Source organism: Sciurus carolinensis, chromosome 4 (assembly GCF_902686445.1).
Source record: "Sciurus carolinensis chromosome 4, mSciCar1.2, whole genome shotgun sequence".
Classification (NCBI taxonomy): domain Eukaryota; kingdom Metazoa; phylum Chordata; class Mammalia; order Rodentia; family Sciuridae; genus Sciurus; species Sciurus carolinensis.
The window spans coordinates 11,464,986-11,609,164 of NC_062216.1; the positions used below are offsets into that span (position 1 = coordinate 11,464,986).

The window sequence follows — 144,179 nt, forward strand, 5'->3', positions numbered from 1 at the left end:
GTGGCAGATGCACATGCTCAGAGAGGCACGTTCCCAGCAGTTAATAGTATAACGAATCCAACTGGAGTAGCTTCAGAAGGCAGGGGCAACACGCGTGAGCAGGGATCTCGGACTTCCCAGACACCTGGCCTCTCCCCTGCCTCTCCTCCCTCAGTCTGCTTCTCCAGCCTTGTGGGAAGTTCTCCAGACCCCCTGGTTGAGGAGGGGGAGAGGCTCTGCCCTGGCTGATGGGTGACCCCACACAATGCGGGAACAGGAGATGGCCTGCAGCCCCTACGGCCCAACCAGGAGGGCCCCTCAAAGACAGGGCACCTTCCACCTGTGTGTCTGTCTTCTTGGGAGGGAGAATGAACGCAGTGGTACAAGGATTTTCATGGAGTGGCTAATGTGGCAGTGGCCAGGGACCTGGAGAGAAAGAGATGGGGAGACGAGGGGCCAGGGCGTGTGGGGTAGGTCTCCGAGACCATCCGTGGGGTGTGGAGCTGCGAGCCCCATCTGCCTGCCCGCTCTGGGCAGCCACTGCCACGGGGGCTCGTGATTACAGAGGTACGAGCAGCGTTTCACCTGCAGACCTGGCGGAAGCCTGTGGCGTGGTACTGGAGGTGGGGTCCACAGCACCCCCTGGCCTGGGCTTCTCTCCACCAAGGCTAGTCTAGCTGCCACTGCTGCCTAGCCCGCCACAACAGAGACCCAGCCCGGACCCGCCCGGCGGCACCTTTCCCTGGGAAGACCCGCAGCTGCCTGGAGCTCTCGAGTATCCTTGACCCCTTCCACAGAAAGGAGTCATGAATCTGACGGACATGACCTGGGGCCTTCCAGGACACAGACGCCTCTGCCAGTACAGAAGTCCTGGCTCACCATCGTCCCCCAGTGTGGCTTCTGATCAAAGAACTCATTTCGCAGAAAAGTTAGTGAAAGGATGAACTCACGCCCCCAATGACAGTCACTTGGCTTATAAAGTCGCCATGCCTAGAAAGGGTGGGCCCGACAGTGGCCTGTAGGAACGACTTTCCTGAGGCTCATTGTGTGGGTTAGGTGACAACATCCTGGAAAATTGGGAGTCTGTCTCATAAGAAGCAATGCACACTTTGAATCAACCACTGATAAACGGTGGCTTTCTTCCATGGTACTCGGAAGACGCAAGTCCAAGAACGAGTGGGTAAAATGGAAGTTACCTCTCTTTACTTATCAGAGCTAATGATCCACTTGCAGAATATCTGGATTCCCTCATTCCGTATGGAAGCCGCGCAGGTTTGGAGGGTTTGTTTCTCGAGGTGGGAAAGCTTCTACTACAGACAAACACAATGGTTTCATTACGACTACCCCGGGACCTTTTAGGTCCTCATGCCTTGGAATCTACAGACAGGAGGGGTCCCTCTACACGAACTGGGATGGTGGATGCTGACTCCAAGTAACAGGGTTACTGCTACACAAGGAGAAAGGTGGATGTTTCCAGAACACAGGGTTCCCATAGATTCTCTGAGATTCTCATAGTACTTCCCTGTTCAACAATACTGACAATCCACAGCCACTAACACACAGACAAGACAGAGAGGATCCAGACCCTGAGGAATCAAGATGGGAACATCCTCACAGGCAAAGAACCCCAGAGGCTAGGTCCAGACTGAGGAAAAGGGCAAGATGGAATGGGGGGGAAAGAAGGAGGCTTTTGTGAACATGTTTTCCTACTGGGATAGAGCACAGATCGTACACAGACTGCCCACATACCTGTGCCCCTCCCAGCTCCCCGGAGTGATAATCTTTCATTATCATGACACACTCGTCAAACTCAGAGGCCAGACTAAGGGAACACCAGACTTCACGTGGGTTTCAGCAGTTTCCTATGACTCTTCTTTTCCATTCCAGGACCCAACCCAGAATATGATTCCTAGATCTGGTTGTCATGTCCCTTTGTCCCTCTGTCTCTGACCATTTCTCATGATGTTGGCACTTTTGAGGAGTACTGGAAAAATATTTTGAAGAATGTCCCTCACTTTAAGTTTGTATGATATTTCTTGCATGACTAGACACAGGATGTTGTCCCTGGGGTCATGATATTTTGCAAAGAACGCCATTGAAGTAAAGAGCCTGCTCAACACATCATATCGGGTAGCGGTACCCCCACCACATGGTCAGCAACGCTGCCCTTCATCTCTTGGTTAAGGTTGTGTTTGCCACTTTTACTGTTATGAAGCTGCTCCTTTTTTCCCTTTCCGTACTGTATTTAGCACACGTGAGTTAGGAAGTCCAGCTGGAATGCAGGGTCGGGAGAGAGCTGAGTTGCCTCTTGAGAGGTGGAAGCAGCTGCTACCTGTCTTACAAATTCACCTGTAAGAGGGTTCCTCTTGTCTGCATTTATTCGTGTATTCAGTCACTTATTTTCATCCACATGAGTTTGTTTATGCTTTGGGTTATGATTCAAAGTGTTCATTTCATAGTCCCAATTGATCCCTTCTGGCCATAGCAAACCCTCAGAGTCAGCTGGCCCCTGTGTTCCTCTGACATGCTCCACCCTTTCAGTTATTGAGCATTTGTTCACTTTCTGGCCCTACAAGATGCTCCAGATTCATCTCATATTTTCCCTACCCTGGCCCTAGAATCGGCCAAATGGCTCCAAAGAGCTCTGATCATTTCACTGAAGGATGGTATTTAGAAACCAAGCCTGAGAACGGGGTGTACTGATTGCGACTGGGGTGTCATCACTTCAAGGCTTTCTCAGTGGACAAAACTACTGCACCTGTACGTGCTCACCAGCTACCCTGAACATCTGTCATGGTTCCTGTGTCCATCCAGCCTTAGCTGTCCACTAGAGTTCCTGATGTAATCCAGTACTCTGACCCAGTACCACAGGGTTCACGAGACCCTCCCTTCTTGTTTATCTTGGGGAAAGGAAGCTATAAACATCAACAAAAGCTACCAAATTATGCCACATCTGTATGAATATATCACAATGGATCCTGCTTATATATATAATTCTAATGCATGAATTCAAATAATAATGGAAGGGATATCAATAGAGTAACCAAGCAGATAGGGGGAGGATGAAGGAAGGGAAGGGAAGATGCTGGAGAGTGGGATTGGTCAAGCTATGTTACTTGCATGCACAAATGCAGCATAGTGAATCCCATTATTATATATCACTATAATGCACAAATAAAATATTTAAAATGGGTTGGGCAGCCTTAAAGAAGAATGAAATTATGGCATTTGCAGGTAAATGGATAGAATTAGAGAATATCATGCTAAGTGAAATAAGCCAATCCCAAAACACCAAAGGCCAAGTGTTTTCACTGGTAAGCAGATACTGAGTCCATAGTGGGGGATGGGTAAGGAAGAATGAAGGAACTTTGGATTATGCAGAGGGGAGAAAGGGAAGGGGTGGGGCGGTGGGGATGGGAAGGACAGTAGATTGAGACAGACATTATTACCCTATATACATGTATAGAAAAAATTTTTTTAATTTAAAAAAATGGGTTGGGCACACTAGCTCATGCCTGTAACCCCAGCAGCTCAGGAGCCTAAGGCAGGAGGATCACAAGTTCAAGGCCAGCCTCAGCAACTTAGTGAGACCCTAGGTAACTTAGCAAGACTCTGTCTTAAAATAAAAAATAAAAAGAGCTGTGGATGTGGCTCAGTGATTAATTACCCCTGGGTTCAATCTCTGGTACCTATACAATAAATAAATAATACGTAAGAATGAAATACTGATTTTTTAAAGGAAATGAATCATTCAGCATGTACTGACAACACACATGATTATAATTTATATTAAATTTAAAATGTCTGTAAGAACATCTCATAAAGGTTCCATCCAAACATTATCCTGCAAGTCATGCTAAATTATGAGATGAAAACAAGGGTCTTGAAAGGGAAAGGTCTCCTCCTGCCGTCATCTGGCGTATTTACAGTCTTCGTATTGTTTCCTGTCTGAGTCAGGAGATATCACCACAGAGTTAACGCAGGAACAGTTCCATCGGGTGAATGTGAACTCATCCGTGACGTGGATATGGCATATGTGGACAGTTGACGGATTTTTTCTTTCCCTTACTTTTCCCTTTTCATCTTGTGCAAGGACTGTGGCTGGTAATCACCTACCAATTCGTTACTTTGGTTACAGAGTGCTCCAGAGGGACACCCCTGAGTCTGGAGAGTAGCAAGCACGACGGGCAGGTGAATGCCAAGACGGACTCGTGGAGGCGAGGCTGTGCCTCCTTCTGGGCGGAGAGAGTGGGCCTCCTCGTGCGCAGGAAGCTGCGCAACTTGCGCAACTTGCGCCCGAGCGCGGCCCAGCGCCAACACCAGGCTCCTGTTTTCTGCGGCACCCGCCCGCCCGGCCTGCTGACCCCTTCGCAGCCCATTGCCTGTATTGAATTCTCTGCTTTGGTGCGGCGAGTCCCTGGGCGCTTCTCTATCTCCCTTCCTGTTCTGATGCAGTTTCTCAAGTCTCCGCCCTTCGCAGAGGGCACTGCGCCCAGGGCCCGCGACTCCTATGTGTGAGGGCAGCGAAGGAGACCCACTGCAGCAGCTCGCCGCTGGCAGGGGACAGAAAGTGAGTGCTGGGGTAGAAAGTGGTTCCAACACTGAGATGCTGTCTGATGGAAGGAAAAAGATGTTTTCCGGTAACAGAAAAGCAATGGCAGGGTTCAGAGACCGCGAGGACATTTTATGGCAGCCAAAGTTCTTTTTTCTTCCTCTGCCATTTGGAAGTAGATGGGGTACACGAGTAAACGCGGGTGCACCCCGAGGATCAAGCTGTGCTTCCAGAAGCACTCTGAAAGGAAGGCCGTGGGTCTGAGCCGCGCGCTGGCGCCCCCTGCTGGCCAGCCTCCCCGATGTCCCTGAATGCCACAGGCTCACTTGGGTAACCCCCATCTGCACGTTGAAGACCTAACTCCCGGTTCCTCGACTGTAACTGTATTTGGAAATAGAGTCTTTAAAGAGGTAATTAAGTTAATAGGAAGTCACTAGGATGGGCCTTAATCCAAAATAACTAATGTCCTTATAAGAAGAAGAGATTAGGATGCAGACGCATGCACAGGGAAGCCCATACCCCTGTAGAAACCAACTCTGCCAACACCTCAATCTCAGATTCCTGTCCTCCAGAACCATAAGAAAATACAATTCTGCCATTTAAGCCACCCCGTCTGTGGTACTTTGTTACAGCAGCCCTAGCAAACTAATACCCCGGGCCCTTGATTGCACAGACCACAGACACTTTTGGTATGACCACCCACCCCCCCAAAAAAAAAATGTACCTTTTTTCCTGGATCTGGCTGTGGAACAAATCCTCACTAGGGCTCCTGCTCTGAGGGAATTGGGCAGGACAAAGAGTCAATTGGGAGCACTTGCTTCAGGTTGTCTCAAGTCCCAGGACTGGCTTTCACAGGAAAGCTGGGCAGTGTGGCTGAAAGGAAGGTGCATTAGCTTTGGGATGAGGCCGCTCTGTTCTCATCCTGAGCAGAACACTCGCTGCCCGAGAACACAAACTGACCTGTCAGCTCCCTTTTCCATGAAATCAGGATACTCATATTCACCCCATGTTGTAGACTGAATGGGCGCCTCCCTAATTCTTATGCTAAAGCCCTACCTCCCAGGTAGTGGTATTTGGAGTCAGGGTGGCTAAGGAAGTAATGAAGGTTAAATGAGGTCACAGCGGGGGACTCTGATCTGACAAGATCGGTTCCTTCAAGAAGAAACACCTGAGATGTCCCCCACACACTCCCAAGAAAGGCCATATGGACAGGAAGACAGGCGCCAGCATCCACAAGCCAGGAAGAGGGCCCTCAATGGAGATCCAACTTTTCTTGGACTTCTGGCCTCCAGAACTGTGAGAAAATAAATGTCTGTTGCACAAGCTGCCCAGTCTGTGGCAATTGGTTATAGGAGCTCAAGCTGACTAATGTACCCACAGAGAGGCCTTGGGAGTCTGAATAAGAACAGCTAAACCAGGTCCCTGTGTTCAGTAAAGACTAGCAATGATTATTTGAAAATCTAAGGTGACTTTCTTTTCTAGGAGTTGTGCCTACCCAGAGCGGAAGGGGATGTCTTCCCCTCTTAGGTATGACTGGCACAACAGGCCAGGGGGTGGTCGCTGAGACTACCCAAGTATTGAAAAGTGGGTGGATAATGTGGGTTTTAAGCTCCCTTTCAGCCTCAAGAGTTTTTGAAAGTATGTGCTTGAATTCTGAAGTCCTTCCAAGCTGTCTTACTATTCCTTTTCTCTGGATAAGATACCATCAGACCTAGGAAGTGATGATAATGCCATTTAAAAAATAAAGAAGAAACCATCACAAAAGGTGGCCTTGTTGGATGATCCCATTGTTTTCTCCATGAATATGCTTGTAGTAATTGCTGCATGATTTTTCATAGACCACCTCCCTGGAAATATGACAAAATCAAAGAGAGAGAGAGGCCAACAAAACATGCCGAGGCTCCCCCAACTCGCTCCAACACAATGAAGCAGCCCGTCCAAACCCCGTCCTTTCTGGCTTACCAGGGAAAGTTCGTCCCACAGAGTCACTGCCATGCATCAAGGGTGGATTTTATTAACTGAGGAGTCTGAGACAAGGGGCCAGGTCACAGCCCCAATACATCCTGACATGTTCCTCATGCAGAGAGACCCTGCAGGTCCTGCCCTACTGGGTCCCAGGACCCCCACCTACTGGGACAGCCCACTTAAGTTCCTGTTCTGGGACCCCCCTCCTAGGGTACAGGAATGGTCACTGAGGGAGTACCTTATGTTCCCTGCCCTGCCCAATTCCCTATCCTGGGGATAAACCACAAACCAAACACTGGAGAGAACAGGACTCCTTCCGCAGTTGTCTCTCTCGCATCTACACACCATTTGGGAGTAATGATTCCTCTGTGCATGTTCCAGAACCTCTGAATTTTTGTCAAAGACACTTATCAGTGTGAGGTTGGCTGCTCTCATTCGTAGATAATGCGCAGACCCACCTCCAGGGCTGAGAACCTAGAGAGGACTCTGAACTTGGAGGTTGTGGTGGGAATGCCCTCTGGTGGACAAAGAGAATGCTGCCTCTTGGCTGCTTTGAAAAACTACTAAAAACTTAATTAAAAAAAAAAAAAAAACAACCAAATTTAAAAATTATCTAAATCCATTGGATATCTCTAATAAAGTCAAGTATAATCTCCCAATACTGACTGATAAATTTATGTGATCGTACTGAAGTAACATAGTGTCTAGGAATGAAGGATTTAAGAACATCCTGGCTGGACTCCCAGCAAAACCACTTACTAGCTATATTGACTTAAGCAAATTATTTCAACTCTCTGCGCTCCGGTTTCCTAACCTATAAAACACCTCATACCATATTTTTATTAAATTGGCAAAGACATGCAAGAAACATAGAATAGTGATGTAACTCTTAATTTTAAAAGTTGCTGAGAAGTTGCATGTCCAATTCAAAGTCATCTTCTCCAAAAGCCCTCTTTGCCTAACCATGAAGCTGTCCTTGACCACTCCCAAAGATGCAGATTGATATCTCTAAAACTAACACAATCTTTGTATGGGCCCGTCAGCCGTACCCTCTGTCCCCTCTTGCAAGTTCAGCTGTGGCTGTCAGTTGGGATTAGTCTATTCAGGCCATACTATTGATCCCACATATTAACCTCACTCCTTGCTCCATTTGCTCTAGAACCAGTGAGTGGAACCACATCATGTCCCCATGACTGTGAAAACTTCCTTTTGTTCCTGGTCAGCTCTCCCCTTTCTCTGATATAGGTCCTTTAGTTGGTCCCAGTCCTCAGTCATGCCTATCTTTCTCCTGGAGGTCTGTGCCTAACATCCTTCCCTTATCCAGATCATAGGTAGAGTTTTGCAAAATTCTGAAGGCATAGATTCCTGGCCCCAGTTGTAACCAGACTCTCCATGAAATGGCTCAGAGTATTCAAAGCTTTTGTTTATTTTATGACTGGATGAAAGAAATGTACAGATTTTTTCCCCTACTGTCACAGAATAGGAACATTTTCAAAGAAACAATAATATGTTTTAACAGCCAAAGACCTGTCCCCATCATTAAAATACTGGTAAGGAAACTGAGCCTCAAGACTCACAGTTAGCAGAACTATAATGAGAAATGAGATCTCCCAAGCTCTTACCAGCCTTGTACCAGAGGGAGACACTTTGTAAAGCCCCACATGGCTTCCTGCTGCTTCAAAGTAACTATGAAATCCCATTTTTAGTAACTGCACAAGTACATTTTTTAATCCAAAATATTCAAATCCCCAAATGTGATCTCATAAATTTGAGCATTCACATTAATTCACTCAAATTTCCATCATTATGGAAAATAGAAATATTAATATGCTCCCCAGACTGAAAGAAAATTGAAAACGAGAATAAATTCAAAGTGAAAGCACAATGGTCACTACTTTAATCAAGGGACATGAAATTTAAAGAATTTCCCTGCAGCTCACAGATGCTCTGATCATTTTCTAAAAATATTTGTTTATTGTGTTTCTATTTCATCTCTTTCTGATATGCAAAGACAGATAAAATATGAGAATATGAGCATCAATTCTGGATAATATGAGCATCAGTGGCTGGAATAATGGAAGAGGTGACACCTGCCAAAAAAATCTGGATCAAGAAAGCAAAGGGTCTGTTATACTGACAAAATGACATGAGTGATGTAAATGACTTAGCACACTCAGGATAACTGAAATCTGTTTACGAAAATATCTGGAAAGCTAAACACCAACCTCTTTAGCATTGCAGAATCCTCAAACCCCAAAACTCAGGAATTGGCAGCACCCAGATACCTTTATATTTACCCACAGAGTTACTATTTCCATTGGTCTTCATTCACTCTGTGTCATCTAGATTTCCATCTGATACCATTTTCTTTCTGCTTGGAAGGTTTCCTTTAATGTTTCTTGTAGTATGGGATTACTATTGATACATTCTTACAGCTTTCAATGTCTGAGAAAGTTTTTATTTGTATATTCAGTTTTGAAAGTTATTTCACTTGGTAAAAATTCCATGTGACAATATTTTCTTTCAGTATTTTCCTCCACTGTCCTCTGACTTTCATTGTTTCTGAGGAAACATCTGCTGTCATTCCTATATTTGTCCTTGGTTCATGTTTCTTTGTCTGCTCTTTTGAAAAAATTGCTAGACTTTACTTTTTAAAGTAGTTTTTGGTTTACAGAAAAAATGAGCAGAAAGTAGCCAGCTTCCATATAGCTCCTCTGCTCCCCTCCCCCATTTCCCTTATTAACATCTTGTATTTCTGTGGCATATTTGTTACAAGCAACAAATCAGTATTTTTTTTTAACAAATCAGTATTGATATATTATTATTAACTGAAGTCCATTGTTTATTTTAGGGTTCATTCTTTGTGTTGATAGCTCTATGCTTTTGACAAATGTGTGATGTCATATATCCAACAATGCAGCATCAGAAAGAAAAATTTCACCATCCAAAAAAATCCCTTATGCCCCACTTATTTATCCCTCTCTCCCTCTGCCAAACACTGATCTTTTTACTGTCTCTGTAGTTTTGCATTGTCTAGCTACTTTTCACTTATTGCAGTATACATATAATAAAATTTACCACCTTAACCATGTTTAGTGTACAGTTCAGTGGCATTAAGTACATTCACAATGTTGTTCAAGTATGTCCATTATTTATTTCCAGAACTTTTTTATCATCCCAAACAAAAACTCTGTACATAAAGCTAGAGCCGGTCAATCCTGTGTTTATTTCCCTGGTGAAGGGAAACCCTAAGTCAGAGAACAGAGGAAGCCCATGTTTTCTTATAATTAGTGTCAAGAGACTATTATTTTGAGGAGACCTCTTCAATATGTCAAGCATTAAACCCTCCTCCACTCGTTATATGTAAAATAAATCAAATATTCCCTTAATTGCACATGTTTATAGTCTCGTTATAGCTCTAGGCTCAGACAGTTTTATGGGTAATTCTTTTTAAACTTTCAAATAGACAATTTTTTTGCTATGTAAACTATTCTGCAGCACAGAAACAAATGGAAACAACTCCAATTAATTTAACAAGCTGCCATAGCCTTAAATGTCAAAACCTGGCAAAACTAGTGTACACATGAAACAAATCTGAGACCTATCTCAAATATAAATATTGACCTAAAGTTCTAAATAAAAGTCTAAAAGAGTTGATATCAACTTATGTTAGAAAATAACATCCAGGCAGGTATATAATTTGTCACTTCTGTAAATGAAAGAAGAAAAACATGTGATCACCTCAATAAGATCTATTATAATTTTGTATCTTTTCTTTTTAAAAAAAAAGAAATTTAAAAATACTTTACTAACATGATAAAGAATATCTAACACAGCGACTAAAACTTTCTCTACTAGCTATTTCTTAAAATATATTCCAAATAATTTACTTCCATTAAATTTTATTAATGAGGATTATATGGAAAAAATAGTGTTAAAATCAAATAGATAGGAGAAATGATAAATTGACCAGATTAAACAGGTTTTCATGTTCTAGCTAAGTGACACCCTTCTCAGTAACCCAGAGCACAGAGGACAGGAAAGCCGTGCCAAGCTGAAACGGAGAACACCAGTATTCTCCATAGAAAAGAAGAAACACACCTATTCTATTGTAGGAAACTGAAAGGAAGAGCAAACCCAAAGTAAAGAGAAGAAAGAAAATTATAAACATCAGAGTGAAACCGTTTTTAAAAATGGACTAAAAGTTAGTTCTTTGTGAAGATCAGTGAAATTGACAAAGTTTTAATTATTGTGGGGATGGGGGGAAAAATAAAAATGACTCACTGGGAGTGAGAAGATAACCTCACTACAAATTTTACTGTTATTAAAAAGCCATTAAGGGCTGGGTTTGTGGCTCAGTGGTAGAGCACTTGCCTAGCAGCCTGGCATGTGTGAGGCACTAGGTTTGATCCCAGCACCACATAAAAATAAATAAATAAATACCAGCATGTTGTCTATCTACAACTAAAAAAAAATTTTTTTAACTATTAAGGGAATATTATTAGCACTTTTCTGACAGTGAATTCAACAACTCAAACAAAAATGGACAAATTCCATCAAAGACATAAACTATCAAAGAATAAATTATCAAGAACAAATAGATAACCTGAATAGCCCTGTGCCTGTTAACGACATTGAATTTATAGTTTAAAAACCTTCCCACAAAGAGAACTCCAGAGCTAGATGGCTTCAGTGGTGACTCCAACCCATCGTTTACGGAAGAAACGATACCAATCTACGTGTTTTTGAGAAAACTGACGTGCCGATCTCACACCGATACTAAACCAAGCCAGTGGGAGTAATCTCAGATCAATATTCCTCACAAATACCAGGAAAAAATTCGAAACCTAAGTTTAGCAAATGCAACAAAACAATGTAACAGAAGGAGAATTCATCATGACCAGGGGTTTTAGCCAGATTTTTTTTTTTTTTTTTTTTTTTTTTCTGTGACTGAAAGACTCCACCATAAAAACTGCAGACAGAGGAAGAAAGGTTTATTTGGGGGCTCACAGTTTCAGGTCTCAATCCATAGACAGTAGGGTCCATTCCTCGGGGTTCAAGGTGAGGCAGGACATCATGGCAGAAGAGTGTGGCAGAGGGAAGCAGCTCACATCATCAGCAAGCAGAAAGAGAGACTCCAGTCTCCAGATACAAAATATATACCCCATAGCCACGCCCCCAATGCCCACCTCCTCCAGCCACACCCCACCTGCCTCCAGTTACCTCTCAGTTAACCCCAGCAGGGATTAATTCACTGATTATGTTAAGGCTACAGCCCAATCATTTCTCTGCTGAGCCTTCTTGCATTGTCTCCCACATGAGCTTTTGGGGGACACCTCACATCCAAACTATAACACCATGGCTGGTTCTTTTCAGCAATACAGAGTTGGTAAGCATTTGAAAATCAAGGTATGTAATCACTATATTAACAAATTTTTAAAATAGAAAACACGATCATCTCAACAGGCAAAGCAAAAGCATTTGAGGGCAGGGTTGTGGCTCAGTGGTGGAGCGCTTGCTGGCGCGTGTGAGGCACTGGGTTCGATTCTCAGTCCCACATGTAAGTAAATAAAATGAAAGTTCATTGACAACTATAAAGACTTTTTTTAAATAAAAAATAAGCATTTGAAAAAATCCAACTTCTATTCCCAATTAATTAAGTCTCAGAAAACAATAAATATCTGTAAAATATTTGAAGCTAGTATCTTATTTAAGGGTAAAAGACTGAATGCTTTCCCCATAAGATCAGTAACATAGGATTTCTGTTCTCATTCCACGCTCATTCGAAATTGTACTAGAGGTTCTAGTCAGCATAATAAGGCATGAGAAATAAAGTTCCCTTAATCAGAAAGAAAAAATAAGATTATTTTTGTTTTCAGGCAACCCGATCATCTACATAAAAAATCCAATGTGTCTGCTATTAAGCTCTAGAACAAATAAGTGAGACTAACAACCTTTCAAGATCAGAATAAAAATAACAGTTTCAACCTAAATGCTAACAACAAACAATTGGAGATTAAAATTTACAGAACAAGCTGGACATGGTGACACACGCCTGTAATCCCAGCTTCTTGGGAGGCTGAGGCAAGAGGATCACGAGCAACTTGGTGAGGCCCTAAGCAAGGTAGTGAGACCCTGTCTCGAAACAAAATATGAAAAGGGGTGGTGTAGCTCAGTGGTTAAGCACCCCCAGGTTCAATCCCCAGTACCAAAAAAAAAAAAAAAAAGAATTATAAAACCATTTTATTTAGAATAGCATCAAAATGTGAAATATGGATAAACCTGACAAAAGATGAGAACGATCAGCACATGGAAAAGCCACCTTTGCTGCTCCTAAGGAAGTGAAGCAGAGTTCCCGGTGGAGAAGAGCAACTTGGTTTGAGCGTCTGAAAAGCAGTCTCGGCTGATCAAGATCGGCAGGGACCGTGACCAGTCGTGACGGTGTACACCCCTAACAGTGCAAGGACGCAGAATGTGTCAGGACAGAGTTCCACCTCGGTGTTTGACCTCCCACAACCAGTGACCCAGTCGGACCATGAAGAGAACATCAGACGATTCCTAACTGAGGGGCACAAAGCACCTGAGCAGGATCCTCCAAACCCTCAAGGTCATCCAAAACAGGGAAAGTGGGAGACTGCCAGGGCCCAGAGGAGCCGCAGGAGACGTGGTAACTGATTATTGTGTAGCATGGACAGGATCCTAAGCCGGAAAAGGGACATCAGGTTAAAACTAAGGAATATGGAAAAGGATGGGTTTGGTTAAAATCATGTGTCGGTATTGGTCATTAATTGTGACAAAGGAACCACGCTCAGACAGGGTGTTGAAGAACAGAGACACTCGCGTGGAGTAGCCGGAAAATCTCTGCATTTTCTTAGCAAATTTCCCGTCACTTTAGAATTATTCTAAATGTCTAAAGACATTTTTGAAATTACCTGCCAAGAGAAATTTTTTAATTCCTTGCAAAATGGAGAGAGAGACGTATGACATTCACGATCAGAACACTTGACGCTGTTAAAACAGCAAGTTGTGTTTTCCTCAGGGGTGCATACAGGGTTAATGTCACCTGTCCCTGTCATCAAAGCGCCCGAGGGATTCATCCCAGTGAAAGCAGAACAGCTCTCTAACACAGGCCACCCCTTCCAGGTGCCCTAAGCGACAGTGCCTGGCCTCACCCCTGTGCAGCAGGTGTCATCAGGCAGCTGGGTGGGTGTGGGAGCAGAGCCAGGAGAGAGAGCAAGGTGAAGTCGGTCACCGGTGACATCACAGGACATGTTGGGGCTGGGGGGACCCTGCCGACAGAACATCAGTGCCAAGCACTAAAACAGGCTGCAAAGGGAAATGAAGGACATAACTTTTATGGTGTCTGTTTGGCCAAGTAATGACACTACTGTCACCCCTATCAGAAAGTGGGTCACCTCCAACAGGAAGCCCTTCTTACTTGATAGGCCGGCTGAGATGTCCCCGAGCAGTCAGCTTGTCTAGGGACATGTCGAATCTACACACGCACTTCACATGACTCCCCAAGCTGGGGTCGTTTGGTCGCCACACAGGATGCCAGCCCGTGTCCACGTGCTGGCCGGCTGCTAGTCAGGACGCGGGGGCTCCAGCCCTGTGCTGCCCCCTCCTCTCCAGCGAGCTGGCACTTGATCCTGCACGGCTCGGACGCTGCTGCCATCTAATGGACAGCTTGCAAACTGCCGGAGCCAGCTCCCAGGCTCATTCCAGATTGGCAGAGGAGCACTTTGTCAGCCAAGACAATCCCCAGGTCTTAGTGCTGTCATCCAGCAGGGGAAAGACAAGACAGCAGCTTTAAAGGAATTACACATTTAAAGGCAAGCTGACAACGGAAATTTTTTCTAAGAACGAACCTGAGGGACAAGATGCTTGTTCTGGAATGGGGGACAGGTGCCTGGCAGGTGGTGGGCGCATGGAGGTGGGCTGTAGACAGGATGGGAAACTCAGTAAGACTTCCAGTAGGATGATCCTTCGTGAGCATTATAACACTTCAATGTGCGTCCTCATACGGGCTTTGCAAATGAGTCACTGCAAACAAAGAGTGGGTGGGCATACCCAGCAGGACTGAGTAATAGGACATCTGGTCAACTTGGTCCCAGAAGAGTTGACATATAAGCCCTAAGTGCAAGGGGGGATTGGTGCCCTTGGAGAGGAAGTGGACCTGAGAGTCATACAGAAGGGTCTGTGGGTCATTTCACCTTCACTTTTATTTGCATTCCATTTTTATATTTTAATACAAATTCCTTGTGAAGTCTTCCCATCCCCTGGCAGCTATATCTTCCTGCCTGTGTGTCTTGGGGCCTAGAGTCTGCACAATCACGCCCTTACCCATCTTCCTTCCCCTCTAGACTGAGACCTCCTTGGATCCATTTTCCACTACACTGGGGTGCCCACAGGCACCTGGGTTTGTCTCTCCACAAAGGGTCAAAGAGAGATTCCTGGCATTAATATGCACACCCTACTGTCCTTTCCTCCTTCCCAAGTAAGCGCCAGCGAAGGGAACAGAGGAATGAACACAGAGGACAGTCACATCTGGAGCCGAGACCATGACGAGGAAAGCTCGGAGACGCAGCTGGAACCAGGGAAGCTGGGGCGAAGACCTGCACCACTCCTCTTAAGATGGAAGGGACAAGGTCATCGTCTGGCGGAGGGACACTGGACTCTGTGTCACAGTTTGTAGTTAATGCAGGGCACTGGCATTCATGGTGTTTTCTAGCCTGGTACCCACCCCTCTTCCAGGCCTAGCACCCCAATTTTCCTGTGCAGAACCACTCTCTACAGGAAGCCACTTGCACGCAGGTGGACCCAGAGATTAATTCTGTCCAATGGGATGTGAGCAAAAATTATGTCTGTATCCCGGCTGGACCTGGAGTTCACCTCCCTCTTGGTCTTCCACAGCAGGGAGGAACACTCTCCTTCTTCACTCTTCAGGAAGGCTCCGTCGATCCCAAGGAATTACTGAGTCTCACTGAGCCCGCTCATCCGCGCACCCCTGGTGCGCATGTTCCTTGGGTCTCTCACGTGCTTTCCCTTCCACGCTGGGCTCTCCCGGTTTCCTCCCAGGAATCCTCTGCCACGGCTCCTCCACCACCTGCTTTCCGACCTAATTTTCGGACTCCGCCTTCATTCTTGTGCCCGAGCCAGCCAGCCCTGGGTGCACCCAGGCTGTGACTTTTCTCCAAGGCTGCAGGGCGGTCCTTGCCCCGCCCGGCCCCGGCCCTCTGACACTTTCCGTTACCGTGATGAAGTACCCGAGGAAAGTGGAGGAATGTTTCTCTGGGCTCACAGATTCAAGGCTTTTGTCGCAGTCTCTCAGCCCCATCCCTGAGGGCAGGCTGTAAGGCAAACGTGGTGAGGTCGCCCACCAAGTACCCAGTGGGAAAGGGGGCTGGGGCACTGCTGAGGACAAGATAAACCCCTCCAGGACATAACGTGACCCCACCTACTGCCTCCAACTAGGCCCCACCTCCTAAAGGTTCTCCCTCCTCCCAATAGCACCCCCAGCTGGGGACCTTTTAGAGGGGGCTAGTGGAAGGTCCTAGCCCACGGAGCACATGCCATCTCTCTCCCCACGCTCTGTCTCCCTCCCTCTCTCCCCGACTTCAGTTCAAGACACCATCCGTTGCTCCTAATGTGCTCTGGCTGGGAGGTGCCACCACCTGTCACCCTCGCCAGAGGCCAAACACATGCAGCCTCTTGATCTTGCTCTTTGAACCTCCCAAGCTGTGAACTAACGAAGGCTTTTGTCTCTGTAAGTTAGTTGCCTTGGGTGATTTGTGATAGTAATGTAAAGCTGACTAGTACCCAGAGGTCCCAAGTGTCAAGGCCTGAGCAAAGTATCAGCCCTCTATCACCCTGAAGACTGTAGAGGCTGAGATGCAAAGAAACCTCCGCCAGAGAGGAAAGAGGATGAACCCTGTCCTCAGAAAGGAGGACAGGTTTTGTGTGTTTTTAAAGTGAGGAGATGGGAAATACTGTTAGTGAAGACGAGCCCGGTTTACTGATAACGAAACACACATGAAGAGTTGAGGGGTGGGGTCTGGTCAAGAGGAAGCAGCACGAGGAGGAAGGCTGCCCAGGGGGACCTGGGATGACAACTGAGGAAAGAAAGGAAGACACATGTGCTGGGGAGGCTGGAAGCTGGAGGCAGGGGAGAGGTCAGGAGGCTGAAGGTGGGGAGCTGGTTGCGGTGGGCGGTGGGTGGGAGAGCAGGCCAAGGAGTGGAGGCAGAGCAGAGAGCCACCTCCCTCCATCCCGGGGGACTCCCCGTCCGCCCCAGCGCTGGGCTTTCTCTTCTTGTCCGGTGAGTGCGTGGGTGCGCGCTGAGCTTGCTCCTCTCGCTCTAAAAGGTCTCAGGAAAGATAATGTCTCCCTCCAGCAGAGGGAGCTCAACACCAGGGATCGGTGGAAGAGAGCCTGCTCCTTCCCTTGACCTCTGGGGATGGGTCGACCGTGCCCGCCAAGCCCCCGGGTGCTACGCTAGAAAAGCCGAGCAGGGGGCTCGGGGCGCAAGCCCCGCGCCCGCCCACCGCTGCCCTCCTCCGCGTGGACGGCGGGTCCCGAGGGTTCGGGGCAGCCCGGCAGCGGTCCTCACTGCCACGCCCCTCCTTCCAGAGGGTCCACCCTGGCGTCCTCTCAGGGTCCCTTGATGGAACAGACAGCCTAAGCAGAAACTCTTGAGCGCTACAGGGCTTCGTAGATTTGGGGAGAGTAAAGCTGAAGACAGCTGGTCCGGGGGGGGCATGGCCCGAGGATCACAGGGCTCCGGGGGGCACAGCCCTGCCCCGCTGCTCCCTATTACCCACAGCGGGGCGCACAGTGAGGTGCCCAGGATGGGGGCTGGGAGGAACGGCAAAGGGCATCCCAAGGGTCACCTCCTGTAATCCATTATTTAACCGTGAAACGCTAAGCCTCGTGCTTGCTCCTCAACCCTCCCCAAGGTCCTGCAAGTCGTGTTGATCACAGCTTCCACCAGACCCCTCTGCTCCAGGCAGCCGGCCCTCTGCCCTCCTGCGGGCACCAGCCCGACCTGGTCCTAAATCCCCATCGAGTGTGGGAGCCTGTGCCTGACCAGTCTCTTAACCAAGTGTTGGTGCCTGGACCGGCCTAGTCTCTTGGCCCCTTTCCAAAGTATTTCGCAGACAATATTTTACTTCTGCTTTCAAAAGCCTTATAAAATTAGTTAATTATAGCTACACAGTTGTGTGTAAACACACATTCATGATTTTTCACCAAATCAACAGTTTCCCCAAATCTTTGCTATAAAATTGGATTATTAGCTTCCCTTTCCTCTCCTCCTCCCTGCCGGTTTTGTCCTGGCTGCTGCGCATGTGCAGGCTCTCTCACCTGGTACCCAGAGCCCTCCCAATTTCAAGTTCGAGTTGGCTCCCTGAGATGGCCCGGGGCTCTTTCCTGCAAAACTGTCCGCCACCTTTCTTCCCCAGGCCTCACTCCCAACAGGCCTTGTCTGGTACTTTCCATCGGCCTTTACCCTCACCCTCCAAAGCTGGAGCTTTCCCACAAGAGACAGTGAATAATAGCAATTGAAAACATGCCCACCGTTTTCCTCTATCCATTAAATAATCCATCCCTCTCCTACTTCAGCAGTAGGGAGACGGCTAGATACAGAGATGGAGACACATTTCCTGCATCTATTTCTGGATTATTTTCCATTATTTCTTATACTCACATTGCTGTCGATATCTTTATCATCTAATTATCATCTACAGGGTCAAGATCACCTTTTCTTTATTCTCATTATAAAATTTTCTGGTCATTCTTAGACATTTCTTTATATATATATATATATATTTTTTTTTTTTTTCTAATTTCCAAAAAGAATATTTTCCTGTGTGTGTGTGTGTGTGTGTGTGTGTGTGTGTGTTGAGGACAAATGCCATTTTGTGATAATAAATCCTCCCTTACAAACTGGCTCCTGACAGCGTGGATTCAAAACCTGCTTCTGAGCAAGTTCCGACACCATTTCTGTCCCCTCGTCTGCTTAACAGTGCCAACAGTGCCCCCTCCGTGGGTTCTGCAGAGTAGCAGTTAGGCGTGAAGCTCTGAGAGCAGAGCCCGGATGTCATGTTGGCTGTCATCGCCACGGTGACTTCAGCCAGCAGATTGATCTGCTCAGCAGTCAACACCGACTCTGGCGGCTCACAGTCCTGCCGTCTCTGCAGTCAACCCAAGACCCTGACAATCCCCAGTCTGCTACCGTGACAGGGAGACATTCAGGACGCAGTCTGCCACAACCTCCCCTCCCCGGTTCCTGGCAATCCTTGGTTCGGCCCACGCCCCATTCACGGCTTGCCCTTCACTGAAGGTCTAGGGGAGCTGGGGGTCAACTGCGGTTGGGTAGATGGCGACATGTCTTGCAGAGGGGGCAGCTCAGGCCCACAGCAGTTCAAGGGTTTTCTGAAAGACGTCCCTGATCAGTGTCCCTGATCAGCACCGCTGTCAGGGCTTAGGCCCACCTCGGTGGATGGGGGAGGGAAGAGATGGGCCTTGGGACCGAGGCAAAGCCACTTCCCAAAGACTGTGTGACACTTCCTTTCCCTACATGCTCCAAGTCCACGAACTTATGCAGCTGGTTCCATCAATTAGGAAGGCACTAGCACCCGGATGGTCTTTAGAGACCCGGCCGCCACTCCCTGCAGCCTGCCTCCTGCCACCCACCAGGAGCCACTAAGCCACAGCCTGGGGTGCCCTTCCAGGCCGGCTTTGGTATCTGGGTCCCTGCAATCCCCTCCTCAAATGGGCCCAAGCCTGCCCTAGTGCCCGCCTGAGGCTCCTGCTGGGTCTGTCCTGCACGCAGCGGCCCTCCCGGCTGCCAGGGTTCCCCTCGCCAGGGTAGGGCAGCACATGCCTGTGTTGGCGTGGTTGTGCGCCTGAGGATGGCCAGTGGGTCTGGGGTCTCCACTCTCTCATCACAGGCCTTTACATGTTAGGGCGAGATTTTTCACCCCGCCTCCTTGGACAGATTTGATTCCACTGGACCAGAGCCTGCTCCCAGCTCCATGGCTGCTGCGAGGACCCAGGACTCTGGGCTGACCCAGGATTTTCAGGACTTCTTCTCGAGGCCTCATTTCTTCCTTTTGTTGTTGGTCACTGTGAATGTTGGGAGTAGCAGAATCAGTGCTCAGAGGCCCCTGAAGTTTCCAGGCTCGGTAAACGTTCGGTGCCAGCCCACGTGGGTCTTACAATTCCCACTCATTTTCCTTTCTCCCAGTGAGTCTTTGTTTATAAAATCTTGGTACCAGGTATATGTTTCAGTAAATCATTCACTTCCTGTTTGGATAAGTTTGGACAGAAAACAAAAAGGGAGGGAAGGAAAAGAGGAGGAAGGGAAAAAGAAGAAAATGACTCCAACCATATGGCCACGGCAGTCTTCAGGACCAGCGACGCTAGCGATGTGTGGGTGACAGGGCGGGGCAAAGCCACTTCCCAGGGCTAGCGCCCTGCAGGAGCTAGCCCCCGCCCTGGCCTGCACCCCTGGCCCTTGGCTGGGGTGGAAGGAAGCCCTGGGGGTTTCCATCCTGCTTCCCTGGCAGCCCTCCTGCTGCAGGGTTCAGCATGCGGTGGTTACCCAGGCAGCCCGAGGGCTCTCCATGGTACACAAGCAGGAAGGAAGCCCAGACCAAGGGGAACCCCACCTGAAGCTCAGGTGGCCTCGCTGACTCCCATTATCAATCCACGTCTATGGTATGTTCCTGGAGGCCTCGGGCCTTCAGGGATGGTTCTATAATGATCTGTGACATTCAGCTTCAGTGCGCCCCACAGGCTGTGGCTTTGCTTAGGATTAGACCTTATCCTACGGCCTGGACACAGCAACCCATGATGTGAACTGAGCTCCTGAACGGGTACAGCGACCAAAATCAAGCCAGATCGGGGGCGGAAGGTCCAGAGGAGAAGCATTTTTGCAGGCCAAGCAGCCACCTCGTGAGCGTCCCAATGCAGACACACCCCTGAAACAACCACATTTTGCTTTATTAGGTGTTCCATGGTAATATAACACAGAGTTCTTAAGGAATAATAAACACGAGACTTGTCTTTTACCATAATTATTTTGCCATTAAGACAGTGGTTACAAAAAAAAAAAAAAAAAAACAAAAATAAAACAAACAAAAACAAAAGTACTCTTCTGATTACGCACATCATCAGCTTTAGCACTGAAAGGTCCTCCACTCAGGGGTCACAATCACAATCGTAAGGATTAAAAACCATCTATTATTAAGTCCTACACTGTTTAGAGCATCAAGTCACTGCAGTTATTCAGTTCTGAGACACTGTCAATTTATTTTAGCATTTACATATGACATTCATTGAACAGACACACAAAGCAAGCCAACAGGTAAACATGCTTACACAGCCTGCGGAATTCTTCAGGTTTTAAACTGTTTTTTTGTTTTTGTTTTTTTAAGAAAACAATCAGAACAACCAAAATTACCATGACCTGGTACAGGAAAAACAGGAAGACAAGTGAATACTGAAGAGCTGCATGTGTTTCTTAGAATTGAAACAAAAATGTTTTCCAACTTGTTCAAATTTCCTCTAAGTGAAGGTGAGAAAGGAAAAAAAAAAAAAAAACAAATATATTAAGTCAACCAATTAATTTTTCAAAAGTGCAATTTACCTTTAAAATAACAAATAAACAACAACAACAACAAACCAAAACCCCGACCATAACCCCGAAGGCAAAACGTGTGGAGAGACAAGTGTCATGACGTGATGACCTACGTTAAGATGTCGCACTTGACGAAAGCGGATTTGGTTTCATAGAAGCCTGCAGACCTGACACTGCTTACAAGGACCTGGAAGCAGGTTTGGAAAGAAGCAACACGAGTCAGCAGGGACAGAAAGCAGCCAGCTAGTGAAGGGGGTCTCTGAGCCAAGGGGAGGGAGGAGTGCGAGACACGAGGCCACGGTGGTCTAAGTGGGCCACATGCTGGATCTGAAAGGTTTCTCCCCATAACAGCCCCGATGTGACATACAGACCATACAACATTTTTCTTTCCTCTTTCAGAGTGAAAAGGTCTTTAAGTCCAAGTTGCAAGAAATTTTCTGAGTTGGTAAGTTCTCCCTATGTTGCATTACATCTTTTGAAATCATTGGGCCAGGAAAAAAAAAAAAATGGTGTTTTCTCCCAAAGTGAAAAGCCCCAGTATGTTCTGGAAACCCAAAACATACTTCCCAGGGGAAAAAAAATCCTCCTACTCTGCAGTCTGTTTCCTCAATGGCTCTGCTCTGTGTGGCTCCATGCTGGGCCCGCCCTTGACAGCGTGGTGGGAGCCCAGCTCGTCCCTGCACCTGGCAAGAGTCTCCAAGTCAGACACACCTCCTCGTACTGGCAGGCGGGTAGCACCACTCTTCCAGGGACCAGGATGACATGCTACTGTGGTCACAAGGGCAAAGCTCAAGTCCTGCTGGACAGGTCCTGGCCTCGGTAAAAGACAACAGGGAAGGAGAGGAAAATACCATCTCAGAGACAAGGGCTAGAGGAACATGAAGAAAGAGCCAGGCATCTGAAGGTACCCATGACTGACAGAGAGAGAGAGAGAGAGAGAGAGAGAGAGAGAGAGAGAGAGAGGGAGAGAGAGCAGGAAAATGGCAAAGAGAATCCTCAAAAGATCTAATCTGCCGCAAAATCTAGGCCAAAAGAGAAAACTTGCCCTTTCTCAACAGTTGACCCAGAACACTACAGAATGGCGATGTGGACACTTTGGAGCCTCTCAGGAGGGACAAAGCGAGTCTGCCAGCCACCCTGAGTCAGCATGATGGTTACATAATTGCATCATTAGGATGTCCAGTTCAAACCCCGTGTGTTAATATTGAATCAAACTTTCCAATTTAGTATTTTAAAAAAAAAACTCTAGCCCACCCCAACCCCTCCCCAGCCCCACAAAGAAAACCTTTTTTTAAAAAAATTTTAAAAAGAAAAGAAAAAAGGCAGCTCTGGGCAATTCACTGTATCTCCCCCCACGAAAAGGAAGATGCTAATGAGCACAGGAGGGGCGTGGTGGAGGGCGCCCTCACTGGCGTCAGCTTTGTAGCATGTTGAGTGTTGGGTGCAGCTCCGTGTGGGGACAGGTGGCTAGGCTTGGGTGTGGTACTCGTGGATGTACAGGGAAGTGGGTGAGCAAATTCGTAACTCCAGGTGAGAGACCGAGTGCAGGGCCCAGGAGGAGCCCCATGAACTGGCTGCCCACAGCAACTATCACAGGCTCTTAAAAAAAAAAAAAAAAAAAGGAAGAAGAAGAAGGAAGAGGAGGAGGAAGAGGAAGGAAGTCTCAGAATGTCCTCAGGTGTCCCATCCCCATCCCCAAGTGGACTGCAGGACGCAGCTCTAGCCCAGGCTGGTGATATTGGCACGGCCACCAGGGGGCGCCACAATGCGCTGGGTGGTGCGGCGGGGGATGTTGTCGTCGATCTGAGCGCCTGCAGGGAAGGGGAGAGAAGACAGGGGTGAGGGTCCACAGCAGCAAGACAGCCTCCTGCTTTAACCCAAAGAAGAGTTTGGAAGGAACGCCAGGCACGGCCTTCTCCCTCTTCTCAAAACATGAGTTCAAACTCCAAACAGGAGCTGGACCAACGGGAGCCCTAGAGTTGCATCCAGCAGGAGCAGTCCTTGTGGGAGCCTGGCTGGATCCATTTCTGGGAGAGCAAAGCTGCAAATGAGATACTACGCTGCACCCCACAGCCTGACCTGGTTCCTGTTGGGGGCAGCTTTCCTGAGGTCACAGCCGTCTCTCCCCCTGGTAGTTCCCTAACCCTCACACACAATGAGAAGCGGGAATGTGCGGTCCAGCTGGACGCCCCTGATCCAAAATCCAAAATCGGAAAGAAACACTCCCAAACCCGAAGCTTTCTGAAAGTCTCTGTGACCTTGCCTGCTGACCTTGCGTGTGGGCTGCGGTCAGAACACATGCACACTACAACTGCACCTGGATCTTCCTGCTGACCGTGCACGGAGTACAGAAAACATGAATGAACCTCATGCTTGCACTTGGGGCCCGTCCCCAAGATATTTCATGATGGATATGCATATATCCCAAAAGCAAAAAAAAAAAAACCCTGAAATGTGAAACACTGTTTCTCATTCCAAGTACTTGGGATGAGGGACCCTTTACCTGCCCTTCTACATGACTGGCCTGGTAAGAGGAGAGAACACAGACGTTAATATGCCCATTGTGCTGTATGACAAAACTAAGGTTCACTCTTTGTAAACTATTGGACAATGGGTAACCCACGTCCAGATTATAAGGCAATTTTCTAAAAAAAAAAAAAAAACCAGGAGATCTGACAAGAAAAAGGGAAAAAAACCTAACTAATGAGCTATTTCTTTAACATATCACAGGACTGGAGGGGTGGGAGGCTCTGGTCATGGGCCCCATGAGAGAAGGAAGTTTCAAGGAAGGAAAACCTAAAATCTAGACCTTTCCTCTCACCAAGGGAACATGATGTATTTTTTCCCAGTAAACAGCTAACAGTTTTCAAATGGCTCTGATCTAAGCATTTTACTCGAATGTCAACTCAGCTGATCCTCACAATTCCATAAGGGAGCTGCTCCCATAGTCCCCATTTCAGGGAAGAGGAGACTCAGGCACAGTTAGAGCTGAGCTACCAAGTTTGCTCCAGACTCTGGGACCGCTCCAGTCCTGAAATATCAGGGTCCTTCCTGACGATGGACACCACAAACTGAAAAAAAATGTCTTTGCAATCCTAGATCCTGGACCCAGGACCCCATGTGGCATAAACTGATGTCAAGATTCTGAAATCAACTGGCCATTTACTATGAAGATGCATCTCCACTGCCAAATGCAACTGCCACCTCCAGGGAGCTGGCCCGCGGAGGCCCCGAGCCAGCCGGGAACCTACCGGACAAGCTGAATCCAGACTGGTGCAGGTTGCGGACAGGCGGGGCCTGCTGCTTGGCGGGAGACGTCTTGGCTGAGGAGGCTGGAGTGACCGTCTTGGGCGTCACGGACACCTCGCACACAGGTCCGTCATACAGGCCACGAGGAACCCCTCTTAACTCTGCCAGCTGCAAAACACAGGCCGCAGTCACTGACGTCCCTCCCAGGCCGCGGTCACTGACGTCCCTCCCAGGCAGCCCCCTGCTGGGAAGGAGCAGTGGGGACCTGGGGCCTGGGCCATGTAGGGATGGAGGACTGTCTTTACCGATGGCACAAATGTGGCGGAGGGACCAGCCAAGCTCCAGGCCAAGCTCCCACAAAGTGGGTCACAGGTAACTGTGACTCACACCAACGGATTTCCTCCCAGGGTGCTTCGCCCCTCGACCCTATAGGAATCCCCTAAACTTACCGTGTCCTGTTCAAGATCTGCCCTAAGCTTCCTCTCCAGTCTCCCTCTTCCCGTAATTCCTGCGAGGCCCCATCCCTTCCCTGCTTCCCGGTCCCCAAGCTCCAGCTGTGCGCTGCTCACTGTGCCCCAAGACACTGGATGCGTCCAGGCTGGAGACACCTCCTTTTCCAGTGCCCTTCTCTGACTCAATAAACTCCTACTTCACCGTCGAAATCCAACTCGAAATGTACCCTCCCATGACACCTTCCCTCTGGGACTCGGCGGCGTGGGTCCCTCCTCGGGGCTCACCAGAATCCTATGGCAGCACGCACTGGCTGGCTGGCTCTGAACAGACCCGACCCTCCACCCGTACTTGGAGTCCCAGGCATAGCAGGATCAGGTTCTCCTCGGCCCCTAACCCTCCATACGCACCTTGGTATTCTGACTTAACGTGCTTAAGAACGTTGGTGGAACTGAACGTAATCCATGATAAAAAAATAAAAATAAAAAATCCTAAGAACAAAAGCACTCACCCTGCTCCTTGCTTTGATGCGCTTGTAAACAAAGTCAGGGAAGGGCTTCCGGGGGACGTAGCGCCCAGAGCCCTCGGTGACGTGGAGAGTGCCGTCCTCTAGGACAATCTTCCCCTGGCTGATGACCACCAGGGGAGAGCCACGACACTCCATGCCTTCAAAGATGTTGTACTCCAGAGCCTGGAAGGAGAGCAACAGGTTCAGGGCAGGCCCGCCACCCGGGCCCACGCCATCAGGGCTCGTGAGATTCCCTGCCATCGCCAGCAGGGCAGTCCCACCTCCCACTGACCCGCCACACCCGGGCTGGCCTGCGTGGGCAGCATTTTGACAGGCGTCTCCCATGAGAGTGTCCGTGGTGGCTGTCCTCCGTCATCAGCTCGTGGGATCTCTTACGATCAATGGCACCTCTGACATGGTAACATCCAGAAGTTGTGTGACTCTGTGATCTCACGCTAACCCTGTCTCAGAGCTGGGGTTTCTTCATCCGTCACCCTCCCAAGTCTTAAGACAATGACAACACAAAAGGTAGCATCCCTGTGTAGATCAGCAGAGAACCCTGCCATCTCCGAAGTCCCCTTCTGAAGGTGTGTCCTCCTCTGAGGCCCGGATCAAGCCATCCACATTACCCCACAACTCGCTGTCTAACACCCGGCTACCGCCACATGCACCCTACCAGACAGAGACATGGACGCAGCCCTGGCTATGGGGCCATCCGCCTGGGTTCCCCCCAGGTGCCATTTACCAGCTGTGTGGCCCTGGACAAGTCCATGACATCCTTCTGAGTCTCTGCTTCCTCATCCTTAAGAGGCTGAGAGCCACTTCAAAGGACAGAGGCCAGGGTCAAATGAAAGGCAAGCAGCTACCCGGGGCTTGGCTGAGGGACATCTGGAAGACATACCCTCACAGGCTGTCTGGCTCTTCACTGTGCTTTGCCCACAAGTGCGTGAGCCCTTTGGCATCTAAGGCCTCATGTGACTGTGTACCAAGTCTCGTCACCCAGGAACAAGCCCCTGGAAGGGCTCTGGGGCCATCTCCCACTTTCAGACAATGGAGGGAACCAGCCCCCCAGCTCAAAGCACCTTAAAACTGACGTGTCCTAGGGTGGGATCACAGCGCTGGACACTCAGAGCCCTTCGGTCTGTGAGGCCGGGGCTCCGATGCGCTACATCCACACAGCTCCCCAAAACTCACTCTCGTCGCTCCGTGGCAGGGACGCGGGGTGAGAACCTCCAGCTTGTACCCTCCCAGAGGACTAAAGTCACACAGCAGGGGGGAGCCGGGCCATGGAGCAGGTGAGGGCAGAAAGGAGCATTCTGAAAGTGGCTATTTCTGACACAGGGTCACCTACAGGAAAGGCAGGGCAGCTTTGAAAGATCTGGTGGAAGCAGACGGAGGCCAGCCTCCGCCTTCCTGAAGCTCTGTCCCTTTGTGGTCCAGACGGTGCTCCACAGGCGGGTCCCCAGCCAGGTGGCACGCGCCTTGGGCCTGTCTGCTGTTCCACCACCTCAGGGGAAGGGGAAGCACTGTCTCCAACTGGCCCTCACCAGCGGCTGCGCCACAGCCTGGCGGCGAGGAGTCCTGAACAGTGCTGAGTCCTGCTCTGGCTCGACCGCAGCATCACTACGTAACACTGGGCTGGTCACAAACTCTCGGCGCCTCCATTTACTATCTTCCCACGTGGGCTGATGGAAAGCCCCTTTGCAGGGAAGGGTCACCACACAGCGAGTGGGACTATGAAGTTAGATGCCTGTGAACAGGTAGGTTCACCAGAGGGAAGTCACTCAGCACCCAGAAGTGACCTAGGCTGGAAGTGGGCCGGCCAGCGGGGACGGAGGGCGAGGCGCCCCACCCACGGAGTTGAGCCTGCCTCACGGCAGCTCCAGAGCCTCTACCCAAGAGAGGGGATTGGGACCTGGCAAAGGGCCCCAGCCTGCCCTGAAGAGAGGCCAGAATCCCATCCCTGTGCTGTGGGGGCCCCTGGGTGGGGCCCGTGCTTGCTAGAGCGACTGGAGTCGATCTACTGAGTCCTCAGCTTTCCATCTAGAACTGCACCGGAACCTCCTCTTTGTTTGTTAAGAAATCACTTCAAAACCCAAGTGAGGTCCTGATAGAACACTTCTGCCAGAGCGTCCCTCTCTTCCAAAGCTTGCCCCTGGTCCACGCTTTCTACGAGGAATCGTGCTATCCAACACCCCTGCTTCACGGCCACTGGCTCCAGAGCGCCACAGGACGCACAGACCTCCGCGGGGGGCCCGAGACACCAAAAGACAGCAGTTCCCAAGCTCTGGAGCCACAACTGAGAGCGGAGAACGCAAACCTGCAGATCCTAACCACCACCCAATGGCTGCGGGCATTTCTTCTATTTGGGGAGAAGTCGGGTGGATGGGTTCATTTAGGACGGTAGAACCAGCTGTCATTTTCTGTCAGGCTTCTGGGCAGCCCCGCCCTCATTAGAAAAATACAGCATGTGGAAGTTAAAGTGCTGGGGGGTCCTCAAGACTGGACAGTGACTGCTCTATCCAGGTCCCTGGCACCAACACCAGCAAGAGAGGTGTCCCACCACACCATGCCGATGGAATGGTGCCCAACTTCTAGAAGCTTCTGATGACCTGATGTCACCTTGGGGATGCTGAAGGTAAAGCCACGGTACTCTAAAATGTGGGTCAGAGTAAGTCTTAATGACGTCACTGAAGAAAAGTGAAATGGCTTTTTTTGGCCATTTTGTTTGCTCCCTCAACAAATTTCAAGTTATCACACATCCTGGGGAAGGGTCACTCCCAACCCAGCTAGTTCTTGTTACAGCCCCTGGGACTCTCCCTTCCTCTGTCCCTCCTGTGCCCGTAATCGGCGTGGATCAGGTGTGCACAGTTAACAAGCTTACGCTGTTATGTGTCTTGGCAGAGATGGTTTTCACGCTGTCGGGGTCCCAGATGACCAGGTCAGCATCAGATCCCACAGCAATGCGGCCTTTCCGGGGGTAAAGGTTGAAGACTTTGGCTGCATTGGTGCTGGTCACGGCCACAAACTGGTTCTCGTCCATCTTCCCAGTGACCTGAGGGGCACAGCACACACGAGCAGGTCAGAGAGCTGCAGGGTGGGACACTATCCAGCAAGGAGAAGGGACACAACATTGGAACACAGAGCTTGGAGGTGTCTTTCAACAGAAGAGAGGCGCAGATGGAGCCTCGCATCTGCTCTACCTGCAGTCTCTGCTCTGCCACTGGCTCCACAGAATACAGTAGGGGCCAATCACATTTGCTCAAGTCCTTTCCTTCCCAAATCTGCTCTAAATCCAATAGAACAATGGGCACAGGAAATGAGCATGCAGCAAGAGGGAGTAAGGACCGTACAAAAGACCAAAAGCGCACAAAAGAATATTCACTCCAGAAAGTAGCTGAAGAGGTCAAACAACGAGACTCAAAATCCACTTATCAAATTAGCTCTACTTTGGGCTTTTTGCTCATAATACCCATTTGGATCCAGAAGAAGAAACTGAGGGATGTCACACATTACTGGTTGCATATAAGGTGGTGCAATCTTCCTAGAAGGAAGGCTAACAATATGTATCACACCCCCTGTCCCCTGGCAATGCCACTTGTAGGCATTTCTCCTACAAACATGATTAAGGATGTGTCTAAGGATGTGTCCACATGGATGCTTATCCCAGTGAAAAACACCAGAAATGTCCAAAGCATTGCCAGTGAAGCACCGTTCAGCATCAGATGAAGAGTCTGCTTTCAAAAACCAAGTGCAGGTAAGGATGTGGACACTTTTTTGTGGTGTATTAAAACTGCCCAAAAAACAGGCCTTAAAACACTATACACGATGCTAGTGTAATTCACACACTCGCACATTCACACAAACATACCTTGCACTCAAGCACTCCTTAAAAATGGAAAGGCCTTCGCTAGCATGCTCACTGTCTGAAACAAGGTGATTTTTATTTACATGACCTAAAAATTCATCAAGAAACGGAAAACCTGTTGCTGTTACATTTTAAAACATTAAAATGAAGCAGCCCAAAGATCCCGAAGCTCAGTGCCTGTTCAAAGTGGGCTTTCCAGAAGCCTGAGGTGGAATAGAAATGCTAAATCCAGACAGCCTTCAAAGAGTCCCAAGAAGCCAGGGTCCATTTCCAAGAGCAGAAAACCAGCTGAGAAAGTCACCAAGTGGCTGAAGACGCTCTCTCCTGACCAGCATAGAAGTCACATTTAAAGACGACATGTTTGTAGTCCCTACTCTTCCAGAGACGATGATAATAGGATGTAATATTTAGGGTGAAATGACCTTTTAGGATAGTCTCCTACTTGTATAGGAAAGCACCACACAAGTACCATCTTCTAGAATGTTCTCAATCAGCATATCAAGGCCATGCCTGCAGACGAGGAGGCAGGGGAACTGGGAGGCCCACCATGAGGGAGGCCACTGGTGCTTACCACAGCCTTGTCCCAGATGACAGACATGCGCTCCTCCGTGCCATTGGTGCCCTCGGGAATCAGGGTGAAGTTGTCCTTTCCTACGGCCTTCTGGGCAGTGTTGAAAGTGCAGTGGGCACTGCCAGTGACCTGGAGGTCTCCACTGGAAGGAAAATTGTGGTAACAATGTGCCCCAGTCAGTCTTAGGAATCTGGGGAGGTGGGGGTGACGCGGCACCCAGAGGCTCAGAACACCCGGGCTCAGTCCAACAGCACAAGAAGTATGGCGGGTCACTAGCTGCTAGCAGCCCACAAGCACTGTCCCCAGCCCCTCCAAAAAGATGGCAACCTCGCTGCACAGGTAAGACGACCTGTGGTCAGGGAGGTCAAGTCCTGCAGCCACAGTAGGGTCCTTTGGACACCCACTTCAAGCCCTATGGCTGACTGTCATGATGGCCCAGCTGTTTATCAGGAACGCCCTCCCAGGACGGTGACAGAATGACAGTTTCTTGTCCTCGTCGAGTAAGCCCAGTTTGGCACGTAACGGTCTATTTACAAATCTGCTCTGGGCCACTGTGTGGCCACCTGTCAGGTCGGCTTGGTCTGAGGAGTCTGAGAACCTAGTGTGAACGGGTGGCCGGACTCACCAGGAGAGCAGGGAGTTGAGGAAGTCTGGAGTGGTTGGATCCGGGCTCAGGGGCGGGGAGGTGACGAAGGCTGCAGCCTTGGCCCAGTTCTTGCTCCAGTAGTGGGAGCCGTCCGTGCCCAAGCTGGCGGTGATGGGCTCGCCGTATACCACGGTTCCTGAGGGTCAGAACACACATGCTCGGTCAGGCAGGAGGAGGGAGGAGTGACCCTCACTGGGGAACACTGGCCACTGCTCTCTCCAGCCCTGCGAAGGAGACAGCGGCCTCTCACAGGCGAGGCAACTCATGCTAGGGAGGTCAAGGCCCTCAGCTGGCCAAAGCCACCCAAGGGCTATGCTTCCAGGAATTTTCCACGAACCCCACCTTGTGAAGCCTATTTTTCAGACCGGACACTCTCTTCCTTGGTGGTCCCAAACATCCCACAGGCTTCTTTCTGCCTCCCACACCTGCTCCCCAGCTTTGGGAACAGTCTCCAGCTCACATGGCTTCAAGCACCCCATCCAAGTGCCACCTAGACGCTTCTTGCTGTTGCTCTCAAAGGCCACCGGGCTGTTCAGCAAGCGCTCTCTCCACGCACACAAGTCAGTCCCCTTGCCCCGTCTAACTGTGGTGAGAGGCCAGTGAGAGGAAATCACACAGGACAGGACTGGGCCGAAGCACTGGACAGCCAACGCCACCTCCAGACGTCCCAAGAGGACGTCAGGTCGGGGTGGCCACGTGACAAGAGCTGCCCAAGGCAGTCGCCACACCCATGGCCCACTCTGTTAGTGGCCACAGCCATGCTAATGAGGGCTCGGCTTCTGAAGCCTTGGCGAATTTGATACAATGTCCAAGGAAGAATGTCAGCTCCTGCTGCCCAAATCCTGTCCTCTTCTGTCAGTTCAGTCAGGCAGGAAGTTGGGAGTCATTTATATACACTGGAGGCCACACTGTCAGTGCACTAAGCACAGGAATGTTTAGATTTAAAACAAACAAGCAAAAAAACTTCGCTGAAGCATCTACTGCCCTCACTATCCAAAGATCTCCTCTCTGACCTTATGCCAAGAACTCAGGGTCACGCCATCTGCCCCAGAATCCCGTCCCCCACGCCACTGAAAGCCCAGTTTTGAATGTTTTGACCCCTCTTGATGGTGACACATTGAAGGCAATTCTGCAATAAATAGATGTTAGAACGATTAAGCAGCCCCACTAAGGCATCGGAGCTGGAGTTTGAGCCAGTCACATCCACCCCCCTCACCGCCCCTTCGCCCCACCCACACCACCAGCCTGGATCCCCTCTCTCCAAACACAGGGCCCTCCAGGCCCAACCCGGCTCAGTCAGGAATGCGCGTCCCTTTCTCTCCACAGCTTCTCAAAGCCTTATCACCAGATAATATTCCACAACACCCTCTCTGCCGCCACTCAGAACTGGCTCTCAGGAGCTGCCCCCTCCTGCCTCAGGAATTCCACAAAGGAGCCCCTGTTCGGCCAGGGAGTGTTGAAGGCCCCCGCCGGCCACTGGTTCTAGGCAACGGGTCACAACCCCAAGCAGGAGGAAGGGCTGCAGGACCCAGGAGGCTGCCCAGAAGGAAGCCGCCAGGAAGAAGAGGGTCACACTCAGGATGCCTTGAAGGGACCCCAGCTCTCCTGATTCACTCAAAGTCTCCCCAGAAGCTGATGTAGGGAGTCCGCTCAGCTCACCCCAAAGCACATAATGACAAGGACTTGCTGTCGCCAAGGTCCTTCAACAGATGCCAACGGCTAAACAGGACCCAGGTGCAGCTTCTTCCAGGACCTCAGCTCCCAACATTTGGATGATGCATCCAACAGATCAGGTTAAGTCTAACTTACCTAGTAAGCTCAACCTGTCTGGTCAAGTCTTACTCTCCCAACCCAGCCAGGTCTGGAGGTCCTACCTGCTCCTGCCTGTCTGAGCACAAAGGTGAGGTCTGTGTAAGTCCTAGGAAAACCAAGGGTCCACAATCCTAAAGGTCTTCTGGCTATATTCTCCCCATGACTGTGAAAAAGTTCATGAGAGACAGGATGCTTGGAGAAAAAAAAAAAAAAAAAAAACAACCAACCAACCAACAAAAACCCACACAGTCGGAGGGCCTGGAAGTCCTTGGACCAACGCCCTCATTTCCCAGGGTTCCCTATAACTTGCCACGGCTCCTCCTCTCACTGAATCTACTCCTCACTCCTGCCTTTAGAAACCGGGTACCAGGAGGGACTGGTGCTGGGAGTACCGGGCTTCATCTCTCCCTGTGAAACTCCACTCAGATTGGGGTGGGGAGTTGCTCAAGGAGGGTCTCCCATCAGCACCAAGGACACCCACCTCACAAGGGAACAAACTCGGCCTTCAGCCTCTGGAAACCCCAGAACTGGTTGGGCTGGAGCTTCCAGAGCCCCTGCAGACTAGAACTTCCCACTTAGGCCAAGGATGAGCAAGGACTCCTAGACCTAAGCCAAGCCAAGATGGCGGCATGCCCTCAGGTGAGTGGGCACTAGGAGAAGAAGGGAGTCATCTTGGGACACATTTCTGCTTCATTCTGTTCAAATTCACTCAGGGATTCAGAGGTTCTTGCTGTCTTTCGATTTTATTTCTGTTCTTCAGTTCCAAAGACAGCCCAAGGCCTTGACCTCCACGGCAGTGTGGGTCTACATAATGAGGCTCTCCCCGGTGGCCTGATCACCAGTGGGCTGGTGCCTCCCCAGGGCTCCTCTCTCCACTCTATAAACGGTATGCATGAGGAGCCCTGAATGAGCTTCCGGAGCTCAGTCAGGCTACAGATACCAGTGAGCTTTGCATGCCAGAAATAATTGCCACTAATAATAATAAACCACGGAATGGCTTAATTGGCCTTTCTGCACTTCTCTAAACACACTGCTGACGCTTTCTTGGCGGCCATCAGAGCTTCATGATTTTCTTCTCCAGGGAAAGTCTAAACTGAAGGATGTGACCCCAAGCCAGCCTCTGGCAGGCTCACTGGTAACACTGGGAAATGCAGGGACTCAGAGGAGACTCAGGAGTGATGTTTATCCACAACCAGCCCAGGGCCAGGGTCCATTCATGAAGAATAAATGCAAGGTTGGGGTTTAAAAATGTTTGACGGCTCCAGGCTCCGACGGTTAGTCATTACCCATGAATGGGAAGCGGGAGGACAAATCCAAAGTAGGAACAATGGAAAATCATGCGTACGTAGCTCAGAATGTGGGGCAAAAGCAGACGGAAAGAGCCTGGGATGGGAAGACAAAGAGAGAGACAGACAGACGACACACACGCACAGCTGTCCTGCTCTTTCAGAGAACCCAGGCCATACCCATTAGCCTTGGGACTGTGCTATCAGATTTTCGTACTAGGAGTGGATCTAGAGAAACAAAATCTCAAGGCTGAGTTTTCAGGATTGCTTCTGAGGTTGCTGGAATTGGTTTTTCTAATCTGATTCAATTTCAAGGCACTAAAGATTCCATTTCCAGTAAAGAGAGTCCTTGCAGCCAATGGCACAATGGGGCCAGAGGGACATGAAATACGACTGCAGATGCTCCCTGTTGACACTTCTGAGAGGCAAGGTTCTGGGTGCCAGCGTAGAACGATTTTGTCAAAATGACAAATATCATGAGATTGGCTGTTGCTCTTAAAGGTGCTGGAACCAAGCGGGGAAGGAAAAGAATGGATTCCTGGGCTCGAATTCCCAGGTTGAGCGCCATGTAAATGACTAAAAATTTTCTGTGTCTGCCCTGAAAGAGACTCTTGTCTCACAGATGTAGAAGTGAGATGGCTGAAAACCAAAACCAGGATCTCATCACACAGCTGCTGGACTTATAATGCAAACTGAACTCGCCCTCACAGGGCACGCGCGCTTCAAAGGAGAGAGCTGAGTGGGAAGGACTGGGTGAAAACCTCCTCCCCCGGGGCCGCCAGCGTGCTAGCCCACCCTGCAGACTTCAGACTTGCCAGTCCCACCACTGCATGAGCCAGCTCCTTAAAATAGGTCTGCCTCTGTCTGTCTGTCTGTCTCCATCCCTTTGGTTCTGTTTCTCTGGATAGCCCTAAAACAGACTTCAGGGAGATCTTATTTCACAATTCAACCCACCTGCCACTCTCAGTTCCAATAGGCTCGAGGTTGCTCTGTGGTGCATTAGCTGAGCCCTCCGGGTTCATTCCAAGGTGACATGGTCCTCATGGCCCAGGGCCACGAGCTTCTCGTGATGCCTGTGTACCCTACTGGTGCTTCTTTTGGTGAGCTCCTGTACCTGGGTGTCCCCAGGCCTGTGGTCCTTTACGACATCCGTGTGTCTAGATGTTGAGGCAAGTGAGGATGTGAGATGAAAGGGAGGCTGAGATGAACATCAGCGAGAACTGTTTTCTCGTGCTGGCCTGAGCCAGCCAGCATAACCCAGGGCAAAAGAAGTCTTGTCCTGAATTAGGGTCCCAGGGCTTAATGTCCCTCACCAGTCCCAGCTGTTTCTGCCTCTGGGTTCTGGGGGTGGGGTGAGGAGGAGGAAGGAGAAGGAAACCCACAAAGGACATCACCAGGCACCACCCACGGGCTGCCATTCACCCATGAAATCTGCCATTCACGCACCACTTTTCACACAGTGACAAAATGCACTTGGAAGGAGACGATTCTGGGAAAGAAATCCCCACCCTGGACCCCTGTGGACAGAAAGATGGCCGGGAGTCTGGAACCACCTTCCCCAGGCCTGAAGATCTGGGGTAAGATTCAATTTCTGCATTTTGGGTTCCTCTTCTAGGAAATGAGGCTATTAAATTGACCAGAGTCTCAATTCTTTCCAAGCTCAAAAACTGTCCAAGGCATCCTGGTCCTGACTCTGCTTTCATTTCCTTATCGGCAAAATGGGTTGAGGACGTCTGTCCTGCTGTGGCCGACACAGAACGATGGAGGCAGCAGGTGTCCCAAAAGACGGGTCAGTCTCGGCAGCTCAGGCCAGCACGAGAGAACGGTTCTCGCTGATGTTCATCTCAGCCTCCCTTTCATCTCACATCCTCACTTACCTCAACATCTAGACACACGGATGTCGTAAAGGACCACAGGCCTGGGGACACCCAGGTACAGGAGCTCACCAAAAGAAGCACCTGCCACTGCTTGTGATGACTTATCAACGGCCGCACTGGTAGAGAAATTCTGAGTTCTCTCCCGCAGGCCGGCCCCTCTGAGGCCCCCTGCAGTCCCCTGCCTGGCTTGCACCTCCTCGATAGCGCTGACCACGTCCCACTGTGACTTTATGCTCAAGAATCCCTCTCCTGCCGGCGAAGAAGCTGACTGAGGCTTGGGACAGGGTCTTGTCCCTGGCACCAAGGCCTGAAGTACCACACAGGAAAAGCTACTTCAGGAATAAAAACTGTCCCCATTTCACAGATGAAGGAATAGAGTAGCAGAAGCTGGCAGTGCCTCAGCCCTGCCCTGGGGCCCGAAGAACCCACCCAAGACAGAAGAACAGTACTTGGCAGAAAACCTTTGCCCTAAGTTGATGGGTGTCTTTGCTCTGCTTGCCTAACAAGTTCAGGGTCAAGTTCAGCACTCCATTCTTTTTTTTTCTTTTTCGGTGAACTCAGGGGCACTCATCCACTAAGCCACACCCCCAGCACTATTTTGTATTTTTATTTAGAGACAGGGTCTCACTAAGTTGTTGGGTGCCTCACTGTTGCTGAGTCTGGCTTTGAACTCACGATCCTCCTGCCTCAGCCTCCCGAGCCACTGGGATTACAGGCGTGGGCCACGGTGCCAGGCTCAGCCCTTCATTCTTTAATCATGAGGATAACTGGTAAAAGTTATTATATACATCTTTCCTTGTAGTGTCTCATTTAAACACCATCATTGCCATGAGGTAAGTGACAATTACTACTCTCCCCTTACAGATGGGAAATTGACATGGAGACCATAAGTAAGCAGGCCAGCTTCACACCACCAGCAGACTGAGGAGCCCGGTTTGATCCAGGACAGGACACGGATCCCAGGACCTTCTTGGTTGCGTGGAAATCCTTGCTTCCACATTACCCAGGCCTCTGCCAGGTGTCAGGCTCCAGTTGCTACCAGGTTCCTGGGGAGCGAAGCCCCAGCACAAGGAGACCACCAGCATTTTCTACACTAAAATAATCTCAAAGTGTGCAGGTAAGTCAGTCAGACGTTACATGGAGATTCACGGCCTGAGGTCAGATGCCTGGTGATCAAATCCCAATCCCACTCTTCAATAGCCCTGAGCTTGTTGACTCAGCTGCAAAGAAAACAAAATAAAAAAGTTGCCGCCCGGGGTTCCTCCTGAGGGCGTCAGGAAGTACCAACGAGGTGGAAAGAACCTGACTGGCCTGTGGTTGGCCAGGGTTCCTGGTCCTGCCTGTTAGCACCAGAGTCCACTGAAATTCCTTCCAGTGGCTCAGGCCTAACACTGCGGCTTTCAAGGACTAAAGGGTAATGGTCGGAATGCAAAGGCCACACTGGGACCCAAGGTGTGGGTACTGCTGACCACCACCCGGAGGTTCTGGACTGAAATAGCTCCCTCTGGTGCTCACCCCCCAAGGCACACCCAAAGCTGAAAGTTACAGGGACAACAGAGGGGCACTGGCCCCCCGGATGCTCATTTGGATGAGAAAACTCAGGCACAGAAAGAAGGACTTGAGCACCGCTGAGGGGCTGGTCCCCCAAGACCACCAGTCCTGACTGTGTCTGGTGAGGCCAGACTGTCCGTCCTCCAGTCTGGACAGGTGAGTGTTTGAATGCAGGTACACACTGGAGAACAGGGCCCCAGGTCAAGATTATGTTCAAATGTGTGCCTGACTGTGCACTGAATAACTGATAAAGTTTACAAAAATAAACTACCCTCTAGATTCCTCCCTTTTCGGATGTCGAAAAGCTGTCCCCGCGCACCAGGGTACATGATGAGTGTTCAGTGTAGAGGCTGATCCCACCTAGCCATCATGCAAATATGTGCCTGGATGATAAAGACACCATCCACAAGGCCCCCTTGAGTAGATTATATTACTCCTGAGTAGATCATATCACTTTAGGGGAATGCTTACTTCAAAAAAGCAATTCCTTCAATCGCCAGGAGAGGGCAAGTTCCCAAGAAGGCAATGTACAGCCTCAGAGCCCCAGAGAGCTCCCAAGAACAGGGGCTGGGGATTGCTGGGCCTGGGCAGGCATTGCTAGGTCCATCTGGAAGTCATCTCCTGGGACCAGCTGACTTAGTGGTCATTGAGCAATTTGTTCTGGGGCTTGCATGAAGTCACCCACCAGTGAAATAAATCCCACAGCCCTCCTTGATCTGTGTGGATCACATTCCACAGAGAAGCAGAAATGGAGCTGTAGAGGTCAAAGTGCTCCCTCATGGACCAAAACAGACAGAGACAAAGATACAGAAAGAATAAGCGAAAGAGAGACTGAGAAAGACAAGTCAGAGAAAATGAGAAATCAGGAAAGAAGGAAAGAGAAACGGAGACACGGAGATCCAGAGGCAAGGGGGTGGGAGAGACAGTGAGAAAAGAGTCAGGAAGAGGGGGGCCCTTTCCTACTGTTCACTTCAGATCAGATCAGGACCCACCATCGAAGCCACCTCTGGGCTCCAGGCTCGCTGTCCCAGGAGCTGACTCCCCCGCACACCCCATGACGTGAGCAGCCAAGCTCACCCAGGCAAGCCCACAGTGCTCTGCTACATTCATCGTGCACAAGGCGGCCTCTGAACGGCCCTCAGGGAAGCGCTGGAAGCCGCTCTCAATGAATTAGTTTCCAGAGCCTTCTCAATGGACTCCCCCGTATTAACAGAGAACCAGCCTTGCCCAGGATGCATCCAGAGTTTATCGACAGGGGGTAACTCGAGCACCAGAAACCTGGACACGATCCTATCTGGGGCAGAAATGCAGCCCTGCCAGCCTGAGGCTTTCTGACACCCCGCCGGGATCACCAGCCTCCAAGGGGAGACACGGAAGGGCTCGGCAGCCAGTGCACGCTGACGTAACCCATGTATGCGCCCAGGGTATTCAGACGGCAGCACATTAAATCCGACTTTTCTATAGGGCGGGGGGCGCCCACCAGCCGCGGCTTTAAATAGATGAGAACAAGGCCGAAGCAGAGGAACAAAGGCAGGAAACTGGAGCTCACCGCCTCGCCGGGCTGTAATTAGGTTAATGCTGGAACGTGATAAAAGTGGCCCAGTTGGCATGCGGGTCGGAAAAGGAGCCCTCCCGCCAACATGCCCACAGCCAGGTGGCCCCGGCCGCAGCACTCACCCTTCTTCCGGGCCTGCGCAATGACTTCAGCCGCGCTCTTGCTCATCACCTTGGTGATGTACAGAGGGCAGTTGGTCTGGTTGCCGATGGTGATGGATCGATTCACGGCTTCCGCCTCGACCTAGAGCAGAGCAGCTGAGCGTTAGAACTCAGCCCACCCCGGAGCCCCCACGTTTATCCTCCACCCAAGAAGAGACTGACTGCCGTGACCCCAGGGTTCTGCCCCAGGGGGCACCCAGCATCCGTCAGTATTGGACGGCTGCAGTGAGGGGGCCTTCCTGACCCTTTCCAAAGTGTACTCGGCAAGCTGGCAACCTCAGCATCAACCAGATTCCCGCGCCCCACCCAAGACCCAGGGACCAGAACTCCAGCAGCCGGGCCCAGCCACAGGAGACCCAAGCACTCTGGACTGTTACTTCTGCTAACACTTGGGAACCCCCGTGCCCAGGCACTGGCTGGTCTCCATTCGGTACACTCATTTGGCTTCCATGGTGTTGAGTCAAGACATTGAGCACTGTGACTTTGGACTAGGCTTCTTTCAAAAGCTCAGGAACGAAACTAGCATCACCCCCAAAACAATGCACCCTCACAGGGCTCAGGACTGGGCAGACAGCAGCAGCTGTGAGCACCAAGGACTCCTGTGTGTGCACACCAACACGGCCAGCCACTGCCTGGTACGCCCTTGAGCCCAAGAGGGGAGGACTTGGGCTCATAAACCGCCTGGCTCTTTAGATGGGCTGCCTCAGTGGGCAGTATTTCAAAGATCCCCGTGATGACTGCTGAATACCGCTCAGGGAAGACTCCCGGGATGCAGTCTAGCTTCAGGACAATCAGCTATGTGGGTTTCAAAGCAGGTAAAGCTAAGGTGCCGCAGCCTCAAGGGGCCACCAGCTCTCTCCAGCAATCCTGTGGCACATGCTCTCAGAGGGGAGGGAAGGGGCTGGTCTTGCTCTTCCTTGCCCTGCCCCCAACACTCCCGGGGTAGCGCCTGGTACCCAGAGGATGCTCAAAAATGTTTGATGCACAAATAAATGATTTCACTTTACTAATGGTACTTAAAGCTGGGCGTTCCTCAGCACTTGGAGTAGCTACCCCAGCCTCCCCAAGTTTGCCTGGGGCTCAGGTTCCCCACGGCCATAACTGGTAAGCCAACAGAGGGAAATGAGATAGCTCCATTGACATGGGACCTCTGAGCACCAACCATGTGAAGAGAGATGTCTGGAAATCCACAGGCAGGGCAAAGGCTCTCGAGCGTGCTCATTAAACACCCGAATGTTTTTAATTCCTGGGATAGCTGGAGAAGGGACCCACCCTGCCTCTCCCTGGCTTCCTGAGGGCAGTGGCTTCACAAGTCCCCAAAGTGGAGCGTGGAGAAGGCGCTGCCTTAGTCCTCAGCACTGTCCAGAAACACCATCAGCTACCCGATTCGTTGTCCCACACGGACACTTCTGACAGGGGCAAGGCACTGTCAATGACTCCCTGGGAGCAATGGGCCAGCCCAGGACTGTCCCCAAGCAAACTGGAATGTGCAATGGGTCTAATCAGGGGGACAAGGAGCCCCTAATTAGGGGCTCTACCCCTGTGGGACTGACTCCCACCAGGACCAGTCTTGGACAGAAGAATCCAAATGCAGAAGAATCCAGACAGATCCAGGGGTCTGTCTGGATTTGCATACCTGCCATGGGCTGTGTGTGAAGTGGGTGGGTCCCCAACAACGCCCCAGCCAGTGAGAGGCTGAACTGAAACTTCAGCTCCTTGGAAGAGAGGTTGGTTGAACCCCATCTCCCAGACCCACCCACAAGGTTTACCCTCCTGGGTTTCTGCGTATGCTTCCAATACCTATCATACGCTGCTTCTCACAAAGCTGAACTCCGTGAAAATAGCAGGAGAGTTTAAAAATCAAGTCTCTTTGCGTCTCGCAGGGACTTGGGAAGTCATCTAGTCCCACCTTCTGTGAGGGAAATGACCTGTCCAGAGGCACACAGAACGATCAGGATGCCACAAGCTCAACAGTGCCGGTCCCCTCGGCTCCTTGCAGACCCAACACGTGACGTTCTCTGAGGCCAGCTGGGAGTTCTCTGTTCCGGGATGCACTCTTCGCCTGCATCTGAGTCCCCATTCTCTTCCCAGTTCCAGGGTCTTTGGGCTGCTCCTTGCTCCTAGCTCATCACATTCTGTCCTATGCACTTGCTTCCCATCTGCCTCTTTGTCCCCAGCTGGTGAGTCCCTTCAGAAGGGACCATGTCTCTCTCATCTCACTGTCCCCACAGAGCCTGGCACTGCCCCACTTGCCCATCACAGATAGGGGATCTCCAGAATTCTCTCCAGTCTCCTCCATCTTCTCAGCTAGACGCCGGGGAAACCCTATGGAGTGGTCTCACATGGGATGTTGGGAAGAAAAGCATATGGCGGCCGGAAGGTGTTTGGTAAGTTCAAACACAAGTTAACATCATGATGCGAGTGGTGGAAAGATCCTGAGACCTTCCGCATGGAAGCCGGATCGTGTTATGAGCTGCTGTTTCCTATGCGTTGGCAGCTCCTCCCCAGCGGGGTGGTGGCGCTCAAGTCCGCTCGGCATGCTTCCACGTTTCATTCCCCTCCCGCCCACTCAGGGGTGAGCACACCTCAGACCCCTCTTAGCAAACGGAAAAGAGCGAGGTGCTCCCACTCTACTCTGCCACCCTTCAAGCCTCTAAGACTCCCTGGGTCCCCTCCTCACCTCCCAGGACTGTCACAGGATGAAACTACTCAGGGAAAGTACCACGGGCACAGAGCAGGTGCCTCCAAGTCAGATGAAAAGCACATTCTTAGCTGGTGCATTCCCTGAGTTGTGTCTTCAAAGGAGCCTTCCCAACGAGCCGCTAGGGACTCTGGAGTCTCCACTAACAGCTGCTCCAAGGGAAGCCTCCGTGCTGAACCCCGTACAGTCAGAACAGCGCTTCCCCCAACAGCCTCCTTTCCAGTAAACCCAGGCGGGCTGTCTTCCTGTCTTCCTGTTTGCTGTAGGACAGCTCTAGAGCTCTGATTCAGTGGCCCTGCCCCTTTAGAGTCCTCTGGTCAAGCATCTCCCTTTGCCTGTTTCTGGAAGCAAACTCCTAATTTTAAGTCTCCATTCGCCCAGGTCCTTGGTGGCTTGCTCTTCCCTCCTCCACACCTTCCACTTTTCCAGCAGCTCTTTCTGGTAAAGGAGAACATCTGTTTGTTTCCACCAGACTCCCTCAGTGTTCTGCCAGACTACACCTTAGTCAGGTCTGCCACAGCCCCGACCTTGACCTCAAGCCTTTCACTAAGAAGCCAAATTCTGAAAAGCATTGAAAGCCCAAAAATTCTACTTGAGAAGAACAGATTGTCCATCACCTACACTCAAGCCCCTTCCCCGCTGACTCGCACGCCCCATCCAGGGTCCTGATTCTCAGCCTCGGTGCTTGAGGGGACCCTACCCTACGTTTTCCTTCCACAATTTTAAAGGAGTCTGTCACCAAACTCTGCTGATCATGCTGTACTCGGTTCAGGCTTATCATGGAAAAACTTAACAATTCCCCCAGAGACACAGAAGAGCTTTGTGATCCCCGTTCCTGTTTTGGCGACCGGCTGCTGGTTATGAAGATAATCAAGAGCTTCCCTAGGAAGGGCTGAGAACCAGAGAGCAGCCTTCGGGCCTCACAACCACACTGCTCTACCTCTGGGCTCAGCATAACACCACACTTTGCCTGTGTAGAGGTACAACGTGCATGCACACACACATGACCCATAGCTTCTCAGAGAGACAGTCGGCACGAGAAAAGCCCCATTCTCAAACGGCACAGAGTGGGTTCTGCATGCTCTGCACGGCACCCAAGGGACCTCAAATCCCATATCCCATCTGTGGTGTTCACCTCCTCAGGCCGGCTCAGCACGTGTCCCTCAGGGCCCGTGATGCCCAGATCCAGGATCCTCTGCTGTTCCTGAAAAGTGTAAAGAAAGTCAGAAGGTCAGGAAGCCGGGCTTCAGGCCTGATCAACAGAGACCTGGGCACAGAGTGACCTCGGTAAGATGTGAAACTGGCTCTGCTGATCATTCTGCCCTCTTCCCAAGACCTCGAAGACAAGGGTTCACCGCCTTATTCCCAGGCCTGCCTGAGCAGCCTCCCCAACCCCTCTGTTTTCCCCTGGGAGGCTGAGAGCAATACAGCCTCAGCCACAGTGTAAGATGCCCGGGCATGACCAGGGAGCTTCCCAACCCCACCCACAGCAGCTGCACTGTGGTCCCAAGGGAAACAGCCTCTCTGAAACGGGAACCAGCTAGCAGAAAGCTCAAGCCTCCAGGGACACTTCAGCAGAGTCCAGCACAGGAACACAAGGCCCTCCGATCTGCCTCTGGGGTGTCCAGCTACCAAAGTCACCCTCCAGGGGATGAAGAAATGATCCTGAAAGCTCCGTACCTCTGCAATGATGTCACCATTTTCCGCGTGAACCTGGGCTATGGCACCAATATCCCGGATCACACTAAGAACTTCATATATCTGAGAGAGAGGAAGATGGGATCAGTCAGGGGTTCTGCCATTTACAGAGCCAAAAGGATGCAGAGGAGGGTGAGAAGCTCTGGGCTGGCACCTGGCAGCTGAGCAGACTCAGTGCCCCTTTCTGCCATGCTGTGTCCCAGCTGGCAGTTCCAGGGCTCATGTCCAGAGCCCACTGGCACTGACCCCAGAAACTAGGTTGCTGAGCTCACATTCTCCCTAAAGGCTGATTTGCATTAGTGAATGACTCTACCAGCCACGTCCCACAGAGCTAAGGATGCACACATACTGCTTTCCCAGGTGCCAGCGAGCCCATTCAGAAGAGCCGACTCTCTTACCTGGGAATCTGTTAGCTGGAAGCGATCTTTGAAAGCCATGTACACGAGGAAGGAGTTGACCCCTGAGAGACAGACAAAATAGAGAGGTGGAAACTTGACTTTTAATAGACAAACCAAAACCAAAGAATCTGGAAGGGAGTAAGAAAGTGATAATACCACACACACGTGTGGTACAGAGAAAGAGGAGAAAGGAAGACAGACAGAGATGGAGATACAGAGAGAATGATAAAGCAAACAGGGTAAAACATAAGCAACCAATGAATTCTGGGAACAGAGTCCCTGAGAATTCCTGTTGAGTAGTCTTACAGTGGTTGGGTGGGTTTAAAATGATATCAAAATGGAAAGTTCATGTTCAGAGCAGCATTGTCTACATTAACCAAATAAGGGCGAAGCAGTCCAATTATCCATCGGATGACGAGATAAAATCCAGTCTACACAGGCAACAGAATTTCACTGAGCCTTAGAAGGGACAGTCTGACACCTGCTAGGATGTGGAAGAGCCCTGAGGACAGTTAGCTATGTGAGATAAGAGAGTCACAAAGGACAAACACCCTGTGGTCCGCTCCTACCAGGGGCCTGGAGAGACGGAAGCAGACGGGGCTGCAGACAAGGACGTGTGGAGTTGGTTGTTTAACATGCAGAGTTTCAGTTTAGCAGGAAGAAGTCCTGGGGGGGATTAACTGTGACACAGTGAGGTGGATGTGCCTGACGCCTCCGGCCTGGACACTGACCAGTGTTGGAATGGTGGGTTCGAGGTTATGTGTATTTTACCACACCTGCTTTTTTTTTAAGCTGTCCCCAACGCAAGCCTGCCGTGTCTTTAACAAGAAAATGAATGACAAGTTTCTGTCTAGGCAGATCAGTACCAAATGTCTTTTCTTTGGCAAGCAGACGATACTCCTTGCCTATTTTTTTTTTAACTTTTATTTAAGTAATTATTTTATTTCATGTGGAGCTGAGGACCGAACCCAGTGCCTCGCGTGTGCAAGGCAAGTGCTCGGCCACTGAGCCACGACCCCAGCCCTCCTTGCCAATTTTTAAGGAACTCTTTTTTAAACAAAAGAAGGTCCATTGGCTCAACAAGCAGACACCCAGGGCTCATCCCTTCTCTTGGAGTCCTTGCTTCCCTGCCTCCAGAGGCACCAGACCAAACATCCCTGCCCGACAGCCACAATTTTAAACAATCCTCCTGACAATCTCCTCGCCTCAGAGCTTAATCCAAGCCACCTGGGGGTGCAGGAGGCGGCTGAGTTAAATGCCTCTGGACACCCTGGCCCTTCTCTCCTTGCTAAGCAACAGTTGTCATGGTAACTCTCAGGCCTGGTTTGGAGCAGATTCATTCTAAGTATTGAAAGTTAACTCCATGGGAGTCTGGTTATTCTCAAATGTGAAAAAGGTCAAAGGTCGCCCATTTTCTTGTCTGTGGAATCTTCAGGCTGGAAAGAACTTTACGAAACATCTCAGTCCAGTATCCTCATGTGGGAGATTTAATTGGAAAAAAAAGGGGGGAGACCCATAAACTTTAAGGAATTTGCCCAAGGTCACACAGTTAGTCTGTGGAAGGGCAAAGAAATATAGCTGAGACTCTAGCTCCCCATCCTGGGGTTCTGCACCACATCTGTGGATGCCCCCCACCCACCCCATCCACACCCACACCCAGGTCTCCCTCCTGCTCTGTACTTGCAGCACACAGTACTCCTGAGCCTGGAAGTCCCCTACGTGCACAGGTGCTTCTCTGAAGGTCAATACCCAGTGAGGTCAATGAGTGGCCCCAGAAACCCAGCCCACAGCTAAGCTCGAGGGGATCTGGGAAGACCACGTGCTCTGACTCCCCCACAAAACCCCCAAGCCCCCAAGGTTCCTGTTGACAGGAGTGCTGGAGACACCTTGAGGTAGCTTCCTCCTGCCTCCTGTGAATCTCTCCAATCCCTGGAAACTGTGAAACAAAAGACCCTCAGGCTGTCTCAGGTGTGGAGCGTCTCCTCACCCTCACATGACCCTGAACTCCAAGGCTGCACAACGCTCATGGCTCAGGTGCACTCTGACGGCCCAGCGGCCTCACCGGGGCTCACCAACACTCACTGCAGCCTCAACTCCCAGCCTGGCTAGAGAGCAGGGGACCCGAAGACCAGCAAGCTGCAGGCAGCTGTCACACTAAAGCAGGCCCCTGTAGCAGGGTGCACATTCTCCTCTCGACCACAACTGTTAATGCATTGGGTTAGGCCCTCCGGTCAGCACAGGCTGCTGCCCCAAAGCCCCACCTCCTTGACCAGGGGCAGGCACGGGCAAGAGGCACGAATGAGATCCAGAAGCATTATCCAGAGCGTTTCTCCAGGGCCCTGCCAACGCCTGGCCGGGAAGGCAACCACCAGCAGCAGCCATCAGCGTGACCTACCGTGGTCCTTCACCAGCGCCTCCATCTCCTCCTGGATGCCCTTATGCCACTCGGTGATGTCCACATGCAGAGAGTAGTCACAGCAGGACTTGCTGTCCGCCCACTCCCTCCACTGGTCGAAGGCAGCCAGCAGGCTCGTCCCAGGCTCAGGGACAACATGGTCAACTAGGAGAGAAGAGACACACGTCGTCATGGACAAGAAACCCACAGGACATGGCTGGCAGGTGCTTTCCCCCTTGAACCCTGAACTGGGCTTCTTGGGTTCCCAGCCGAGACAGTGATGTCTACATCCAGCATCTGAGAATGCACCGAAGCCAGCGGAGCACTCCCGAGGGGGAAGGAGAAACTGGCCTCGGCTGCCCAGTGAAACCACACGCGAACCGCCCCATCTGATGTGCCAGCTCCAAGTCCCTAACCCTGGGGCACACCTCACAGACAACGCGTCCTTATGGACAATGGCAGTGTCGAATGACCGGCCAGAGGAGCCAAAACCTTCTTTGTGCTGTTAGCTGCCATGAGACGCCCCCCGCCCCAGACGGCTGGGCGCTGGGAGGCCTGGAGCCCAGCCACGCACGCTGGCCTTTCCAAAGTGCCAGGGCACTGCCACCCTCCCGTGACCGCTCATGTTTCTGCAGCATGATACCACTCTGTAATTTAAGGGAAATCTTTCATCTTAAGAGTTCAAAGCATTCTAAAGCTGTGGCTGTTGTTATATTATTATTGAGGTAGCTGACATGGAGGACAAAGGACCACGGGCTCAGGCTACTCGGAGTCTGTTTCCTGGCTCCACCATTCACCCTCAAGGTACCCTAGGATAAACGACTTAATCTCCAGGTCCTAAGTGTCTGTGCTGATTTGAAACGGGGACAATATTACCCAGCATAGACCTTTATTATGGGGATTCAACGAGAAGCACAGCTATCAACCTAACCTAGCTCCCTGGGCTAAGTGCAGTGTCCACTTGCACTTCACATAGAGATTAAAATCCCCAACAAGGTCCCCAAGGCCCGCCACCTCTACAAACAGACCCTGGACTATCTCTGCCTTTCACTCTCTCTCCAGCTACACAGGCAGTCTTTTTGGTGCTGCACCACCAGTTTGTCCCTCTCACCACAGGGCCTTTGCAGGTGCCATTATCTCTCCTAGGCCTTCAGGAGCTCTCACCCAGCTACTGTGATGACAGGCTCCCCAGACTATCACCCATCTTCAAAAAGTACAAAGCAAAATGATACTTGTCCAAGGTCGAACCAATCTTGGGCAACAATCAAGATGAAGCCCAGGATTCTAGATGCCTAAAGCAATGGCCATTCTTCCCAAATAAAATATTAGATGTTCTACACCCAGGTAAGCAGCTTACTAAGTTAAGAAAATGCCAGCATTGGCAACATGCGGAGCCCAGATTTCTGAAACAAACCACATCTTCTGATGCTGCTAGACTGCCAGCTCCTGAGCTTGGTTTATGTATGCCAGGGATATGGCCATCGGAGACACCGAGTTCCCTGATCAGGTCACTACAGGTCGTACCTATGCACTGAGTGCCCCGCTGCACCCCGTAAGTATAAGCAATTGGAATGTGTCAATTAAAAATCTTCAAAATATGGCCCATGAAGGTGAATTTTCTTTTAATAGAATCTGTTTTTTATAAGTTGTTGTAAGTATTAGAATAAAATAGAAGTATTTGTCTATGTAATTTGTCAGGCAGATACCTGATATCCGTAATATGATAATATTACCTAACAAAAGCAAAAACTGATGTACATTTTAAATGCAACCCTGTTCCATTGGTAAAATACTAACAGAAATTGTGACAAAACAATTCTAATTTTTCTTCTTAAATTGTGCCCCCCATACCACCCACAAAAAAAAATAAATAAAACAGAAAAACATCAGTGGCAATCAGTTCAGACAGTCTCCATGGCCACTCCCTGCTTCGTCTCTTGCCCTCCTCCCTCCTAAGCAGCCAAGTGAATCTTCTAAAACCTCTTAACCAGCTGCTGCCAGTCGCCTGCTTAAATCCTTCAGGAGCCGTCCTCCATCTGCAGAGTCAAATTCAGACTCCTTCCTCAGGTCCGGTAGATCTGGACCTGGCTGACACCCCCATGCTCTCTGTCCCCTACCTGCTCATAGCCACGGCCACCCTGACAGCATCTCACTTCTGTGGCTCGCCCAGCACCTGCCCACCCCAGGCTGCCCCCCTTCTCTGGAAATCTGCTCTCCTTGCTCATCCTTAGGGTCTGTCACCATCCCACAGCTATACCACAATTTGCAAGAGTTTCCATATGAGCATCACTCATTTACTGCCTGACCCCGCCCACCACTAGGACATAAATTCCTCAGGGCAGAGACTGAGTGTCCAGACCCAGGAAGAGCCCAATAAATGTTCTAAGTAAATAAATGAATGCTGCCTCTCAGCTGTTGCATTCTGCCACCCAGGACCAAGTGGAGCAGCAAGTCACAGAGTCACCCCTTGGCATTACGAGGCACTGATTCCGGGACTTTGCTGGTGGCCCGTACCCATGCCTGTGCCAAAATCCACAGATGCTCAGGGCCCTTACAGAAAATGGCATAGCATTTGCACATGACCCACACACATCCTCCAGTGTCCTTTTCTCTCTTTCTTTTTCTTTTTTGTGTTAGAGATCAAATCCAGGGCCCCCAAGCAGGCCCTCCACCACTAGCTAAATGCCACTGAACTTTCAGTCACCTCTAGATTATTTATAATACCTAGAGGGATGCCTATACATCCCTCCATTTCAGTGGATTCAGTGGATTCAGCATTACAACTTGCTTTGAGGCAAATTTCAGTTTTGCTCTTTGGAACTTTCTGGAATGTTTTTTTCCAAACATTTTCTATCTGTAGTTGGTTGAACCCATAGTGGGCTGAACTCACAGATGCAGAACCTTTGGATACAAAGGGACATCTGTACTGTCCGAGAGCCCGGGGAAGCTTTTCCTGATCATGCCCCAGAGCTGCCGTGAAGCCCAGAGAGCCTCTGCCCACTCATGCCGCCTGCCAGTCAGAGGGCGGTCATCCGCTGGCCAGCAGGGGGTGGGGGAGAAAATTGTTGTTCTGGGCTAAATGTAGATGTCCAGTGCTTACCAAGCATGTGTGAAGCCTGGGTTCAATCCTAAGTACTGAAGAAAGAAAGAGGGAGGGATGATTGCTTATTAAAAAAAAAAAAAAAAAAAGCAATTCGGGGGCTTGGGGTAAAGCTCAGCAGCAGAGCACTTACTAGCATATATGAGGCCCTGGGTTCAATTTCCAGAACTCAAAAAAAATTTTTTTCAGTGATTTTTCTGATGATGTGATCTTAGGTAGAAAATCTCAAATTTTAGGCAGAGTTAATATCACATGGAATCCAATCACCACCACCACCACCCTGTCAAAAACCAACCTACTCAAATTTGGTATATTTCCTCTACACCTTTTTCCTACATTTTGTGTATTTATTCCATTTCTTTATCTGTAGTCTATCTCCTCTCAAAAGTGGCTTAAAATGATAATTATAAGAAGACTGGATTCAAGCAGAAATAAGAAAAGGCGATAAGGAAGAAGGAAACCAACGGTGGACATAAAGTGAAACCAAGAAGGAGGCCTGCATGTGTGTGCACATGTGCATGTGTATAAAACACGTGTTTGTGTGTGCGTGTGTATGTGTGCGCCGATAAATAACATTGGACCTACACGCAGCTAGATTTAGAATTAGGCCTTCTAGCCAAAGTAAATAAGGAAGCCTGATATGTTCAGCAGATCTGTTTCCTTTGGGATTAAAAAAACAAACCCCTCTCGGGAGAAGGGCAAACACTGCCAAGGCCAAGATCCACAAGCTCATGGCCAGAGAATGATCCTTTCCGCTCTGGCGCTTTATGATGACTTTTAAAAATACCTTAATGTTAGTATTATTAGATAAAGCATTTGATAATATTTTTAATTTGCACATACATTACAGAGAAATAAGACTGGGCTCTGCCCCGGGCTATTTTTCTTTTGTTCCCTTATCGCTGCCGGTATTAAATGGCGGCCTGACACCCCATGTCTGGCGCTAACTGTCCCCTACATCCCTCTTTCTTTTTTAAAGTGGAACCCAGGGCGTTGCTCGGCCAACCTTTCCCAGTGAGCTGCATCCCCGGGCCTTTAATTTTTAGGAGAAAAAAATTATCTTCCAAAAGCTCATTTCCTCCAGAAGTTTCGCCTCCCTTCTTCACCCACGGAGCCTGAGAAGCCCCTTGGGCATGCCCGCTGGCCCTCGCCCTTGACCCACCACTGGCTGTAGCTCTGCCCCCGCTGCCAGCACAGCAGGAGGCGACTGCTGAGGACACCCTTGGACCAATGACAGCCCATACCCCGGGTGCCCAGGGGTGGCAGATCACCCGGTGTCCGGTCCTCACAGCGCTTCGGGGCTCACGAACACAGGTGTGGGCCTCCCGGGGCTCCGACTCGGGGTGCGGGCGGGGACCCCGTGCACCCCATTTCTACCAAGCGCCACATCTGGCGAGGGTCACTTGGGAACAGCGAGGCGAGGGCACACCGCTCCCCGGTGCACGTTCACTCTGCAGGCCTGTGGGCTCCAGCCCCGCTGCAGGACCCACAGGACAAGCGTCAGGCTCCCTGGAGGCCCACCACGGGGGCGCATAGGCTGGGGACCCTCGAAAACTCAGGACCCGGATGAAGCCGAGTCAGTCAGGGAAAGCCACGTGCTTCCCCCGAGAGCGACGGATGCGCGGAAACGCACCCGAGAGGCTGCCCGGGTTTTCCCACAGTCCATTTCCCAGCCGAGCTCTCCCGGGAGGAGCAGTCCGAGGGAACAGGACAGGAGGTCACTCTCTCTTCCGGAGGCAGCGGAGTCCCTGCTGCGGATGCGAGCTGCAAACGACATGCCCGGAGCTTGCAGGCCTTCCCCATGGGGACCGTCCTACCCTATCTGCCCCTGCAAGAGGAAACACTCAGCCACCAGCAGTGACAGGGGGTGGACCTTGGGGTCCAGGCACCCCTGTCCTGCTGCAGTCCTCCCTGCTGTGGTCACACCCTGGGACTTCCCTTTTGTCACCTAGAAAACAGGGGCATGGGGCTGGGGCTGGGGCTCAGTGGTGGCACCTCACCTAGCACAGAGAGGTGCTGGGTCCGACCCTCAGCACCACATAAAATAAACAAACAAACCAACAAACAAAAGTTAAAAAAGAAAAGAAAAGAAGACACAGGCACGAAGCTGCCTAGCAAGAACTACAGAAGTCCACACAGGACCCGCAAACAGTGGCACGCAGGCTCCCCTTCCCTCAGGACTTGCTGGGGGAAACCCCACCGCGGATTGGGTGGAAGGCCTGGGAAACTGCTTGGCGGGGAAGCCAGGAACCCGCCTGGGCCAGGGGCCTGAAGTTGGAAGTTACAGGCAGAATCTGGAAGTACTTTCACCTAAACACCACCAGCTCTTTCCAGAGGGCTATTACAAGTTGCCGATCCATAATCCAAGAATCCCAAATCCAAAATGCTCCCCAAAAATCTCAAACATGATGCCCAAAGCCGAAAATTCCACCTCCGACCTCATGTGACAAGTTCCAGTCAAAATGCAGGTACTCTAAAATAATGTATACAGTTACCTTCAGGCTGTGTACTTAAGGCACAAGGAAACAAATGAGTTTCAAGTTTAGACTTGGGATGGCTCATTGTGTAATTGCTCTCAAACTTGAAACACTCTGAAATTTGAGACTTCTCTGGTCCCCAACATTTCAGATAAGGGATATTCAAACCATATTACTTACATTAAAATTGTCAAAGGACCCTACGTTTTTAACAGTTTAACAGAGATATAATTCACATAACTATACATTTTACCTATTTAAAGATACAACTCAATAATTTTTAGTATATTCTCAGCTCTGTACAACCAGCATCACAACCTATTTTTAGAAAAACTTCCAAAATAGAAACCCCGTACCCATTAGCAGCCCCTCCCCACCCCTCCAACCCCGTTATGCCCCACCGTGGGCCACGGCTAATCTGCTGGGCTCTCTGGCGTGCTGATTCCAGACGCCACACACAGATGCAATCGCACAGTCCGCGGTCGCGCTAGCACAATGCTTGCAAGCTTGCCCGCTGCAGCATGAATCAGTACTCTGTTCCTTTTTATGGCTTCAGTGGCTCTGGCTCCCCTATTTTTATGCTTATTGCACACTGGCAAAGTGTTAAGACATAGAAAAATAAACCGCTCCTGGAAAACTCACATATTGGACCTGAATGTTTTAAACATTTTTTTTTTTTTTTTTTTTGAGATCACTGTAGACTCACATGCAGTTTTTAGAAATGATACAGAGAGATCCTCAGTCGCTCCCCCCGGATCTCCCGTCTGCACCCTTCTTTGGCTTCACTCGCCTTCCTGACATTGACTCGGAAGGTCCTGAGCGAGGTTCTGGAGGTGCCGCCCAGGCTGGCCCGCATGCGGCTTCCTATCTCACTCTCATCTGCCTTTTCCTCTCCTAATCCTCCTTCCTCTCCCCTGACCTGCCTCCTCCTCATTCTTCTGCCTCCACATTCTTGACCCCCACACTTGCAGGTCAATGGATCTGAGGGATGGGGCCCTCTATAGTCCATGACAAGTGCCCATGATAAGCACCTAAATCCAAGAGGCCCACCAGCCAAAGCACCTCTCAGAGTGGGCACCTGCTGCAAGAGGGAGCTGCTCATCATGAAGCTGGAATTGGGTGCCTGGAGCCATCCGCACCTGCACCCCACTCTCTCTGCTGGCCATACTTCCTCCTTGGGGCCTGTTCCTTTCAGGCTGCTGGAAGATAGCTCAGGAAGAACAAGAATCAGAGCTGGAGACTAAAGCTGGGAGCAGGACAGAGAGAAGGCCTGGATTCCAAAGTCAGTGATTTCTGATTCTAAAGACGACCTTGGAAAGCCACCTCTGTCTCTTTGTCCCGTTTTCACAGATGAACACAGACACAACAAGAGTCCCCACTTGAGGAACCAGATGCCCCTCTCCTCCTGAATGGTGACGTGGGACAATGGGCATGGGAAAATGGGACCCGTTTATGAGTTCATCCCATAGCTTGTTGACCTCAGCAGGAGGCCAGCAGCCCAGGCTGAGCAGGCTCCAAGGACTTTGCGCCATCACACGCCTTCCCTTGTCGGTGCCACCCACACGGGCACAGGTGCAGGATCCGGTGTCACAGATGGGCAGCCGGAGGCCCCGGGCCTGCCTCTGTGGTAGGGATGGCCGCCCAGGAGCCTGCAGCAGTCTGCCTTGGTTTCCAGCCCTGGTGACACCCTCCCGGCAGGTCCCTAAAGAGCGGTCAGCCGACTTTCCATTCCCAAGTCCTTTTCTGTCACCCGGAACACACACAGGCCCCCTTGCACGGGCAGCTAATGAACTCAGCCCGGGGGACAGCAGGAGAACATCCCGCGTGAGCTGTGAAAGTCACTTCCGGGCATTAGGTGAAGAGCCCTTCAACACGTTGGCACCTCATAAAACCCTTCTCCTCAGGCCCCACTGCATGTGGGCTCCTGGCATCCCAGATCAAAGGCCAGGCTAATGAAATCTGTGTGTTGTGACGAAGGGTCATTTACAATGTGTAAATCCCGAAGAGTGAGGAACCAATGAGCAGAAACTCTCTCTGACTCACCAAAAGCAGATGTGGGGGAATAAGAGATCCATCTGCAGGCAGCATGGGTCAAGGCCCCAGGAATGGCCCCAGAAGCAACCATGGGGCATGGGCTGGGCGGGGGAGAGGGCCCGTGACCCACTCCCCCACACTACTTGACACTTGACCTTGAGGACTGGGGGATTACAGACCCTCACTCAGAAAAGTCACGCATGTTCTGAGCGCGCTCTGCAGGGAAGGTTTCGTCAGACCAAGAGTCGCTGGGGGGAGCAACAGTAGCAAGCACAAGGCCTCAAAGGACTATGATCGTTTGTGCATAACGACGCTTCTATCTGCCTCTGAGTCTCACCAACCCACAAGCAAATCTGGCAGACTCCGCCTGCAGACATTTAGTGGCTGGAACCAGAACAATTCTGAAGGTCCCCGAAATCTCCTATCATTTTACTGATGAAGACTCTGACACCCAGGGAGGTTTCAGAAGTTGCTCAAAGATGCATGATCAGAGGTAGCAACACCAGAATTAAATCCAGGACTGAATCTCAAATCCATCCCATTTCCTCTCCTTTTTATTATATAGAAGAAACATTACCTATGATCTCACCACCGTAATAATATCTACTATTCTTTTTCTACATTAGCTTCCAGATAGGTCCTGTGCATGGATTTTATGTGGGTGTGGCATGCTCACTTTTAATTGTGTGAGGTTTTTCTTTTTCTTATTTTAATTGCATGTTGTCTTGGAGTCTTCATAATTCAATTTTTTTTGGGGGGGGTGGGTACTGGGGATTAAACTCAGGGGCACTTAACCACTGAGCCACACTGCCAGCCATTTTTTGTATTTTATTTAGAGACAGGGTCTCTCAGAGTTGCTTAGGGCCTAAGTTGCTGAGGCTGGCATTGAACTCAGATCCTCCTGCCTCAGCCTCCTGAGCGCTGAGATTACAGGCTCATAATTCAGTGCTCTTGAGGAACCCGCTATCCTTTTCTTTACCGTTTCCCTACTGAAGAACCCTTCCACGCTTCCTCTATTCTGAACACATTCACACTGACGCTGTTTCACAAGGCTTTCTCTGGAGAGCCTTAGAGAGGTTTTTACCAGAGGGACTGCAGTTCCTAATCCAGACATCTACACTACGATCCAAAAGTGCCACCACTTCACTCTGCCACCAGCAACCCAGTGGGATGTCACCCCAGACGTTGCTAGTATCCATTCTACTTGCTTACTATGTAAGGGGGTAAAACACACATTTCTTTCCACTCTTCCAGGCTATCTCTGTTTCAGATAAATAACCACTTTCCAAGACCAGCTAGAGAAACAAGTAATAGATCAGGGATCGGCCAGACCAACCAGCTGCACACAGTGATCGATGACCCACCGGCCACATCCGCCATGTTAGTTCTCGTCCTAGCTTGGCCCTTCTCCCAGGTGCTTCTTGGGTATGTTAACCAGAGTCCAGAGATAACTCCTCAGCCAAGGCTGAGGCCTCTGAGATCTAAGCAGATGGAGTGGGCCCAGACCCTGGGCCCCCGGGGCTCTGAGCTCCTTGACCCGGTACAGAGAGAAGCTGTGCTTTGTCTCCACTCCAAGTTTATGTCCACAGACTGACACATGCTTCATAGGAAATGCCATCTCCAAAACAGGATGAGGACAGTGTGGCCCGGGGAGAAGGCAGGAGAGCCAAAGGAGCAAAGCCCAGCCAGATCCATTCAAGGGCAGAGCCTCCAGCCCCAGGTCCATGTAGAATTTCTCCAAGAGATGTCGAAATCCTCAGCTAAGCGTGGGGTGAGGATTGTTTCCTGTAATTAGACAGGCATTCGAAGTCTGAGTCGGAACAAAAGCCACATTGACAGTATCTCGTGTCCCTTCACCGGTGGGGGAAGCACCAACCCAGCCTCCTACATTTTGATCCTGGAATTTCTCTAGCACCTGAAGTCCCAAGAAGCCACTTCACAGGCCCTCAGGTTGGTCAGCTCTCAAACACCTGGCACAGACAACAGGGCCCAACTGCACCATCCATAACGCTAGGCTGGACAGTGAAGAGTGTCCAAGAAACAGCAAGACCCGTGTCCCCACGGCTGTAACCATCCACACTGAACTTGCCGGGACAGGGGTGAGACAACCAGCCACAGGGAATCTTCAGTCTACCAGAGGCTTAGAGTCACCTGCCTGGGCTTGAATTCTAGGGCTCCTGCAGACTAGTTCTGGGACCCTGAGCAAGTTACTTAACCCCGCAGTGGCCTCAGTTTCCCCATCTGCAAAAGAAGAGTAGCAACAGTGCCTGTTTCATAGTAGGGGGGCTCAAAGCATGAACTCTGGAGTCTGAATTTGCACTCCAGTCCTGCCAATGACTAACTGTAACTTTGGGATCCTTTACCCTTTCTGGGCCTTGGTTTTCTCATCTGTAAAATGCACATCATGATAGTGCCACTCACAGGGCTGCTATAAAGTAGGGTTTATAAAGGGCTTACAATAGCAGGTGCTGTCTAATCTGTGTCAGATAAGCCCAGAGTAACACAGGACTACCCGAGGACAAAGTGGCTTGGTGCAGTCCCAGGCCTGCACTGTGTTCTGCAAGCGTCCAAGAACCCTCCAGTGCAGCTCATGGGGAGACCGGCCGCACCCCTCAGCAGGAGGGGAAGGGCACAGAGCACCAGCCTGGAAGAATAGGACACAGGAGGGGACCTGAGAGGCGCAGCTGAGAGAAGGAGGCAGGAGCCCCACAGTGCCGCAAGGAAGGCCTGGAACGGGGAGTCTCACCCAGAGGACAGTCTCCTGCGTGACACTGATTAAGACTCAAGAGACAAACAGATCTGTCCTGTTTACACAGCAAGTAGGCACTGACTAAGTCAGAGGCTCTGTGACAGATAGAAACGCAGGCTTTCGCCTCCCAGGCACCCCTACCTCGACCGCACGAGGTGAACGATCTCCCATCACAGAACATCTAGGAACAAACCATTCACTTCCCCTTTTATCAGAAATCAAATGCAAATAAAACCGCCAGTGGCAGCAGACAAGTCGAGCCATCCTCATTAGCAGAGTCCATGTCATTCCAATCAAAAGCAAAGAAACCTGATCCTGCGGGGGGTCCCTCGAGAGCCCAGGGAACACCAGCTCCAACTCCGGCAGCTTTGAAGATGGTAAAATGACTCACCCTTTCAAAAACCCCAGAGACACAGGGAACCCAGGCTGATGGATGCCCCGGTTCCTCCCTCCCCACGTGTATGTGTGCACGCGTGTTCCCACGGATGAATGTGCACACATGCGTGAGAGCCCGTGTGACAGGTAGGGTGGGGTTGTCCCTCCTGGGTCCTCAGACACTATGAGGAAACAGAGGAGCTTCCCAGTTTTCTCTGCAGTCTGCCAGAAATAAATTCCAGACCATGAACAAATTACAGGAAGACGAGAGACACAATGAGCAACAGAGAGCCCGGGGCCGCGGTGACAACCTAAAGATGCTCCACGCGGGGACCAGTTCGACCCCTCCCTGGCCAGACGGGGCCCTAGGAGCTCCACCTCAAAGGAGGGGTGGCAGTTGGCTGAGTCGGGCCAGATGAGGTGGCTGGAGAAATATGTGAGTAATGACACTTCCTGTGTTTGTCTCCGCTTTGGTTGCCACGGGCTACGGGACCACAGATTTGGCGCTGGCTTGCCAAAAATAAGAGATTACAGGGCTGCGGAGAACATCAGAAAAACAGCAGGCGCACCACAAGCCCTCCACGTGCAGAGAATGGTTTTGACTCGGTTTTCTTTCCCGTCCGTGCCTTCGTAAGAGGGCACGAGGACCATACGCTTAAGGACTTCCCAAAGGCCAATGACAATGACAGGAAAGAACACTGAGTAAATCCACAAGAGCGTCCTGTTGACATCTTTAGAGGTCTGTCTGCCAACAACCCACGTGATCAGATTACAATAATCCTCCGGTGAAATTACAGATTGAAATAAACAATGCGGTGCTGACAACTCTATTGGAGGATATCATTTCTGGCCAGATGACACATTATTAGGATAAAATCAAGAGCCCCTCGTTCCAACAATAACCAGTGGGGACACAGAACTCTAACCAGCATGTGAACACCGTTCCCTTGTACAAAAGCTGCCGGGACGGCCTCACTGCGCACAGTGAGGAGCAGGTCAGCTCTTGGACTGGAGCTAAGCTCGGAAGCGAAGGCAGGAGGAGTCTGGCCTCTGATCTGTTTGTTTCAGCATTGCGCAATCCCTCTTGCCTCCCCTCCAAATGAAGTCCAGCAGGGAAGGAAGCCTCGGTGATGTCATGTGTTGACCGGGCCCAATCTAGAGCCAACACAATTCGATGGGTGTTTTCCTCCTAGAAACCTGGACTGAATTCAAAAACAGAGCAAAAAACAGAGCATGACATCCCTCGAGCCTGACTTCAGCCATGGTACCATGGTTCTCAGGCCCGGGCTCATGGTTCAATGGGTCTTTTTTGTCCCCAGTTGATGAGCAAGACTCTGAATAAAAGCCAATGTAGCTGGACAAGAGGCTTAAGCCTGGTGAAGGACCTGTTGTTCAGGGAGCCTGTAATCACTCTTTACAACCCTGGGGACAGTTTGAGAGTCCAGGTGACACACAGACACAGCCCAGCACCACACCCGCCATATGTAAATGCAAACCCTCGCTCACAGTATGTTCTCTTCCTTCTCAGGAAGGCCAGAGATAAGAGATAATAACCCAGATGCAAAGCACAGCTCCAAAGGAACTATTCTTTAGAGAAAATTCCTTGAAGTACAAAAGTATTTCAATGCCAAAAACCTGGAACACCAGAAAGACTGAGAGAAATAAAATAAGATTTTCCACTGTTCATCCCATCATTCAAAGAAAATATTATTATTCATATGTTCACATGTCTATATGATCTTTTTTCATACCCACTTATACACGTGTATTTTTTATGAACTAGTAGTATAATGAATAGTATGTAAATTATACTTCAATAAAACTCTTTAAAGGGGTGGGCTGGGGGTGTGGCTCAGAGGCACTGCAGGTACTTGGCATGTGAGAAGCCTAGTTTCAATCTCCAGCATCGGAAAAAAAGAAAACAGTATCCAACTGGACGTACTGATCATAGTGTATGCCTTTTCCCACCAATATATCATGAACGTGTTCACATTCACAAATATTTCCCGCGATGGTTTTTAATGACTGTGTACTACTTCCTAGAGAGGGCTATACGTAATCACTGCTTTGGTTTATTTTGTAATGACTTGCTTTCTTCAGAACTCAGGGGTCCCATGAATAATGTTCATTCCTTCTGCGGGTACCCCCCATGACCTACGGACCTCCTGCTAGGCTCCTCCTCCCGAAGGTTCCTACCATCCCCAACACCACCACCCAGAGGTGCAAGCTTCCGACTCGTGAACCATTAGGGAACAAAGGACATCCAAACCAAGCAACTTCCCAGGGCAAACGCAAGACTTGACAGGAAGGGGTCAGGGTGGACGTGGCTCATGCCAGACTCTGGCAGCCCGGAGCCCCAGGGGCAGCCACGCTGACCTCCAGCTCTGCACTTGCTCTGCCTGTCTCAGGAGCCTTCCAAGACCATCCCGCTGGACACTGGCCAGTAGACCTCAGACCTGGCACAGTACTGGGTGATTTTCACTCCTCACTGGCGCAACTTCCCAGGACCCAATGACATTCTGCTACCCAAATCTGACCAGCTGACTCCTCATCCACTCTCTCCAAAATTACCAAGAAGGACCACCATTTGGTCAAAATAAGAGTCATCAAATTGCCCTTGGGGAGCGGTGGTTGTGGACTCTCCCTCAGAGCTGGCGTCTTCCTGCTGTCACACAAGGGTGAGGACCAAGATCATCCAGGTCCCACCCTGAGGGTCAACTTGAAAGACGAACTTAAATGAGGGGCCGGCCACCACACCAGGTGCAGGCACATCATAAGAGAGGACAGCAAGGAAGGGCGGAGGCAGAGAAGGGCAGACGGAGACAAACCTACACACAGCGAGAGAACACCTATGGGGCTCAGCCCGGCTTCGGAGCTGAGCGCAGCCTGCGACAGACGCAGAACAGAACGCTGACTCACGGGGAAGGGCTTCGACTCCCTGGCTGGTTCCCTCCTCGAGGAAGAACCAGGCACCACTGGATCATGAGCTGAAATCGATTTCCATGCCTGTGTGAGTTTGTCGGGATGAAGCCAAATATTCTGTACAACCATTAAGCTCTAATTTAAAAAATAAATTAATAAATAAAAAACATTTTTCCCAAGGCAAAAACAAAAGTCAAAAGTGGCTGAGTGCACACACCCTAATCCCAGCTCCTCAAGAGGCTGAGGCAGGAGGATCCCAAGTTCAAGGCCAGCCTAGGCAACTGAGCAAGACCCTGTCTGAAATAAAAAGTAAAAAGGGTGGGGATGTAACTCAGCAGTAGAGCGCCCCTGTGTTCAATGCCCAGTACCGGGGCTCGGGGCGGGAGGCCAGTTTAAAAAGCTTTTGTTTTAAAGACTGAGTTTTCCAGAAGAAGGTGGAAAGGGTCTTTAGGGAAAGGACTTAACAGCGACTACGTGTCAGGCACACACTCAATGACCTTGTATATGCTCTCCACTTTAAGCTGCACAGCAACTGAAATCACATTACACACCAGGAAACCGTGGCTCAGAATCACCGCGCGACCAGCAATTCCACTTCTGGATGTGAACCCAGAGGCGGGGAAGCAGCGACACAAGCAGATATTTGCACGCCCATGCTCACAGTGGTGTTTCTCCAACGTTACCAAAAGGCGGAGTCCAAGTGTGCACAAATTGGTGTGCACACGCAGTGCAAGATCACCCCGTTTTTAACAGGAGGGAAGTTCTGACATGTCTACGCTGTGACATGGACGAAGCATGAGGACGTCAGCCGAGTGAAATAAGCTGACGCCACAGGACATGCTGCAGGTCCCACTTCTGTGACGTCCTGACGTTCATAGCATCAAAGCAGCATGGTGAGTGCCGGGGCTGTGGGCTCAGGGCTGGGGCCTCGGAGGAAGGGAACAGGGAGCCGTCTGAGGGGGACAGACCTTCAGTTTGGATCTGAAAAAGGTCGTGGGTGGAAGGTGGTGCTGGTGGCACAATAACGTGAGTGTGAAAAAGCCACTGAACTGCACACCAAAGACGGGTGGAAACGGTTGCTCTGTCGTGCGTGTGACCACAGTCAGTGGACGCCGTGGCTCAGAACAATGGGAAACGGCTCGCCCCCTCGGAGTAAGCAGGGAACATCACATGGCTGCATCCAGAGCTCCAGGGACAGGCCAAGCCCTACCTCCCCAGAAAGTCCCCTGCCTGGGGCTCACAGTCTGCAGATCTGCCCTTGCACAACAAAGGCCTTACTGTCCAAGTCCCCTAGGGCCTCCGGGAACTGCAGTGGGAAGTCCTCTGCCCTGGCCGCCTGCAGCATCTCCCCCAGCCTGCGGGGCACACCCAACGCCCTCGGCAGCTCAGCGAGACGCAGACGGGCCTTCTGAGGAGCCGGACATGGGAATCTGCGAGAAAGCAAGAAGAGCTGGACGCTGGGAAGAGTGGGGCCAGTCCCAGCTCCGCGCCAGGGAACCAGCCTCCCCAAAGCCACGGCGCCACCGCTCGCCTCCCCGCTCCTCCCCGCGCCCCCCAAGCCCTTCACCAGGCTTTTTTTTTTTTTAATACTGATTTACTGGTAAATTCTAAAACATACCAAACCCTCCCGGAATTCCACCTGCCCCACCCTGCCTTGCGTGCGTCCCTTCTGGGTGTCCACCACCTTCTCTTGGCAACTCAGTCAGACCCCAGGGGCCAAATCCAAGCCAGGCGTCAGGTGCTGGCTCACCCTGGGCCTGGTGGGCCAGGCTCCCTGACTCTCTGGGGCAGCTTCTCTCCTCTCCTGAACCTTCCTCCAGCACACAGTATTCCATTTTAACAACTTCTCTGTGGAACTCCCCAGGAGATAGCAGATTCTTTGCAAACAGGGACGTTATCTGTACCTCTAATGCCCAGACTAGGTCCAGCCGCTTGGCCTGATAAAAGTCAGCTGAATGGACGGACAGATGAATGAACAAACAACGCACAGGGTCTCCTTAGCAGCGGAAGCCACAGCACTAACGTGGTATCGTGCAGGGGAACTCATCCTCTCCCTCGACAGCCTCCAGCAGACTCACGTCCAGCGGTGCTCTCCGCAGGGTCGCGCCCATCACCGCCACATCAGAAACACAGGAAGGCAGGGTGTGTCAAATCGACACACTGGAACTGTGCCTCATGCCCACGGTGACCCTGATGGTGGAGCACCCAGTGACAAGCCAAGCGGGACCACTGCTGGCCAGCAAGCCAAGTTACCAGGCTTCAAGTCCTTATTTGGCATCTTATTAGCTGGGTGTCTCAGGTGAGCCCCTTGGCATACCACGGGGGACATTTCCCACCCCGTCTCTCCACACAGAATGCAGGTAAGCCACGAGCAGCCCCAAGAAAGGCCCTCTAAACTGCAAATGCCGAAGGAAATGACTCCTCCCGTGCTGGCCTCTGGAGGGGACCTCCATCTGAGGCAGGAACGGAAGGTCATGGTCGAGGTAGCTCCAGGCTGCAGAAGAACTGTGTGAGAGGAGAAGCTGGGGCAAGAGGCCGAGGCACAGCCTCCCCAGCACAGCCACCTACCAGGAGCAGAAGGCAGGACCGGCACGAAAATCAGCAAAACAGGCCTCACGCTGGGCCCACCAGGGCACGACAGCAAACCTGGAGAGGTGGCGGCACCATGCAGCCAGCTATACCCAGCGAACCCCAGAAAGAGGATCCCAGGGACCCTGAGGCGGGAGCAGAGAGCCCCACTGTGGGGCGCCCTGACCTGAGACGTCTGTCTCAGCAAGTGGCTTCAAACTATAGCCAAACGCAACAGTACCGTGAGAGGCCACCTCCCACCCCCTGCCATGGCTGCTCGCAAGATGATGGCGGTGACGTGGGGTGGGGAGAGGGGAGACATCAGGGCTCGCTCACCCTGCTGGTGGGAGTGGAAACGGCGCGACCCCTTTGGGAAACAGTCTGCAGGTTTCTTTGAATAAGAGCCCCCGTGTGACCTAGCAATTCCACTCCTGCATACTTTCCCAAGAGAGAGGAAGACCTACGTCCACATAAAAAACTGACCACAAATGGACATTATTCCTTTCACAACAGCCAAAAAGTGGAGACAACAAACGCCACCAATGATGAACAGATAGAAAAAAACGGTATATCCAGACAAAGTTCTGTCACTCAGCCAAGAAAAGGAATAAAGGACTGATACACATTCCAATGCAGATGAGCCTCCAGGACAATATGCTAAAGGAAAGAACCAGGTGCAAAAGTCTATTTATAGGAAATGTCCAGAAAAAGCAAATCTATACAGATAAAAAATAGATCAGCAGTGTTCATGGTCTGGGGCTGGGGGAATGAGGAGGAGCTGCTAATCGCTATGGGGTTCCTGTTTTGGATGTGTCCTAGACTGTTTTGTGCTACTATAACAGAATACCTGAGACTAGGTGACTTATAAAGAACAGAAATCTATTTCTCACAGTCCTGGAGGATGGGGAGTTCAAGGTCAACAGCCTGCATGTAGCAGCCTTCTTGCCGCATCATTCTAAGGTGGAACACGGAGGAAAGGAGCACACATGTGCCGGAGAGGAGGCAGGACACGTCCCTTCATCAGGAACCCCTATTGCAACAACTGGCCCGCTTCTGAGGTCAACGGCATTCACCCGCTCAGAAGGGCAGAGCCCCTGGCACCTCCCCACCTCTGTAAGGTCCCACTTCTCCACGCTGTTGCCCTGGGGACTAAGTTCCCTACATGGGAACTTTAGGGGACACAGTTGATACACAGCAGGTGGCAAGAATATTCTGAAGTTACAGAGTAGCAATGGCTGTACATATGGTGAGAACCACTTTAGAAAGAGTGAATTTTACAGTAATACGAATCATATCTCAAGTTTGAAAACCAATGCTAAAAGTATCAAAAGAGTTTGAATAATCCAACACAGAAAGAAAGGAGAGGGAGAGGGAGCTAGAAACCCTAACAGACAAGACTCTTCCTCAGCATCTTTTCTTTCATAGAAAATCCCTTCCAGAGCTCACAGGGAGAAGCCAGAGCAGCCCATCTACTGCAAACGCCTCGGAGAGGAGGAGAAGGAAGGAGCCCAGCTCAGACGGAAGCGGGAGAGCAACCAGGGACACAGCCACACTCAGAGCACCTATCCGTCACCAGAGGCCACCTGTGACTGTCAGGGAGACCTGGAGAAGGGGGCTGGGTCAGAAGCAGGAATGTTCTGTAGTTTCTAGACCATTGAACCCTCTCAGAATCAAGACATAAAGGAAATTCACATGTAAACACACAGAGCTGCCAGAACTTTCTACCTGCTACAGATGGAAGCCACTCCCTCAGCACCTCAGCCCACATTTCAGCACCAGGAGGGTCAGAACACCTTCCTGGCCTCCCACAGAAAGTGGGCTGCTTCCTGGAAATGAGTGTTTACACAGTGGACAAGCTTCCTCGGCCCTGAGGGCACCCACTGCAGGTACCAGCTGTATGCCCAGGGGTGGCACGGGCACTGACATGAAGGCAGGTCATAGGAAGAAGGACACAGGGTGGCCTTGGTCCTGACCAGGGGCCACGCCCCTGGGAAACAAGGAGACTGCAACCCACAAGGCCCACGTCCGGACTCAGCCCTGCCGGGCAGGTGCGAGGCTGCTCCATCCCTGGGGGCAGCGGGATGCTGCCCTGAGGCTTCAGCCCGCGCTCCAGGCCAGCCACAGTTAAAGTCCTGCTCTTAGCCGGAAAGGGAGGAAGTGACCAGATGCCTGGGATCTCCCATAAGCAGGAGGCGGTGCCCAGCAGGGGAGGACACACCCAGGGGGTGGCACGTGGCTGTCCTGGGATGCTTCCTGCCAGCACCACATTCTAAAACCTAGAGTATAAAACTCAGCACGGCAAATCCTCCTCTTGCAAATAAGGTGGAAATTGATTTCATGGGGGGCAGAGGAAGAACTGAGAGGGCTTAAATGTGTGCCCCAAAGTTCACAGAGTCCCCCAAACTGAACCTCTGAATGCATGTGTTAACAGTGTCTGCAGGTGGGGCCTTTAGGAGGCCACTAGGGTTAGATGAGGCCTTGAGGATGGCCCTGTGATGGCATTACTGGCTAGATGAGGAGAGACCCTAGCTAGCACACTTGCTCTGTCTCACCACATGACACCCTTCGCCATGTTATGACACAGCTTGAGGCCCTCACCAGATGCCAGCCCCACACTCAACTTCCCAGCCTCCAGAACCTCTGAGCCAAGTAAACCTCTCTTCTTTATAAATTACCGAACCTATGGCAGCCAGTTATAGCAACAGAAAGTGAAGTAAGACAAGAACTCTTCAATACGCAGAGTCAAACTTTTTTTTTCTTTTTAGTTGTAGGACACAATACCTTTATTTATTTATTTTTCTGTGGTACTGAGGATCAAACCCAGTGCCTCATACATGCTAGGCAAGCGCTCTACCACTGAGCTACAGTCCCAGCCCCTAGATGAACACTCTTAACAAGAAACGCAGCAGCGTTGGAGGATGTGACCCTGGAACTCTACCATCAACCAAAGCCATTTCAGAGCGATGCCGCCCATTCTGACTGATTCTCAAGGACAGAGGGTGAAAAAAGAGGCGAATGTTGAAATAAAGGAGCTGCGAAGTCAATCCCCACAAGCAAACTTAGTCCTTCAACATCCCGGAAGCCCAGGGTCACTGTAAAGGGCTTGGACTGTCAGAAGCGAAGCGGGGCTGACGGGCCACTGTCCCACGTGGGTACCTGCACATGTTCAGTCCTATCCACCATCCCCTGAACCCCAACAGCAACCCTGAAGGCCAGAAAAGCTCCTGACAATTGAGAAACCAGGACAGACGTGGGGCAACTCACCTGAGCTAAGGAGCAGCAAGGTCAAGACCAGAGCTAAGGTCTCCTGATTCCCAGCTCCACGCAGAAGTGTCGTCGGGGAAGCGGGGCCTCAAGTTCTTTCCATCTCACCTCATGCTTCCCTAGAGAACGCCTGGAGCATCCCACAGAGGAACGACGATGCTAGAGCAGCGGGACCCACCCTGAGACACTGTTCCGCTTCCTCTGTGTCCGTGTGCCTGGGGTGTCCCCCAGCCCCACCCGGGAAGAGCCGAGCCGATGAACCTCACAGAGGGCCATGCCAGTGTGACACAGAGAAATGAGGCAAGAAGAGCCCAGGAGGAGCAGGAGTCCCAGGGAGCAGCCCGCAGCACAGAAACCAGCTCAGTCTGGCCCTGCACGGAAAGGGACTCCGGGCTCCCAGAAGGGATCAAGTTCAGCGGGTGAGGGCAGAGCATCAGTTACTCGGCTCCACAGACTCTCCAAGCGCCCCCTGGGATGCAGGGGAAATCTAGGTCATGGAGCCAGGCTTCTGCTGGGACATCAGAGGTACTCCACAGACCCCACTGGGGTGCAGCCTCCTGTTTCGTGGCAGATGTATGGTACCCGGCCATTTCCCCCTCTGTACTACAGAAGAGGGACATCTAAGTGATGGTTGGACCAAAGGGCAGGAGAAATCTTGAATACCAGAATCTTCCCGTTGCTGGAGATAGACAAGTAGCCTGAAGGCTGACTCAAGGTGTGCGTCTAAGATTTCTGGAAAGCATCCACAAGGTGCTGGGTACAGGCTGGCATTCATGAGTACATTTACATGTTAAAGAGCAAACATTGCTTTTTGATTCTGTGCCACTGGCACAGAGCTTAGATCAGAAACCCAGTCTTCCCTGGGCACAGGGCGCACGCCTGTAATCCCAGCGGTCTGGGAGGCTGAGACAGGAGGATCACATGTTCAAAGCCAGCCTCAGCAAAAGTAAAGTGCTAAGCAACTCAGTGAGGCCCCGTCTCTAAATAAAATACAAAATAGGGCTGGGGATGTGGCTCAGTGGTCAAGTGCCCTTGAGTTCAATTCCAGTACCAAAAAGAAAGAAAGAAAGCCAATCCTCATGCTTGGAAGCTCTGAGGGTTCAACTAAGTCCCCTGGCTTCTCAAGGCTCCTGTTTCTTCGTTTCTAGCCTGAGGACCTGCCCCTCAATCTTCATGGCTAATGGAAGGATCAGAAATGGCTTGCACAGAACATGCGTGGTCCAGATGACCAATGAACGTTGATTATCTGCTCCCCCAAATCACCACGGTTTCTTCTCACTGCCTCGTGTAAAGGAACGGAATCATGCAAGGACGGAATCCTGCCCTCAACTCCTGGCAGGTCTGTGGAGGAATCCAGAAAGCAACGACAAAGCCGCTGCCTTGCAGAGCTCAGCAAGAACAGAGAACCTGATGGGAGCCTTAGAGGTAGCGTCTGGGTGTGCCTGGGTGTGCCTGGTTTGCACTACTGTCCCAGGTCATTATTAGTAGAATATAAGTACATTCATTTGGACAATAACTTAAATGTTCAGCCTACGAACAGGGGTCAAGCCCCATCTGACCATGTAAAATGACTTCCAATACACCCCCAATACCGGCCCCAACTGTGGCTTTCTATTGAGTTTCCATTTAAAACTCTGAAGCAAAAGTTGCATTTGTCCAAGAAGCTAAGTCCCCTCCACTGGGCCCGGAGTGTGGTTCTGAAGTACCTGTCAACCCCCTGCGACAGTTAAGAGAGGGCTTCTTAACTGAACTCTCTCCTTCCTCCCACAATGGGTCTGGTCTGTCTGCTTTTTTATGCCCTGTGATTTGTATCTGCTAATGAGCAAAGACACAACATAAATAAAGCAAGACGATCAAGACTCCCAGCTAAAGGAAAGAAGGCAGGGATGTGCCCGCTTACCAAAAAAGAAGAGGGGAGGGGCTTGACTACCAGGACGCGCCGCTGAAGGGGCGGGACCAGTGCTTTGATCTTCGAGGGGTCCGTGTGGTCCACTGACTTTATGCCATAAAAACAGGAAGACACGGCTCATGATGCCACCCAAAGGGGACAGCCCTCTGCCGACAGGCAGGCCTCTCCCAAGCCCACTTCCCCATGTGTTGGGCCCTGTATGACTAACTGCTTCCTTAACCAAAGTGCCTATGGGGAGGAATTTGTCACCAGTACAGCCAGAGGAAAAACCCAGAGCCCTGCACAGGATGCTCAGCAAGCTGCAGGACAGTGGGAGGGGGATCATGCAGGTGCCCGAGAGACGGAGCCCCCCCAGCCCCTGAGGGCATCGGCCAGGAAAACGAGGGGTTCCCTCTGGGGGTCCACAGCACAGTGAGCAACCCTGAGGCTGGTTTCCGACAACTCCCAAGAAGGCTGAGAATTCGGATCTAATAGTGACTGATTTGAGGAGCTGTTTCCTGGTGGCACTGCTTTACATCTGTGGGACCAGATGTGTCATTGAAAAATCTAGGCCTCAAATTCTCCTGAGATTATCTGAAGGGGGAAAAAAGTGAGAAGCCCTTTTTTTTGGTATAAAAACCCCGCTTAGCCTCTGAGAGGACACTCATTTATTTGTGTACTTATTTATTTTTGCAGTGCTGGGGTGGAACCCAGGGCCTCTCATGCCTGCGAGGCAAGTGCTCTACCACTGAGCTACATCCGTTGGCCAGAGAGGGCTTCTTATATGCAGATGTTTTTCCAGCCGTGTTCCAAATACAAACTCCTTTACATCCACATGAAGATTAATAAGCCTTGAATTCTCTTTCTGATCTCATCAAGTAACAGTAAGGTGATGTAGCCCATCTGAAACCAGACAATGTGCAACTGCATCCTCAATACAGGAGAGATGAATGGATGATTGACAGATACAGATCAGACAGATCACACGAGAGGAGATAAACAGCTGCTGGCTAGATTAGTTATATAGCCGATTAAATGGAGATGACAGGTAATAGATACAAATTTGATATGTAGATAGATTAGACAGATGGATATATGATTAGATGACTGATAGACAGACAGACAGATAATGGAGTGAGCAATGGTCTGAATATTGGGTCTCCTGTTGAAGTTCTAGCCCCAACAATGATGGTGTCAGGAGGTGGAGCCCTTGGAAGAGGCTTAGGTCAGGAGGGTGGTGACCCTGTGAAAGGGGTTAGTGCCCTTGAAAGGCACAAGAGAAACCTTCGCCCTTCTACCTTGTGAGGACAGTGATAAGACAGGAGCCTATGAACCAAAAAGTGATCCTTCACCGGACATCGAATCTGCAGGTGCCTTGATCTTGGAAATTCCTGGCACCCAGAATTATGGGAAATAAGTTTCTATTGTTTAAAAGCCAGACTGTGTATACTGTTTGGTTATAATTGCCCAAACTAAGACAGTACAGATAGATGATCAACAGAGTAGATAAGACAGATAAGAGTCACACGTGTACCAAAAGTGTCACAACACAGAAACATTTTTAAATAGTATGTATCAAAAAAAAACTCATTGACTTGACTTTGTACATAACCCTAAGAAATACATCTTATTATCTCCCTTTTATAGATGTGGAAATTGCCATCTAGAAATACATTAGCATGCTCACTCTCAGACAGAAAATACTAGAGAGGAAAACGGGACTTCAATCTGCTTCCTGGAGCTCTCCCACCCCATCCTGCTCTGTTGATGGTGATCTCACCCCCCGAAGCGTGCGAGGTCCGACGAATTCCACCCTGCTGCAAGAAAGGAGCTGGGGCAGAAGATCTGCATGGTCGCCTGAGGGTCCACCATGCCGTGTTATTACCAGCATCTTTTAATTTCTTCCTCACAGGCTCCCCACAAGGAAGGAATCCAGTCCTGGCCTATCATTAGAGGGAGATTAGGTCACAAGCATTACTGATTCAGCCTAAAGACAGCACAGCAGGTGGCCTGCAGGGCTGGGACCGCTGCAGGGTCCCGCTCCACTCTCTCCTCGCCCCACCACCAGGCCTATTCCTACAGTGGGATCCTTCCAACGCAAAGAGGACAGGACAGAGCAGGGGTCAGGGAGCAGAGGGCACCACCCGATTTTGGAAAACCTTGGCAAACACTTTTGAGTTTTGCCAGAAGTTCAACTGTTGGACCACGCTCTTGGATTTATGGTTCAAAACTGTGGCTGTCACCTGGAAGCTTTCAAAACTACCAATACCAGGCCCCCCTAGAACAACTAAGCTCTGGTCTCCGTATTTCGTTAAAACTCCCCAGGGTTTTAAGGTGCAGCCAGGGTTTCAATGAGTGCTCAAGCTCATTGCAAAGTTCCCTTCGCTGGAGAGGAGGCTTGGCCACCGCGACCCAGCCCCTAGCTGATCCTCTCTATCATTAGGGGAACATTTAGTCACATTCAAAGAAAGCTGCCTCCCAAATGGGTTAACCAGAAAGAACTCTAATGTCTACTCACTGTAATTCCCCTTTATCATTAACCAGGGCAGTGGAGGCCGGCTCAAAGCAAGGAATTTGAGCACATGGCTTCACCCAACAATAGCAGCAAGTTAGAGGCAGGGCCCTCAAACCCAGAGAAAGAAATGGTCATCTCTTAAGAAGAGAGAGGTCTGCTCGAAGAGGAAAGGAGGGAAGAGGGACAAAGGCCCTTCATGGAGGATTTAGGGCCAGAGTCATGGAAGGTCAGAAGTGCCCACCACGCCCTGGGACGCCCCGTCTTCCCTCTTGAACACTGGGTCCCATTAATGTTTTCCAGGAAGGCCAAATGCCCAGGGCTTTCCTGTGAAAAGCAAAATGGCCAAACTTAGGGAAAATTAAATGGGTGCTGCAGCCCAGTTCCTGTCTTGAACAGAAGGAGGGACGCTGAAGGAACAGGCTGGGAACTCGGCGTGGTGAGGAGTTTTCTTGGGTGACTAAGCAGGGTTGCCCAGCTCCCCGAGGAAGCTGCCCAGGGCCAGGGGCACTGCCAAGCTTCAGAGGGAGAAAGGCAGCGAGGGAAAGTGGCGGTTTCCTACCACACTCCCCAAGCCCCAGGATTCCCCAGCCAGAAGGGAAGGCGGGCAAGGACCCAGGTCCCCACAGCCGCCACCACCAGCAACTTCCAACCAGCAACTCTGCTGCCATCAGTCCCAGGCGTCAGCAGGAGGGCGCCCTGGCCGACCGCAGAAGGGCTGCCCCAGGGCAGGGTGAAGGCCAGCAGGGGCACAGGAGCCGTGGTGGCCAGGGCTCTTGTCAGACTCACTCAGTGGCCCGTCAGGCCACCAGACGGCCAGCTCCCACACACACCAGAGCCACATAAACATGGAGGGAGCACAGGCTCTGCCTCTGGAGGTCTATGCCAGCTCACTGGGCCAGGACGCAGGATGTGGGCACCTAGGACTCCAGGAGTCATGGGAACCCTCATCTAGCAATGAGGAACCCTGAGCCTGGGCTGCTGGTCACTGGAGGCCTGTCCCTCAGATCCAGGAAGGACTTGCTAGAGTCTGCTGTCCACTCCCCCACGGCCACTCCTGGCTGGAGCTGCCATTCTGGCCAACAGGATCGAGGAGGAGTTCCCAATAATCTGAACACCCCACTCTCAGGAGAGCCAGAGAAAAGGCTCCGAAAACATCTGAGAACCGAGATTCTCCAGCTCTGTGTGCAAATCCCACAAGCAGGGCCAGGGAGAAGAGGGGCCAGGGAGGACACAGACGTCTCAAGAGGTCAGGGCTGTCCTCCTCATGAGCTGGCCGGATTTCCAAGGTCATGATTTACCAGGGTCCAGACAAGGACCTGCCATGGTCCTTGGGAACTGCCATGTTGACCGGGAATTAGGGTCTAGAGAGTCACACGGAAATGCCCCTGGAAAGGCTTGCATACTGCCCGCTGACCTTCCCAGTTGGCCAGTCAAGCCCAACCCAACAACCCCCTTCGCGAGAAAAGCATTTTGTACAGCATGTGCTACTTCCCTTTCCTCCACGATGCCCACCACCATGTACTGGTACCCAGTACTCAGCCCAAACTATGCCAGGGAATGGACGGAATCTTCCAGTCTAGGCATCCGGGACTGAGAGTCACAAAGGACACCTGAGCGGGTCCAGCCCCATGGGGTTCGCTCAGGAGAAACACGGTACCTCCTCCACGCAGGACTTGGGGAGGCAAGAGGAAGAGCGGAGAGAAAGAGCCCACACCGACAGCCCATCGGATAACGTGGCTTTCTAATCGCCAGACCACAGGCAGATTTTGTGGGGACAACTTTGGTCCTGGACTTCGAGACTTAGTCTGATGTGGTTGGGTGTTTTTGTAAACACTTTCTAACCCTAGTCAAATGAGAGCTGGAAAGGGAATAATCAAAGTATCAATTACAGACGCATTCATATTATAGTGTGTGTGTGTTCAGTTCACACATGTGTGCCTGTCACCGACAGGGAGCAATCCCAGACGCCACATGGATGGAAAAATGACAAGCAGTAGATGCACCGCAGTGGAGCCCTGAGCCACGTCGCCTCCTCAGGCCTCCTGCCTCCACCGGGGAGGTTCACAGAAAGAGCTGGCCCAGCCCAAAGCGTTTCTGGGAAGGACTGCTGAGTCCGCCAGGGTGCTGGGGCCACGTGACTTCTCCAGCCAAAGCTGCCCCAGAGAGCAAGCCTCCCGCTAGGAGGACCAGGGTGAGAGCCGATGGCTAGAGCCAGCGCTTCTGCAAGAACGGTTCAGAGAGAGGGGCTGCCCCGTCCCAACCAGGTAGAGGCCTGGGCTCTGGGCTTCCCCTTCTGTCTCCCTCCCCAAAGTGCTGATGGAGCTGACCGCAGGACTAGGGGGCTGTGGCAGAAGGGGACACTGCTGAGGGAGCAGTCACTTCCGACGAGGTGAACACTGTTAGCGTCAGAAACATGCACCTCCTTCCCTTCCCACGATGCTCGTCTCCTGGCGTCACCCAGCCGAACAGGAAACCGAGACTCACGGGAGGATTCGTGCGCTCCAGCCGGGTATCCGTGGATGCCTCCCAGCCCTGAGGCACTTCTCGGGGAGTGGGGAACACAAAAACAAAACAGGGGCCCGACTGACCCCAAGGGCCAGGGGATAAAAGCCCAGTGTCTGCCAGGCACGATGGTACATGCCGGTAATCCCAGTGATTTGGGACTGAGGCATGAGGATCGCAAGTTCAAGGTCAGCCTGTGCAACTTAGTAAGACCCTCAACAACTTAGTGAGACTGACTTAAAAAAAGAAAAAAGAAATAATAAGACTTGGGGTGTAGCTCAGTCATAAGGCGCCCTTGCGTTCAACGCCCAGCATAAAAAAAATCCCAGTGTCCACCAGGTGCAATGCAGCAGGGGAGTCCCAGGAAGAAGGCTAAGAAGGAGCCAGCGAGGGAGCACCCACTCTGAGCTTCCCGGGTAATAAGGACAGGGCAGAAAAGGCAACGGCATCCCTGGCTGAGCTGACATGAGCCAAGGCAGGACCCCAGCACTGGGCCACGTCAGCGGGGCTCTGACACTGGGCTACAGGCTTCAAGCAAGAGGGAGCCACGGAAGGTTTCAGAGGAAGAAGGAAGCGTGAGCTCAGCGGAGACAGGGCCCAGCCACAGAGGCAGAGACCGCCCCAGGGTCAGGGCAGAACGCCAGTGGGAGGCAAAGGGCAGAAACAGTGGGTGCCCAGGAATAGGCGCAAGAGACAACCCGGGGACGAGACCCGCCTGACCAGGCACAAACAAACCAAGGCTCCAGGGTGGCTCCGGGGTGGGAGCCAGCATGACATGGCAACGCCCCCCAGGACGGGAGGCTGGCAGCACCACAGAGGAACAGAAGAGGGCGAGCCTGCCTGGGGACAGGTGAATGGAGGTGCTCGAGGCACACGAGGCAGCTGCACAGAGAGGTGACAAGTCTAGAGCTCAGGGCGGGCCTCCCAGCCCTGCAGCAACAGCACCTCCTCACCCATCGTGATCGAGGCCCTCCGCCTCTACAGTAAGGCAAGGAGGTCCCCCTGGATATCTGTGCCTGGACCCCACGCCTCTAGGGGCAGCCGGGAGTTCAGGTCAGCAGAACTGACATTCCGAGCGGTGCTCCTGATCCTTGGAGAGCCAGGGTGCAGAGATCTGGCACAGACTTCCGGGAGCCACAGTCGGCCCTCGGCATCCATAGGTTCTGTGTCCAGGGTCGACTAAACATGGATCAAATACATTTAAAAACCTGCCTCTGTGCTGAATCTGTCATTATTCCCTGAAGAACACAGTAGGACGTGCAGGAGGCCTAAGCATATAGTCTAGGGTGATTTCAAGCACACAGGGGGATGTGGGCAGGTCCTAAGCAACTACCAGGCCATCTTGTTAGGGACTTGAGCATCCTAAGACTCTGGTACCCACAGGGTCCTGGAATCAGTTCCCCACACACCCAGGGACCACTCTATCCCATTCTTTATATTCTTTACATTAGCGCAGGATCTGGCCACGATGTACCCAAAATTGTTCTGAACTTGAGCTAAATGTCACCTCCTTCAAGGACCAGACAGGCGTGTACCCTCTGCCACATCTTAAAAGAACTGGCAAGACCTGGACTGAGACATCAGGGAAAAGAACAGGCAAAAGAAAGCCACAGTGAGTCTCCTCCCAAATTGTCCCGTACTGACCAAGGGCCTACTGTCCTTTCAAACAGTGCCTCGCGTGCTTCAGACAAATGCCGGACTACAATACAGATCCACAGGTCCCACCAGCAAATCTCTGCTTCAGTAGGTTGGGCAGGACTCAGGAAGCAGAATCTCTTAGGGTGAAGCCCCAGGGGACACACCCAGCACACTGACCACAGCGGGACGGCCCGTTCTCTGTGCCTGCTCAGGCCAGGGCCCCGACGGCTGCAGCCTCTCTTCTCTGGCTCTATCACGAGACTAGAGCTCTGACAGGTCATAGAGATGGGGCTGCAGAGAGATGGAATGACAATGACCGCCACATCCCAGTGGTGCCCACGGGCCACGGACATGCTAACACGGCCACAGTCCGTCTTTGTGACAACTGTCCCCATTTCAGAGATGAGGCGACTGAGGTCAAGGTGGCACAGCAGCAGTGATGGAGCCATGGCTGCAGGTGTGCACCATGCCTGCCACCTGCCCCAAGGCAGAGGGAACGTGTCAGCAAGTAGTGTCCTGACTTCTGGCCTCAGTCTTCCCCTCTGCAGAATGGAAGTAACTATTCCCACCTGCTTCCTGGGGGCTCTGGGGTCCTAACAACTCTGATGACCATGAAGCCCATGGAGAGTCCACGGCATTTCCCCAAGCAACATCCCGGCCACCTGTGTGGCCAGTCTGGATGCCACCTGCAGGCTACCCACCCACAGAAAGGTGAAGGGCATCCCCTGGCCTGCGCCAGGGCCCTCGCAAAGACCCCACTGGGCAGTGCTCCGCGGCAGGCTCTGCCTGACGGCAATATCATTCTCTGCTGCTGACATGTCACCTTTTTTAAACTGGGCACATCTGGCTTCATTTTCCTCAGAGGGCAATACCATGGCAGTCAGAAATGGAGCCTCTGGGGCCTGAGACCTGGGAAACACACAGTCCGCAAAGGGACAGGAGAAAACACACTGGCCAGGACAGGGGACAAGGCCCGGAGAAAGGTGAGAAGGAGACGGCGCGGGCGGTCTTGCGACCAACTTCCTCCTACTGCTTTGTTATGCAACAGCCGTGGGCATGTAGAGTTTGCACGTGGATCTGTCCAAAACTCCTAAGCTTTTCTTCCTGGCTTCAACAGGCATCCAAGGAGCCGTGGCCTCACCGAGGAAGTGGGTTCTACGTACCAACCAAGTGGCACTGAACAGGTGCTCTTGCAAGGCCTCCTCTATGAGGCCAGCACAGGCCACTCGCTCACGAGACGCAATGCGGAAAGCATGAACAGAAAGCAGAGAAAGGGGAAAAAAATCCCAATTTCCTCATCTGTACGGTCACTCCTCCCCTCCAGGGAAAGGCGGGCTGGTGGAAATCCCACACAGCTGATAACTTGTCACAGGCCACAAAAGCAATGGAGTTTGGGGTGCGGCAGCTCTGAGCACTCATTGTAACCACAATTCAGGGTGGCAGCTCTGAGCACGTTCACTCTTTGAGGTTTGCTCAAACCCCGGGCCTTTTAGCCGAGCTCACGGCACCCTGGAACCATCAGTTCAACGCCTTCGCGTCCCACACAAGCAGGCCGGGCAGCGGGTTGGACTTGTCGCTCCCCTGACCATCTGCCCACAGGGCCATCTGCTGACTATTCCAGGTGCCCTGGAATGAGAGGCCTCTCAGAAGGAGCCCACCTGGATGAATGGAAAGAAGCCCAGGCCACTGAGGGAGAAGGCCACAGAGAAGCTGGGGGGCAGCCAACAGGGATGTGCTGGGGGAAGACAGGCAGGGAGGGACAAGAAGCAGAGCAAGGGGCCAAAGCACGGCCAAGTGCAAGGCATGAGGAGACACATGCAGGAAGGTAGGAGAGCAGAAAACAGACTGATGGGGTCTCTCAAATAACGGGCCCTTCTGTATCTGCCAAGAAAAGTGCATTTGGTTAAGGGCGAAATCTCTCACTGAGCTCGGTGCCTGACCAAATGGGGGAGCGGAATAGGACTTCCAGGTCAGCAAATCCTTCCTCAGGCAGATGAGCCACTGAGGCACAGAGAAGTGAGGTGACCTGTGCAAGGTCACACAGCGAGGTAGCACTAGAAGGGAACCAGACTGCTGACTTCCAGCTGGGAACATGTCTCCCCGGAGGTCTCCTGCAAAGCAATTCCTCAACCACAGTCGTCACCAACCCTCACTCAAAAAATAAGACGTACGGCTTATTGACCAACATCTGCACTCAGAAGTGAGGCAAATCACCACCGTGACTTGGCTCTTCCGGGAGGACACTTAAGTGGCTCCTCCCAGCTCAGGCGCGATTCCAGATCGCCCTGGAGGCCGGGAGTAAAGGCCCACTAGTCAAGAGCATCCTGAGCCACACAAGCAGCAGTCTCCCTCACTGGCCCAAGTCTTGGGGTGTACACAAAGGGCCCCCCAGAGGATGGCACCCACCAGCTGGAGGCAAGACCTGGAGCTAGGCAGAAGTGTGAGCCTTGACCTTGGAGGCCGTCTTGGGGTTAGGAGGAAGGCAGAACAGGAGAGAACTGGCCCGATGCTTCAGAACCAAAGATGGGGACTGAGTGTGCAATTTAAAATGCAGGGAGATTCCAACCAGGAGGGGTCAGCGAGGCAATGCTCCTCCAGCTCAGGAGAGATGGAAAAGAAGCATACAGACAGACCCCGGAGCCACAGGTAAAAGAGGTCATCGCTGAAAGATACAAAGTCCAGCTTCCCTCAGGGGTGACGATCTTTCTGCTTTGACCCTGTTCTGAACCAGACTAGTGGCTTCTCATATAAGACAGGAAGTGTGTTGACTTTCACTCTTGGATAAAAATCTATTTTCTGAAATATGAATCTGATGGGCCGCCAAGCAGCATGCCTACCCCCTCAAAACAAAAACAGCTTTTGCAAAAAGACATTGGAATCTGTTTGTTCACAAGCAAACTCTGAGCAACAATGCTGTGTCCGGTAAATACACTTTGGGTTTCGCTGAACCAAAAAAGCAAAGTCCTCTGAGCAACACGAGGGTCACCTGGCTGTGGGCACCAGCAGTTTTCATATCTAAAGGGCAGGTAGTATCTGTGGCTCCTCCCCCAAGCAGGGCTGCCTAATTCTTTATGTGCAACCCAAGCTAGAAAGTATTCGCCCCATTTGGTTTTCACATCAATGGAATAGAGGTTCCTGGCTGGATATTTTATTTGCTGAACCCTATTCTTATTCCATGAAGACGCACCTTTAGGAATTTGTTTTGTTTTGTTTTGTTTTTGTTAATTATCAATGGACCTTTATTTTACTTACTTATATATGGTGCTGAGAATCAAACCCAGTGCTTCACACACGCTAGGCAAGCACTCTACCACTGAGCCACAACCCCAGCTCAGGAATTTTTTTTTAAAATCAAAATCAAATACTTATGAGTAAAATCGATAGCTTTGAAGATGACTTCAAACGCTGCACTCTCACAACCAAATCACATTTGGGGGTCAAATAAGACAAAAGTCCCCAAGTAGAGAAATCAAGAAGCAATTCTTCTCTTCCTACCAAAATTCCTCAGGACCAGATGCTTAAATTCAACAGGAGAACACCAAGTTCCACAGAAAAACAGAGCAAGGAACTAAGACAGAGGCAAGCCCACCCGACCCTTCCGTAGGAGGCCTAACCGCCGCCCGTTCCTTGGCTTCTCAAAGGAAGAACCGGCAACACAGACTCATCGCTTCCTCACGGTTCTAAGGGTGGTGCTGCAGGAACAGAGTCGGAGCTTCTTACTGATCATGGTGGTTCCCCCGGCCAGGGCCGCCTTGGTGCCCTGGAAGAAGTCATCAGCAGACGTCATTCCCTGGTCAGGCATCTGGAAACGAGTGTGGACATCAATTCCTCCAGGGATCACCATTCTGGAATGTGCTTCGATGGTCTTCACCCCTCCTGGCACGATCAGGTTTTCTCCTATTTGCCTAAATAAACAGGGTTGGTGGTCAGGGCGGTCAGTAAATGTGGATTCAAATAAGATCTGACAGTATCTTCACTAAGCTCTAAACTATCCTCCGAAGGGAACCGGGGACTTTTCAGATTCTTTTCATCATTCATCACCTGACCTCCCCGCATCCCTCACCAGCACAGGGTGCTGCGGAGAAAACAAAATTCACATAAGGCACCAGAGGCCCAATTCACACGTTAGCTATCAGAAACCACCAAGGTCAAATGGTAACAAGACCCCAAGGTATTTATATGTCATCTGACTTTCTTGTAACACACACCATTGAGCTAATTATCCAGTAGCAATTTGCTTCAGACCTGACTACATTTTCCAAACATTTATTTTTACCATATCCTTTTTAATAGAGAAAAAACAGAGGTGGGAGGGTGGAAATGGAACAAAAAAAAAAAAAAAGTGAGCACTATAACTGCAGCGATTTTAAAATGTGGAAACAGGTGCTGAGCAATTCAGATAATAAAGGCAGGAAAACAAATATCATCACGTGGGGACAAGATTCATTTCCAATTTTTAAGAAAATCTTTTTACGATATCTTTCTACTATCTTCAAAATTAGTGGATAAAGTTCTAAGACAAATGAGTGATGACTAAAAATAGCACTCAGGCCTACTCCCTTCCAGGCCAGTGTCCCTCTGCCAGGGCAGATCACGCTCTCTTGTAATTGGGAGCGGAGATGGAACAAGACAGTCACAGCATTTGAGAGCCCAGAGCTGAGACTGTCACAAGAAACACATGGAGAAAACATTAAATGTGGAAATGCTAAAACCTATTTTAGGTTCATAAATCAGGGCGTGAGCTTCAGTCCAGGTTTCCAGTCCTCTGGCTGATCTGCTGCTAGCACTTGATGAATGCTGCTTATTTAAAAGATGTCACTCGCTGCAGTGTTTGTCTTTAAGCAGATGTGCTATATCTCCAGAGCCTGTGAGTTGTCCCAGTAGAAAGGGCATGAGGACACTGGTATGCACTCCGCTCATTTAACCCTCCAGAGTCCAGAAATACCAAACTCATAACTGCTCAGTCGTTTCTCCTGCGTGACATAATACACAACATACAAAGGGCAGCCTTATTTGTGCCAGTTGCCACTTAGAGAATGAAAACTCAAATCCCCCCAGGATTAGGGAGTAATTTGTCTGTGGCACTTGGTAATTAACTTGGTGTCCTGTGGCCCCTCCAACTTGAACTCCTGATTAAGGGAGCAGATGTGCCTGCCTTGTGAGAGGCTCGTCCTCCACACCTGTGCCCCGATTATCCATTCCAAACAGCTCTGTTCTAGGACACCCTTCACATGGCCAGCGTATCCTAAACCAATATCTGAGCTGGCAACAAGAAGATATTTTGTCACCTCCATTAAGAAATAGGAAATTAGTGAAGGCATAAAGGGGGTGGGCTGCAACTTCAAAATCCACAGATTTGAATGCTCAAATTCATTAATTACCACTAATCAAAATGGAACTTAAAATAGATACTAAGTTGGTCTCTCTTTGAGTCCTTACACTTCAAGTGGGAAGGGCAGCCAAAGCTTGGGAACAACGGGAGGTCTATAGAGAGATGTCTCTACATAACAATGAGTTACACTTACTTGATCAACCCATCTTCCATGTATATGTCTGCATAGAACGACTGATCATCATTAACAATTTTACCTCCTTTGATCAGAAGTCGATCACTCTGAAACAGAAAGGTAGTAAGGTCACAACACATAAACAACCTTCGGGGAACACAGGTACCAAGTTAAATGAATACAGGACACATTTTTACTATTCAGAAGTGATACTCAAATGAGCCAACTTTAGAAAGCTCTGGTGACAAAGGGGAACCTGTACGTGGCAAACGATTTATCACCCAATGAGCCAGAACATACTGGCAAAGCTTATTGTAGAAAAACCAACCATCTCTTTCAATTAGACCTTAAACCTGAAAACAAAAGAAAAAGGGGGATGGGGGAGAGGGCATTAAAGAGCAGTGACATTCCAGATAATGAAGACAATACTTTTTAAATGACTTTTAGCTAAACCTCATTTAAGGAAAAAAAAAAAAAAAGGAAAGAAATTTAAAAAAAGAGAGAGAAAGAAAGAAACACACCCACATGTAGGAAAGTCTTGGCAAAGTCTGTGTCGGGGAAAAGTGACCAAAAGTCTGTTGTCAGGGGATACCCTATACAAACACACACTGTCCAACCATAACAAGGTTTCAATTCAGTAATATTTGCATTTATTTTTGAGGCAAATCACAGCAAGCATAGCAGAGAGGGGAGGAACTGCAGAAATTACACCATTTTCACTATGTAGTTAAGAAAAAGGTAAAATTTTATGATAAAGCAGATGAGATGGCAAATTTTAAAATCTAACACCATTATAGATTACTAATGCACTTCTATTTTAACTGGTGATATTTGTGCAAAAAAATAAAGGATGTGTGGCATGGGAGGACCAAGAATATAACAAAATGCCACATTATGCCTCACGGCTTAGCCCAAATCCTGTTGAGGGAATGGAATGTGAAGTGGTATATTCAGGAATACACCCTATTTTATTTCCTTCTGGATTCAAGCTTTACAAGCTGAGCCATATATTACCCTTTTAATAAGCAACACACCTCAAAGGACAGCATTCATCTTGACAAGGGTTAACCCAAAACTAAGCTACAAAACAATACTCAGAGCAAGTGCCGTCTACATTTAGCAGCTACCAAGAAAAGGAAATTACAGAAAATCCTTAATACATGTAAGTTACTAGAGAGTAAGGGAAAAGATACATTTACATGTCATTGCACACACATCCAGGTGTAGAAAATATTTGTTTCTCTGACATGCTGAAAAAATGATTTTCATTCTGAATACTGCAAGGTCTTTCGTCCTGCTACAGATACTGGGAAGTCAAATGGAAACAGTTGACAATTCCTGAACCTGTATACGGTAAATGTAAATACCTCTACAAATCCTTCCTGCACATCAGGCGGTTGGAGCCTCAGAACATGATGGAACAAAATTCTATTTTCATGTGACAGGGAAACTGAGGCTGAGAGAAGTTAAGCCTATATTGGTCCCTCCTCTCCCGGAGCTTCCATTGCCCGGGAGGCTAGGAGAAGTCCCGCCTTTCATCACCTGCCCCTTAGTCACTGCCCTACCTGTTCCTGCCATAGCCACGAATTCCCCAGCCAACATCATGCCAAAAAAAAAAAAAAAGCGACATATCCCAGCCCTGTTCACTCTAGTGCCTTCTAGAAGGCTTCTTACGTAAGAGGCTGGCCGCGGTGATGGAGGGAGGGAAAACATGCTATAGGTTCTAGGAGAATGCAACCAAATTTTTTAAAGGGTGGAGGGGGCGTACTTTTAAAAATCATTTTGATTGCCTATTTTTTTTCCTCCCCACAACATCAATACGAAATGAAACTGCCTTCTTCAAGAAGACAACAAATCATCAGAGGTTGAGGCAAATCTCCTCCCCGCCCCCCACTCCCCAGCTCCCCAGACTCCTTCCTCCAGCAGAGAACATATAACGTTGGGTGCCACATGCGCGGGACATGGGGTCTTTTGCCCTCAGGAAAAAACTACAACTCATCTTCGTTGTATAACAACCCAGCTCATCCTAGAAAATCTCGAGCGCACGACCCCTCCCCTGCGCATTTGTTCCCACATCTCTCCTGCGGATGGGTGTGTCCTTGTGCATGGAGAGGAAGCTGGGGTGCCCGGGGCCAAAGGGACATCCACAGCGAAAACACACCCTCAGATCCGGCCCTAAAACACATCTTGGCTGTTTGAAGGATTCTTTAGTGTCTGTGTCGGCCTTGGGTTCTACCCGGGAATCAGCTGGCCATCTGCGATTGCACAGCCTTATGTAACAATGAATTTCCCTGGCTTTCCCCCCTCCCTGGGATTTCATTCGAGGATGCAGACAACAAGGACCGGGGAGGTTTTTCCAGGAAAAGATGGAGACAGGGTGGGAGCAAGACCCGGTGCTCAGCCCTGAAGCATCGTGAATTCATGGCACGGATGTTTTCCGGTGATGTACGAACCAAGGCCCCAGAACAGCGCCCACACCTCGGGCCGCCGTGATCATTGTCTGCCTGGGGCCGGCGGGCCATCTGCTCCGCACGTCGCGCAGCGCCATTACCTCTCCGAGCCCGGCTCGCCGCTGTCCCCAGCGCCCACCCTCCCAGCCCGCTTTGTATGCGCCGACACGGACGCGTCCCTGGTGGCGGAAGAGGCAGCAAAGACGCAAGAAAGCGAGCCTCAAACCAGAGCGCGAGAAAACCAAGCGGCTACCAAAAACCTGTCCCCAGTCAACAAAAAGCCCTGGCCCGGGCCCCCGCCCTCCTCGCCTGCTCATCCCTGTGCTCGGGTTCCTGCCCGTTTCCACATCATTCCGGTACACCCTGCCCTTTTCAGCATCCCTCTGCTGTCACTACGCCTTCGGGTTGAAACCCGTTCCTTCTTCCAAGGAGCCGGAGGAAGGCTCCAGAAAGCCCTTTATGGTGGGGGCGGAAGACACAGGGAGGGAGGATCCATTTCCCCCGCTCCCCATCGCTGCTCCTGGAGTCCGGCCTCGCAGCACGCAGCCCGGAGAACAATATCGAGCTTCGACCATGCATATTCAATCTGGCATCCATTTGCTTACACCCCGCAGGCCAGCGCTGCAGCATCTCGGGCTGACAATAAAAGGATACAGCGGATCTGGCGCGCTACCTAAGGCCATCTCCATGTACTCACGCTCCTATTTTAATGCCTTGCAAACTACGTGCCTAATAAGTCTTTATTATTGCACATCCCACCACCACCATCCCCACCATCGCCTTCGTTAGCAACTGAATTTTTTTTAAAAGTTGGGTCCCTCTCCATCTCCCTCTTTTAAAAATTCCTTAGATGTTCACTGCCACAAAAGATTGCCCAACGCACATTTCCCAAGTACCCAACTCACCGTGATGCGTGGAATATTTTTCTTCCCCTGATAAGACATCTCTCTCCTGGAAAAAAATTAATTTCAAAAGGGCTGCTTTAAAGCAAAAATTGCTGGGAAGTGGACTTGGTACTTTTTGCAGAATTGAAGAAGGTACAACCGTTTAGGTGGTCTTGCTGGTAGCAATTTTCAGGAACGTAAGGGACAAATACAATCCTCTGTTGCTCTTTCTTCCTCTCCTCCAACACAGCCCCAGCTAGGGCGGAAAAAAAGAAAGAGAGAGGGAGAGAGAGAACAGGAGGGAAGGGGGGTGGAAATAAACTACAGCAATAAAAGCCTCGGTTCAAGTCAGCCACCGCGGCGCATGCGCCGCCAGCCACTCCCTTTCCTCTCAGGCAAAAGCCATCCGCTTCGAGAGAGACGCTCACTGATTGGTCACAATCGTGGGATATGTAAATGAGGGTAAGCGGGGAGGGGCGCGGCGCCGGAGCGCGAAATGCTGCAGTGTGCGGTCGAGGGCGGCGGTCGGTGCGTGCGCCCGAGCGGGGAGCGCGCCTTTGGCGCCCTTTCTTTAGGCCTGGGCAGCCGGGACTGGGGCTGGCAGCAGCCCCAGATGCAGCATCTGCAACGCAGGGACAATGGAGGGGTGGTCGTTTCGAACGGGGGGAGGGGGCGCAACCCCTAGATGGAGGGGCTTCGGTGCAGCCCGGGCGGCACGCACACGCCCGCCCGCGCGCCAATCCGCGGAGGCCGCCGCTGCAGCCCGCGTGGGGTGACTGCGCCGAGCCAATGGCTTCGCTGGCGGCGAGCGCGCGACTGCACCGCCGGCCGGCGCCGCGCGGACCGGGAGGGGCGCCGGGCCTCCCCCGCCCTGCCTCTCGCAAGGCTTGCTCGGCCTCCGCCCAGCAGCCGGCTGGGGAATTGAGGCGGCGGCGAGTGCGGGGAAAGGAAGCAGGCGACAGGCTCGCCGCCGGCCACGCCCGTCGCCTCCAGCCCCCGTGCGGCCGCTGGATGCGGGCTGCTGCGGCCCGGGCCGCGGGGCCGATGGCGCTCCGGGGCGCTCTGTGGCGTGGGCGAGAGGTGGGCCTGCCAAGACGGACTCTGGCCCGCGGCGGCGCCGGCCGCAAGCGTCTGTTGCCGGGAGCTGGGAGGAAAGCCCCAAGGCAGCGCGGCGGCTCGGAGGAGGGAAGGCGGCATCCGGGAAGGCCGCGGTCCGCGGGGCACGGGAGGCCCCACCCGACCAGCCTTTTGTGCCAACAGGCTACAGTCTGTGAAAGCATAAATGGCCAGTTAGAGCCCTGTGCCCTCTTTAATGGCCACGCCCACCCGGAGCCCCTTGGGAAGTTGAGCCAGGGGCGTGTTTCGTGGTGCCTACGGATCTGTGGAGGAAAAGCTGCTGGGAGTCCAGCGCCCGAAAGAAGCAAGAGGAACAAAACAGAGAGCTGATATCCCAAAGGAAGGGGAAACAGTCATGGAGAAAACCTCTAGTCTCAGAGTTAAAAATGAGTTAAAAACACAAAAGCCCTGAATCCCCAGTCGGAGTCGAGTCGCACCTAAATGGCATTCAAGGTCTCTCCGTGACCCTAGCGATTGAAAAGCTCATGGGAGCTCCTACCTAGGAGCCCTTGGCTCTGCTGTGATGCTCTAACTTCAGAATCCCTGGGTAAGAAAAGAGCTGGTCCAGTGAGTCCCAGGCAGTCTTCCCAGGCCACTCCTTTGGAAGGTTCCCCAGGCAGGTACAATGACAAACATCTGACTTTGGGGCTTCTCTGCTTGAGGCCACAATAAATGCAACTCCTACGTAATCTAGGCCAGCAAGCAACATGGAATCTATTTAATTGGCTCACACCTGCTTAGGAGAGATTAGCTGGATAAATGCAGGCTAATCCTAGGGTTAGCGTGGGCCCTGTGTCCCAGGGTCTTTGCACCTGTCGGTCTTCCTAGACTCAGATATAAAATTCACCATTTCTTTCCCCCTCAAAAGTCCCAGAAGGGGACTGTGGAAATTCATTCAAGTTCAATAGAAGCACTTCCCCCTCCAACTATGTGATATGCAGGAGCAAAGTGGGCTGATGTCCCCAAATGTTGGTGTCAAAGGACTGTCTCAGAAGACAAAATATGCCTTCCTACCAAGGAATGCCACCATAAGTTCCAGCGTGGAGTAGGGTCTTATGAAATCCCAAGAAAAATAACCACTTGGCAAGCAAGTAAATAACGAGGTTCAAATTAATTTTAAACAAAATGACTCTTAATTATACTGTTTGTTTATATTCTTGTTATATTTCCTTGCTCCTAGTTTCATCTTAATGGGTTTAAATATATCTTGTTATTCACCAGTTTGCCATGGAATGTTTTGTTTTGTAATAAAAAGCTCCCATGAGCTTTTCTCAGACTTATTTGTGTCAATCTTATCTCTGTAGTCATTGATATAAGGTTTCCAGTCAATAATAATTGACATTTCTAACCATAAATATCCAGAAATGTAAGGTTTAAATTGATTGTCTGCTCTGACTGGAACCTAAGAGAGTATTTGGCACATAGAAGTTACCCAAGGAATAGTTTTAATTGACCAAGGAGAATAACTGACTGTAATCTGCATTTCTTACCATATTCACTGCCCAGTGCCATGAAGAAAAGTAAAAGGGGATGGGGGGAGAAATGTCCACCCACTCTACACTAATTGATTTGTTACTTTAACCTACTTTTTAAAAAAAGTCTCTCTTTAGGAAAAAAAATGAAAATTTCTGGTGCAGATATAAATCATTATCTGGGAACCTAATATTCGAATATAAATATAACCTATTTATATTTTCATATAAATATGAAATGGATGCCAAATGGGAAACAGCAATGAAGGTCTCCTATTTTGCATTTCGCAACCCCCTCCCAACATCCTGCCTCCCCAATCTCCACCGGCATGAAGAAAGGGTAAGGAGCGGTAAAGAGTGAGACCATTAGATGGAACACCCCCCAGACAATCTGGGGCCCTGGAGGAAGGACAACTGGCCCAAGGGGGTCTGTGAACAGAGGGGGAGTCTCAACCAAGTGTCAGAGCCTGACCTCACCTCTACAGCCTAATATCGAGTCCCTGGACACCCACCTTGACCGGGTTGGCAGGTGCTTGTAGACAGCCTCAGCAGACCTCTCACCTCTTTTCCTTTCTCCCTCCCCCTTTCCAGGGACACTACTCTCAAACTGAACTTAAATGTCACCTGACTGTGGCGTCTTCCTCAGTCTGGAGAGCTAAAGTCTGGAGCGCTCCTCCTGTGCTCACCTTGACTGTGACACACTGCGTGCACAGTGACTGTCCATTTCTTCTATGAGATTGTGACCTCTAGGAGTTACGAGCTTCGCATCCCTATTCTCCCACTTACCAACACTCTGCCCAGTCCATAGGGGTTGTCCACAACACTTAGTGCATAAGTGTCATGTCTTTGACAAGGACAAAAGGTTCCTCCACATCACCACCATGGTGAGTTTCAATGTCAAAAAAATCCCCCCAAAATCAGCCCTTTCTTTTGGCACGGTTACTTTGCTGGGTCTTACTGCAGCTCAGTTCCTCTTCCCCAAGCCCCTGAAACTACAAGAGACCCTTAGGACAGCAAAGCTCTTTACCCTGAGTGCAGGCACAGTTGCCCACACTTTAAGTAACCGAACTGCCAAGTGCCACCAAGCCTGCTAACACAGAGGTAGAGCAGCCAGTTCTGAAATGAACCACCAAATGTTGAGGGTCATCTCTAAAAACTTTCTAAGCAATGTACTCTTTTGTCCCCTCTCCCATTACTCTTTGTGCATGCCTGCGCTATACCATTTGTCCCGTGATGCCACCTACACAGTGCGATGCCAGCTGTACCATACCTAGGTGAGCATCATCTTCCTTCCTTCTGAAGTCTGAGCTCACAGAGAACTCGTTCGTAAGTTCCTCATCTCTTACTCTTATTCTGCAACCAGCAACATGGGACTGGAGACAGGCAGCCTGATGCTCTGCAGTGCCTGGTTGCTTTCAGTTCCTCAGCCTCTGCCCTGCCCAAGTTCTGTCTCGGCCTCGCCCACCGCAGACGTGGTTTCACCTTCCTCCTTTGAGAGGCTGGAGTAACCATTTCTGCTTCTAGGGCACGGCTGGAGCTCTGTGGAAGTGCACCACTCAGAAAGCTACAGTGTGGGGAAACTCTGAAACAAAATGCTGACAGGAAGGACGAGCAGAGAAGAGAAAGCCACAAATCCCCACGCTGCTGCAGTTGGACACCAAGGACTGCAGTCTCGAATGCAGACTGCAGAGAAGGTTAAAATGAATGCAGTGTAAGAGAAGGTGCCGGAATCCTGCTTTGCCAAAACCAAAGGGCATTGACTAGGACACATCTTCACTGCAGATGGAATCGGGCACTAGTGACTGCTTCCTGTGTGTGTGTGTGTGTGTGTGTGTGTGTGTGTGTGTGTGTGTAACCATGAAGGGGCACAGGCTGCAGAGGCACAGCTGAGGGCCAGCGGATTGGCACTGCCCACTGCCTTCTTCAGTTGTTATTGGGGGTAACAGGGTGGGGACCAATGAGGGTCAGCGGTGTGGCCCTCTGAGCCAGATGCTGCTTTTGCTAGAATTAGACAGGCTATAAGCCACCTCTCTTAGGACTCTGGAAGCTCCTACAGATGTCCTCAGGGCATGAAGACAAGAGACTCATCTGTTCAAATCTGCTGGGCATTAGGGCACAGAGGACAGATGCAGGTCACAACAGCTGGCTTCCTCCTCTCTAGTTAGTGCACTTGCCTTCCAAAGGACTCCAGTATTAGACATCCTGCTCCCCATCCTCTGATACAGATTTTTCCTGGGGTTTCTGTCCCAGCTAGAGATACAGGCACCTTGCTCTGGTCATCCTGCCTCATGTCCGCCCTCTGGTGGCCAATGAGGACTGTGCATGTGGTCCCCTCCATCCTGGTCCAGAAGGTCCTCAGAGGTCACTTGTTCCAGTGTCCCCAGACCTGCTTCTTCATCAGAATGGATGGCTCCAGCTTACTCTGCCAGACCAGAGCCTCCTGCAGTAAGGCCAGAAGTGGTTTAATTAGTCTGCCTCTTGACACCAAAACAGAGTCAGCCTACCCCCCTCCATTTCTAGAGAAGGAAGTTACAAACCAGATACTAGAACGAAGGTTTCACTCATTTCCCCCATTCCCCAGAGTGCAGCTGGAACCTGCCCTTGAAAGAGTGATAAATATTATCACTGTAGGTCCATCTGTCACCTCTCAGTCATAGTCCAATACACTAAAACTCTGCTGTGTCGTCAGTGAGGAGGGAGCTGACATCCATGGAGCAGCTACTGTGATCCAGACATGGCCTCAGTGCTTTCAACACATCCTCAGGGCCAGGGGTGTAGCTCAGTGGAACCGTGCTTGCCTAGCATGGGTGAAGCCCTGGGTGGGATCCCCATCACTGCCAAAAATAAATAAATAAACTTGTTCCCTAAATCTTCCCCAAATCCTCCCAACTAAGTCTTCTCGTGTCCTTGTCTTACAGATGGGAAAGTAAAGCCAAAAGATGCCTCTTGTTCCAGGCTCAGCTTCCCCCAGAGAGTGGGATTCTAATCTAGGCAACAGAGCTCCCAGGGCTAGTCCTCTCAATGTTGAAGAACTTGGTTAGCAGGGACTAGAAGGAACTAGAACCCGCACAGGTGCACTGCACAGGTGCACTTCCACCCCTCAGGCCCTTCCCCTTGCCTCATCCCCTGCAGAACTCAGATTCACTCTGTGACCTTGGCCCTCTTCCCCTGGGAAACAGACAGATGGACACCAAGGCAAGGAGTGTGCTTAAGGTGCCACCCCTCAGCTAAAAGGGAAGAGTCGGTTGGTAGAATTTCAGACGAGGCAGCTGCCTGCATAAGAAAATGCAGACAGTTTATTAGCAAGTCGCCTCCTCCTCTGCCCACTGTTGCCCCTCACTCCAGAGCACCCTGGTCTCCATTCCCTATTCCTGCTGTTCTCTTCTCCCATTTATGGCACAGCCAGCCTCTCCTCACTCCTCCGTCCCTGCTTGCAGGAGACCCTCCCCAGCCACTGACCTGGAACCCGCCCAGGTATTCACTGCCATGACCCAGCTTGGCACTGGCTCCTCAGAAGCAGTGATGCAGTATAGAAATATTTTTGTGGACTTGTTTACTTGGGTATTTTTCAGTCTGTCTCTACCTCTCAACAGCAAGGCCCCTAAGCAGGCTTGTTCTCCACCCCACCTTGCAAAGGACCCCACTATGCTCATTAAAAAGAAATTTGAATGAAAAGGAATTGCTGGACATTTCTAAGAAAACCACGTCCCTCTCCTCCTGCTGCCTCCAGCCCAGGTGACCAAACCATCTCCTCCCACCTGCCACACCACCCCAATGTGCACCTGTAATCTGATCCTGATTCACCCCAGGTCTGCAAGATGCCAGCTGCCAAGAGTTTGCATCATTGAATAAGGCGCTGAGGTAGAGCTTCCTTGGCCCTTGGCAGAGCCTCAAGAGTCAGTCCTTCCCCATCAGGAGGATGCCTCAGGCCTAACAATCACAAGGTTCATCTCCACCAGGGGTCCAGGTGTGGGGACGGCAGCTGGTCCCTCTTTCCAAGCCCAGATTTCAGACCTGAGCGCCACCAAGCCCAGGATATACAATCTCATCGTCCATTAGGCCTCCTTGAGTCAGAATCTGCATCAACTCCACAATGGCCCAGGAAAGGGGTTAACTGTGTACTGGGAACTTGTAAATATTCCTGGAGTTTAAGTCTCTTAAAAGAGTCAGCCATGAACAAGTACCAAGAACTACACATTTGCCCTGACACTCCATGGCTATTGTGCTTTTGTACAGCCAATTCCCTGGAGGCCTCTTTGGGTAGGATTATTAGCTTACTGAATTCTTGAAGCAGTCCATTTGGCTATTGTAAAGATTTCACAAAACTCCGAATTTTTCCTTAAACAAATTGGTCTCCTTCCCCACCCCCCACGCCTACCCCCATCTGTTTTCAAGCAGTGAGCGTTTACCATCCACCAGGGGTGCGGAGGGGAACAGGATGGGGCGGGGGTGTCGGAAGCTCTTCAAGCAGTCTCCTCCTTTGAGGACGAATAAGTGGGTACGTGGATGGGTGGGCAGAGGCAGAGGGCATAGGTTGCTGTACACCCAGATCCATGCCAGCTCCAGGTGAGCTCTGCTTCTCTACCCTAGGCCTGACTGGGGCTCCCTGCCCCCAGACTGTCAGCAGCCTTGAGATGGGTGTCCCTCCAACTTCTGAGCACACCCAGAATCCTTCTAGGAGCCAAAGGGGACCCTGACTAGCACACCAACAGATGAAGAACTCACTGGAAGGATCAGCAGCCAGCTAGTGCTGTGAGCCTCCTGTCAGTCTCACTGTGGGCCTTCAAACCAAACTCCACGTGTAGGGGCAACATTGGACTCACGTGGGCATTGATGGAGGGAGACGGCTAAGGAGTCCCCGCTGCTCATCAGGAAATTAGAGATGCATTAGATTAGTAAAAAGGACACTGTAAAGTGATGGGACACTGAGAAAACAAAAGTGACCCAGGGGTCTAAGGAGACTGGTGGGAGGTGATGCCCTTGGTGTCTCCTCCTCTCACCCAAGGCCACTGCTTCACTGAAGGTGTCGTCTTCATATTCCTGGAATGTGCCAGGGTGTCTGTAGCCTCTGAGCACGCTCACGTGCCTTCCTCTGCAGTGTGTCCATGCCTGCTCTGACCCCACCCCAGAACCTCCTCTGTGCAGCCATTCCTGAACCCCACAAGGAGCTGGCTACTCCTGTTGTCCACTGGACCCTGTTCAGACTTCTAGCAGAGTGCCTGACACGGTTCCCTGCACTATTTCTTTATACATTGCCGTCTAGACAATAAGGTTCTTCTTTTTTTTTTATGGTACTTGAGAGTGAAGACAAGGGCACTTTACAACTGAGCTATATCCCCAGTTTTTTTTTTTTTTTTTTTGAGACAAGATCTTGCTAAGTTGTTTAGGGCCTTGCTAAATTGCTGTGGCTGACTTTGAACTTGCAGCCCTCCTGCCTCAGCCTCCCGAATTGCTGGGATGTGCACCACCATACCTAGCAACAATAAGCTTCTTGAAGGCAGAAACTATCCTTTCCTTCTTCAGTACCCACCATTGGGCATTGCATACAATAGGCACACAGATCCTAAAAGGATGGATAGACGGATGGATGGATGGATGGATGGATGGATGGATGGACAGTGGATGGGTGGGAGGAAGGATAGATGGATGGATGAGCAGGTAAAAGATAAGTAGATGAATAAATGAATAAATAACTTGGATGAAAGTCCCAGTTATAAAATGCAGCCATGTGGGACTTAAGTCCAAAATGCTCTTCCAAGGCACAAAATTTACAACCCGGCTCTGTTTTAGGCCCATCTTTCAGCTGGTTTCTAGGAGGTCCCTGGGTAGCTTCTCTCTGTTTTCTGCTTCATTGTTTCCTCTCTTCCCTTCCTGTCTAGTTTATAGAGGGTTTGCCTCTAGACCATTGTTTGTGTCTTTACCTGCCCTCCAATCTTAGGAACCCCACCACCCTGTCAATTGCACAGTCAAGTTCACAGAGAACATGAGTGTCACAAAACCCTATAGTCAGAGATTTTGTATCAGGTAGTATTTTCCCCTGCTGGGAAGGAATTTCGCATTTTATAGCACGTATCTGGGCTCTACGCCACCAAATTACCAGTCCCCTCTTTCTTCTGCAAGGACCCTTTGGGGGAGGGGACTCCTATGATTTTAAGTCTGGGCCAAGACCCTTCTAAGTGCATTAACCAGAGCCTGCCCACCCTCACGTCTCCCTGTCAACCTTGGATGCTGCCTGGCCCCTGCTGGTAATCCATGCCCCTCATTCTGTCTGCTTTCAAGGATTGGGATCTGATGCACAGATAGGCTTCCACCAGAATGGCGGGCCTCCCATGGAATAATGGGCCTCCTACTGAGTAGTGACCACTGCCCACCTACCAATACTTCTCAGAGCGACCTCCTCTTGGATCCCCACCTCAGGGCTCTACTTAATTGGTGGGTCACTGGCCTGTGTACCTTATAGCTCCTTCGCCCCCATCAACTACCACCAAAGCCCCCCGTTGACATCTAAAGAGGGCTAAATTGTTTGATGTGCCCGACCGACTAAATGCCCAGTCCATCTCTGCAGCAGAGTCAATCGTATATCAATCCTAGTCATCACGAGGATCTAGGACAGACCAGACCCCTCCTACTGGAAGACACAAGAGATCTGCCTTCAAAGTGTCAAGATGTTAACACTCTCCTCACACAGTGAGGAGATACTCCGTACAATGGATAAAGACAGAGTGGAATGGAGGGATTCTCCATCAATCCAACACTATTAAATCTCCAGACTCACCAGAGCTACGGGCCAGAGAAATGTCTCATACTTTGATGCGAGACAATACGAAACTCCGCAGGAGTCGCTCCTCTGACCTCCATCCTGGCTCAATACACTGTCCATGTGACGACACTTCATAAATCAACACAGACAGAACACAATGGCCTGTCTGTGTCTAAGAAAGGAAACCTCTTCTGACATGAGGTACCTCTCTTTTATGCCCCTCCAGTGCTTTGCAGAAGAACTTTCTGTTGTGAGAGAAATACCCTGTGCTTCTGCTGTATAACCCAAGTAGCTACTACCCCCGGTGGCCATGAGCACACCTGAAATACAGCCAAACGGAGGGACAGGACTTTTAATTTTATTCCACTTAAATTAAACCAATTTTCATTTACACAACCACTTGGGGCTCTGGCTGTCATATTGGATAGCACAGATCTAGAGACCATGCTTACAGCGGAACTTCACTGGGACACGATACGCAAGTTTCAAACTGGTGGCCAATGGGCCAGATCAGCCCTGAAACACATTTTGTTGGCCCCACATGGTGATTCTAACTGGTTCTGAATTTATATCCAACATTTAAAAATTAGGAGTCTTTCCATGAAAAAGTCACCACATTTCCACCTTCTTTTGGAAAAATCAGGACCTCTAGTGTCTGTTCCCAAGTGGTGCCAGGCATTGGGAGCAGGTAGAAGCCAACCCTGGAGAAGGGACTGGGCTCTTTGCTCGTTCTCCACCGCCGGCAGCCTCCCTCAATGAGACTGACTCTACTGACCTGGCTCCAGGTGGCCTTGAGGCGGGTCTTCTTTAGCTCATCCCAGACTCACCCTACTTTTTTAACAATGCTTTCCCTCTACTTGTGACTTTGAAGATCCTTAATTAAGTAGACAGAAGAAAAAAAATAATAAACTTTTATGAATCAGTTGCTATTCACCAAGAATGTTCTCTTGAATCTCCTGAAATCGATGATCCAGTCCCACTTTACAAGACTGGAGAGCTGCGGAGATCAGACAGCAGGAAAATAACACACTAGATTCAATTCAGAGAAGTCTGGCTCCTCGGCACTCCCTCCGCCCTCCAGCAGTGTCAATTCAGACCATTGCAACACTGTCACTTACAAAAGCCCCGCCCCTCCTGGGCATTGTCACGTCTCTCTGAAATTCATTTCTGCACACTCAGGCCTTGAACAACTAACTAGATCAGTCCATCCTTTGTGACTCTGTGTGGTGGCACAGGCTGTTCACAAAATCCACGTTCCCCTCTTCATCCAGGACACAACTAGACACACAGAACACTCCCAGACTCTTTGGCAGCTAGATGTGACAGAGCTTAAGCCTATCAAACCTGTCTCCTTGAGGCCTGAGACAGAGACTGCCTCTGCCCTCCTCTGAAGTCTTCTCCTTCTAGCAAACAAGCTGATGGTTCCCCAGACAACCACGGGAGATGTGTGTCGAAGATGGAGAAGCAGCAGAAACCTGCGTCACCATTTAACTGCATGGAGTGGGGACCCTGCACCCTGCATCTGCTGTTCAAGAATACTCACCTTGAGCTATGATATGACACAAATGAACTCCTTTTGTCCTTGAGTCATTACACGTCTTGGGACCTGTTGCTGCAGCCTAACTCCTATCATAATCCTGCTCTAATTTTAAATTTGTGTGAAACACACACGTATGTACACACCCCTTGTTTCCTTCACCTTCTGGACTTCAGTGACCTTGGCCTGTCCTCCTCAGCCACTCACCCTCTCATGGAGATGAAGTGAGTTCCTGTCTCCACCCCAGCTGGATGGCATGGCGCATCACCCACACGGCCTCAGGCGGCATCCTTCATACTCTTGCCCTGCCACCTCCTGGTCCCGGGGCAGACAGCTCACCATGCCCCCGCCAACACAGTTACGAGCAGCTGGAGAAAAGTCCACACTGCGGTAGAACCCACGCTGGGGACAAGTGACCCCAGAACAGCCTTCCCCGGCCTGCCATTTGTCCGTGGCTCGGTCACCCTCTCACGCCCTTCAGCAGGGGTCACAACCTTCGCCTTCCTCTCAGCTCACACTCAGTCCCGGCCTCATGGAACTCCGTCCAGCTGGCAGGGCAGATGCTGAGCAAGGAATCAAAGACGGGCAGAGTCCTCTAAGACAGTCTCACACTCACCCATCTTTTCTTCTTCCTCGTGGTCTCATAGGAAGAGGTCAGCATGTTCAAGGAATCTGGGGAGCTTCCACCCCTTCTCCCTCCGATCTCCTCTCTTCCTCTCCACCACTCGCCCTGGAGCTCGGAGACGAGGGCCAGCCCCTCCCATCCCCTGGTCCCGCATCCCTCTACGCCTAGTGCCCTGTCCTTGCCCTTCCTTGGTAGCTAAGCTTCTGGGAAGTGTAGTCCAACTCATGACCTTCACTCCCTCAACATCACGTTCCTGTAGTTTCTCAACCTGCCACCCAACGGGCTTCTTCCCCTAACACCATTGGGACAGCGCAGCAAGAGCCCCCGACTGGGAAACGCACTGAAAACTTGCAGACCTTATTGTAACTGGCCTCCCTGTGATTCCTAACTTATTACCTCTACCTTTCCTCTCCCAACCACTATCAATTTTTTAATATCTACAACATCTTGCTAAATTTTTAAAAAGCTACAGAACAGTTTATATATTACAATGCTGTTGTTTGAACTGATAGACTATTTTTTAGAGCAGTATTAGGTTTACAGAGAAATTGAGCAGGAAATAACAAGAGATTCTAAGCCTCCCTTCCCCCACCCCACACACACAATTACAGTTTCTCCTGTTAGCATGGTAGCAGTTTGCATTTGTAGGATACATTTGTTACAGCTTAACATAGATACGTTATTAACAAAAGGACAGAGCTAGCATCAGGGTTGCGGTTAACGGTGTGTGTATCCACCCCTGCAGTGCCTACACGATAGCTTCACTGTGCTAAACTCCCCCTGCTCTATCTACTATCACTCCCTCCCATGCCCACACATAAATCCCTGGCAAACACTGACCTTTTGCTGACTGTGCCATTTTGCTTTCTCAAGAATGTCACATGGTTGGAATCACACAGTACATAGGCTTTCGGATTGGCTTCTTTCATTCAGCCATGAGCATTTAAGGATCCTCCACATCTTTTCATGACTTTTGACTCGTTTCTTTTTAACCCTTAATAACAGTCCATCATCTAGATACACCACACTTTGTTTATCCATTCCCTCGCAGAAGGACATCTCGGAAGCCTGCAAATGTGCAATTACGAATAAAGCTTCTATAAACAATTTGTGCACATTTTCATATGGGCGTGATTTTCATCTCATCCAAGGAGGATGACTGCTGGATCACGTTTTGAGAGAATATTGAGTTTTATAAGAAACTGCCCAAGTGGCTATGCCATTTTGCATTTCCACCAGCAAATAAATGAGAAATCCTATTGTTCCCCATCTTCCTCAGTATTTGTCCCTTCCCCACTGTGCATTCTTGGCCCCCACATCAAAGACCAGCTGACCAAGCCAGGCACAGAGGTGCACACTTGTAGTCATAGCTACTCAGAAAGCTGAGGCAAGGAGGATCCCAAGTTCAAGGGCAGCCTGGGTAACTTAGCGAGGGAGACCTGTGTCAAAATAAAAGCAAAAGGACTTGGGGAGGGTAAAGGAAAATGAAGGAACTTTGGATTCAGCAGAGGGGAGTGAAGGGAGGGGAGGGAGTGGGGGTGGAAAGGAAGGTGCAATGAGATGGACTTTATTACCCTATACACATGACCACACTACCCATGTGACACTGCACCATGTACAGCCAGAGGAATGAGAAGTTGTGCTCCATTTGTGTCCCATGTGTCAAAATGCATTCTACTGTCACATATAACTAATTAGAACAAATTTTAAAATTTTTAAATATTTAAAATGGACTGGGGATATAGCTCAGTGGCAGAGCACCCCTGGACTCAATCCCCAATGACCCCAGCAAGAAGAAAAAAAAATAATTACCTAACCATAGACGTGTGGTTTTATTGTGGAACTCTGTCCTGTTCTTTTGGTCAGTGTGTCTGGCTCTATGTCTTTGTCCTGTACTGTCCTATTATGACTGTAACTTTTTAAAAACACATTTTGAAATCAGGGAGTGTGAGGCCTCCAGTTTTGTTCCCACTCAAAATTGCTCTAAGTAGTCAGGGTCTTTGGTGGTTCCATATGAATTTTAAGATTTTTATTCTATTTTGATAAAGAACACCTTGATAGAGCCTTTCTGATCAGAACAAGCTCCAAGTCCCGGAGCCAGCGCGGAGTGCTCCGGCCGGCAAGCGACTTCAGGGACCAGGACAGGGCAGCCAGAGACCTCCCCAAGCAGCCCGGCCCCCTGCAGAGGGACGTGCCTTTCAAGGCTAGCTTCACGGAGCAGACCGCCCAGTGAGAGCCTTTCTACATAGAGCCAGCCACAAGTCACTGAGCCAACGGAGAGCTTCGATCTGCAAACAGCCTCTGGGATCAGGGCAGGGCAGCCAGAGACTTCTCCAGGCGGCTCTGCCCACTCTGGCCGCAGGCTCTTTCCACCGGGCGATCCAAGATGGTGGCCTAGAGGGTGACTGCATCTCCAGTCGCTCCAGATCCCAGGACTCAAGAAGGGGAGGCATTGAGAGACTTGGACAAAAATAGAGTCACGGGGTGAGTCTCCCCCACTGAGCAAAACTTGGCCTGGGCAGCAGGTACAGATAGGGGTGGCTTATCAGAGCAGGGCAGGGCAGCTAGAGTCTTCCCCAGGTAGCCTTCCACACTCCGGCGGTGGGCTCCTCACACACGGCCAGCCGCACGGTGCAGGCCCCCAGTGAGAGCCTTTCCGCACAGAGCCAGCTCCAAGCCCTGGAACCAGTAGGGGGCTAGGGGCAGCTTTCTTCGGAAGCACTGCACTATCAAGTTCCTCCAAGACTTCAGGCTACTGAAGGCTGGGAGGTGATACACTGGAAATCTACCAGGACACTATAAGCCAATTGAGGAAATCTGCAATATCTCAGGGTCCCACTGACAGCTGACCAACATGAGAAAACAAGGGAAGAAAATGTCCCAAACAAACCTAGATACTACATCAATAAAACCCAATGACAGCACAGCAGAAGAAATGTCAGAAAGGGAGTTCAGAATGTACATAATTAAAACAATCAGGGAAGCAAATGAGGAGATGAAAGAGCAAATGCAGGCATTGAAGGAGGAGATGAAAGAGCAAATGCAGGCATTAAATGATCGCACCAATCAACAGTTAAACGACCAAATACGGGAAGCAAGAGATCATTTCAATAAAGAGTTAGAGATACTGAAAAAAAACCAAACTGAAATCCTTGAAATGAAGGAAACAATAAACCAAGTTAAAAACTCCATAGAAAGCATAACCAATAGGATAGAACACCTGGAAGACAGAACCTCAGACATTGAAGGCAAAATATTTAATCTTGAAAACAAAGTTGGCCAAACAGAGAAGATGGTAAGAAATCATGAACAGAATCTACAAGAATTATGGGATATCATGAAAAGGCCAAATTTAAGAATTATTGGGATTGAGGAAGGCTTAGAGAAACAAACCAAAGGAATGAACAATCTATTCAATGAAATAATATCAGAAAATTTCCCAAATCTGAAGAATGAAATGGAAAACCAAGTACAAGAGGCTTATAGAACTCCAAATATACAAAATTACAACAGACCCACACCAAGGCACATTATTATGAAAATACCTAACATACAAAATAAAGACAGAATTTTAAAGGCTGTGAGAGAAAAGAACCAAATTACATTCAGGGGGAAACCAATACAGATATCAGCAGATTTTTCAATCCAGACTCTAAAAGCTAGAAGGGCCTGGAACAACATTTACCAAGCCCTGAAAGAAAATGGATGCCAACCAAGAATCTTATACCCAGCAAAACTTACCTTCAAATTTGACGATGAAATAAGATCCTTCCATGATAAACAAAAGCTAAAGGAATTTACAAAAAGAAAGCCAGCATTGCAGAACATTCTCAGCAAAATATTCCATGAGGAAGAGATGAAAAACAACAATGCAAATCAGCAACAGGAGGCGCTAGCCTAAAGGAATAGCCAAATAAAGGAGAAACCACATCATGTCAAAAAACAAATATGAGTCAAATGACTGGGAATACAAATCATATCACAATAATAACCCTGAATGTTAATGGCCTGAACTCATCAATCAAAAGACATAGACTGGCAGATTGGATTAAAAAGAAAAATCCAACAATATGCTGCCTGCAAGAGACTCATCTCATAGAAAGAGATACCCATAGACTAAAGGTGAAAGGATGGGGAAAAACATACCATGCACATGGACACAGCAAAAAAGCAGGAGTATCCATCCTCATTTCAGATAATGTGGACTTCAAGCCAAAACTAGTCAGAAGGGATAAAGAAGGACATTACATGCTGCTTAAGGGAAGCATAAATCAGCAAGACATAACAATCATAAATATCTATGCCCCGAACATTGGCTCATCCACGTACATCAAACAAATCCTTCTCAATTCCAGAAATCAAATATACCACAACACAATAATACTAGGCGATTTTAACACACCTCTCTCACCACTGGATAGATCTTCCAAACAAAAATTGAATAAAGAAACCATAGATCTCAATAACACAATCAACAATTTAGACTTAACCGACATATATAGAATATACCATCCAACAAAGAACGAATACACTTTCTTCTCAGCAGCACATGGATCCTTCTCTAAAATAGACCATATTTTATGCCACAAAGCTACTGTTAACAAATACAAGATAGAGATACTACCTTGTACTCTATCAGATCATAATGGATTGAAATTAGAAATAAATGACAGAATAAAAAACAGAAACTTCTCCAATACCTGGAGATTAAATAATACACTATTATATGATGAATGGATAACAAAAGACATCAGGAGGGAAATAAAAAAATTCTTAGAAGTAAACGAGAACAAAGACACATCATATCAAAATCTCTGGGACACTATGAAAGCAGTACTTAGAGGAAGATTTATTTCATGGGGTGCATTCAAAAAAAGAAGTAGAAATCAACAAATAAACGACTTAACACTACAGCTCAAAGCCCTAGAAAAAGAAGAGCAGACCAATACCAAAAGTAGTAGAAGACAGGAAATAGTTAAAATCAGAGCCGAAATCAACGAAATTGAAACAAAAGAAACAATTGGAAAAATTAACAAAATAAATAGTTGGTTCTTTGAAAAAATAAACAAAATTGACAAACCCTTAGCCACACTAACAAAGAGAAAGAGGGAGAAAACTCAAATTACTAAAATTCGGAATGAGCAAGGAAACATCACAACAGACACGAGTGAAATACAAAACATAATTAGAAGCTATTTTGAAAATCTATACTCCAACAAAATAGAAAACCTTGAAGACATTAACAAATTTCTAGAGACATATGAATTACCTAAACTGAACGAGGAGGACATACACAACTTAAATAAACCAATTTCAAGCAATGAAATAGAAGAGGTCATCAAAAGCCTACCAACAAAGAAAAGTCCAGGACCAGATGGGTTCTCAGCCGAGTTCTACAAAACCTTTAAAGAAGAGCTCATTCCAATACTCCTCAAAGTATTCCATGAAATAGAAGAGGAGGGAACCCTCCCAAACTCGTTCTATGAAGCCAATATCACCCTGATACCTAAACCAGACAGAGACACATCGAGGAAAGAAAATTTCAGACCAATATCCTTAATGAACATTGACGCAAAAATTCTCAACAAAATTTTAGCAAATCGCATACAAAAACATATTAAAAAGATAGTGCACCACGATCAAGTGGGTTTTATCCCAGGGATGCAAGGTTGGTTCAACATTCGGAAATCAATAAATGTCATTCACCATATCAACAGACTTAAAGTTAAGAATCACATGATTATTTCAATAAATGCAGAAAAAGCATTCGATAAAATACAGCATCCCTTCATGCTCAAAACACTAGAAAAAATTGGGGTAGTGGGAACATTCCTTAACATCATAAAGGCCATCTATGCTAAGCCCATGGCCAATATCATTCTAAATGGTGAAAAACTGAAAGCGTTCCCCCTAAAAACTGGAACAAGGCAGGGATGCCCTCTTTCACCACTTCTATTCAACATCGTCCTTGAGACTCTAGCCAGAGCAATTAGACAAACCAAAGAAATTAAAGGGATAAGAATTGGAAAAGAAGAACTCAAACTATCCCTGTTCGCTGATGACATGATTATATATTTAGAGGAACCTGGAAATTCCACCAGAAAACTTTTAGAACTCATAAGTGAATTCAGTAAAGTAGCAGGTTACAAGATCAATGCTCATAAATCCAATGCATTTTTATACATAAGTGATGAATCTTCAGAAAGAGAAATTAGGAAAACTACCCCATTCACAATAGCATCGAAAAAAATAAAATACTTGGGAATCAATCTCACAAAAGAGGTGAAAGACCTCTACAATGAGAACTACAGAACACTAAAGAAAGAAATTAAAGAAAACTTTAGAAGATGGAAAGATCCATGTTCCTGGATAGGCAGAATTAATATTGTCAAAATGGCCATACTACCAAAAGTGCTATACAGATTCAATGCAATTCCAATTAAAATCCCAAAGATGTACCTTGCAGAAATAGAGCAAGCAATCATGAAATTCATCTGGAAGAATAAAAAACCTAGAATAGCTAAAGCAATCCTCAGTAGAAAGAGCGAAGCAGGGGGTATCGCAATACCAGATCTTCAACTCTACTACAAAGCAATAGTAACAAAAACGGCATGGTATTGGTACGAAAATAGACAGGTAGATCAATGGTACAGAATAGAGGACATGGACACAAACCAAATAAATACAATTTTCTCATACTAGACAAAGGGTCCAAAAATATGCAGTGGAGAAAAGATAGCCTCTTCAACAAATGGTGCTGGGAAAACTGGAAAACCATATGCAACAGAATGAAATTAAACCCCTATCTCTCACCCTACACAAAACTCAACTCAAAATGGATTAAGGACCTCGGAATCAGACCAGAGACCCTGCATCTTATAGAAGAAAAAGCAGGTCCAAATCTTCAACTTTTGGCTTAGGATCAGACTTCCTCAACAGGACTCCCATAGCACAAGAAATAAAAGCAAGAATCAACAACTGGGATAGATTCAAACTAAAAAGCTTTCTCTCAGCAAAGGAAACTATCAGCAATGTGAAGAGAGAGCCTACAGAGTGGGAGAATATCTTTGCCAACCATACTTCAGATAGAGCACTAATTTCCAGAATCTATAAAGAACTCAAAAAACTCTACACCAAGAATACAAATAATCCAATCAACAAATGGGCTAAGGAAATGAACAGACACTTCACAGAAGATGTACAAGCAATCAACAGATATATGAAAAAATGTTCAACATCCCTAGTAATAAGGGAAATGCAAATCAAAACTACCCTAAGATTTCATCTCACCCCAATTAGAATGGCGATTATCAAGAACACAAGCAACAATAGGTGTTGGAGAGGATGTGGGGAAAAAGGAACACTCATACATTGCTGGTGGGGTTGAAAATTAGTGCAGCCACTCTGGAAAGCAGTATGGAGATTCCTCAGAAAGCTTGGAATGGAACCACCATTTGACCCAGCTATCCCACTCCTTGGCCTATACCCAAAGGACTTAAAATCAGCATACTACAGAGATACAGCCACATCAATGTTCATTGCTGCTCAATTCACCATAGCCAGATTGTGGAACCAACCTAGATGCCCTTCAGTTGATGAATGGATAAAGAAACTGTGGCATATATATACAATGGAATATTACTCCGCAATGAAGAATGATAAAATTATGGCATTTGCAGGCAAATGGATGAAATTGGAGAATATCATGCTAAGTGAGATAAGCCAATCTCAAAAAACTAAAGGACGAATGATCTCGCTGATAAGCGGATGAGGACATATAACGGGGGGTGGGAGGGGTTAGCATTAGGGTTAGGGTTAGGTTTAGGGTTAGGGATAAGGAGTGTGGTAAGAATGAAGGAAAGAAGGACTGTATAGAGGGAAAAGAGGGGTGGGAGGGGTGGGGGGAAGGGAAAAAATAATGAATCAAACATCATTGCCCTATGTAAACGTATGATTACACAAATGGTATGCCTTGACTCCATGTACAAATAGAGAAACAACATGTATCCCATTTGTATACAATAATAATAAAAAAAAGAACAACTTGATATATGGATTCAATGTGGTCTCCACCCACATTGAATCCATACATCAATTTGAGCCATATAAATATTTTAATAATATTAATTCTACTAATTAATAATATAGGCTATCTTTCTATTAATGTGTGTATTATATAATTTCTTTCATCAGTGTTTTATAATACTCAATATTCAGGTCTTTCACTTCCTGCTGAAGTATATTACCATGTATTTTACTCTTTTGATTGCTTTATGAATGGGACTATTTCTCAAATTCCTTTTAGGATAATTTATAGTCTGTATATAAAAACAGGATTAATTTTTGTATGTTGACTGTGTCCTACAACTTCATTTAATATATATATATATATATATATATATATATAAATATATATATATATATATTTGTGTGTGTGTGTGTGTGTGTGTGTGTGTGGTCCTGGGGATAAAACTCAGGGTTTTGCATATGCTAAGTAAGTGGGATATACATTCCCCCCAGTCCCATTTTTTAGTTCTAATATATTTCTGATGAATCTTCAAGGTTTTCTACATATATCATCATGTAGTCTATACATGCAGATAATTTTTCTCCTTTCTTTTCAATTTGGGTGTTTGATTTAGTTTTCTTATCTAATTGTTTTGGCCAGGACTCCCCAAAAGAAATGGTAACATGGATATTCCCACTTTGTTCCAGATCTTAGAGGGAAAGCTTTCGGTTTTCCCCATTGATGATGGTGTTAGCTGTGGGTTTTTCATGTACGGTCTTTACTGTATAGTGCGATAAGGTCCATCTATACTACTTGACTGAGACTTTTAATCATGAGTTGGTATTGATATCTGTGAAATGCGCGGGGGTTTTGCTGTTGCTTTTTTGTTTTTGTCTCTTATTCAGATGACCATGGGGAGCTTTTTCTTTCATCTTGTGTCCATTGGTTGAATTGCCTATGATGAAACATTCTTGCTTTTCTCAGATAAACCCCACTTTTTTGCTAAGTCTGATCATGTTAATGTGCTGCTGAATTTGGTTTGCTAGCATTTTATTAAGGCTTTTTTGTCTATGTCCATCAGTGTGTTAGCCTGAGTTTTTTTGTTTTATTTTTCGTGTACTGTCTTTACCTGGCTTTGGAATTGATGTAAGCTGACTTCATAAAATGAGCATGGAAGTGTTCCTTCTTTTTCTATTCTTTTGGAAGTGTTTAAGAGGATTGATATTAATTCTTTGATTGTTTGGTTGAATTCACCAAACCTGTGCAACAACGAGGTTCCAAGCTTTTGGAGGATTTTTTATTGCTGATTCAATCTGCTAATTATTGGCTTTATCAAGCTGTCTCCTGCTTCCCAATTCAGTGTTTTTCAGGATTTATACATTCATGTAGTGATCCAGTTAGTTGGGTTAGTTGGGTATTTGATTTATTTTTCCTATCTAATTGTTTTGGCCAGGACTCCCCAAAAGAAATGGTAATATGGATATTCCCACTTTATACCAGATCTTAGAGGGAAAGCTACACTGTTCATGAACTCTTCTATGATCTTTTTTTACTTCTGATGTGTCCTTGCTAATGTCTCCTCTTTCATTCCTGATTTGAGTCTTCTCTCATCCTCTTAGTTGGGCTAAGGGGTTGTCAATTTTGTTTGTTTTTAAAAAAAATCCTCAGTTTTGTTGATTTTCTTTTCCTTTTATTTTTCTGTTCGATTTACTTCTAGTCTAACCTTCACTATTTCCTCTGTCTGCTAACTCTGGGTTTACTCTGTCCTTTTCTAGTCCTGTGAGGTATAAAGTTAGATTGCTTGTTGGAGACCTTTCCTCTATTCAAGCATAGGCATTTATTGCTACATATTTTCCTCATGTAGCTAATTTTGCTGTATCCTGTAGATTTTTATGTTGTGTGCTTTCATTTTATTTGTCTTAAAATACTTTTCAAACTCCCTTTTGATTTTTCTTGATCACTGGCCATGCAAGAGTGTATCAATTAGTTTCCACATAGCTGTGAATTTTTCTTCTTATTCTTATCAACTTGTAATTTCATTCCATTGATTGGGAAAATTACTTGGAATAGTTCTGAATTTCTTACACTGGTTATGCCTTATTCTGTGATCTAAAATGTCATCTGTTCTAGAGAATGTTTCATGTACACTTGAGAGGAATGTGTTTTCTTCTGCTGTTGTCAGGGAAGCCATGACTATTCAGGTAGGTTCATCTGGTCTCCAGAGTTCAAGTCAGCAGCTGTCCCTTGATTTTCTGTCTGGTCACTCCATCCCTCATCACAGGTAGGGTATGGAAATCCCCCACTACAAATATATCGTTCATTTTCGATGTCAGATAAGTTAAATTTTGCTTTTGATGTTTTCTGATGTTGGCTGTGCAACTGTTTTATATTCCTGCTGAATTGGTCTTTTATTATATTTAAAGTGACCTTATTGTCTCTGGAGACAGTTTTAGAGTCAACCTCAGTTTTGTCTGGTATAAGTACAGACACTTGTGCTTTCTTTTGGTTGCCATTTGCATGAAATCTCCCTTTCCATCCCTTCACCATCAGCCTGTGTGACTTTAATTCTAAAGTAGGTCACCTGCAGACAACATATCCCTGGAGGGTGTTTTATTACCCATTAGCCACTCCGCCTTCTGATTCGTAAGTTTAATCCATTTACTTTTAAGATAATTATTGATAATGAGTATTTACTATTGCCACTTTGTTACATTTTATGGGGTCTTTTTGTTTGGATTTTTTTTTTGGCAGTTGTTCTGTCCCTGTTATTCCTTTTTCTGTCTTCCTTTGGTGTTTCTTTCATATTGATTTGCTTTGTGTACTTTTTATGATCTTTGTGTACCTAGTTACATGCTTTTTATTTGTTGTTCCCTTGATATTTGGGTAAAATGTCTTGTAGTTATGACTTTCTATTTTTGAAACAATCTGACTTGTACATACTACTTTTTTTTCCCCTTCTGCCACTGAGAATTAAACCCAAGAGTGCCACAACAGTTCATTTCATTTTTTATTCTAAGACAGGATCTTGCTAAGTTGCTGAGGCTGGTCTCAAACTTGCAATCCTTCTGCCTCAGCCTCCAGAGTCACTGGGATCACAGGTATGTGCTACCACAACCAGCTCCAAGGTACTTTTCTACTCACCTCTACAAATTTTGTGTTCCGTAGGCAGAGATTGCTTCTTTTTATATTATGTATCCACTTTAAAAATTTTATCTAACTTAAACACACTACCTTTAAAATGCTACATTAATCTGTGTCTATACATTCACTTTTATCCATAAGATTCATACTTTCATGAACTTTTGTTTTGCTATTTACCAAATTTTTCATTTTTTATTTTTTATTTTCAGTTATACATGACAATAGATTGTGTCTTGACATTATACACACATGGGTATAACTTCCCATTCTTATGGATGTACATGATGTAGAGTTACAATGGTCATGTATTCATACATGAACACAGGAAAGTCATGTCCAATTCATTCTACTGTCTTTTCTATTCCGGTATCCACTCCCTTCCCTTCATTACCCTTGGTCTAATCCAGTGAACTTCTATTCTTCCCTCCCTCCACCCCACCCCCACTTATTGTGTATTAGCATCCATATTATCAGAGAGAACATTTGGCCTTTGATTTTTGGGGATTGGTTTATTTCACTTAGCATGATAGTCTCTAGTTCCATCCATTTTCTGGCAAATGCCATCATTTCATTCTTCTTTAAGTCTGAGTAATACTCTATTGTGTATGTATACCATGTTTTCTTTATCCATTCATCTGTTTAAGGGCATCTGGGTTGGTTCCATTGCATAGCTATTTGTGAATTGTGCTGATATAAACACTGATGTGGCTGCATCACTATAGTACGCTGATTTTAAGTCCTTCAGGTATATGTGGAGTGTGATAACTGGGTCAAATGGTGGTTCCATTCCAAGTTTTCTGAAGAATCTCCATACTGCTTTCCATAGTGGTTACACCAATTTGCAGTCCCACCAGCAATGTATGAGTGTACCTTTTTCCCCACATCCTTGCCAACATTTATTGTTGCTTGTATTCTTGGTAATTGCCATTTTGACTGGAGTGAGATGGAATCTCAGTGTAGTTTTAATTTGTATTTCTCTAACTGCTAGAGATGCTGAACATTTTTTCATATATTTGTTGACTGACTGTATTTCTTCTGTGAAGTGTCTGCTCAGTTCCTTTGCCCATTTATTGATTGGATTATTTGGTTTTTTTGGTGTTAAGTTTTTTAGGCTTTTTAGGTTTATGTATCCTAGAGATTAATGCTTTATCAGAGGTGCAGGTGGCAAAGATTTTCTCCAAGTCTATAGACTCTCTCTTCACTTTCTTGATTGTTTCCTTTGCTGTGAAGAAGCTTTTTAGTTTGATATCATCCCATTCATTGATTCTTGATTTTCTTCTTGCATTTTAGGAGTCTTGTTAAGGAAGTCAGTTCCTAAGTTGACATGATGGAGATTTGGACCTCCTTTTTCTTCTAGTAGGCGCAGGGTTTCTGGTCTAATGCTTAGCTCCTTGATCCACTTATGAGTTGAATTTTGTGCAGAGTGAGAGACAAGAGTTTAGTTTCACTTTGCTGCATATGGATTTCCAGGTTTCACAGCGCCATTTGTTGAAGAGGCTATCTTTTCTCCAAGGTATGTTTATGGCCCCTTTGTCTAGTATGAGATAATTGTGTTTATGTGGGTTTGTCTCTGTGTCTTCTACTCTGTACCACTGGTCTTCCTCTCTGTTTTGGTACCAGTACCATTCCATGTTTGTTACTATAGCTCTGTAATATAATTTAAGGTCTCGTATGATGCCTCCTGCTTCACTTTTCTTGCTGAGGATTGCTTTGGCTATTCTGGGCCTCTTATTTTTCCAAATGAATTTCATGACTGCTTTTTCTATATCTATTAAGAACATCATTGGAATTTCAATAGCAATTGCATTAAATCTGTACAGTGCTTTTGGTAGTATGGCCATTTTGACAATATTAATTCTGCCTATCCAAGAACATGGAAGATCTTCCCATCTTCTAAAATCTCCTTCAATTTCTTTCTTTAGTGTTCTGTAGTTTTCATTGTAGAAGTCTTTCACCTCTTTTGTTAGACTGATTCCCAAATATTGGGGGTTTTTTTGTTTGGTTGGTTTTTTTGTTGTTGTTGTTGTTGTTGTTTTGAGGCTACTATGAATGGGGTAGTTTCCTAATTTCTCTTTCAGTTGATTCATCACTGATGTACAGGAATACAACTGCTTTATGGGTGTTAATTTTATACCCTGCTACTTTGCTGAATTCATTCATGAGTTCTAAAAGTTTTCTGGTGGAGATTTTTGGGTCTTCTAAATATAGAAAAATGTCATCAGCAAATAGGGATTGTTCATTATTCTTTTCCAATTCTTATCCATTTAATTTCTTTCTTCTGTCTAATAGCTCTGGGTAAAGTTTCAAGGATGATGTTGAGTAGAAATGGAGAAATAGGGTATCCCTATTTTGTTATCGTTTTTAGAGGGAATGCTTTCAATTTTTCTCCATTTAGAATGATGTTGGCCTTAGGTTTAGCATAGATAGCTTTTATAATGTTGAGATATGTTCTTACAATCCCTAGTTTTTCCAGTGTTTTGGACACAAATGGATACTGTATTTTGTCAAATGCTTTTTTTGCATCTGTTGAGATAATCATGCGATTATTGCCTTGAAGTCTGTTGATGTGGTGAATCGCATTTATTTATTTCCGTATGTTGAACCAACCTTGCATCCCTGCATCCTTCACTTCAATTTGAAAACTTTCCAAGCATTTCTTACAAAGCAGGTCTAGTGGTGACAGCTCCCTCAGCTTTCCTTTGTTTGTTTGGTTTGGTTTCCAGCTTCACCAGTTATAAGGCAGGTCTAGCTGAGATGAGCTCCCTCAGAGATAAGTCTACCTCACCTTCATTTTAATGGTTGATTTTGTCTGCTGTAGTGTTCTTGGTTGGCAGTTCTTTTCTTCCATACTTTGGAAATATCACCCCATCCTTCCTGGCCTGCAAGTTTCCTGCTGAGAAAACAAGAGACTGAGAGTCTTAGGGGATTACCTCGTATGAATTGAGTAGGTTTTCCCTTGCTGCTCTCAAAAATCCTCTATTTGTCCTTGACTTTTGGCAATTTGGTTATAATGTGTCTTGGGTTAGGCTTCTTTGGGTTTATCCTGTTTGGGGATCTTCAAGCTTCATAAATCTAAATGTCCATTTTTCTTCCACAATTTTGAAATTTTTCAGTCATTATTTAAGTTGTTCTGCCTCTTACAGCTGATAGATCTGGCAGCCACCACCTTTACCAAGTGATCAAAGTTATAACTAGTAATGAGACAAATTGACATCATGTATCTCACGTACCTGAAAAGACCCAGGATCACTTCAGAGACAGTCTCATCAAAAATGCATAAATCATGAAGAAATGCCAGAAATATCCAGACTCAGAGACAGATCACAAAACACGTGATCCATAACCTCCATTCGATGCCAGGTTTTCAATTGAAGGAAAGATGAATAGTTCCAAGGAGATACAACATTCAACATGAATCCTGTTTTGGATATTAGATCTGTTACGAGACCCTCCTGGACAATCAGAGGAATTCAAGTGGAGTCTGAGGATGAGACAGATGCTAGATGGTCAATCTTCTGATTTTGATGGTTTTATATCTTAGTCATGAAGGAGGGTGCGCCAGTTTTTAGGAAATACACGATAATGATGTATTCAGAGGAGATAGAGCATCGTATCTGCAACCAACTCAGTGTGTGTGTGTGTGTGTGTGTGTGTGTGTGTGTGTGTGTGTGTGAAGAGACAGTGATAAAGTAGATATAATCAAATGTCAACAATTAGGGAAATGGGGTGAAAATATAGATATTCTGTATCATTTTTATAACTTTTCTCTAAATATAAACTTCAAAACGTATGTTTTTTTTAAAAGCTCAAAAGGCTTAAGCCAATTTTTACAAAATACTAAATAACAGTAAAGGTTATGTACAGATCAGGCAAAAACTCAAACGCCTGACCCGCAGGACCCTGTGCTGTCCCATCCAGTGGCTCTGAGCCTGCCTTGACCTTGCAGCAGCCAGGGCAGCCTGCCCAGACTGGTGGAGACGCAAGGCCATTCCTCAGCTGCCCCCAGAACATCTGATCTTGCCCTAATTAAGCAAATATTTAGGAAATCGTAATGGGAGTATTGCCTAATCATCTCAGTAGGAATTGCCTTGAACATTCATACTCATCCGAAAATCAGCTTTCAAAAACTTTTCAACAAAATGAAATCTTTACTGCATATCATAACCTTCACTTACACACTTCCCAGCAGTGAGGAAGAGGTCCGGTTGGCCTGTTCCCTTTCCCAAGTAGGGTCCCTCTGGTGGCTGAGTCAAGAGGGAGCTCCATCTTCCTCACCGGGGTCCCACCGCCTGTCTCCCCCCTACAGCTGCGACCAGAGCCTGCCTTTCCTTCACTCTTCTCTCAGGTGACAGTGTTTCTATTGCTTCTCTTTTGTCTTCTTCAGGCTCAGTTCCAGATTCTTTTTTGCTCAAACACAGTTTACTTCTCTTTATGAATCCACTTTTCATTCCTTGCCCACCTAATAATTTTCTGAGCCACATCCCCAGCCCTTTTTTATATTTCATTTAGAGACAGGGTCTCACTGGGTTGCTGAGGACCTCACTAAGTTGCTAAGGCTGGCTTTGAACTCGAGATCCTCACACCTCAGCCTCCTGAGCCACTGGAAATACAGGTGTGTGCCACTGCGTCCCACATAGCTTACTCTTGAATATACACCAGCCATAGAGAGCGCACAGCTCAGATGGCGAGAAGGCGACATTGAACCTGTACCAACCGGCTCGAGGGTAAGAGCACTGGTTAGCTCGGCACTCCTGCTACAAGACTGTGCTGGCACTGTGCCCTGCCCTCCTGGCTAATCAACAAGCTCGCCTTGATCAGCTCAGCCAAATAAATAACTAGTTGACATCCCAATTCATAAAACCAAGGCACGTGCTCCCTGCACTGAAAACGAAAATCCAAACCTCAGTATTCAATTTTGTATAAACAGGTTCGAAACATAGTATGCTTCTCCTCTCCTCTCCTCCTTCTCCTCCTCCTTCTTCTCTTCCCTTCTCCTTCTCCTTCTCCTTCTCCTTCTCCTTCTCCTTCTCCTTCTCCTTCTCCTTCTCCTTCTCCTTCTCCTTCTCCTTCTCCTTCTCCTTCTCCTTCTCCTTCTCCTTCTCCTTCTCCTTCTCCTTCTCTCTCTCTCTCTCTCTCTCTCTCTCTCTCATAATCTTCAGACTTTCATTCTATAAATTGAATTCAAGTTTTGGACTAGAGCAGGAAACAGTCACAACTTCAGAAGTAAGATCTGAGTTTTACTATGTGGTAGCCTATGCTCTAGAGAATTTATGTATTACACATTAAATCCCCCAAATAAACCTAATGTCAGGGACTGAAAGTTTGTGTCCTCCTAAAATTCCTCTGTTAAAATCCAGCCCCTAAGTAATGGTGTTTAGAGGTAAGGACTTTGGGGTGGGGGGGGTCATCATTTCAGGAGGGTGGAGTTCTCAGGAACAGGATCAGAGCCCGTGGGAGAAAAGAGAACACAGAGCTGGTGCACTCCTCTGCCAAGCGAGGATACAAGAAGGGGACTGTCTGCAACCTGAAGAGGACTCTCACTAAAACCCTGAGCAAGCTGCCACCATGGTCTCAGGCTTCCAGCCTTCAGAAATATAAGAAACAAATGTTATTATTTAGTCACCAGCCGCTGGTAATTTGTTATTATAACAGCCCAAACTTGCATGTCTTAGACACTGTTCTTATCCTAATTAAAATGTTAAGGAAACATCCTGGAAATACTGTTGGCAGATAAAATACAGAATGCCTAGTTAAATTGGAAATTTAGATAAACAGTGAACAATTTTTAGTATAAGTATATCCACACACTGTATGAGGCATAGTCAAACTAAGCAAACAAAAATTTTATTTGATGCTTATCTGAAATTCAAAATTAACAAGCCGTCCTGCATTTACATTTGCTAAAACCAGCAGCCATACTACTGCTCACCACCTACATGCCCTGGGCAGCATGGTACCAGGCACCTGGCTCCAGAGCTTCGATTTACCTCCGAGATCTCATGAGGATTAAATGACACGGTCCACAGAGGTGACTTAGCATGGTGTCTGACGCCTAATCAGGATTCACACACCAGCTGTCAATAGTAATGTTAACAACTAGTGCTGCCATTGTTATTTCACTGAGTTCTTAAAGTCATCAACTCCAGTCTGTGTGTGTGTTGCGTGTGTGTGTGTGTGTGTGTGTGTGTGTGTGTATACTGGCAATTGAACCCAGGGTTGCTGAACCACATCCCCAGCCCCTTTTATTTTTTATTTAGAGACAGGGTCTCTCTGAGTGCTTAGGGCCTCACTACATTGCTGAGGCTAGCCTTGAGCTTGCCACCCTCCTGCCTCAGCCTCCCACGCCACTGGGATCACAGGTGTGCACCACCAAGCCCAGCATCAGCCCCTAGTTGCCCACTCCCATTGCGCTACTTGATCTTCAAAGCACATGGACTTCTCAGTTGATCCCATTTCCCAACTCTCGAACTTCGCGTCCCTCCCCTCCCACTCACTCTTCTCACCAAGCCTGCTTTTCAGCTTCTTAATTAAGCCCCTCTTGTTTTGCCAGGTTATCACTTGGTCTCTTCAGAAGTCGCCCCCAACCCTCAAGCCCCTTTGCCCCACCGCCTTTGCCCCATGTGTGCTCTCCAGGACTCCTCTTCGGCTAAATGTCAAAACTTTCTGCAGTCTTGTCACTGACTTCACTATTGATGTGGCCTTTTCAGTACTGGCAGTTTCTCCAATGCTGTGGACAACTGTTTTGCCCCGAGTTTCTGCCATTTCCTAAAGTGTTTCTGCCAATCACCAAATGGAACTGGGACAACTAGATATCCATAGACAAAAGAATGAAATTAGATTCTAAACCCAAACCACATGGAAAAAATTAACTCAAAACAGATCCAAAACCTAAATAAAAGAGTTCAAACTATAAAACTTTTAGAAGAAACCTACATGTTAATATTTGTGGCCTCAGGTTAGGAATTGGTGTCTTAGATGCAACACCAAAAGCACAACCAACAAAAGAAAAGTTATAAATTAGACCTCAACAAAATGAAAAGCATTTGTACACCAAGAACACGATCCAGACAGTGAAAAGACAACCCACAGAGCAGGAGAAAAGGTCTGCAAATGGGTATGTTGCAAAGGCCTGGGATCCAGAACAAACCAAGAACTCTTACAGCTCAACAATAAAAAGGCAAATGTCCCAATTTCAAAATGGGCAAAGGATTTGCATGGACACTGCTCCAGAAGAGACACAAATGACATAAGCACATGAAAGATGCTCAGTGACATCAGTCTTTAGGGGAACACAAATCAACCACAAGATACTCCCTCCACCCCGCAGGAGGGTTCTAATCAAAATCACGAGGACAATGACAAGCACGGGCAAGGGTGCAGAGAAACTGGAACTCATGCACTGCGGTGGGAACCAAAGGGTGCAACCGCCTTGGGAAGCAGTTTGGCAGTTCCTCAAAAGGTAAACGTGGAGTTCCCAAATGACCCAGCAAGGCTGCTCTTCAGTATGTAACTTAAGGAAATGAAAACAAATGTCTACGCCAAGATTCCTCCATTAACATTCATGGCTTCATTTACAAAAGTTAAAACATGGAAACAACCCACATGCCTGTCAACCGATGAATGGATTTTTTTTAAAAAGTAGTACAGTCATGTACCAAAGAATGGTATTTTGGTCAAGGACAGACCCCTATATGGGCGTTAGCCCGTAAGATTATAATGGAGCTGAAAAATCCTATCACCCACTGACGTCATAGCCCTCGTAATGGCTACAATGACATTGTCCACATGTCTGTGCTGACGCTGGTGCAAATGGACCGACTACCAGTTGCGTAGTGGTAGAGCTCTTATGTGGAGGCACAGTAACTGACACAAAGCAACTAGTCCTCTGGTGTGCATGTTTACTGTATTGTACTTTCATCATTATTTAGCGTGTGTTCCTCAACTTACATAAGGGAAAACCGCTTCCCGTGAGGGTTCGCCATGCTACACCTGCAGCAGCCTCATGGATCCTGTGTCTACTGTAACCCTGGATCACCTCACTTTCTCGGGGGCTTGATTTACTCCCGTGTTGTTTGGTTCCTCAGGGCCCGAGGACCACGGGCTACACTACAGACAGATACAGACAGACAGACCATAATCCCTGGGTGTGGGGTACACCCCACCATCCACATCTGTTAGGTAGACTCTGTGATGTTCCCACAACAAAATCGCCTAATGGCCTGTTCTCGGGCCCCATCCTCAGGCGATGAAACACCACTGCATACCCTCGGGAGGAAGCGTCATTCAGCCTAAGAAAGGAACAAATCACTGATAGGTGTCACAAGGATGAACCTTGGGAACCCATGCTAAGACAAAGAAGCCAGGCACAAAGGCAAATCCACAGGGGTGGAAAGCAGACTGGGGCTGGGGTAGAGGAATGGAGAGTGGCCTTTCAATGGGTCTCCTTGGGAGATAACGAAAATGCTCTGGAAATGCTTGATGATGGTGGCACAATTTGTAAAAATACTAAGAGTCACTGAGTTGTACTCTTTAAAGGGGTGAATCTTATGATGCATGAATTACATACAGCTTAAGAAGAGTGTGCTCTAACCAAAAGTTGCTTTCTCCCAGGACCCACCCTGCCCCACTTCCCTTGGAAGACTTGATCCTCCCCTCTGCTTTTACCTGTAAATGTAGTCAAGCAGAAATAGCCTCCCTGGAGCCCCTGCCCTCCAACTCCAGCGCCATCCCTGGGTTGGCACAGCCTCTGCCCTGCTGCAAGGGAAAGCCCTGACTCTCCTCAAGCAACGGTGCCTGAATATGCTCTGAAGCCACGCCTCCCTCCCTATCAGGAGCCGCCCCAGCACCCATCAGTCCAGCCTTCCCGCCAAAGCAAGGGAGCAGACAAATGCACAGGAGCCTTCCCTGTGCCGTATGCCGGGATCCCTGGGTAACCCATCTGGGTCCCTAAGGACAACAACACGAGCCCCCACCAACACCCCGCACCTCATTTCCCATCACCCCAACCTTGGAGCAGGTGGCTGCTATCACCCTCCCCCAAGACTACTCACACAAAGACCAGCCCAGAGCAGCCGACCGGCCGTGGCCTTTCCAGTTCCTCCGACTTCCTTTTATTCTGCCTGTGGTCCTATCAATCATCCTGCACCATTGAAATGTCTGCTCTCCCTTCCTTCTCTTGACTTTTTAAATATTAATCAACACAAAACGGTCCTCTAACCAGCACTTGATAATACCAGTCACCGAACTTTCACCAGTCCTCTGGACTCATCTGAACGATGCTATGGAAGAGGAATTCTGTGTTCTTCAGTCAGTGCCCGAGGGTCCAGATTCCTTACATAATTTAATAAAAAGCCAGCTCTAGATGGCTCCAATATCGGCAGCCTTTGTCCTGCGCTACTACTCCCCACTCCTCTGACAGTTCTCCTGCATCTCCTGGGGCCTCTCTCCTCCTGCCCAGCAGTTAAGGGTGACTCCTGTGCGTGGTGCTGCTGTGGACTCTCCTCATCCAGGGCACACCTTCTCCAAGTGACCTGGTCCGCCCCAGGGCGTGGGGGGCCACCTGGCCTGGTCCACCCCAGGGCGTGGGGGGGCCACCTGGCCTGGTCCACCCCAGGGCATGGGGGGCCACCTGGCCTGGTCCACCCCAGGGTGTGGGGGGCCACCTGACCTGGTCCGCCCCAGGGCATGCACCTCTACCTCCATCTCCATCTCCAGCCCCCAGATCGCTTCTGAGCTCACTTCAGTTGGTTGTCAGAGGTTGGAAGGTGGCCCCTGCCCTCTCTAGGCGTGCAACAGCTGGACCCTCCTGGAGCACCCTGAGCTCCTGAGCGGCCCCTCCGCAGGGTTGAGCTGGAATGCCCCTGTGTCTCTTCAAATCCCCATCATCTGCTTCCCCAGGATGCCCTACCACTTCCTGATTTTGTTCTCTGTCCTGGCTATTCTCTGAATGCAACCCCTCAAATCCACGTGTGAGGAACGTAATCTCCAGTGCAATGGTGTTGGCAGTTGGGATTCAGGGGAGGTGTCTGCGGAACCCTCGTGACTGGATTAACGCCACTCACTGTAACAGGGTTCGTGGAAGGTGGCGGCCATTCTGCCTGCTGCTCGGTAAGGATGCTGAAAGCGAGCCCTCACCCGACGCTGGCACTGCTGGTAGCCTGACCTTGGACTTCCAGCCTCCAGGACTATGAGGAAGTCCATGCCTGTGCTTTACTGATCGCCCGGCCTGGCCTCAGCGGTTTTGTTATAACATGAAATGGACTGAGACAGCCTCAGGGCTGATTCTGACATCCCCTTTCCTTGGGTTCAGCCTTGGCATTTCAGTCTTCATGATCAGCAAACAACCTTTCTTCTTTTTTTTTTTTTTTTTTTTTTTTTTTTTTAACCAGGGATTGAATCCAGAGGTGCTTAACCTCTGAGCCACATCCCCAGCCTTTTTATTTTTCATTTTGAGACAGGGTCTCACTGAGTTGCTGAGGACCTCACTAAGTTGAGCCTGGATTTGAACTTGTGATCCTCCTGCCTCAGCCTCCCGAACCTCTGGGATCACAGGTGTGCACCACTGCACCCAGCTTTTCGTCCCTTCTTGACTCACAGGCTGAGTCCCTGGCTACCCGCACTCTGGAACTGACTTTGATCTTGAAATCACTGCCCTCCACTCACAGCCAGTGCTTGACACCCACATAAGTGTCCCACAGGCACCTCACACTCAAAATGTCCAAAGCAGAGCTCATTGGCTGTCTCCAAACCACTGCCCCCACCGGTACTCCAAATTTGGTTCCAGGCCTCACTTTATCCTCCCACGACTCTCTCACCACCCTCCGCCTCAGAACCGCGCCCAGCTCTGCCAGCTGCCCCCACCTCCACCCTCCCACGGGATCCAAGCCACCACCACCCTGTCACGTGACATCTTGCAGCTGCTTTCTGGCTTCCACATTGCTCCTGCCAGTCAGAGTCACCTTTTAAAACCTCGGTCATCTCCTGGGCATAATTATAACAAACCAATAAAACATAACAAATTAACAAATCAGGGCTGGGGAGATAGCTCAGTTGGTAGAGTGCTTCAAGGCCCAGGGTTCGATCCCCAGCACCGCAAAAAAAAAAAAATTAACAAATAGATAAAAACTCAGTCCTACAGTCACTCCCTGCTCTCCGTCCCACAGTGGGTCCCCATTCTCATCGGAAGAAAAGCCCACATGCTTTAAGATGGCCAGTCAAGCCCTGCGTCCCCCGCCCTCCAACCCAATTCACGCCAAAGCTCCCCTTGGCTCATTGTGCTGCCGCCACACGGCCCCTTGCAGTTCATCAGATGTTCCAGGCTGATTCTCTGAAGGCCTCCGCACAGCTCTTCCTTCTCTCTGGAAGGTTCTTCCCCACACAGCCTCATGCCAACGCCTTCAAGTCTGCGCGTGACTTGATGTTCCTCAGTGACACGGCTCCTAGGCGGCGCTGTTCCCCTCCTCGCTTGGCTCTACTTGCCCTCAAACACTGTAGTTACCATCAGCCCGCATATTTGTGGATATGTGTGTGTTCCATTTATTGTTCATCTGTCTCCTCCTCTTCTTCCATTAGAAGGTGGCCATCAAAATCAAGGATCATCATCTATTCTGTTCACCAATGTGTCTCAAGAGTCCAGAGCAGCGTCGGGCATGTGTCAGGCACTCAATCAACACATGCAGAAGGAGGGAGCGCCGTTGTCCGCCTGGGAGGCTGCTTTGCTCCATCCTTGTCTCTCACTTCCACAGCTGCTCCTGACTCACGGCCTCCTCACTCCTCATCTCGACTTGGCAAGAGCCACCCCGTGGTCATTCTGCCACCCAGCTCTTTCGGCCTCTTAGAAATTCTTCAGGCTCCTGCCAGAACCATCTTTTCAAAACCGACACCTAGTCAAGTCACTTCTGCTGAGAACCCTGCATCGACCCTCAAAGAGCAGCACACTTACCACTGTTTAAACCATTTCAGAGCAGAAAGAGGAACGCCGTCCACGTTCTGCATAACGTGGGGATAATGAAACCCAAGAGCTGGAGGCGGAGCTCAGCGGGAGAGCCCTTGCTGAGCAAGTGCGGGTCCTGGTTCCATGCTCAGCACCACATACAACCGAAGAAACAACAAACAACTTGAGAAAATTCCATAGGAGGGGGAAAGGTAAAGAGAGCACTCAAACATGATAGGGACAGAATGAAAACCAACCCCTCCACCTTCCTTAGGGCCCTTTCTCCTCTACCCGCCGATCCTGAGCTTCAGATTCCGCAGCCCTCGGAGGGACCTGGCCATCTTCCACAGCTTCATTTCCTTCATTCATGGCCCTCCCCTCCCACTCCCTCCTCCCAACTTTCACCTTTCAGCCAGAGGATTCCTCACTCACACCACGCGTCCCCCAACCCACTCCCTATTCTTTTCCTTCGGCTTATTCCAGCCCCTTCCTCTCCACAGCCAAGAGTTCAAAGGCAACCTCAAAGACCACATCATCTCTCTCGGAAACCCTGACCCCACCCTGCCTCTGTGCACCCATCCATTCAGTCACAGACACAAATACACTAGGCTCATCTTGGTCATGAACATAGGAAATTCAGAAGTTGGTTTTGCCAACAAGAAGGTTTATCATCTGGCAGAGGAAGACCAAAGTTAAACAAATAAATAACAATAGCTCACATTTAGGTTGACTCCCTGCAGGTCAAGGTCTCCTGGACACTTGGCATCTTCACAACAGCACTCTACGGCAGGGACTGCTCAGATAGTAGGTCGACACACAAGGAAACTAAGGTCCAAAAGTCTCTCCATAGATCACATAGCAGGAAAATGGTGGAAACAGGATCTGAATTCAATCAATCCACTTCCAAAGTCCATACTCTAATCTACTCCTGAATACTGAATAACAACAACTACAAAGGAAATAAAGATGTGATAGAAATCAAGTATTGCTGGAGGGGAGTGATGACTTAAGGCTGTACTGTCCTATGCAATACCCACTGGCCACATGTGGCTACTGACACTAGAAAAGTGGCTGGTCCAAACTGAGATGTGTTGTACATACAAACAAAATGCACACTGGATTTCCAAGACTAAGTATGGATACACACACATGCACAAAGAATATAAAAGGTGTCGTGAATAATTTATATTGATTACATGTTGACAATAGTTTGGATATATTGGGTTAAATGAAGCATGCTGCTAAAATTCATTTCATGCATTTCTTTAACTTTTTGATTGCAGCTACTTGAAAGAACATCATTACATATGATGCTTCTTGTACTGTGACTCCCATCGTATTCCAACTGCCGGTACTGCTTAGGATGATGGGAAGGCTTTCCTTAGGGTTTTCTCTAGGAAGTCTTCATGGTCAAGGTGACATTTCCAGTGAGACCTGGAGTATAAGAAGTAGCTAGTCATGCAAGAGCTGGAAAAGGACAGACCAAGCCAAAGGAAGAGACCAGGTAAAAACATGAGAGATCGCCATGTGCAAGGGCACAGTGGCACAGAACCCAAGCTTGAGTGGCTGGAGTGTTTTATTGGACTCACGGAGAGAAGACTGGGTGACAAATTTGAGGAGCCTTTGGGAAGCTAAAGCTAAATCCAGAGCTAGTTCAGGCAGAAGACCGTCACAACCCAGCCTGCATCCCCTTTCAGCCCCTCAGTTGGTCTACAGTCGCACACGAGCGCATCACTGGTAACCGTGAGGAGGCTGCTGCTGTGGTCCATGTAATACAGCATGGTAGCTGGGATCAAGTGGGAAGAGCGGATGGGTGGAGAAGAGTCAACAAATTTGGGATGTTTTGCAGATAAACCCTATCGACTTGCTGATGGGATGAGTCTGGAGGGTGAGGGACTTGGTGGGGTCCTGTGTTTTTTAACTCGAACACCAGAGTAAATGATACCAGGAAGCCTGGAAATCAAAAGTTCTACTTTGGGCACACAAAGTTTGAGATGTCTATTAGATACAGAAGTAAAAATGTTGAGTTGGACGTAGATAAGTCTGAGCCAGAGGTAAATTTGAAGTTGTTCCCACTTGTATTTAAACCCGTGGACTGGATGACATCATCCAGGTAGACAGAGAAGATTTGCCTCGTCTCAAGCCTAAGGCATTGACTTCAACAATGGTTCTTAAGAGATTGGGAGGTTCCAGGGCCAAGACTATTACCATAATAATACTAAAATGTAATATGCCTTTTCAATTTCATTCTTTCATGAATAGATGGTAGAGTTGTTCAAAGGATATATGATATGTGATATGATAATATCATGGCATCAATGGACAATGAAATATGCCTATGTATACTTATGCTTTCTAGAATTTTCTAAAATAGCAGGTTTAGGTAATACACATGGATATTTTCAGATAAATTCTGTTCTGTAGACTTCTTCTTACCAACATATCTGCTCTACATATCTGCTATAATCCCTAGTCTCATTATATCCAATAAGCAGTTATTTTGAAATATCAAAGCTTTCTGGAGCCTACACAGAAACATAACAAGAATTAAATACACTTCATTGCCATATTTTGCCATAATTTTTTTAATTTTTGAAATACTTTCTAAATTTTAAAATTTTATCTGAAACTTATCATTAAGGATATTTTACTCCAAAATAAGGTTTATTCGTAATGTTTTTATATTTAAAAATGGATTGTTAGCTCAAAAAAAAGAGGTCATAATTTTTTTTTTCTCTTTAGTATTTTCTGAGCTTCTTTAGGTCATAATTCTTGATCTCTAAACACAGTTGTATTCTCTACACTTTTTTTTTTTTTTTTTTTTTTTTTTTGCAATACTGGGGACTGAACCCAGGGCCTCACACAAGCTAAGCAAATGCTCACTGAGTCACATCCCCAGCTCTGTATTCTGTACATCTAAAGGTGATGAAGATGATATTGACATATCAGAAGGTTCTTGTGGCCATTTTTCATTTAAAACACATTATTTATATTAACTTGGGTTAACTATTGTTATCTTTAAGTGAATCAATTTATTTGGCTTATTATTATTGTTTTAATGAGCTTATTATTACTGGGTTTACTAGTTTGGGGGGTTCGTTTGGGGGGAACTCAGGGGTGCTTCATCACTGAGCTACATCCCAGTCCTTTTGACTCTTTATTTTGAGACAGCATCTTACTGTTACCCAGCCTGACCTTCAATTTGCAATCCTCCTGCCTCAGCCTCCTGCGTAACTGGGATCACAGGTGTGTGCCTTGTGCCCAGCTTAGTATTACTTTAAATGAATTAATAAATGCTAAATTCTTCTTAATTTCAAGTGTGGCGAATACGGGCAGATATAACCACACAGCCAAGGCTCTTTGGGGTGCTCAATAATGTTTGAGAACACAAAGGCACCCTAAGACCAAAATGCATGAGAACCTCTGACAGAGGACAGACTGAAGGGTATGAGTCAGCGGAGAAGCCGGGGAGGCTGGGGACGAGGAAGAGAGCCTCCCAGGAGGCAGAAGGGCTCTGCAGAAGAAGGGTCTGACCTAGGGTGAAGCTGGCTCCCATGTATTGGCCCTCAATGTCTTTTTCTTCTTCCCACAGACTGGAACTTCTGCCTGCAAGTTCTCCAGCACCAAACTCAAATTTTCACATTCAACTGCTTTAAATATAGTCCAAATAGGCCATTTATAGCCTTCCTGCTTTGAACACTCTACGAAGCTGCACCTAACCTCTGCGAGCCAGGCAGAAGCGTGGTGACTTATAAGGCCCCACGCTGACACTGCCCTTCAAGTTCTTTGACTCAAAAACTCTCCATGCACTGCTGAGTGACCTCACTCAGACATCCATGGCCCCGCCCCACCCCAGGTGATGTCCCTCTTAGACCCCCTTCCCCTCGGGGTGGGTGGTGGTCCGCACCCTCCTCTCTGGACTGTCTCCATCTGCACTGGAAGGCCCCTCTCAGGCAACTTATCAGTGCCACCCAAATACAGCTCCTTTTCTGCCACCGTCATCTCATGGTCATGTTTTGTCCTTGACCAGTCCCAAACTCCTCAAACCCACAACAGAGGGCACAGACAGAAGCTGCTGGGTTACAGACAGAGATGGGGAGGCTGCCCTTGAATTCACTACATGGAGGGTTCCGTGACCTTGAGAGCTCTGGTAAAGACAGATGTCACTCTGCAGAGAGCAGAGAGTGAGTTGTGCTATTCGAAAATATATGCACAACCATAAACCCACTGAAAAAGTCAAGTATTCCCACAGAAAACGTATACAGATCATAAAGAAGCAGTTCACAAAAAAAAGGCTATAAACCCACCTATCACCATATGAAAAGATGTTCTATCCACTAGTACTAGGAAAGGGCAAATGAAAATTAAGAGAGACTATTTTTAACCCATGTGATTGGCAGATATTTAAAATTTGATATCGAGTGCTGGTGAAATCACAGGGAAGTTGGTGCTCTCCTCCATGGCTCAAGAGGGCATAAGACAGATGGTTTGCTTCAAGGGCAGCTTAGCAGCACACTGAATGTCCTTACCCCAGAAGTTTCTCTAGTCAGCATCTGCCACAGAGAAACACATGTGTGCACCCACAAGCAAGCCTGAGATGTTCCAGAAGCATCGTTCATTATAAAGAAAAACTGGAAACGACTTGCAGTGGTTTGGATATGAGGTGTTCCCCAAAAACTCCTGTGTTCAGAGAGCTGCGGCCTAGTTTGTGCAGCCCAGTGTGCATGGACTAATTAAGTAGTAACTGGAGGCCGTCACAAAGTGAAAGGTCCCCTAATGGTTTGCGGAGCACATGACCTAAAACAGGCTACCTAGTGTCTTTGTACCTCTGTTCTCCATAAAAATGGAGTTAATAATTCCTACTTTCCAGAGTCATTGAGAGGTCTAAAAACGTAACCACCTTTAAAACAATGACAACAGGGCTTAGGACATAATCCCAATATAAATTTACACCATGGGGAGTGATATTGGCCAAGTTACACTGTTATATTGTGTGCATGTACAAATATGTAACAACAAATCCCCCAATTATGGACAGCTATAATGCACCAATAAAAAACGTGGAAAGAGAAAAAAGAACTTTACACCAACTACTGTAATCTACCCATACTACGTAGACCTCGGAAACACAAAGAGGGAAAGGGGGAAAATTGCCGACACAGATTGAGCTCATGGAAAACACACACAAATAATACTACACACTCTCCACGGACATATATATATGTAAATACAGTCAGTCCTTCATATCTACAGATTCTCCATCATGGATGCAACCAACTCCAGATCAAAACTATTTGGGAAAAATAATGTTGCTGATATGCACCAGGTAGTTAGGTCCAAGAAGGTTGGGGAGGTGCTGAAGGTGTACACACTTTGTGATCTTGTCATTATTCCCTAAACAAAACATTATAACAACTATTCACATAGTATTTACATTGCATTACACATTGTAAGTCATCTAGAGATGACTTAAAGCATACAGGAGGTTGTCTATAGATATGTGCACATACCAAGTCATTTTCTCTGAGGGACATAGCATCTATGGGCTCCCCTGGAATCAATCCCTCACTGAAACCAAGGGACAGCTTTATGCAGATTAGAAGTTGCAAGGATACAAAGGAATAGATAAATCTTGGTCGCCTATAGTTTGGGGAGGAGACCAGCGGGGAGAGCTATCAAAACAGGCTTCATGCTTATCTGTGTTTAATAACATATACCTGCATCATGTACCTAAAGTCAGTTTCTACAAATGGTGAACGGGAGATGAAGAAATGGAGATATTAAGTATACATAAGTCTTTAGAAAAGTTTGAAGAGGAGTAGAAATACAGGACTTTGTGAGTATTGTTGCTATTGTTTAACGAAGCTGTTAGAGGGCATTTGCAGGCTGAAAGAAGTGTTCTGGCAAGGAATGAAACATGGGGGAGATGGGTTCAGGAAGCGATGGTACTCAGGGCACATGTGGCCACAGTGGCCACAATGGCCACAAGGCTTGTGTCGTGAGCAAAGAGGAGGGGAAGACAGTGCTAGAGGGATACATCTGGTGGTGAGAAGAAAAGTGTGTTCCTCTTGATGCCCCCACCCCTCATTACCCACCAGGAGTAAAGTGGAGTCATCCTGAGAGAGGACAGATGCAAAGAATGTGTACGATTTGACTGGGGAGGAGATGTAGAGTATTTGTCTTTGCACTGGAGTTTATATTAGTCTGATTTCCTTTGCTATAATAAAATACCTTAAGTCTGGGTGATGTATAATAGAATGAGGTTTATTTAGTTAATAACTTTGGAGACATAAAGTTCAAGATTGGATTGCTCCATCTATTCAGCCTCTGGGGAAGGCCTTGTGACATACAATATCATGGTGGTAGCAAGTACAAGACGAATCACCTGGCCAGACAGAAAGCCAGAGACAGGGCATGAGTCCAGCTCCATCTTTTACCACCTCCAGGTAACTAACTGGGGTCCCACCAGAATCACCTTAATCCCTTCCAAGGGCCATGCCCCCAATGACCTAACCACTTCCTGCTAGGCTACACTTCCCACCACCTCAAGATGGCTACAGTGGGGACCAGGTTTCCAACTCACAAACCCTGGAGGGACACCCACATATCCAAACCATAGCAGGGTGAATGGCCACTTGCAGTTTATAGCCATAAATTAAAGGAAAATTAACCCTCCCCACCCCATGGCAATGCTTTCGACCTTTGCCACAGCCCTCACCAAGTGACACACTAATTACACACTCACCCACCTTCAACTCATTTTACAGTATTCTCAGCTCTGGTTTATCAGCCTGGACTCAAGATAAGCATTTAGGTCTTCACAACAACCTCATGAGGTCATTATTTCAATGCCCACTTTACAAATGAAGAAGCATCTCTAAAAGAAGCAAGACGGCTGCTTAGAACCACTATCCGGAATAATTAAGAAGCCTGCTAGGACGTGCAGAACTCATCCTGATATTTTATACACTTAGACTCTCCAGCAACACTTAAGGAAATCTCAAGAATTCAAGTTGAAACACAACATTGGCCTAGTCTTCCCACAGAAGTTCATCTTCAGAAGGAAAAAAAGCCACTGGTTAAGTAGTAAAGCATTCAAAGAATAGCCCAGAGTCACGTTGGGCTTGAGAAGTTGGAGAATGTTTCCACATTGCTTTACGTGCTTCCAAACCTGGATAATTCCCTCTAGGGCTTAATTCCTGAGTGCTCCATGATAATATCAGAGTCTATGTCCAATGAGGGTATGAACAAAAATACCACAGACAAATTAAAGGTTATTACAAGAAATTACATTTCAACGATATATTTTGCTGGTGTACGCTAGTTAATCCACTGAGTCAATGCAGTAATTACAGTGCACTGCCCCAGCACCAGTGCTTGGTCAGGAGGCAAAGCTGATCCTTTCTAGAAACTGTTTTGGTTAATCCTGTCACGGAAGCTGGAGATTTAGTGAGCAGACTTATAGATGACAGATGTTTTGCAGTAGATTTTTTTTCCCCCTCAGCCATCTTTGCTACCAGCTTTGGCATCATTGTATACACTGTAAGAAATTTAGTTCATTTGTAAAAATAAAAAAATAATTAAAATGAAAATTTCCCACAGTTCAATGGATTGGTTTTGGTGATGTGGCTGTAACTCTGAACATGCCTCCAGTTTTTAAAAGTAAGATTGCAGATTTAAAAAGGAAATTTGTCTAGCAGCTCCCGACGCAGCATTCCAAGTAAAATATTAATGCAAAGCGTATGAAATATGAAAGTTCCTAATCGTCCTGTAAGACTTAGGCCAGAATCTTGCACTAATCTGAGGTCTTCTGTTGCCAATCTGGTATGGCCAGATTAACCATGCCTTCTTATTTTCTGTTTTTCTGATGCCTTGACATCTGCAGCCTTCCTGGCCCTGGAGGGGAAAAACTGTCCCTCCCAGGGTGGCCAGTTCCTATAGTGAGTAAAACCAGTTCCCGGGAGCCGGACCCTCACTCGCAAACCAACCAGTTCGGGGTCCATACCCTCACCCTCCTCCTTTATGAAGTTCTTCAACTCTAGGCCACTGTCCCCCTGCCCTGATCACCCCAGGGTCATGTGTGAGACAACGAGGGACAGTCCCCAGGCCTCAGGGCCCACCTGAATCATCCAAACTAGCCTCTTTACCCTGCTTCTCCTCTTCTTTCACAGAAACCATGACCAAGGCCCCTGCCCACATTCCCCTGTTGCTCCCCTCTGCCTCCTGACCACCCTGGTGTCCCTGCACAGTGCACTGTGACTCTGTGCACCAGGCGCAGATCTAGGTATAACAGCTTCTTCCCTCTTGAGAGTATTTCCATGGCCACGTGTCTTACCACACCTGATTAAAAGAAATCCGGATACGGTTTTACACAGTTGCCCCCGCTGGCCTTCGAGGGGCCACATGTCCAACAGAGACTGCAATTTCCAGAAAAGGGACTGTGCACCGCGCAGGCAGGGGCTGGGGCAGACGAGGAGGGGGAAAGGGGCACCTCAACCAGGGCTGGTCTGGCAGCTGATGCCAGGCTGCCCGAAGCAAAGTTTCCACAAATCTGTGTCAAAATGAGAGAAATAAGGACAATTCTTTTGACATTTCATGAGACTCAGCTGTGCATGCTTTTCAATTCCGGAGTTAATTTCCTCTGATGATTTTAGTGCCAAGATGTCCTTTATTTTATGAGATGATAGTAAGTGGTAATTTTTTTTTTTAATGCTCTTCTTCAGCAACATAAAATGTTGGCAACCCTTAAGTTGTTCTCCAGATTTCTATTTGAATGTGACTGGGGTGTGAAAGCCCAAATCGCAAACCACCACACCAGAAAATGGGCACTGGATGAGGAGCTGGTGCTTCACTCTATTGGTGTCTGTTGTCAGAGATGGAGGCCAAGGACAACCCACGGGCTTCTGAAGGGGTCTCACTGGAATCGAAGATAAACACAAGGAAAAATTTTGAATCTTATGAAAAATGACTGCAGAACAAGGGATAGGAGATACCACACTGGGGGCAGGGAGACAGGGTGGACTTTCAGGAAACTACTTGACATCTTCAATGGAAATTAGAAAGAGGTCCAAAACAGCAAGAGAAATAAAACACTAGAGAATATAGTTATCACATTGATCCCTGATTTTAACAGTATACTGAGAAGCAAAGTACAGTCAAATCTTGCTTAACGATGGAGATGCATTCTCAGAATCCTCTTGCTAGGCAATTTCATCAACAGGCAAACGTCAGAGGGTGCACTTACGCAAGTCTAGAGGCTATGGCCTCCAACACACCTAGGCTGTGGTGTGGCCTGCTACCCTTAGGCTACAAGCAGGTATGGCATGTTATTGTACAGAACACTGAGCAACAGTAACACAATAGTAAGTATGTGTGTATCCAAACACACCTGTGCATAGAAAAGGGATGGGAAAAGACCAGGTAATGAAACCTTTTAACTCCATTATAATCCTGGGGACCACCTTTGTATATGCGGCTCAATGTTAACCAAAACATTGTTATGTGGTGCATAACTGTCGTTACCAAGAACTGATCTGTTCGGTTAGGGGCTGAGTCTTCTCTGTTTGAACATAAACAATTTTCACAGAACATCAACACCAGACAAGATCACTCTTTTCTAGGATAGACCAAAACAAAAATACCCCATAGTCTTATCCAATAAAATATGAACTTTTTTCTAGTGATAAAAACACCAAACTTCCCCAAAGTTAACTTGTGGAGAGCCATCTATGTCTAGCAGAATCAGACTTGGCTGAGCCACGGGATACAGAGGTCTGACTCCCAGGAACAGGCAGTCATGAGAGACTGTTCCAGACAGCTGGGGAGTAGGCGGCCCTGTATGGGCTGGTTCACTGTCTGAGGACGTGCTAATTCCCTAAGCAAATGGCTTCTGTAACCCCACACCACCCTGTTCCTCATCGAAGAAGCCCCTCCCAGTCTTGGCAGCCTTTACCTATGCAACTATAAACGAAAGGGAGGTAGGCTACTCCATCTTGTTGGAAGCCAGATCTGGTATGGTCCAATCTGTCACGCCCCTTCCCATTTGAAAAGAGTATGGCTCTTGTGTTTATTGACTAGGTAAGTTTAGTAATTAATTGATTTATAGCTAGCACCATCTTTAAGCAGTTAACCTTTCCCCCATCCATGCTGGATGTGACTGAAACCCCCACACTAACTAAGATGGGTAACCATTGATGCTAACCGGTGTCAGCATTAGCCTCGCTCTAATCTGCCCCCCTGTAAATAGAGTGTTTGAGAGCCAAGCATAGAATCATCCCAACTTTCTGACACACTCTATCCAGAGGAATCACTTCCCTGGACCCCCAAAACCAACCAACCAAAGTCCAAATATCTCCCTGTGGTTCTCCATGGTATGTGTTCCAGTTCTCTGCAACAAGGAACGTCACAGTGCGACCACAGGTCCTGGTGGTCACTGGACCACAGTGTTCCTAGTGGTCACTGGCTGAAGGACATGGACAATATGGTCAATTAGGAATTCAAGGATAATTCTTTAACATGATACAGAATCACTCTCTAGCAATGATGGAAAAATAGAAGTTGTCTCATCAAAGTCAGGAATCAATCAGGGAACTCTCACACTATCACTATGGTTCTAGAAGTTCTACCCACCATAACCAACTAGGACGATACTTAATAAATAAAAGCATTGGCAAAAAATGCATAAGAGAAATATTAGCCACTCAGAATGAAACCATTCAAAGAGAAATCAGTAAGAACCAAGAATGAGTTCATTACTGTGGCTTGTTATTAATTAACAGAAAACTCAAAAGTCTCCTAGAACTTAAATTACAAAATACAGTGGAGGAACTTCCCCTTCACAACAGGAAAAAAAAAAAAAAAAAACCAGGCAATAAATCTAACATGACAGTTCACAGAAATAAGACAAACTATCTGAATAGATGGTAAGCATAATATAAACTTAGATTAAGAGGCTGAATAACTTAATAAATATGCCTTATAATAATTCACCAGATTAATAGAATCAAAATCAAACCCAAGTTTTCAGTAATTTAAAATAGCTTTAATGGGAAGTACATTTAGACAGTGGGGAAACTAAATGGAAAGATATTAAAAAGCTACAGTAACTAAAGCAATATTGAACCATGACAAGTTTAGTAAAGCCAATCAATGAAATGGAGCAGAAAGCCAAAACAGATCCAAGCCTCTGTGAAAGGCTAAACATTAAAAATAGGTGGAAAAACACCAATTATTCGATAAGTACCACTGAAAAAACTAGCTCTTTGGAACAATAACTTACATCTTACTTTTAAGTTATAGAGAAAACTTAATTACCAGATTCCAATGTAAATAAACATGAAATCCAAAAAGATTTTAGGAGAAACTACAGGAAAAGTTATGTAATATTGAGATCAGAATGATACAGGTAGGAAACAGGTCAAAAAGGAATTGACTTAACTATGCAAAATTTAAATTTGGATGTCAAAAAATAATGTCATTAATACAAATCAAAACTACTCTAAGATTTCATCTCACTCTAATCAGAAAGGCAGTTATCAAGAAAACAAGCAACAATAAATGTTGGTGAGGATGTAGGGAAAAAGGTACACTCATACATTGCTGGTGGGACTAAAAATTGGTGCAACCATTATGGAAAGCAGTATGGAGATTCCTCAGAAAACCTGGAATGGAATCACCATTTGACCCAGCTGTCCCACTCCTCTGTTTATATCCAAAGGATTTAAAATCAACATATTACAGTGACACAGTCACATCAATGCTCAACTCACTATAGCTAAACTAACTATGGAACCAACCTAGCTGTCCTTCAACAGATGAATGGATAAAGAAAGAATAGTACATAAATACAATGGAATATTACTCAACTTTAGAGAAGAATAAAATTATGGCATTTGCAAGTAAATGGATAGAGCTGGAGACTATCATGCTAAGCAAAGTAAGTCAATCCCAAAAAAATCAAAGGCTAAATGTTTTCTCTGATATGTGGATGCTAATTCACAATAAGGGGGGCACTCGGGAAGAACAGAGTTACTTTAGATTATGTAGAGGGGAGTGAAGGGAAGAGAAGGGGTATAGGTGTAGGAAGGATAGTAGAGTGAAACAGACATTATTACCTCATGTACATATATGACCACATGACTGATGTGATCCTACAACATGTACAATCAGAAAAATGAGAAATTATACTCCATTTGTGTATGATTTATCAAAATACATAAATGTATTCTACTGTCATGTATAATTAATTGGAACAAATAAATTTTTTTAAAAATGTCATTAAAAATTAGAGGCAAAGAAAGAAAATGCATAACAGATAACATTAATACAGATAAAATTTTAATATCAAATTTTCACAAATGTTTAAAATATGAACATACATAGGAAAGTAAGCAAGCAGCAGACTAATACTTGTCACCTACAAATCTGGAAAAAAAGCTCTAGGAACTCTAGTATCAGTGATATCAGGAATTCTGAAAAATATTATCTCCCACTTTTCTTGGTAGAAGTATAAAGACTGAAAAATTTTTGTTGAAAAATCCAACAAAATGCTATCTGTGGTTATTTCCAGGTACCTAGATTGTCAATGATCGCTTTCTTTTTAAAAATTTGCTCATCAATGTTATCTAAAATAAACATGACCCTTTTATCATGTCATTTCTAAAATCAAAATTGAAGTCAAAGTTTCTGGGCATCAAAAGGCATAATCAACAGAGTAAACGGGCAACCTGCAGAAAGGGAGAAAATATTTGCAAAGCATATCTGATAAGGAGTTAATGCCTAACATATATAAAGAACTCCCACAACTCAACAATTTTTTAAAAAACTCAACTCAAAAGTGGGCAAGGGGCCTAGGGAGATAGCTCAGTTGGTAGAGTGCTTGCCTTGCAAGCACAAGACCCTGGGTTCAATCCCCAGCACTGCAAAAAAAAAAAAAAAAAAAAAAAAATGTGGGCAAGGGACTTGAACAGATACTTCTCCAAAAAAGATATACAAATGGCCAATAAAAAAATTATATAGAGCAAAACCACAAGGAGATAACACCTCATACCATTAGGATAATTACCATCAAATCCACGTACACACAAAAAAATCCAGTTGGGCCTGGTGACACATGCCTATAGTCCCAGCTACTGGGCAGGCAGAAGCAGAGGTATGGCTTCAGCCCAGGAGTTTGAGGCCAACCTGGGCAAAATAGTGACGTTATATCTCTAAAAACAAGAGCATAACAGGTATAGATGAGGATGTGTTGACATAGGAGCCCTCGTGTACCACCAGCAGAAACATAAAATAGCGCAACTGCTGGAAAGGGATGGCAGTCCCCACAAACTTCAAACAGAACGATCCGATGATCCCGCAATGTCACTTCTAGGCATATACTCAAAAGAATTGAAAGCAGGGTCTCAAACAGATACTCACACAGCACATTCACAGCAACATTATTCCTGACAGCCAAAAGGAGGAAATAACACAAGTGCCCACAGATGGATGACGGATGAACAGGGTGGTGTGCACACACAACGAGTATCATGAAGTCTGAACAGGAAGGAGATTCTGCCTCATGCTGTAACACGGATGGACCTCAAGGACATTATGCTACGTGAAACATGCCTGTCACGTAAGGACAAATAACGTGTGATTCCACTTCTCCATGTACCCAGTGTAGTCAAGGTCACGGAGACAGAAGCACACGGGGCTGCGGGCGGCTGGAGGAGAGGTGGATAAAGGGTGGCTAACGGAATTAAGTTTCAGTTTTGCAAGCTGACAAGGCTTCTGATGATTACACAACAGCGCGATCAGACCTCACACAGAACTATACATCAAATCATTAAGACAGAACATTTTATGTTGCGCATACTTTGCCACGACAGAAAATCAATTGTTTAATTGAATTCAGTTTGTCTCCCAGATTTGCTTGTTTTCATTTCCTCAACACTATTCCTGCCATTCCAGAATCACTGGTTTGGAAAGGATGTTTTTAATTTTATTAAACATATGTATAGACATATCTATCTATATATATATATATCCATAGATATGGACACACAAAGAAGAAATAGTATTTGTGGAAATAGGATAAGGAGCAGGGTTATTCAATACACAGAACACTCAAGAATACTGAGCTATAGTAGACCCTATCCTAAATGACTTTCAAAGCTCCCCAAAGATTTAGTTGTATGAATTTGATTCTAGGAAATGAGGTCCTGAAACTCCCTTGCTAGTTCTCAGTAGAAATAGTAATTTTTTTAAAAGTCAGGTATAATATACAACAAAAGCACAAGCAACGAAGAAAAGATAGATAAATTGGAGTTTATTAAAATGTAAAACTTTTTGCATCAAAGGACATTACCAAGAAAATGAGAAGATAGAGTTAGAAATGTAGCTCAGTGGTGAAATACTTGCCTAGCATGTATGAGGCCCTAGATTGGATCCCCAGCACCATACACACGGGCACGCGCGCACATACACACACACACACACACACACACAGAGTGAAAATACAACCCACAGAATGGGAGAAAATGATATCGGAAACCACATATCAAATAAGGGGCTAGTATCCAGCATATATAAAGAATTCATACAACTGAACAACAAGAACAAGACTATCAAACTTAAAAATGGAAAGGTTTAAATAGACACTTCTCCAAAGAAGAGAGATGAATGTCCAGCAAGTGCTTGAAAAAATGCTGAAGATCATTACTTATTAGGGAATACAAATTATAGCCACTATGAGATACCAATCCACACCTATTCAGATGACTGTCATCAAAAAAAAGGGGGTGGGGGTGGGGAAATAACAACTGTTGATGAGAATCTGCAAAAATTGGAATGTTCACATATTGTTAGTGGAATGAACAGTGGTACAGCCACCGTGGAAAACAGCTGGGCAGTTCCTAAAAAGCTAAACATAGAAGTACCATATGACCCCAGAATTCTACTCTTTGGGTAGAATCCAAGATAATGGAAAATATATGTTTTAAAAAAAATTTTGGTAGAAGAATGTTAATAGCAGTATTATTCAGAGTAGCCAAAAGGTGGAAACAATCCAAATGCCCATTTTTCATCTGGAAAAATGAAATGCGACATACACAGAACAAAGAGTACTGTTCAGCCATAGAAAGGAAGGAAGCACTGATACACGCCACACTGTGGATGAACCTTGAAAGCATTACACTAAGTGAAAGAAGTAGAAACAACGGGCACAGATCATTTGATTCTGTGGATGTGAAATGTTCAGAATAGGTAATCCACGGGAACATAAGCAGATGAGTGGTTGACAGAGGCTGGGCTTGGTGGGTGTGGGATTGCTTTGGAGTGATGAAAACGTTCTGGAATTTGTTGTAATGGTCACAGAACTCTGTAAATGTACTAAAAGCTATTGAATTGTTAAAATGGGAATTAAGTTGAGAATTTTATGTTATAGGAATTTCACCTGAGTTTAAAAAAAAAGGCGGGGGGAGAGGGAAAAGCCAGGCACAGTGGTGCATGCCTGAAATCCCCGTGACTCAGGAGGCTGAGGCAGGAGGATCAAAATTTTGAGGCAAGGGCTGGGGTGATAGCTCAGTTGGTAGAGTGCTTGCCTCGCAAGAACAAGGCCCTGGCTTCGATCCCCAGCACCGCCAAAAAAAAAAAAAGAAAAAAAAAAAAATGGGGGCAAGTTCCAACAGCTTAGCAAGGCTCTAAACAATTTAATAAGACTCTGTCTCAAAATAAATAAAGAAGGAAGGAAGGAGGGAACAAAGGAAGGAATGAATAGAGAGAAGAGAAGAGAAGAGAGGAGGGGAGGGGAGGGGAGGGGAGGGAAAAGCCAGAAACAGCACAACTTCCTTTCAGAGGCTTTGGAGGAGATGGGCAGAAAGAACCTTGCAGACTTAAGCCAGGGCTAGGTGTGGCTCTGTGGTCGAGTGCCTAGAATGTGCAGAGGCCCTGGGTTCGATTCCCAACAACATACACAAAAAGATCTAGGCCACTGGACAGCACCCTGGACAGCAGGGAGCACAACAAGCACAGAGCCAGCAGCCAGCTTCCTGACCCCATGATCGGGGTTCTGTCTACGGGACGGCTCCCTGGCAATCAGAGCAAGCGCTGCATGTTTGCTCAGAAGAAAACCCAAAACCCCTTCAAGACAGTACCATGCGCAGCTTTTGGCCTGTGCTACCAGTCTTGGCCACAGGCTGCAAGAAGTTCAAGTGGCCACCAGCCCCACCTGCCAATGCTTTTATTAAAGACTCCCTCATTTGCCTGTGGGTCATGACTGTTAGGGACTTCATGGTTGTGCCCCCTTCAGAATGTTGAAATCCTCCCCCATGAGATTGTATTAGAAGGTGAGACCTTTGGAAGGTGATTAGGTCACAGGGCGGAGCCTCATGATGGGATCGCTGTCCTCATAAAAGAGAGGCAGGGCTGGGCACAGGGGCGCACACCTGTAACCCCAGCAACCCTGGAGGCCAAGGCAGGAGGACCACAAGTCTCAAGCCAGCCTCTGCAGTTTAATGAGACCCTGTTTCAAAAAACAAAAATTAAAATGTATGGGGATGCAGCTCAGTGTAGAGCACTCCTGGGTTCAATCCTCAGTACCACCAAACAAAAAAAAAATTTAATTAAAAAATAAATAAAAGACAGAGAGTTTCTTTCTCCTTCTGCTCCACCATGTGAGGATATGGTCTCACATTCTGATTGCCGTCAGTGAACCAGGAATGGGCCCTCACCAGACAGTGGATCTGCCAGCATCCTGCTCCTGGGTTTCGACCTCCAGCACTGTGAGAAACAAACACCTGTTCTATGGGGATGTGGCTCAGTCTATGATCTGTTACAGCAACCCTAGACGACTTAGACAATGATTTCTACCAAGCACAAAACCGTATTGTCATCACATTGCTCCAAACCTAGAAAGGGATGTCATTCATACTGCCAGAGTTGGCCTGGGTCCCAGCAATATTTGAAGACATTTCTTATGTTTTTAAAAAAGATGGATAGAATATCAGCAATTTAGGGTTCATTCATAAAGACAAATCAACTATCCATTTCATAAAAAAATTAGACAGTACACCCCCAAAAGGGGGGGGGGGACAGTAAAGTTGACATTTGTAACATTTTTACAATCATTAATCCTCTGGAGATAAAATGAGAAGAACTGATTGATCAGAAAGCAACTCAGTACATTATAGTGCTTAAGAAGCTCTCTGGTCACATAGTCCTGGGTTCAAATCCTTCCTCCACATTTCATTAGCAAGCTGCTTTGTAAGTTTCTTTTATCTTTAGATATTTAGTTTGCAAAGTAAGGATGACAGTAGCATCTACTTAGCAGAGTTGATTTAGGATTAATAAGACGCACCCCCATGGCCTACCCCATAGAAACAGGAAGTTCAATGGGACACACAGTATTCTCTGTGTGTGTATGTGTGCACACGTGCCTGTGTGTGTGTGCACGTATGCATGTGTATGTTTTACTAGGGATGGAACCCAGGGCCCTGCACATACTGGACAACTGTTCTACTGCTGCGCTGCACACCAAGCCCCTAAATCTTACCTTTGAGTCCACCAGACTAAACTATACTGGCCACGGAAATGAGTTACAGAAAGGTGTGTTGGAAGAAATATGGGACCAGGTTAGCAAAACTGGGTTCACATACTCATTAAGTAGCAAGATCTTAAGAATTAATCAGTAAAATGTTTCCTTATTTACAGAAAAGGAATAAGGCATATATCAAAGGGTGTTGGGGCATGCTCCAAAATGTAGACTCTAGAAAGGAAAAGCACATTCTAGAGTTAAGGAATGCTACATAAATAACAAGGTTTTCTGGTATAGGACTGCAGAGGGACTGAGAGAAGAGACCTCCATCCTAATCCCGGAACTGCCACCGGAGTCCCACTGGATGAAATGGCTTCCTGAGCATCACTTTCTTCACTTCCAAAATGAGGCCATTAAGCATCACTAGGTCTCTTTCAAGTTGCAACTTTAGGAATGGCAGACTTTTTTTTTTTTTTTTTGGTGGTGGTACAGGGGATTGAACCCAAGGACACTCTACCATTGCATTACATCCCCAGCCCTTTATGTTATATTTTGAGATAAGGTCTCACTAAGTTACTGAGGCTGGCCTCAAACTTGCCATCCTTCTGCCTCAGCCTCCTGAGTAGTTGGGATTACAGGCATGCACCACTATACCCAGCTTGTCATATACATTCAAATGTGTGATCAATTCTGATTTTTTCCTCCTTTCTCAGAGGAGAAAAGAGGGACTTGTGCACCAAAGGACCCCTAGGAGTATCTGGCCTCTCTCTCAGATCTGGAAAAATTGCTCAGCCCTGCCCTGATTTTCATGGCATAGAGCCATGAGTTTGTGAATCATGCAACAGTCAAAAGCTCAGGAACAGGGACAGGCATGGTGGCACATGTCTATAATCCCAGCAACCTGGGAGGTTAAGGCAGGAGGATCGAGAGTTCAAAGCCAACCTCAGCAAAAGCGAAGTGCTAAGAAACTGAGACCCTGTCTCTAAATAAAATACAAAATAGGGCTGGGGATGTAGCTCAGTGGTCAAGTGCCCCTGAGTTCAATCCCCACTACCCCCTCCCCGCAAAAAATGCTCAGTGAATGGTCAGTGACAATTCTCCTCGTCCTTGAGCTGTCAGTAGAGAGAGATGGCAGAAGCTGTCCATTTGGCTGGAGGCTTTCTCTGCTCAGGCCTCAGGCCCCTGGCTGGAGAATCCTAGCTCATCCTGATCAATCCTCCCTACTTCCTTCCACAGTTACTAATCGTAGACCTATTAACTGAGCAACAATTTTTTAAAGTTGTCAAGGACTTGTTATAATTCAACTAATTACAGGAGTATTATTCAGCCTTTTAAAAAAGGAAATTCTGTCACAGGCTACCATGCGGGAAATCCTGAAGGACGTTATGCAGAGTGAAATAAGCCAGTCACAAAGGACAAATGCTGTGATTCCACTTACACCAGGTGTCTCGAGTAGTCAGGCTCACAGGGCAGAAGCGGAAGGGTGAGTGAGGGGCTGGGGGCAGCATCAGGAGCGGCTGTTTACCTGGTACAGAGATCTGAGTTTTGTAAGATGAAAAAGTTCTAGAGATCGTTTGCCTAACAGTGAACACTCTTAGCACTATATGGAACTGCACGTTTAAAAATGATTGAGACAGGACATTTTACATCATGTGCATTTTACCACAGTTATAATTTTTTTCAATTTGACCAATTATATGATTAGTTCAATAAGTTGGGGAATCAACAGCAATCCATTATAATGGATTATCATTATTTCCTTCCCCTTGCCAAGTACTGACCTCCCCTGTACACACACACCCTCCCCGTGACCTCAAGTGGCTCTTAGGTTTGGGGAATCCCAAACACCCAGTGGTCATATTCGGACCTCCCCTCTGGAACCCACGTGACTGAGCTCTAAAGTATCAAGTCATTGCCCTCGTGCTAGGTTCCAGGCCAAACCTCCCCCACACATCCCACTAACTAGACATCCCTATTGTTTCACAGACTAGTCTATTATCAAACAAGAATCTCTGGGGACAACTTAGATATTAGTCATTCACACAAAAGGTGGGTTTCTCTGTAGCTATGATTAACACGAGGAAGGAATTTTGGATGCGAGAAGGAAGAGTGACTTAGAAGATGTTGCCCTTTGGAGGAAGAAAGACCTAGAAGGGGCATCTTATGAGGAGGCGGGAGGCTGGTGCTGAACAGCATGGGGCGGCCAAGCAGTGGGTGCCTGGGACTGGGCGGGCACCAACATGGGGAGAGGGGAAGGGGCTATCAGGAAGCATTTAATAGACTTGGTGGTTGACTTAAAGCATTTTGTCCTGCTTGAAGAGAATACCTGGGACTGTGTAATTCATAATGAAGAGCATTTGGCTTGTGGTTCTGGAGGCGGGGAAGTCAGATCGAGGGGCCACATGTGGGGAGGGTGACCACGTACTCAGCATCAATCCTCGCACAAGGGTGGAGCCCTCGCCTTCCATCCTGCCCCAACGCGGCATCCTGGGCAGCAGGCTTCCAACCTGTGCTTTCTGGAGAGACATCAAGCCCCTGAGAGACTCACTGCACCTGCCCTGGAGAAGGGGAATCACGCCCCTGTCCATCCAGTCTGCACAGGGCGTCTGAAGCTAGAAGGGCCTGGAAGTCCTTCTGAAGGGCATGCTCGCAATCCAGGATCCCTGGGTGAGCAGTTGATTCTGGCTAAACCATGTCTGGGGTGGAAGGGAGGGAATTTCTAGGAGGAAAGGAAGAGAATGAGGGCAAGGGGCACTGGCAAGGGAGAAGCAGGCTGATGGATATTATCCAGATGTTCGAGGTTCATATGTAAAGGCTTGGTCCCCAGAATGGCAGTACTGGGAGGTGTCAGGGACCATTAAAAGGTGGGACCTTATTTGAGGTCACTAGGTCACTCTGGCTGTGCTCTCAAAAGGGACTGTGGGACCCTGGTGTGTGGAGGTGTATCTGTCTCTCTCCCTCTCTTTCTCTCTCTGACATACTCTTACCAAGATGTGCCACAATTACCCCATCACCAGAGGCCCAAACTCATTAAGGCTGTCTGATTTGGGACCTAAATTTCCAGAACCATCAGACAAAACAAACCTCTTTACTTCATAAGCAGCCTGCCTCGGGTATTTTGTTATAATAATAAAACTGACTAATTCACTATGGAGCTGCCCTCACAGGTGGTAATCAATGTAATTTCACTGCAGCCCAAAGTGGATTTCTGCAGTGATGCATGGAAAAAGAGACAGTAACAACATAGAAGCTTTCTCCATTCATAGCTGCCATATCTGCCCTTGCCCTTCACCAAAAACTGACGGCCCAGGTCAAACCACACCTCTTGCTTCCCGGTGCTAAGCTGCTTACACTCTGCAGCATCTTTCATTTAGTTCCTGCCAATATATCCATCCACTCAGCCTCTCATCTCCCATAAGCCACATGACTAAGGAACATGGTTCCTCCCTTCCCAAAGTTGCTGGAAGAACATCAGGACTCAGTATGACAAGCAAGCAAAGCCACATCTGACCATACACTAACAGCACCTACAAATACAAATTCAGGGACAGAGAAGAGGGCATTAGTCAAAGTCCCAGGGTGCACTCAGTCTGCCTCTTATGCCAAGGCTCCTGAGAGAACTGCAGAGATGCTGGTGGCCACCCTGTTTATTAGCTGAAAACTAGGTAATGATCACTCAAATTCAGTCAAAATGGTGGGCTCACTTGTGCTTTTGGAAATCATCATTGTTCTGTACAAATACACACATGCATACCAAATGTTTATCCCCTCTCATATAGGCATGAAAAATTCAAACATTCTAAGTACCAATTCATGTTCTTAGTCATGAATGATGAAATCCCATAGGAATATCCCTTATGTGATAAGGCTAGATTGAGTGTGAAACTCAAGGAGAGCTGCAGAAAACCAAACAGGAAGTGCCCTCTATTACTAACAGCCAAGTAACTAAGCAGGCTAAAACTGCATTGGATTTTTTTTTTTTTTTTTTTTTTGAGCAGCGGATACCAAGGATTGAATTCAGGGGCACTGACCTACATCCCCAGCCCTAATTTTTGTTTTATTTAGATACAAGGTTTCACTGAGTTGCTTAGCGCCCCACTTTTGCTGAGGCTGGTTTTGAACTCGAGATCCTCCTGCCTCAGCCTCCTGAGCTGCTGGGATTACAGGCATGCACCACCATGCCCAGCTACATTGGATTTTAATTGGGTATTTTTCTCTTCAAATCTCCCCGTCTTCTAGGGCTGCAATTTAGAAGTTTGATTAAATTTAGGGAGTGTCTAAACGAATACCCCTGATGATCAAAGATCTGCACTTCAAAATGGACAGCAAAAAAGATGTTATTTAACCCAGTGAAACTATGTCTTTCAAAAGCAAGCTTCGAGTCACTGCCGTGATTAGAGAATGGCCACTCTTGACCCTGTCCCCTGATCTGTCATGCTTTACATTACCTCTTCTTTGTTCTCCAGGTGTTTCTCTGCTTCTCCAGGACATCAGTATTAGCAGCACACTTGCCTTCCATGACTCTACTCACACAATCTTGAGTCTGTGTAACCCTGGCCTCAACTAGGGGTCCTCACACAGGGAAGTACAGGATACTCACCCCACTTTCAGCATCAGGTATATTAATTAGAAACTTTTAATTCAATTGTCTGATTCTTTGGAACAAAGCAAATTCTTTAAAATTTAGATTATTCTGGTTGTCTCATAGGAAAACATGGATATGAGATAAATTGAAGGTCAGGACAGGGGGTGAGACGGTGAATATAAATTAAGTGATTAGTGGCCTCGCCCTTTGAAAATGACAGCAAGTGGTTTATTGTTCCTGGAATTGGTTATGCAAAAGTCAAAAGCTACAGAACTGTATGGCATAGCAGGAAAAGGGTACATCATGATGCAAACATTCTTATCTGCTCTTGATTGTTCTCTGATATTTTACTGCAGGTATACAATCTTAACTCTGAATAAATGCATGTGGAATCCCTCAGTGAATGTGCATAGAACACCCCAACTTTTCTGAAGTCCTTTGAGAGGAAGCCTCTTGAACTTTTTATGACTACTTTCCTCCTGCCCTAGAAGGCAAGGCATACAACAGGTATTCAACGAATGCTCCTTGACTGGTTTCTCATCTTCGCCATTGTGTGGGAAAGAAGATACAGCAAAAAACAAAAACAAAGTGCTAAAACATTTTACACTGTAAATGATCAGTTGAGAAATTAAGGCTGTGAAAAAAAATATTGTACAAGTATAAAATCACCCTGTTAAAGAAAAAAAAATTGTGTGTGTGAAGACTATTGGGTTTTAAATGCCCTCTGCTCACATTTGCCAAACATTAAACATTTTCTAAAATCAAGGTTACCCAACCAGCCTTCTTTGTCTCCCCATTAACACAATATAAGGACACCAGTCTTCAAATGTGAGAGGTCTTTTTCCTTTCCTTTTCTTTTTAACCCTTTGAACATAATCCACTTAAGTTTCCATCCCTGAAGTGCTTCCCAAACGGGGCGGAGGGATAACGCTCTGGGAAGCCTTTACAGGGATACTTAAGCAAAACTCCGTTCTCCACATGGGCTATTTAGGAGCCTCTTGGTTTCCTTGGGAGACCCAAGGCCTCCCTCGCTCTTCACACGCTGTGAATAGGAGGCAGGGGTGGAGAGATTCTCTAAGGCGATCCAGGGAGGCGCTAGCCATGGTCCTGACCTCGGAGCTCAGGACGAGAGCGCAGAGGGCGCCCGAGGAGGTGTGACCACGAGTAGCCGTCGGAGCCCCTGCCCCTCCCGACCCCCGGGGAGTCCGCCGGCCTTCACGCCAACCCTCCGCTGCGCGCTCCGAGCTGCATCAAAAAAGGGTGGGGCACCCAGCCACAGCTGCAAACGGAAGCCGCCCGGGAGGATTTAAGAAGAATGGAACCATAGTCACCCCAACCCCCATGTGACACCCCCAGCCGGGGATCGACCTGTCCTTTATGCCCACTCCCTACCTCCCAGGCCCAGGAGGCGCGGCAGCCTTTGTGGGCGCATAGCCGCCCACCGCCGAGCCGAGCCTCGCCGCACCCTGCGCGCAGAAGGGGCGGGCAGGGTGGGGTACGCGTGCAGATGCGGGAGGCAGTATTCAAGGCGGGTCGCGAAGGCGGGCACGCTGGGCGCTCGGTTCTCCGCCGAGGTGGAAGGGGGCGAAGGAGGGGCGATCCCGCGCCCGTCTCCGTCTCCACCCCCAACCCCATACCAACCTGGTCGTAGATGTTCTGCAGGGCTTCCTTGCCCGAGGCCCGCCGGATCTCCACCTTCCGGCCGGATTCAACAGATGGCTCCCCGCCGGCACGCCGGCCCTGACGGGAGTACGGCGGCTGCGAGTCGGGGCCCAAGTGGGCGACGTCCCGCTGCTGAGCCACCACCTGCCCCGAGCCCCGGCCCACCGACAACGAGTCGAAATCGATGGTCTTATTCTCCGAGGACCCTTCCACCGGGCAGAACATGCCACAGAATTTCTGCCGGGGCTTGGGGCTGCCCGAGCCCAGGTTTTTAAAAAAGGCAGGGACCTCTTCGTCCTCTGCCGCCTTCCCTGACTGCTTCCTCTCGGCCATGGCGCGGGGACGCGGGGAGGGTCCTCTCCGTCAGTCAGTCCGTCCGTCTGCGGGTCCCTAAGTCTCCCTCTCCGTGTGCACAAACCGCTAGCTGCTGCCGGGGCTGCCGCTCTCTGCCTACCGCAAGGTGTACAGAAAGGAAGGAGGGCTGGCGAGCAGGCGACCCACCCCTCCGGTCCCTCCCCCTGACCCCGCTTTCTCCCCTCCCTGCCCACGCCCCCCGCAGCCGCCTCGCGAGCTCAGGCGAGCGGCAAAGTTGGGTCTGGGAGGGCTGCCGCTGCGGCAGCCGGAGCCCGGAGACTGCCAGTTCCCGGCAGCGCGGGGAGGAGCCAGGCGCGGGCGGGGCGGGGCGCGGCGGGAGCGAGCGAGCGCGGGAGGGCGGGGAGGAGAGGGAGGGAGGGAAGGGGAGGGGAGGAGAGGGGAGGGCGGCGCGCCTGGAGCCTCGCGCTCCGGAAGTGAAGCGGTCAGACCACCAGCTAATGGATGCGTGCTGGAAAGCCTGCTGACCGCTCTCGGCGCCTAGGTAAGTGTGGGTCGGGTACATGGGTCCAGAACCCAAGGGCGCAGCCCCTGGCCCATCTCCCTCACCTACCGGCCCGGGCCCCTCTCTTTCACTGCATTGCGGAGGTGGGCCAGGGGCGAGGGCGCATCAAGGATGGGGCTCCCGCCCCCTTACCCAAGGTACCAACTGATGGATGGGGAAGGGGGTCAAGCTGGCAGCGCCAGGATATTGAGATGGGCAAGGTGCAGTGCCAGTAGCGGGGATAAGAGGGGACCTGCGGATGCGCAAGACACCAAAGCTTCAGTGTACCTACGCACCTAGGTGGGGTACAGGGGGCAGAGTGAAACCAGGGGTTCTAGTTGTGCATCCACAGTGATGGGGGGGAAAACATGGAGGGGAGTAATGCGGAGGGGCATGGGAGCGGGAATAGAGAGAGACTGCGTGTGGGAAGGTAGTCGAAGTACAGTCTGTGAATTCGCCACGATAGAACCTCTGTATCACCCGATGGTACCATGTACCGCATCTACGCCACTGCCCCAAGAAAGGTCCAAGAGAGTCGTGATCTGGTACCTTCCCCACCACTAACAACAATAAAACGGTGGGGGATAAGCAGAATGCAACCCATTCCCTAAATGGCTTTCGGGACTTCCGGGGGTGAACCAATTAGTTGCTGCATCCCTGCACCAGTAGCGCACTGCGCCAGAGCCACGGGGCTTCCCAGGTTGCCGTAAGCGGCTGCCAGGGGCCTTACCGGCGAGCAGGCACGCAAGTCGCGTGGGCATGACGCGTGGGCAGTAGGTGATAGGGTGCCGTTGGGGAGGGAGCGTGGTGAATTGTGTGGGGCCAACCTGGGGAGAATGTAGGGACTTGGTAAGTATTTGCAGATTATCCATCGATAACTGCGAGGTTGATGGATGTCTACTGGACGTTTTGTTCGCGTTAAGTGACCGCTTCTACGGGGTCTTCTCGCTTATTCATCTTCATGTCCTTCCTGCTAGCAGTGCCTGCCTCTGGTGGGTTCCAGCCCCACCTCTCCGCCTCTCTCCTTGGTGGCGAAATCCTGCAGAAACGAGGCGGGTCCTTCGGTAGCTCTAGAGGAAGATCTGAGCATGCTCAGTAACCTGGGTGGATTTGGGCTAAGAGAGGCAGTTTACCACAGAGCGTTGCGTAAGGCAGTGTGACCAAGAATTCTGTCACATTGTCAGCCCTTGTCGCCTTTCCCAGTTATGAGGGACCGCTCGATGTGTGGAGTTAAATTTGGAGAGCATGCAGCCACAGTTTGAAGATCGGGAATCTTAGGATGAGAAGTCAGAGGACAGAGAATCTATAGCAATGGTGGACCAGGTATCTGGGACTTAGTGACTTCGCGTTTGAATAAAGAGAATTTGTGTAAATTACATCATTTCCTACGGGGATGACCGCTTTCCAAGTTAAGAAATGGGTTTTGAGAGCTTTAGGCACTGTACCCAAGATCAGAATCTGATTAAACAGTCCAATTCCAGTGGGGGGTCTTCTCTTGGAAGCGTGGTTCCTTTCCCACGTTGTCCTGTGGGCGCCCTTAAATGTGAGAGAAATATGGAGATCTCACATATTTTGCCAGGCACAGTGGCACACATCTGTAATCCCAGTGACTCTGGAGGCTGAAGCAGGAAGATGACATATTCAAGGCCAGCCTCCCCGACTTAGCAAGACCCTGACTCAAAATAAAACAGGATCGCAGAGATAAAACACCCCTGGGTTCAGTCGCAGTCCAATTGCATCTTTTCATTGAAGGTCACATTGCAATTGGGGATCCTGTCAGGAGAAAGAGCCCTCCAGAGGTGATCTGACTTTAGCATGACAATTTTTCTACAGGCCTGTGTTTTAGTCAGCTTTTTGTCACCAAAAGACCTGACAAGAACAACAGAGGGAGAGAAAGTTTATTTGGGGCTCACAGTTTCAGAGGCTCAGTCCATAAATGACCAACTCCACAGCTCTGGGCCAAAGGTGAAGCAGAGCATGAAGGCAGGAGAGAAATAGAGATATAGAGATAGAGATAGAGATAGAGATAGAGATAGAGATAGAGATAGAGATGATAGAGATAGAAGGGAAGAGAGAGAATGCGCTCTAGCTCTGCTCACCAGGGCTAAACCTCAAAGTCACACACCCATGACCCACCTCTTCCAGCCATACCTGACAGTTACCTCCCAGTTAATCCATCAATGGATAAGTGTTAAGACTCATAACTCAATCTTTTCTCCTCTAAACATTCTTGCATT

At 48.3% G+C, this 144,179-nt stretch overlaps 2 protein-coding genes across 2 annotated transcripts in view; one reads left to right on the forward strand and one right to left on the reverse strand.

Moving 5' to 3' along the window:
* Positions 1–20,477: 20,477 nt before the first annotated feature.
* On the reverse strand, positions 20,478–83,072 carry Dpysl2 (dihydropyrimidinase like 2). The gene is made up of 14 exons (XM_047550414.1): positions 82,758–83,072; positions 79,421–79,509; positions 77,616–77,800; positions 45,864–46,028; positions 43,469–43,530; positions 43,053–43,133; positions 42,508–42,576; positions 38,633–38,753; positions 30,409–30,565; positions 29,784–29,925; positions 28,229–28,399; positions 25,348–25,527; positions 24,389–24,554; positions 20,478–22,948 (listed from the first exon to the last, which is right to left on the reverse strand). The coding sequence occupies exons 1-14, from the start codon at positions 82,794–82,796 to the stop codon at positions 22,857–22,859; spliced, it is 1,719 nt and encodes a 572-aa protein (XP_047406370.1). The 5' UTR covers positions 82,797–83,072; the 3' UTR covers positions 20,478–22,856.
* A 58,751-nt stretch (positions 83,073–141,823) lies between these two features.
* Positions 141,824–144,179, forward strand: part of Pnma2 (PNMA family member 2) — a 6,499-nt gene continuing 4,143 nt past the window's right edge. Inside the window, exon 1 of the mRNA XM_047548108.1 lies at positions 141,824–141,942. The gene's annotated coding sequence lies outside the window, so the exon portion shown is untranslated. The remainder of the gene's footprint in view (positions 141,943–144,179) is intronic.

Coding starts and splice junctions, on each gene's coding strand:
- Dpysl2 (XM_047550414.1), bottom strand. CDS start 82,796: ATGTCTTATCAGGGGAAGAAAAATATTCCACGCATCACG. Junction 79,510..82,757: donor AAAATATTCCACGCATCACG/GTGAGTTGGGTA, acceptor TTTCTGTTTCAG/AGTGATCGACTTCTGATCAA. Junction 22,949..24,388: donor GTCTGGATTCAGCTTGTCCG/GTAGGTTCCCGG, acceptor CCTTCCCTGCAG/GCGCTCAGATCGACGACAAC.